Source organism: Pipra filicauda, unplaced genomic scaffold (genome assembly GCF_003945595.2).
Source record: "Pipra filicauda isolate LSUMZ 115617 unplaced genomic scaffold, ASM394559v2 scaffold5_size6683894_pilon, whole genome shotgun sequence".
NCBI classification, from domain to species: domain Eukaryota; kingdom Metazoa; phylum Chordata; class Aves; order Passeriformes; family Pipridae; genus Pipra; species Pipra filicauda.
Window position 1 is genome coordinate 5,620,855 of NW_024104754.1, and position 144,179 is coordinate 5,765,033.

The following is a 144,179-nucleotide window of genomic DNA, read 5'->3' on the forward strand; positions in this document are numbered from 1 at the left end:
AGCCTAAGATGGCAAACAGTTACTCATACACACGCATCTATTAAGTCAGACCTTGTGCTTAACTGATTAGATCCAGAGCTGTAGTTTTTATCCAAATACCAGAACTATGCGTGACACTTCCTTTGTGCTTATGATTCTGTGTTTCAGATATCACCCCAGACTTAAACAGGCCTTTCCCCACTAAGTATCACAGTGCTTGCTGCCTTCTCCCTTCACAGCGACAACAACTCTTGTTGAAATACAGTTTGCCATGTTTAAAATGTAATTTTAAAAGATGCATAGGCACCAGTTTAAACCCTTTTAAGGGATAGTTATTTTCTCTTTCATGTGTGTGTATACATCTGTATCTATAGCGACATCTGTATATACATTCTACATCATCCTGTATTTAAAGTTGGGGCCCCCAGGGATTGATATTTAGCACATTGCTCTTTAATATCTTCATAAATTATCTTGATGATGGGATCAAGTGTACCTTGATGAAATTTGCTGATGGTACCAAACTGAATAGGGAAGTAGACGTTTTGAAAGGGAGAGCCACCCTGCAGGAAGACCTGAATAAGTGGGAAGAGTGGGCTAACAAGAACTTTACAAAGTTCAACAAGGACAAGTGTAAGGTCTTGCACCTGTGAAAACACAATTCAGGAGCACAGCACAAGCTGGGATCTACCTATCTGGAGAGAAGCTCTGTGAAAGGGACCTGGGAGTCCTGGTGGACCAGCAGCTCAGAATGAGTGAACAGTGCTGCTATTGCTGCAGGGAAAGCCAGCTGGGCTGTATCAACAAGGGCATCAGAAGCAGTGATAAAGAAGTCATTATCCCAGCATTATCATTCACCTGGAAGGTAATGATTCCTGTGCTGCTTCCAGGCCACACTTGGAATACTGTGGTTAATTTTGGTTCCCAAGATACAAGAAAAAAAAGTGGACTGCCTGGAGAGGGTCCAGAGAAGGGCTGCAGAGATGATCCAATGACTGGGAAGCCCACCATATGAGGAACTGCTGAAAGGGCTGTGTTTGTTCAGCCTTGGAAAAAGAAGGCTTAGGTGAGAACTTATCACCATGTGCCAGTATTTAAAGTGGCTACAAAGAAGATGGAGACTCCCCTTTCAGAAGGACTCATACAGAAAAGACAAATGGTAACGGCTACAATTTATTCCTGAGCACATTCCAATTAGACACAAGAGAAAAAATTTTCAGAATGAGAACAATCAGCCATCAAAATAATCTTGCCAGGGAATTGATGGATTCCCCAACATTGGACACTTTTAAGATTCAGCTGCACAAGGTGCTTAGCCATCTTGTCTATGCTTTTGCCAAGAAAGGTTGGACCAGATGATTCTTGAGGTCCCTTCCAAGCTGATACACTATGATTCTGTGATTCTGTGACTCATTACAGTAACAGACCCCAGATAATTCATGTTGTAAGTGAAATATTTTTGTTTCCAGATTACTTTTTTTCTCTGAAAGTTTATTGCCAATACTTCTTTTTGCTTTATCTTTTGTATAAATTAATATGCAAATGAAGGAAAAGCAAAATCCCTTGTGAATAATTACCTACTGCTTATACTAAACAGTTAGCAGACGCGAACAATGATTAATAAAAAAAAAAATTACAACAAAACAAACTTCAGGGAACACTAATATTTGCACTGAAATTTCCATCAGTCAGCTTGTTCCTTTAAACATGAAGACATTTGAAAAGCTACAGTTCTTTTCCCTAGTGGAAACCAGGCCCCTACTACCATTAACTTTTTGGGATTGTTCTACTCTTCTCTGAAGAATAAGGCTGAAGTTCAACAGTCACTGCAGTCTCCTAATGATTTCAGAAGCACCGGATTTCCCTTTCTATGGAAAAGAGCAATTCTTTAAAAAATATCTAACTTTTTAGGGGCATATCAAACTGAGTGACCATGAACACTGGACCCAAGTATCTGTTTTGGAGCAGAATTTGTACTACTGGACTGGCACATGTGACTTCCTTAATTTCAAAACACTAGGCCCCCTGGAAACACACAAAACTAGAGTTATTTGATTTTACACTCTTCACAAACTACATCTAATAACAAGAGCTAAACCATGAGAGATGAAGAAGCAGCCAACCCAACCTGAGTATTCAAAAACCTTATGAAAAGAGAGATGACACAAGTCTAGGTTCGGATTTTTAATTTCGAAAAAGCAGACATTTCTGGTTTTGAAAACTAGAGGTAAATAAAAGAATGAATCTAAACAAGAAAGATAGAGAAGCAATGCAGGTATCTTTACACATGATCCAGTTGGGTTCAGAAGGCTATTACTGTATTCATGAAGAGATACACCCATCTCAAGCTTTCCAATACATAAAAATTTGGTTGATTGTCAGGTTTGCTTATGTAAGCCTTGTTTACTGGTTCAGATAAGCAATAACTTTGAAAATGACTAAGTGACAAAAGGGTCAAAATTGTCTGGAACATACAAAATTACTACAAGAAAATTCATGCTTTCACTCTTTTTTTTTTTTTTTTTACTGATGACTACCTTCTTAACTCCATATTTTCATAAAGTTTATGTTTGTAAAGACCTTTAATCTTGACTTTGAAAGATTTACTGTCAATACATGAAACACCGGGACATGAGGGGGGATGTTTAGTGACTTGTTCCTCAGTAACAACATCTTTATAGCAGAAACAAAGTTCATTCAGAAGGAGATGTAAAATATTACACTTCCTTCTACTTCAGAAGAAAAAATGTAACATCTTTTCTCAAAACAGAAGGCCGATGACATTGATACTATGTAGTAAAGACATTATAACACAGTGTATCATTTGAAAATAGATCTTGGGAAAACTCATTTAACTAGGCAATCTATTTTTTATACATTTTGCCAAGTATTTCTGTAATCATATTTTAAATAAATATACCTGAATTTTTGTGGGACTTTTCATTAAATTTTCATCCCATAATTTTGTTAAGGTTTTAATTTAATTTTCGTTAGCCAGAAAACCTAAAAAAAAAAAAAGTCACACTGCAAAACACATTTATCTGATTCCCCCTCATGTTTCAGTTTTCACACAGTCCTAGATAAATACACAGATTGTGGCCTAGTTGAAAACAATGGAAAACCTCCATTAGCTATTAAAAGAGCTCGAATTTTAAACTGAGTCTAATCTTAAATAGTGAATATGGGCAAACATCTGCTTTATTAAGTGAAATGCCAAACAGCTTTTAGGGCTACTGAGGGTTAGAGGGACATGGCCCATTGCTAAAGATGTTCAGCATATGTTAGCTCTAGATCTGAATTTGTTTCTCTGTGAAACATACAATTTTGTCTTAGCTATACAAAATACATATTCAACATTTTATTTTTACCCATCTGTGATGACACTTAAATTCTGGTTTACTTTTCTCTGAACTGCCTTCTGTGATCTCAGTAAGCAGATTTTCTTTACTTTTCTTTTTTTTTAGATAAGTAACACTCATTTCTCAAAACAGATATTATGTTTTATTACCCCACAGGCATGTCTGTGGTGCAAACTATATGCTCATTTATGGTCAGTTTGTGTACGTTAAATAATCTTGACTGTGAGAATAAAGAGAAAAATGTGGTTCAGATATGTCACAAGAAAGAAGATGGATGAGTTATTTTTATTCTTTTCCTACATGGTAGGTTGATACCCATATCGGTTTCCATATCAAATTTTAAGTGCTATTACATGATTTATAATGATGTTTAAATATAAATGTGGATTTTTTATTAGCAATCTTTTCCCTTGCTCTAAAATCATGACCATAAAGACATAACTGTACTTTGCTTAAAACAATAAAATCTTTTGTTCTTGAAATTATGATGTATTTTCATACCTCTAATAATTATGCATTAAATAATGTGCTGTAGATTCTTCACTCACTTTATCTAAAACTGATACAAATTCACATATATAGGACAAGATCCTCAACCGTTTTTAAATTCTGCAACCCTCTTCCTACCCAGGAAGGATTCTCAGGGGGAAGACATGGTAGGGAAGAGTTATCAGTGGTGAGACCACAAGGTATAATACTGAGCTTGTAATAGCTATAAACCTCAGAGAGATATTTGTATAACCAATATAACCAAGAGCTGGAGCCTTTGCTTATACATCATATAAGAAATTTCACATCACTTTAAAGTCTGTAAAAATCAAAAATGTGGTTTCTTACTATTTAGTTATGAAGAAGTAGCTTGACTCTTCTGCATGTTCTTGACCTTGGTTAAGCCTTCTTTTATCATTACTCTCATAGTAAGCTGCACACACATGCACACAAACAAGAAGTTTTAAAATTTCAAATTACATGACAATGCTACAGATTTGGTCTTGTTTCTGCAAGCCAACAAAATTTGTAATGTTTAAAATGTGAGGGTCTAAACTTTTATTGGACCTGATTACTATGAAATCACAGATAAACAGCTAGCAAATAACTACTTATGAAGGTAATTCCAGTACCAAGGACATTTTAAGCCAACATTTTAACAACTAGAGCTCAGAGAGCTTGCCAGACAATTTTTGCTTTCCTTAACTTTTAAAGAGGTTAATAAATCCAAGAAGACACATTATCAGGAATGGATGGTTTTGGGAATCATACTGGGACCTTTCATGGAAGGAGTGCTAGAACAATATTAATACGCATACATTAGATACCTAACAATGTAGAAAAATCTTTTATTTTCATCTCATCTAAAAAATTCCAGAAGTCTGACATTGTGCATACAGCTATACAAAATCAATCAATTTTCACTGTCTTCTAGGTTAATTACTTCTTATCATATTTTTGTCCTGGGTTTAGCTGTGCCTTGTCTTAGACTTCTCTGCAACTGTCTTGACATCTCAGGGCTGGCTCCAGGTATGAGATGCCTGCTTCCATCCTCACATAGATTAGGAGTTTGTGAAGTAATCATTTTGTGCATATCTAGGATTTCATGCTAGCATCAGAGAAATTACCAGTTGATAAAAAATATTTCTAATATTCTCCCTCAGGAAGCAGAATTAGACATAATGACTACCATGCTTCATAAAGGTGGCCTGGAGTCCATATTCAGAGGTATGATCTCATTGTGATGTTGTCTGATGAAGCACAGTATCACATCCTGGAGAATGTATGTTATGGTATCCTGAAGACAAGATTGAAATTGGACTGGCATTTCCTCCAGATGTTTCCTTTCAACAGTTCTCTTCCAACACTGTTTCAGTTTGGGTTTTGTTGTTCGACTTTTTTTCAAGAAATAAGGGGATCTTGTGAGTTTTTCCTATCTGAAACCTAGCTCTCATCACTGCTGAAAGAACATGGTCCCCATGTGACCAAAATCTTCATAATTTGGTGGCTGTTTTCATAGTGTTTACTTTTCCTGTGGAGCCAAATGCTTTCAGTCTCAGCATCATCTGACCCACAGTTTCTAAACTATCAATTGTCCAACTTGCACCAATCATTTACCATGCATATTTTTTGTCAAAAATTATTATAAAAAAAGTAAAAATAAATGACAGACAGTGATATCCTCTCACAGTATTCAGTCATTTAAGTAGCATTGTATGGACATCTTTGGAAAATAACAACTATTAAGGCACTCCTCTATAACATAACAGTGCCATTATACTGACATACGCACATACTCAAAGGCTGATACAAATTGAAACTATCATATGTGTGTAAAATATTGTAAGTGATTTTGGTCTAGTGATAGTAAGTTCTTTATAAATTCATACTTGAGTACAGAACTGATCCTTCTTGTCAGCAAAACTAATATCTGCTTTGGTCTACCTTGGTTAAATAACCAAAGCTTTTGCTTTTGCCTTGTCCTCTGGTTTATCTTGTCTAGAGGATGCAACAGACCAATGTTTAACTTCAACTTGCTTTGCAGCTAAGAAATAAATCTAGGCAAAATTGTTACAGATTCTGTTCCAATTCCCATTGCACCCAATCTCATCAGCAGGCATGTGGAACCTACGGAAGAATAGAAATATGAAAACAACTAGAAACTCACAATATCAAGAGATGATCGGGGATTTTTTTTCTGTGGAGAGATGAATATGTTGAAATGAAAATGAATTATGAGAAAGAGTTGATTTAAAGAAATTATTAATTTTGGAAAAACAAGGAAAACTAGATAATTTTTTAATGTTGAAATTCTCTAAGTGTACATATTTGCTTTTCATGTCAAAGTACCTATGTCAAACTAAAATATTTATTTTAAAAGGTGAAAATAATGAAAAGAATATACAGTTGTGCTGATCCAGATTTCTGCAATGGAAGACACAGAGACAGCACATGAAAACACTCTTCGTTTGAATTTCAGATGGGAAAGTTTCAAATGATCAGCAATTCCCTTGAGATGGGAAAGGAGGAGTTATTGCCCAACTTCAGTCTAAAGTAGTTATTTAGTTGCATCTGATTCTATGGATTTTCTGATTCTAAGTTGCATTTTGATTCTAAGGAAGAAAAAAATTATGCAATGCATTAATCACACATGCATATATCATGATTAATTTCCGGTCTTACCAATCTGTAAATCAAAATGCAGTTCTTAGTTAAGCAGTTGTTAACTATAATGATCTATTGTTTGCATTTCTTAGGCAGGTTGCCATAGCCATTGTCTGTATGACCGTATTGTATGTTTAAATATTGGAAAGCTCCTTTGGGAAGTCTGTCTTTACTTCAGCAGCACAAGTGTTCACGGGAGGAAAAAACTTCTTGAAAATATTTCCTAAGAAGACATCACATGACCGTAACGATATGTGCTGATTAAACTAGAAGCTTGTTCCTCTTTAACTAATCCTAAATGAAATTCAGATTTCTGAAGAGAACATATGTAAAACGATAAAATTAGGACCCTCGCTCACATTTGCTGCTTTTTGGTGCCTCAGACATCTGTGCTTAATCATACTTGTCAGTGGACAATATATCCTCTTCGTGCAAGCTCATACAGCAGAAAGAAGATGAAGTTTCTTGAAGAGAACCTTAGGGGTAAGTGTAAAAGTGTATTTGCCTTCTACAATTTCTCAGATGACAGCATATGAATAATAGACTTAATGGCCCACTGCCATTGTTGCGGGGTGTCCGGAGGGAAGCTTACAGGAAAAACAAGACATAGTTACGGTCTGACCAAAACCCTAGATTTCCCATGTTTTGGTAAATCACAAAGGTTTAGAAATTTGAAATTTAAAATACCTGTATTTAAGTATTTAGACAATTTCAAAATAAAACTTTCAACTCTTTCTAATTAGGAACAGGAACACATCCACTGATTGTTTTTATTTCTAATTGAGAGTAGATTTGGAGGCAGTCTTTCATAAGCAGCAGTGGGCTTACATGACACACAGGAGACCAAGGACAGACACAGCTGAAAGCGGGCATATCCATGAAGATTTTTAGGATCATGTGCTTTCATGTGTTTGCAACAGAGCAAAAGCAGTCATGTGATCAGTTACTCAACACCAGCCCACACACAGGACCTAATTTAATACAAATGCCTTCCAAAATAGGGAATCAAAATGGGAGTTGTATAGATTCCACAGAAGAAAGCTAATGACAGACTTTCGGAATCGCTATGTTCTTCCTACAGTGATTTTCTTTCCCTTCTTCTCACCAGCAAGGGTATGTATTAGAGGTAAACAATGTTGACAGAGTGATTAAAGACCCAAACCATTGCTTTTCCCAAACCGAACAGCCATGGGGAAAGCAAATTTTTTGTTTGTTATGTTTTCCCAGCAACTTTCTCTCATACTCCTCCCAAATGCAAAAACTAACAAATCAAAATCTCAGTAATAGTTACCACCTCATAATTGCATTTGAAATATTAAATCTTGAAGGACCATATATGATCTTTCATAGGTAACCAAGGTATGGTTACCTTATTCACATGATGTTGTATGTTGACATTTATGGACCAGTAATTCCATTTTACTCTAATATAGTTTTTTTTAAGTTGGACCCCTTAGGACCGAGGCAGAAGAGTATTTGGACAAAGGTCCTTGAGCTCCAGTGATCCTTGAGAGCAATGCTGGGGAAATGGATTTCTGCTCCACTTTAAGGTAGATGTGTAGGTTTTAATTTTGCAGATTCTTGCTACTTCTAGACAGTTAAGGCTGTTGCCTGAGAAAGCTCCTGAAGCTTCAGTATTGGTTTAAACCACCCTGCTAATACAACCAATACAACTGGCCAGCCACACATACAAGCTGCAAATCTGACCTAGGTTTGGGGTTTTTTGCTGGATTATTTTTAACCCAGATCACTTCTCTGATCTGGTTCACCGCTCTGGTACTGAACAGGATGAGGGTAACAGAGGCAGCAGTATGATTCAAGAATGAGCAGTCAGAGATGAGGGCACTCAGACGAAGTGTACACATGGGCTATAAAAGTGCTGCCAAACTGTGGACCAATATGCTTAATTCCAATGGCTCCTCTGAAATTGCCTTAGATGGTGAACCAATGACAATCACCAGAGCAAGTCACTGTGATATTTTGCTTCTAGTGCTATTAATTCACAGACAACTGTGGGAGATGTGCTGTTCTGATTGTATAGTGGCAAGATGTTTTGGGAAGAATTTCTTTTTATTATTTCAGGGTAACTTTATATATATATATATATATAATTTGTAAATATAGGTACCTGGCTGCCAGTGTTGGTTCCACCTTTTCTGCAAGTTCTCCTAATTCCTAATAAAACCCAAGTTTTGTCTCTATTACTCCATATTGTCAGTTTGCATTGATTTTGCTCTCTGACTGGTCCTCCACCTGCATGTGCATCTGAGGTACTAAAAACCCCAGATATTTCTCAAAATATAGATTTCTCACTCTCCAATAGATTCATCTTCCAATTATTTTATTGATGCCCGGTGGATCATGATCACATTCACTCTAGCAAAGTCTAGGAGACAACAGAACTGTTTCATCCTGACAGGTGGGGTACAAAACAATTCTCAACTTTGTATCATAGCTGACAATCAGCTATCTACATGTTAATAACTGAATCCCATAATCTACTTTTTCCTGTCAGCTAGGAACCCTGCCACCATCTCAACACCCTCTTGAGCAGTCCAGGAGCCACTAGACTGGAGGTTCTACAAAGTCCCTACAACTTTCAGCAGCGTCTTTCTTTTCCTAAACTCTCCCAGTAGTACGGATCTCAAGAAGCTGTAATTTCTCTGAGTGCCATAAGCAGCTTGCACACATTTACCCCTCACCTATACCATACTCATTGATAAGCTATAACGCCAAGTGTGAGAAACAAGTCATCTAATTGAGGTTTAGGGTTAGGGTTCACCCAAATGCTTAGAAACACAGCCGCAAAGAGATCCCTCAAACTCCGTTGCATGGTTCCTGCATCAGCTTTTTGTAAAGCGATAGATTTAAGACTGGTCTTGAGAAAGAGCAGAAAGAGCAGAGCTGTTTAAGACATAAACTTGCAAGGGAAAAGGAGTCTGGAAAACTGTTCCCTTGTCTGTCATTCAAGGCATAGAGCTTTTTGTCCATTTTTGTTATTAATTAAGAAACAAATCCAGGAACTGTAACAATCTCTTGCAGAAAAGCCTGTAAGTCACTCAGAACTGGTTAAATTGTTGGGGTGGTGGTGCAACCACGTTACAATTTCTCACCAACTAAACCACAATTTAGCATTTCAGTTTTGAATCATGCTTGTTTTGCTGCTTTGAAAATGAGGGTGAAAACTTCAGTGGTAGAAATGCAGATTCACAGCTGCTGTTGATTGTTTTAACTGCTTTGATGTCAGTAGTTGGAAGGAAGATGAATAGCAGCTGAGAAGCTGTTTGACTCCTTTACATGAAACAGTCATTGCTCCACATCAGTGTCATCCAGGGAAGCCTTCTGATGGCTCTAGAGATGAGGACTTGGAAAAAGACTGCTGACACTGCTGACTGACTGACTATCAGATCTTGCAGTGTGCTGATCTTCGTTCCAGGAGCTACACATCTGCATGCACTTAGGACGACAAGATGTCTCACTCCTGCATTGGTTCAGTGCATTGGCTGCAATGGCTCTGGTAGTTGCTCAGCATTTTGCAGAAGTGTTGAACTTTCCACACTTCTACCAACTGAATGGAAATGAAAGGGGGGAGGGGTTTAATTCCAAGCATCTCAAAATGACATGTTCTGAATTTCCATTAGAGGATGGTAGTCTGCCATCTCCCAGTTAATTTCTACTGTGTATAATATTCAATAGTTGCAATCATACTGGATTATATTCCAGATACAATAAGAACTCTTTGTAACTAAACTTTCATTTTGAAGAAGTACTTCCATTCTTGTTCCTTAGGTTCAAAATACCATTATACGTATGGATAGGTTATCCATATATAGGAATTATAGCAACAGGGAAGCCCTGGTATTCAAAGGATTTCAATGAGGCAAGGTTTGTACGTAGAAGTAACAGACTCAATATCAGGATGCACACACTTCAGTGTGAGCTAAATCAAGAGTCAGTGACTGATCTGATGAAAACATGCACAGTAAAGCTCCTCACTAAGACCAAGGGAGCCCTTCCAAGGCCTGCTAAATACCAGATCTCTTCCACAGTGCTCATTTTCCTTTGTTCCCATGCTGTCTTAAGACATGGCTGGTAACTTTGTCAGCAACTGAAGAGCTGAACAGGAACGTGAAAAAGTTACTCTAAAACACAAAAGAAGCAATTTCATCCCATCCAGAAGGAAGGAGCCATCAGCAGTGAGCAGTCTTGTGCAATATGGGTAAGCAAGGCTGACTGTACTCTGCTGCTGTGGCACTAGTTTCAGGAAATACCCCCCACCGGGGGAGGGCAAGAAAGACCCCCTCAGCACGGCGACAGTGGGGGAAGTCTTAGAGTACAGGGGTATTGGAATTTTTTTCCTAAATCTGATAGGAAAACTCAATCCTCTCCACAGTTCCGTTCCCAGAAAACGGTCCTGTTGGGGGGAGCTGCCTGGCCGGCGTGCGGAGGGAGATTTCAGGACAAGCTTTCGGCTCTCCCTTCCCCTCCGCCGGCCTGGCACACGGGCCGGTGTGCCGAGGTGAGGCGAGAGGAGCCGCCCCCCTCTCTGCCCCGCCGGGGTCGGGATGGCAGCGTCCCACGGGGCCGTGCTCTGCCCGAGGACGCGGGGTCCCAGGAGCCGTGCCCCTTCCGCTGCGCCCACCGTGGGCGCAGACGGGGCGGGGAGAAACCCGACCCCCGCCGCCTGGGGAGGGAGAGGGGCTGCGGCAGCGCGGGAGGAGGCGGCGGCGCGGCCGTGCGACTCCCCCATCCGGAGGGGACACCCCCACCCCGAGCAGCGGGGAGGCCGCCCCGGCCACCGCGGCAGCAGAGGCACCGCAGGCAGCGCGGGGCGTCCCAGGGCAGGGCAGGGGAGGGCAGGGCAGGGCAAGGCAGGGCGGGGCGCGGCGCTGCCCTCTCGCCGAGCGAGGAGCGGAGAGAAGAGGGAGCCGGCGCCGGGCGCCCGTGTGCCGCTAGCCGGCCGGAGCCATGCGGAGCTGCGGGAGGGCGCCGGGGGCTGCGGGCTGGGCCGCCCCGCTGCTCCTGCTGTGGCAGTGCCTGCCGACGGCGCGGCCCTACAACTTGGACACCCGGCACGCGCTGCTCTTCCGCGGGGGCAACGGGACCCTCTTCGGCTACTCGGTTCTCCTGCACCGCCACGGCGAGGAGCGATGGTGAGTCCCCGGCCGGGCCGCCCCCGCGGAGGCCCGTCGCGCTTTTTCGCGGCCGCGGCTCCTAACGCTGCCGTCTCTGCCCCGCAGGCTGGTGGCGGGCGCGCCCCGGGCCACCTGGCCCGCCAACACCTCGGTGGTCAACCCCGGGGCCATTTTTCGGTGCCGGATCGGCGGGAACCCCCACGGGCAGTGCGAGCAGCTCCAGTTGGGTGAGTCGTGGGCGGGGAGCCCCTGGCCGGCGCGGGGCGGGCAGCAGGGCTGGTCCCGCTGCCGGCGGGATGGGACGGGACGGGACGGGGAGGATCGGTGCCCGCCGCCCTGCGCGCACCGCGGCTCCTCCGTCGCTGCCTTGCGGACGGGTTGTGCCGGGTCCTCCCCGGGTTAAACTGGGGTTTACCGCTCGCTAAAGCGCTATTGCCAAAGGGCAGTAACGGCGGCATCAAGACAGAAAACATGCACGAGAACTCGCTTGGGAGAAGTTGGGTGTGACAGCGCCCATTCCCACAGCCATGTTTCGCACCTTTGAGCGCGCGGGTCAAAAGTGCCGTGAGAGGCTCGGTCCGAGTCCCGTACTGCTCGAGAGACCTAGAGCAGGGGCCGGATGCAATTAGCTCAGGAATGGAGGAGTAGAAGTATGTACCTGAACCATCTTTTCTTCTTCAAAGCCTTCCCTTCACAGAAGTCACCCTAAAGTAACCCTGAACCACACTTGTCTTGCCAGATGGGTTCTCCCTGCTTGCAGATTTGTTGAGTTTCAGGGGAACAAAGCTAATATTTACCAAATCAGTTTTTCTAGCTACTGCATTTAACCTAACTCCTCTCCACCTCGGCAGCCTCCATAGTTTGGAGATGTAACTGGATGCACTTATCCAACTTCCAAGTGTTTGATACTTGTTAAAAAGGAGAAGACTTTGCAATGGGTTAACATGAACACGTGTGAGTTACTTTAGGCTCTCTTCCTGTCACCCTTGCATACAGTGCTATTCATTCTATCCTTCTGCTATGCATAGAAAGTTTCCTGAACTTCCTGTCCTGCTGTGACTGAGACCATTGGATCCGTTAGAGCTATGACTGCGCCGCCCAATAAGGATAAGAAGTGTGAGAAGGAGCTTTCAAATTGCGCGCCATGACCTGATGGGCCTTCAGGGCAGAACGCAGCATTCCGTGACGAAAATGTTAAAAGTTATTTCTCTACATGTCTGTGCATAAAGCTTAGAACTGATAGGTTCTACCTATTTTATTTTACTACGAATAGAAGTTATTTTTTGTAACGGAGCTACAAAAACCTAAGATACGTCAGTGGTGCTTTTCTTGTAATCACATGAAGAAAAGACAAGCAGTTGTTACTAGGAAGAACAGAAATAAAGCTTCCACCAGCCCAAATAGTTGTGGGGGTTTTTCTGAGTAATTTCATTCCAATATTAGATCAATTGAAAAGTTATATATAACAAAGAACTTTTTTTCTCCAACTGCTTGTTTGTAAGAGGAGGCTTGCAGAAAGGCAAAGAGGTCAACTAAAGTGGTGAAATAGCATGTACTAGGAGGCAATAAACCCCTACTCCTGGATTGGAGGTAAAAATAGTCCTTCACAGTGTGGGGGAAGGAAAGGAAGGATTGAAAGTTTCAGGTTCTTTCAAAACTACATACATCTGCTGTACTTCTCGACTTACTCATTTAGCCAGTGGAGAAACAAAAGCTCTAAAGAAGTAATTTGATGGGTTTTTCCTCAATAGCTTAGGGGATTCTAAATGAAATGATGCAACAGATGTATGAAAATGTTTATGTGGTTCCAATTTAACATGGCCTCTATTTCCAACTTTAGAGGCTGCAGGTTACACAATGTAGTTTACTGTTCTATCCTGCACTTCTTTAAAAACTGGTGGTACCACACCAGATTTTTCCAAATTGTAGGTTTCAATTAGTACTAGATGACATCTTTACATTGCCAAGTTTCATCTATAGTATTTCTGAGGATAAATAGATACTGAAAAGAAGCGCTGTATTGTAAAACAGGTCAGTGAGGTCAATGAAGAAGCCAAAGGCAGCTGTGGTGCATGGGATGTAAATGAAGTGGGATAGTATTTGAGGGTGGTTAAGCCTCTGCCATCCTGCTGAGCAGTCACAGAAATACAGAAGGGAACTTACAATTACAAAGCTGAACTTAATTATCTCTTGTCTGACTCATTCAGACTGTCAACAAGTTTTGGATATAATGGTTTTATCAATGCTGAGTCTTTAAGTCAGTGACCTCCTCAGTTTTTCTGCTTGGATTCTTGCTAGTGCCAAGTTTGGGTTTTGATCTTGTAAAACAGGGTAATTTTCTTTGAAAAATATGTGAGGACATTGCTGGACGGGCGCATTGAGAACTGCTTCTCTCTCTTAAATATTTGAATTCACATTTCTTTCTAGGAAAAGGATCTTTGAGATAGTAAGTTTCTAATTATAAGTCATAGAAAGGTAGAGGTGACAACAGGCAATAGAAGTGGCTTTCCAAATGTTGGGCCTCTGTAATGAATAGATGTGAATTACTTAGAGACATAAATGTGTTAAACTACTTTGTTGCTACATATTACTAAAGTGCCTTGAAACTGGCATAACTAATTAATGTAGGATACATGCAAAATTACAAAGCCTCCGATCACACAAAACTGCTGTTGTATTTTTTTATGTCACATGTTTCTATCTGCTTTCTTAGTAGCAAAAGAGTTGCTGGGAATAGACTTATGCTGCAGTCATCACAGTATCTGAGATAACTCATCCAGACATACTTCAGAGAATTTTCATGTTGTTCAAGGTGTTGCAGGGGCCTGGCCTGGTTTAAGAGCCAAAAGGAGCCATGAAATATACTGCCATGAGATAACTAGCAAGTCTTTGTCTTTCCAGCCCCTCATTGGCACTTTTAAATCTCTCTCTGACTGATAAATTGAGGAGTTTTGAGAGGTTCTTTTCCAATTCTAGTACTTCTGGCTAGGGTGTCAAGTGTTCTATTCTGCAGATTTATTTGCTTTCGTAGTATTTTTAAATAATGGCTTATGTTAGATGCAGAGACTTGTAATCAAACCCTAGGCACAAGTACAAAATACAGTGCTTCAAGTTCAGTTTATTACTTGGAGCACTTACTGTCTATCTTTTAGTCTTGAATTTTGAGTCCTTGCCCATATTAGTTTGGGGTAGTCACGGATTAATGCAGAGGAATTCACACAAAATTCCTTAGACGTTTTGACCTATTGCATTTTGGACTTACAAAACATTACAGAAACTTTTCAACAACATTGCTCTCAGATTTGTAACAGTGTAAGTTGCTGGCTAAAATATATAGAAAACAATTTATGCAATTTGCCACCCAGTCTAAAAAAAATAGTTTTAACTACAAATGTATACAGTAAATTCAGTGCATGCAGTTTAACATAAGGCCAGAAAGCTCTGCCTGCGGTTTCAGTCTTGCACCCTTCCTTTAAGGCTCTGCTGTAATTAACCTATGAACAAATTGCCCTCTAGCTCCCCCAGCTGAATCATTACAAAGGAAAAGCAAACAGTTAATGGTTTTCCCCAAAGGGCTGACCTGTGTTTGTTCACTATTGATTTCAGTAAGTTTAGCTTTTGATAGCTTGGCTTTTTTTATCTCACTTGCATTGCTCATACCCTGCCAGTGATCTCCTTTCAAAGAGCCATACTGTTCCAAGGAACATGGGACCTTCTGGACCTAAGTCTGATGCAGAGGTATAGAAACTGGTGTCACTTAAAAATGTTTTGGGTAAAAGTCATTTGAGAGATGTAAGAGGAATAAGACCTATCAGATCTATGAAAAGAGAGAGAATTTCCCTGGGCAAGTGAAAGAGAGACTGATGAGGCCCTGACATCTCAGAGCAGGATATCAGAAGGCTTACTGTCTTTGCAGTAGACTTCACAGTTTTCATCAGTTAGCAATTGGACCAGAGGAGTTATTGGAGGATAAAAAGGATCATGGGAAGCTGTTGGACATGGAAAACATTGGAGCAAGTTATATAAAACTGGTTTCTCAGATGACATTGCAAACATCTGTATTATAGTCCTTGAGGCCAAAGCTAGAAGCGACTTTTTAAGTTGTGACCTTATTTATATGTAATTGTAGTGTTTCTGTGGATGCATTCAGTGGGGATTATAGCAGAAGTGTATCATCCAGCTGTGTGATGTACATAGGCTGGGCAATTACTTATTTCTCAGTGACTTTATGACAGCACATGTTCCTTTTCCCTGAGGCAACCAAGCTGCTATGTCCTCTTGAGCTTATGCAGTACTGCTCTGTTGCTTGTGCAGAATACTGATTTTTTTCATTTGATAAAGTTTTTATAATGTCATACCCTGAGCAGGGACTCATCATGGTGTCTGGGATGTCAAGCTCACACTTCTCTCTCCCACAAAGGCCTGTAATTTTCAAGGTGGTTGAATACTTGCCAGTCAGAGAAAGAAAGGAGACATAAGGCAGCAGGTCAGCAGAAGGCCAAAGTGATCCTGAATCAACTTACACTGGGAGCCAGGGAAAGGGGGAATACAATCCAATGAGCATGAATGGTGGTGATTTTTCTCGTTACAAACCTCTCAAACAGGCACAGGACTGAAGTACTGAGACAAGCCAAACTTCCTCATCTCTCAGTCATCCTTGTCTGGTTCTATTTGATTTAATGATAAAAAGTCTCAGAAAGCCTCTTGAGGTTTAAATTTATTACCCTGGTCTTCTCTACTTCTTCCATCTCCTGCAAATGCACATATGAAGTAAGTCCCAGGAAAGTCATTGTCATAAGAGGATGGAACGCATTGCTAGAAGGGATTTACAGAAGTGCCTTTTGTGATTTAAAGGAGGATGGGACATTACACATGAGAGTGTAATGGAGTTTTGTTTTCCGAGGAGGTTTCAATCAGATTAACATGCTCTATAATTCATGCAAACTATGGAAATGTCTCCCTTAGGAAGTGAGAAGTTTTACATGACATAGCTCCAAAATAAAATTCCAAAACTAAATTCCAAACTTGTTTTGAAAAGTGGTATTCAGTACATGGAAGTTCACTGACGTTAGCCAAGAAGGATAATTTGGGAGTTTATCACTTAATCGTCAGTAATAGAGAATTTGCAGAAAAATCAACTTCTTTTTAGTAGATTTTAAAAGTGGATTTTAATTTGTGCTTGTCTTGGAAGGACTCCACATGTTAATTCCCTAGGTGACCTAGAGGAATTATTAAATTATGGTAATATAAAATCTCTTAGCCCAAAGACAATTGAATTTGATGTTATTTTGAGTACTAAGGTCGTTTCCTGTTTACTTGGATTTTGCATACTATTTCCTTGATGTCTTAGGGCAAGGCACATGCTAGAGGAAGTAGTAAAGAAGAGATGAAGGAGAGGGTCGGGTGCCTCTTGACCCTGTGAAGAGTGTTGTTTTTGGAAGAAGGTAGAGTACAGTTGTATGCAGGGTACGTCATCCTTTCTGCAGTATCGTGAGGTGTTCTGGACTGCATTACTGGTGTCCCTATCCAAGCAGGGAGAAAGCGTGATGTTTAGAAAAAGTGGAGGGGTAGTATGGGAGTAGGAGAAAGCAAGGCTCCGCACTTTCTTCAGAAAAATGTCAATGGCTAAGCCTGTCATAAAACAGTAGGGAACAAGCTCTGAGATAAGGATGGTTGCTAGGTCTTACTCCTACAAATGTTTGATGAAGAATTATCTCGATTCCATTAACCTGATATTTTCTATCAAAAAGTCCATGACATCCTAAGTATAAAATCATCTAAGTCAGTTGCTGCATATATGAGAATATATGTAGCAAAGCCCACAGTCTCTCATCTTTCTCCTTGCTGAATAGATTAGGTGTATCCCTTTATTCTGTTTCCATACTTAATCAATATTGTCCAGGTTTATGTCCTGTAAAGTGAACAAGTCCACTAAATTAGGAGTGTATTCATAGAAACTCTCTAATGCATTGGACAGTAATAAATTTCAGCTCTACTGTGAGCACAGTTGTTTTGTTTGGGTTTTTGTTGTTTTTTTTTTTTTTTGTTGGTTGGTTGGTTGGTTTTTTGTGGAAAGGGAGGGTGATTTAAAGGTTTTGGGTTTTTTTTTCCACAAAAACAATGTACCCAGCAGCATTGGTAGCCCTCTTCTGGGTAAACCCCTTAAACCTCAAAAGTTTTGAGTTCACTAGTAACTGAATTGAATCTGGGAAAGTCTTAAAAATTATACAAAAGAGCTTATTCAAATGACATAATGTGTTTCCTTATTTTAGAGGAAGGTTTTTTCATAAACTGTCATGTTGATGCATGGAAAATACCAATTCAATAATTTGATTAATGCTTATTTATGCAAACATCTTACAAATGAAAAGCTTTGTATAACTTAGAATAAATGTGTAGCTTCTCTTTATCATGGGTATCACTACTGCTTTCCAGAAGAAAACAAATATTTGCTAACTTGGCAATACTGTAGCCTTTTGGGGAGGGAAGGAGGAGAAGGTGGAGTTAGAAGAAATTTCAGTGTGTTCTCTAACATTTTAAAAAACTACTCTCCTTAAGAACAAACACAAAGAGCTGGTGCTAAGTAATTGCAACAGTGCAAGGAGTACACAGGACATACATATGTAGTGATCTGACATCCCCAATAGACATTGCAGTTATACACCCTTTATTTGACAGCCAGGGGACCCCTGGTGGTCTAGTGGTTAGGATGTGGCACTCTCACCGCTGCGGCCCAGGTTCGATTCCCGGTCAGGGGACTTCCCCGGGCAGATGGAGCTCGTCAGCCCTGTAAGGCCATCCCTCTAAGAGAAGGTCACTCTAAACAAACCTACGTCCTGAGGACCTCGCTGCCACTGTCCAAGCTTGCTCGGCCCGGGCAGATGAACCTCAGGATTAAAGGGTGGGCTCAGTTCAGCACACACTGTATCTCACCTAAAAAATCCACTGTGCAGGCTCGAAGGGTAATGACCTTTCCCAAATCTTCGTTCACAAAGACTGGCCATGACATGACATTTGACAGCCATTAGCAGTAGAGATTGTTTTAAGGTCTGCTTCCAATAGAAACATAGTTGGATAGATGCTTGCTTTAGGCTAGATTTTAGGTAGCATTCATGGGTATTACGTGTGTTGCTTATGAATTTTTAGGCTGAAGAATACTTACAAACCAGCCCTTTACCAAAATTGAATGTAATGTCACTTTCTATCTTCATAATAATCCTCACTGCCAACCTATCTTGTTCAGAACCAGTATGATCCCTTTGGCTATGTGCAATTGTACCTTTGTTCAAGAAGAAAGTAAAAAGTCTACATAACCTATGTAAGACAGAGACAAAAGATCACATCCACCAAATCCAAATTATTGCAATGTCTCCATGGAGTTCTCATACTTACCACGTGGCTCTTCACCTTGTCCCTCTGCTCAGAGCATTGGTCTTTGTATCCTAGGCGACCCCAGAGGAGAGCCCTGTGGGAAGACTTGTTTGGAAGAGCGTGATAATGAGTGGCTGGGTGTCAGCTTGTCAAGGCAGCCAAAAGAAAATGGATCTATCGTTGTACGTATTAACCACTGCATCTGCGTGTCTGTTTGTCAGACTGCATTCACCTTCCTTATGCTTCCGTGTCAAATGTCATGTTTGTTTTATATCCATAGGCTTGTGGACATAGATGGAAAAATATATTTTACATGAAAAATGAACACAAGCTCCCACACGGTATTTGTTTTGCCATCTCTTCTGACTTTCGAACTGAACTGAGCAGAAGAATATACCCCTGCTATATCGGTAAGCAGAATGCTTGGATCCTTTCATGGGGAAGGGTGAGATGTATAATTGGATGATGTGGAGTTTGTGAAGAGCATGTGTTGCTCTGAGCAGGCATTCTGCAGCAAACGTTTGAAGATTGAGTTCTGATGATACGAGCCCAACTTATGATGCAAATTTATTAGCAAGATGTTTATCACTTCAAGAAAAACTGCTTTCAACAGGCAAAAAATTAGTTGAAGCAGGGCTTCGAAATACTGGCTCCCTGGACTGGATCACTGAAGGGCATGCCCTTCTCAAAAACAGGCCAGTAGAGGTCATCCTCCCTTCCTTTACTCTTGTCATTTGTGTTCTCTGCTCAGGAGAGTCACACAGCAGAGCAGCAGAAATATCTGCAAGTGATTGTTGCCATCTGCTCCTTAGCCTTTGATACAAAGATGCTGTGGTGCTTCCTCACAGTGCATGTCCCTGCTCCTTACTTGCCTTCTGGCGAGGATGCTGCTGTGGCATGAGACCTTCAGTGGTCCTTCCTCTGAAGATTTCAGGGCCAGAGTAAGAGTCAAGACCTGAAGATATCAAGTGACTCCATCCATGCCTTCCCTATCTCTACCTCTCATCCAGGAGAACGATCTCATGACCCTGTGCCTTGCCAATGCAAGGATCAGCTGACAGTCTGGGCTTTCTGTGCAGACAGAGTAATGCCATCAAATGTCCCACTGCTGGCTTTGGAGACTTACAAGCATTGGTGAAATCATGCTTTTATCTTTGGATAAAGGAGATGAAGGGAACCCTGATGGAAGGCAGTTAGCAAAGAATTGCAGGAAAACAGTGTTGGATGTAAACAGAACTGCTAAGGATGATAGATATCAATATGTCTAAGACAGCCATAACACAAGCCCTTCATATCACTAGAGGAGCATCAGGGCAACTCCTATGAAGATACATAAGCCTGTCAGTCAGATTACACCTGTATTACGGAGTGGAAGAGTTAAGTTTATCCAGATGTGGTGCTCAAACTATTAGTGCTGTTTCATTCAATTTTAAAAGAAAGGTATAGTCTTTAAAGTCACAATATTTCAAAGGCAGGTGTGATCAAGTGCTCCATAGTGCTTTGAGTTTGTTACAATACTGTATTGCAGCTAAAGGCTATAGTGGAAACTAGTGGTTTTAGTTTTCTTACACAACTGAAAACCAACTTCTTTTTTTTTTTTTGCAGGAGGGAGCGGGGGAGGTTTTTGTTTTCTAAGTTGTCTCAACGTCTGTTGAAGACCTGGTAAAAAGGTCTGAAACTACATGCTTCTCATCCTTTTTAATATTTCTTGCCCATTCACAGATTTTGCACGAAAGTTTGGAGAAAACTATGGGTCATGCCAGGCTGGAATTTCTAGTTTTTATATTGAGGTGTGTGCTAAAGATACCAAACTTCTCTCTATTTATATATTTATTTGTATGTATACATATATTAAAGTGTACATGTAAATGCAAACATCAACACTGTCTTTTACTGTGGGAGGGAAAAATCACGTTTCTAATTTCTTTTAAATTGAACATTGTTAAGATTTGCAAATAAGACCTTTACTTTTTATTCCCAAGAATACTTTTATATTGTACTAAATCCATAGTTACTTTTCATCTGGAAAAAGAGCATGAGTATAGCAGAGCATGAAGTTTTATTATTCTCTTTAATCTGTTTGATGTAATAGTAACACTCAATGCTTACATTCTTGCTTTACAGAGTCATATTCTATATTATTTAATCTCCATTCCACCCTAAGATTATAATTTTGAAAAAACTCTTTTGAGAAGAGAATATCCTGTTTGTTGCTCTGTTTTGTTGTCACAGCTCAAAGCTTTTAATAACCGTATTTTTAGAAACTCTGGAAAATATTGTCTGTAATCTAGTGGTGAACCCCAGCACTGAGCCAGATGCATCTCCAGTAGCATTTTGTAGAATTCAAAGGAGATCAAAAGAAAAGCATTTGATTTGTTTTGCTTATATTCCTGAATATTTAAATGTCAATAACATAGCTTTGTTTTACTTTTCTTTTAGGACTTAATTATAATGGGAGCCCCTGGATCCTTTTATTGGACTGGTTCTGTTTTTGTATACAATACAACTGCGAATACAATCCATGCTTATACAGATTCAAATAACCAAGTGAAATTTGGCAGTTATCTAGGTACTTAAAATATGTTATGCTTTACAAAAATATGAGCTAAAGAGGTGGTCTTGAAGTGAGTGCACAGTGATTTTCAGTACTTTTATTATTAATCCCAGAAGTGACAGTTCTAAAAATGTTCTAATTTTGTTAAATATTATTTTATTATAAGACTTCCTCTCTGTCCTTTTTCACAAGGAAACTTCTCAAACATTGGATTTCTGTTATTATCATCTCTCCACTGAATTTTAATCATTTCTTGATTTAGAAGGTAGAGATATGCTTCTGCTTAGCAATGGTTTGCTCTTAACTCTTACGTCTGAAATGCTGCCATGGACTTTCATGGAAAAAGACAATGATTTCACATATACACAAATATGGCAAGTTTGTTACAATGAAAGCTGCAAGCAAGCCTTAATTGCATTGTCAATAAGGGGAAGTATTCTATGATCTTTAGAGACAAACTTACCTGCATTTGTGATTTTTTTTCTTTTTTGTTCCAACTCTATCTTGGTCTGGATATGTGGGAAGGCAAACCTTATCTATGAATGCCTACAAAGAAGGCCACGAGGTACCTAATCATGTACCTATATCCAAGTAATTAGCTGAATTTAGTGCTACCATTTGGAAAGGTTTATGCCAAAAACCATCAGCAGCTTCAGTCTTCTCACTACACACTAAGAAAAGCTCGTCTGTCCTTCCTAAACTCCTGAGCAATGGTATTTTTGCTTGTGACCATTGCACTTTCCCATTCATGGATCCGGTTCTCATGGATAAACTTTTCCTGTTTCTAATTCTACTCCTTTGACAATAGGAAGTAGGCATATGTTATGAAATAGCTATTATGAAATACAAAATGGCTAACTAACACTTCAGTGTTAACAATTCAGTACTGAGCCTTGCAAAGGCTGCAGATGGACTCTGCAGAAAAGTCAAACGAAAGAGATGCTGGGTGGTCAAAGGTAATCAGACACGCAGATCGCCAGGGTCAACCAGTAGCATTTCTAACTTTTCATAGGACAAACAAAAAACTTCAGAGAACGCTTGCTTCAGCTTTCCAGTAACAGCAAAAAAAACACTGCACCTGATAGGGGAAAAAAAGCTCATTCCAGATTTCTGCTCCTACAAGTATAAGAATGAGAATTTCTGTAATGAATGAGTCAAATCATTGATAGCCAGAAGCCAGATACAGGCAAATGGGTATAGGCTTGTATAAGGACTGTGCTGGGGAGAGTGTAGCGAAGGCCTTTGTGCACATCTATGGTCTCTCCTAGTTTCCTTAGCTATCCAGGATCTGAAATCAGCTGGAGTTTGTTTCACTAATACTTCTCTAGTGACCTGGTACATGTTAGCTCAGCAGAGCCCTGTGCCTTTTAAACTTGGCCTTTCTACATGAAAGTGAAGAAACGGGCCATTAGCTCATCTGTGTGTGTCTAGAGTGGCAGCTGTGATAAACCTTAAATTCTGCATTGTTTCATGCTACTTCAACCTCTGCTTTGTTCCCTCATAATAATACATAATGTGGTTTAAAGAACATAAAGGTACATTCCTTCGTCTCCCTCAGGTTTTGTTCCGTTCCATCTTTGTAATTATTGAAGGCAAAAACCTCTTCAGGGCTAATTCTGTTACCAAATTATTTTTTTTTTAAGTCTGAGTTTACTTCTCCCTTAAATAGTGAATAAAAATATCCCTATCAAGTGGTGGAAGTATATTATGATGAAAATGTAATTCAAGCGCATGACTAGACATAATTATCCACTTATTCTATCCTTCTTTTGGCAAGGACTGAGAAGCTTGGCATCTTTATTTATATGTTTTCATTAAACTATCAAAAAATAATAATAATTAAGAAACTAGAGACTGCAGGAAGTGCAAAAGCATCATAACATTTTCCATAAGTTGTTTATGTACCAGACAAGTGAAAAAAGAAGGAAGTTAGAAAGAGAAGCTGGTAATACATAACTCTTGGTAGTATTTCCTTGACTACTTCAGAGTATCTTGGAGATTAATAACTGATGTCTTTAAAAGGAATTCTGTAAGTCAGTCAGTCTTATAAGTCAGCTGAACTTGGTGAAAGAGTAACCTTAGGCACTTAACAAACTGTCTTAAAGAAATCACAAAGTAAAAGACAGTTTCTTTTAGGAATCTGAGAATGGCAAATGACATTACCATTACTAAGTTTGTCAGTTTTCTGAAAAGAGGAGAGAATTTTGGAGTTGTAAATAAAATTTCATTTATCTGTGCTTTTAAATGGTCAATTATGTGATTTTTGCCTGCCCCCCACCAGACATTTTAATACCATTAAATAAAAGTGAGGACTATGTAAATACTGTAATTTTTTTGTCTCTTTGGTGCTTTATTTTTTAAAGTTCTTAAGAATTACCAATGTTTACACTTCAGCAGAACCAAAATAACTCGAAAATAAATGTCAGAGGAGGTAAATTAAGGTTCATCCACTTAAGCTTAATTTTTTGTTAAATAAATAAAAACTAGATGTTGACCTTTAAATGATAAATTGCTTTGTTCACCTCTTTTAGCTTAAAATATGAAAAGAAAAAGATGTCTTAAGGAGAACTTGAATTCTATACAGTTATCTTCACAGATGAAGATTCAAGGCTTGTTCTTATCTGATCCAAGATGATTTTTCTAGTCTCTCTGCATGCTGTGAAAATCAGCAGTCATTCAGTAAATGCAAGAGTAGCAGAATATGTTAATTGTCTTACCACTTTCAACTTATCTGTAATGTATTCTGGAAAGAGTAAGGATAACTTGGGCAGCTACAGGTTGAGGCGTTAGCCTTCCTTTTGCAATTCCGTGTCTGGATGTCTGCACCAAAATATGGTCCTGTTTAGGATCTGTCTACACATACAGTGATGCTTTGTTACGTAGATTCATTTACAAAAGCTGATGTAATGTTTTCTTAATATGTAATCAGGCTTTTGCTCCACTTTATTCCTGACATTTTCATGTGTATGTCTGCAGTGCTCTGTGTGTGTGTACGTGCACATGCGTATGAGCAGCACTACATTTAATTTTGCTGCAGTGCAGTTACGATAGTCAGAGTAACAATTGAATCAAGTGTTTCCACAATGCAGTGAATGGACTTTTGATCATTTTTATTTGTATTACAATATGGACTCACTGAACAATTGCAGAATATGCATTAACAGAAGGTGTTTGCAATTTACTGGCTTTTAAAGTATGGCAGATAATTGAGTTCCTGGGGAAAAAATAAGTGTTTCTGGCACTTGTTTCTGCTTGCTGAAACTTAATGTTTGTATTAACCTTTTGCTTTTGTTTCAAAAACTTTCTTTTCTGTTTTCGTTGCTAATTTACATGAGGTCTGAATGTCAGACTCACAATAATCTGTGGTGTTGACAGCTTTTATGTGGCATGCTCCCACTTTTTTTTCTCTACATAGCATTTCCAGTACTGAATAGCGTATTTTTAATTTACAGGATATGCTGTTGGAGCTGGACATTTTCTGACACCAGACAGTACAGAAGTAATTGGAGGGGCCCCCCAACAGGAGCAGACTGGTAAAGTAAGGGATTGTCTATACTATTGGTTTGAAGAATATAGCCCCACAAAACCACACATGATTTTCCAACTTGGATTAATATATTAAAGACAAGTATCCAATAGGTATGCATTCTCACTGGGAGAAAAGTTAAAGAAGGAATTAGGGTAAACAGTCTAGATAACAATGATGTGAACTATGGTGTTAAAGAAAGGTACAGATAGGAAATAGTAAATAGCTGTAGCTTGTGATATTGTGTGTTGCTTTGCTGATTCTCTAGCACGTACTGTAGAGAAAGCAGAGGGAGATATTTCAGATTATAGTTTGCCGAACTCTCTTGTATTTTCTTTTCATTTTAGGCCTACATTTTTAGCATTGAGAGGCAACTAAACATTCTATTTGAACTAAGAGGTAAAAAGGTAAATATTTCCTACTACTTTTCTGCACCTTATAACTTCTAGCACGTCTTCATCAAAATTCAAAAATAGTAATGATTTCTTGCTTGCACACAGCTTGGTTCTTACTTTGGAGCTGCAGTTTGTGCTGTGGACCTGAATTCAGATGGCCTCTCAGACTTGCTAGTTGGTGCTCCAATGCAAAGTACCGTCAGAGAAGAAGGAAGAGTTTATGTCTATATTAATTCAGGTTCTGTAAGTATTTTGTCTTAGAAACACATGGCAACACAGCCATTTTAATATAACAGTCTAAGAAGAGATTTCCTCTCTATTATCATACAATATTTCAAGATACAGGAAAAACAACTGTAGAACTGTGATGACAACCCCAGCAGGAGTGTGTAGCCTACCCGCAAAGGCCAGCGGTGTCAGCTGTAACGCGGTTACTTACAGTAGTGTTAGAACTGAAGACAGGCTGGGTTTGTTTCCCAGAAGCTTCAGGGGGTGACAGGCTGTCCCTGCAGCCCCTTTGCAAGCTCTCCTCCATTACTGTGCTTCCACTGAACTAGCATGTGAAGGGCAACTTTTTAAGTACTTTAGAAACAAACAAGGAATGAAAAATTTGCGTGCAGTTTCTGGTACCAGTCAGGAAAGAGAGTGGTAGTCCTCCGTTTTGCACATAAAGTAACTGGACAGATTGTGCATTAGAATTAGCTTCTTTTTAGTCTTTCTAAGAGTTCAGAAGTGACAGTGTAATCACTATTTTTGTGTGCTTTTGAATTTGTCTGGCTTTCCAAATTTTATCTTCATGTCTTATTTCCCTTCCTTTTCACACTAATACGTATTTATTCTCTTATGCTTGCTATTAACCTTTTCTTAACTTTTTCTTACAGAGAACTAAGTCACTACAGGATACCTAAAACTCACTAAGGCACATACAATGGCTCTGAAGCAGCTACTGTTTACTACCTTTTTAGCGCGTGCAGTTTTCTCAGAGCAGTAAGGCTTTATATTTTGATATAAGCTTGCTGCTGTTAACAGCACCTGTTAACAGGTGTTTGCTGTGGGAACACATTGGTGTTCTCTTTCTTAAAGAGCAACTTATTCTTTATTATTCTTACACTAAATACTGTGAAATATCTTTGATAATGCTTGCTTCTACACCAAGGAGTTTGGTAGGATGATACATTGGGAACCAAGGCAGTTTTAACATTTTGAGTAATGTTCCAGGTCACCTGGAAGATGCTCTGTAATGTGCCATTGACTCTGTTTTCCTTCAGGAAGCAAAGATGGTTGAACTGAACATAGAGCTCAGCGGGAGTGACTCATATGCAGCGAGGTTTGGAGAGTCCATAGCCAACCTAGGAGACATAGATAATGATGGTTTTGAAGGTAAGAATACAAAGAAAACCCCCTGGGTTTCATTCTCTTAAATCAGTGGACTGTCATGATAGACAGGAGGATTTTGGAAGTCTCAAAATAATTTAAGTTCGGGGCTTGACCTTTTTTTTCTGACTTGAAATATAGCTGCTTCACAGTCAAGAATTAGGTTCTGTCTCTTTAATGAAGAGCATGAGTATAAAGTGATAACAGTCTGTAATTTTTGGTGCTGGACCTCAAAACTAATCCTGTTTTAGATATCTGAGACAAAGGTTAGGGAACAATTTGGCAATTTTGTAACATCATAAATAAAAATTACACATTGAGTCTAGATCTGCTTCTGTGTCACCAATAAGAAGTACTAAATATATGGAGATATTGAAAACAACCTTCAAGCTGGGAGACTATTGTGGAACTACTTCCCAGTTAGGACCTCAGGTGACTCATGAATTGCCTAGTATGTGCTCCCAGAGAACTGAAAACAAAGGGAACGACATCAATAGCCATGCCCCAGTACTGAAATCATAGTCTTATACACAAGTTTCAGGTTTTGTCCCGAAACATTTGCATTCTGCAAAAGAAAACTGAGTCCCTATATAGGGCTGGAGAACAGAGAAGTAAAATCAAATTAATAGCAGCATAGCAAAGTAGATATGTGACACAGAATATAATGTAAAATGGGCATCCTAAAACTGCAGGGGAGGCGGAGCAAACAAGTCGATTAGGTTTTGAAGGGAGCAAAAACACTGAAAATAAAAAGTGGACATAATGTTGAGAGTGGCAGTAGGAAAAGAAATTTTGTAAGAAAAAAAGCTGGAAGCAAAATATATAGGGAAATTGGATGCTAGAAACCAATTTTCTGTAGTAAGTAATAAAAAAGAACAGCAGAGTGAACTTCTTAATGATCTAAACCATCAGTATCAGCCCTGTGAAGACACAGGGATGTGTGTTGCTGTAGAATCTGACCTCCTCAAGAACGTGTATGTTATTTTAATAGGCACAAGTTGACTCTACTAGTTTCATCACACCAGTAGAGAGACATAACATATTTTGTGTGGTGTAGTCACCACAGTATGGATTCAGTCAAAGAAGTGTTCAATAAAACCAAATAGTCAGAGCTTTGCTTTTCTTGTGATTTTGGTTTGGTGCAGTATACAGTATTTCTGATTTGCAGATAGTTCAGTTTTGCTTATTTGTAAATGCAAGTTCACAGTTATTAATAGTGACTTTCAAGATGGTGTAATTCATCTGCCCCTCCCTCCACTGTTTGGTCAACAACCTCTCAGGCTCTTTGAACCATGGGAGTGTTTCGTAAGGGCTGTTGAGGTGGATTGGTGGGTGGGTAGGTTCATTCAGTTTGTTGTGAATTGCCACACCCCTCTGGGATTAAATCATCCAAGCATAAAACAAACCAACTACCTTCACTTTCTCCCTAAATGCCTTTCCAAGCCTGTTATCTACTGTTATGGACATTTCATAAAAAAATGAATGGTTCATTTCATGCAGCATAATAAAAGTACTTCTTGTGTTTTAGTGATATAATCCATGTAGGACGAGCAGGAAAATCATCACAGTTCCATGAATACAAGGCTTTTTTTCTTTTTTTTTTTTTTAATTTTAAATTATAATTTCAGCTATTTTCATGGTAGCCTTTACACTTTTTAAGGGTCAAAATAAGTATTGCTAGAAACTTACAAGACTTTGTCTTGAACAAAATAGCTGTATTTGACCCTTGTTTTCCAGAAAAATAGCAATTCAGGTAGAGTCAGACTACTGAGCTGCTCTGTATTGTTTTTGTTTTCTTCGTATCTATGTTCCGCACTATTTTTGAATTCAGTCAAGTAAATTTGGTCTGGCATTGCATGCATCATGACTTGCATTCCTTTAACCATTCCTTGTTCATATTTCCTACTCAGCTGATCATTGCTAAATTGTTTTTCCACAGATGTGGCAATTGGGGCTCCACATGAAGATAATCTAAAAGGGGCTATTTATATTTACAATGGCAGGGAAGATGGAATAACACCATCGTTTTCACAGGTATGCTTTTTCAGTGAAAAATAATCAATCCAGAAAAAAAGTAAGTTTAAATCTGAGAGGGTTTTCCCTTCATTTAACACTATGACGACCTGAAGTACTGTAAAAGACTTCAGAAAATTTTTATGTAATCTGTGATTTCCAGTCATAATATAACCTGTACTCTAAGAGAGAAATAAATTGGGTTTGGGGCTTTAGACAGGGTTTATGGGACTTAACATTTGCAGGAATTGAGGAAGCACATAATTGCCTTCAGGAGCTGGGATAACATTGTAGCTCAGAGATTAGCTTTCCAAGAATAATTTTATCTTTTACCTTTTCCTCCTCAGAGAATACAAGGACATCAAGTCAGTAATTCTTTAAGCATGTTTGGACAATCCATAGCAAGTGGCATTGATGCAGATAACAATGGATATCAAGGTAAATTAAACAATGTTCTTTATTTTTCATTTTTAAAAGAGTAGAGATTCATAGGGAACAACACTACTGTGCTACTTGATACTTTTAACAGAAGCAAGATCTGTTAAGACAGCATGTCACATCTTGTGTTTTGGAAAGAAAAAAGAAGAGGTAAAACTGAGGCCAAGCAGTCAATTTTCACGGTCATCTAACTATTATTTGAGGACTGAGAACAATGCAATAGTAAGATCATAGTGCACAAGAGTAAGAAAAACATAATTTTTATTTTTAAAGCAGCTATCTCATCTGCTAATGTCACAATGAGCTGGTTTGGGCGCTGGAAGCATGTTTCTTCAGCAGATTAGTGTGCCAACCTAAGTATATTACTGGCCTTCACATAGTCTGGATTTTGCCAGGAATGATGAGCTCCTTGACTCTGTGTGAACAACACGTTAACCCCTCTTAGGGCTCATGGTATTGAATAAGACCCTTGTGGAGTTGTTGTGGGCACAACATGGTAGTGTTAATTTGGTGTAAAACAAGTTAGCTGTTTCCAAGTATACATTAATTGCTTTATATATTTATTATATTTTAAATATTTTAACATTTTGCAGATCAGTGTCACGTCAGGTCAAGTATGTCTATCCTGCCCCTGCGGATGTAAAAGCGCAAAGTTACCATGAACTGCATGGTGTGTGCTCTGGCTCTGCCCACAGAAATGTTACCCAGGTTAATTTGTACTGCTGGGCTAAAAGATAGTTTACAAGTAGTCTGCTCTCAGGTCACCTGTTGTTTACTGATTTGCAAGTCATCCTCAGCCCCTTGTATCGTTTAGAGTCATCTGACAATTCATTTTTACTACCTCATTTGATAGGTGTGTATATATACCGTGTGTATTTCTTTCCTCGTCGCATTAATAGGTTTCAGTTAGCTTGGAATAAATTAAATAATTTTTCTCTTTCTCTCTATGTATAATTTCATGCATATAATATATATAAGCAATTCATTTTTTATACATATATAACTATATATGTGTGTGTGTGTGTGTGTTTAGCAATATTGAATATCTGGATTAGAAAGAAGGCAAGTGCCTCCTATTTAGCTGAATTGTCCTTCAGTATCTGCCACTTAAACATGGAATAGAAATCAAATCATAACATTATCAATATCTGGAAGTCCAGTAAATGAGCATGCAGTGTTAATGGACAGTGGACAAGTATTTCAGGAATCATTGTCTGGACCTTTGAATATCAGCATATCCCTTCTTATAAATAAAGGGCAAATGGTGTTTTAATGCTGACCAAAAGGTGAAAATGCTATAAAATGCTTGTACCTGAGAAGTAATTCTTGTTGACAAATTATGCTTATTGATACGTTTGTTTTTTTTTTTTGTACAGATGTAGCAGTTGGTGCATTTTTCTCCGATTCTGCTGTGGTGCTGAGGTGAGATCACTGTGTTTCAGTGCCTTTGAAGACCATACAACTTAACTCTGTTTTTTAGTGTAGTTTAGTAAAACTCAGTAGTATAATTTAATCTCATTATATTCTTATTGATGTCTTGAACTTCAGTCATTAGGCTCTAGAATGGTCTACAAATCAAACATTTAAGTAAACACCTTGAAGAAAATGAAAATATAATTCTGAAACTTCTTGAGGCAACAAGTAATGCACATAGAACTATTTGAAGCTATCTAAAAAATGCAAATAGCTTAAAAATGATGATGGTAAAATATAAAAATAGATTGTCAAAAATGGTTCATTTTGCACAGATTGTGTAAGCTATTTCTGAACATTATTTGTGAGCATTTACTCTTTTCTCTTCTTAGAACAAAACCAGTGATAATTGTTGAAGCTTCTTTAAAACATCCTAATTCAATAAATCGAACTAATTTAAACTGCATGGAAAATGACCAGCCTGCCACCTGTATGAATTTGAAGATATGCTTTACCTATAGAGGACGAGAGGTACCTGGTTATGTTGGTAAGCTACTGGGAAAAAAAAAAACAGTATATGTATTCAATATAAATGCACCTATTTCCAGAATAATGCTACTGGTATTTAGTAGACCATTAATCTGAGTTCAGAATAAAATGAAAAGTTGAGATGTCCTCTAAAAGCAGTCCTCCCAGGCATGGACCAAACCATATGGGACTGCTGTGGGATGCAGACTTCCACTTAGCAATAGAGAGAAGACAGTTCCTTCCTAAAATAGCTCAAGCACCTGATCATACCATCGTGGAACATGATATGAAAGAGAGGGAGTCCCACCAAAATTACTGAAAAATATATCTTGTATTATCTTTTATATAATGCCTGTTTTGCTTTTGACAAAAAACAGTATTGCTTGAAGCAATATCTATCAGAAGAATATTCATGGTGAATTTATTTAAGATAATTTACAGTCTAAATTTGACTATTGCCTGGGTGCTTTTAACCTACTTGTCGTGTGCTATTTGTAAACTGCAAACAGCCCTGCAAATACATGGTATATAAAATTAAATTGTTTAACTCTTCTATGTGAGAACATAAAATATCCTTTAGGAACACGTTACAGAGAACATATTGCAATGATGAACTGTAGAGTTACAAGTCCAGATCTTTTGATATTCATATTCATTTTGAAAGATGAGCAGTCAGACTGGATCATGCTTGCTGGACTTGGACATGAGACTCTTCAACTTCATAAAAAAAGTAGTAGAAATTGTAGGTAATCTAGCTCAACTTTTGGCAAAGATTAAGTAAAAGATCAGCAGTGCTCTGCAACTTGCTATCATAGCAATTCGTGCTAACTTACATAGAAAAACCTGTGAAGTTCAACAATATTTGTCAGTGTTTGTTTACCTACCAGTTTGTTGTAATTTGTCAAGTAACTGAAGTGGGTTTTCTTTAAATAGATTCTGGTAGAAAACTATAAATATAACCTGATAAAACTATCCCTGATGTAAAAGCATGTATCAGGGAACAGTCATGAAGCAATCAATTTTCAGAGTATGAGAAGCTTTCATTAGGTATGGATTTATGTCAGAGCATTTTTAAGCAGAGCATTTTAAAATGGATGTTACAGAACATACTTGAGGAAGTGAGTCAGAAGATGTAATTTCTATCATAAATTCATGAAAATCAGAACACCTAAAGATTTTACAACCTTTATTTTCCCTGGGTTTTATTTTGCAGTATTGCTTTATAATCTGAGTGTTGATGTGACCAGAAAAGAGGATACACAAGCAAGGTTCTATTTTTCTTCCAACGGAACATCTGATACAATCTCAGGAAAAGTAAAGATTTATAGCAAGAATACTGCCTGCAAAGATCATCCAGCATTTATGAGGGTAATGTAATTTTCAGTGTGTGTTGTCCTGTAAATCCTTTGGTCTCCTTTGAAAAGCATACCTGCTGCAAAGAAACCTATTTCGTTTACAATTGCATCACATCATTTTGAAAGTAAAATATTTGTGTTCATAACTTCCACGTTTATTATATACTAATTCTGATACTTTCTCAGCTTTCTGTAGAGAAGTCAGAGAGTCTGCCATCTCTTATGTTGGCGAGAAAGTGCAGAATAATGATAATCACAGTGATGAAATAGGACATGAGCAGTCTTGACATTTTTCACCATTTTTTATGAATGACAGATCATAGAGTGAGGCCGTTTTGGAGCAACCAAGAAGATACAGTATAACATGCATGTTTTGAATGTTTCTGATGGAACTTTCCAATGAACTCCTTAGTGCAAAATCTTAAAACTTGTGATTTTTATTATGTTTTGTCATTTGTAACTATTTCAAAGAACACATGCTCCCATTTTTACTGTGAGAAGTTAAGGTAGACTTAGCTAATAAGAAAAGAGCCCATCCCTGATCCATAGGAAGTGAAATGAAGGCAATTGCTAGAAAACAGTCTATAGTTCAAGGTTTATAGTGTGGTCTGTTTTGTGAATTTGTTGCAAGGAGCCGAAGGCTAGCTGGGTGTGAAGAAGAGCACTTGCTTGGGGTTGTTTGATATTTTTTTTTTTTCCCCTCCAAGGGATGCAGCACTCACCAAGGGGAATATTCATATAAGCTAAAGATGGAAAAGGGCAGGAAGAGCACTCGTGAGAGTTTCATTAATGAATTTAGATCTGAACAATATGGAGAATGTGCACTGTGCTGAAAAAATGATCTCTCTACTCCTCTGCTTACAAATGTGAAGCCTGCACAGATACGTCTTTCTCCTGCATGAGTTTTGTAGTGAACACGGTTACAGTTCTCCGTCTGTGAAGATGTAGAGGCAACTCTGTTGTAGAAGAAATCTGCTGGTAGAAGTGCTTCAGAAGAGAAGCCACTGAGGCAGAAGTGCTGCCAGAGCACTGGGCATTCAGCAGGAGGCTGTTGGAGACCCGCAGGGTGTCAGCTGGCCAGGGAGGCCTGTACTCACACCAGCAACAGAGATGGCACCAGCTGCTGAGCAGCAGGAAGCTGGCTCTTGGTTTCAGAAGTAGAGTTCGATCCAACAGCAACCATCCTTTCAAACCGAGTATGATAGTGACTTAGAAATAAGTTATTAAGAATCTAGTCAGTAAGATCTTAACTGCAAAGTAGTCCCAAAGTCACTGTTGCCCTGGAGGGATTGAACTGTCATATTCATGCTTGATGTATCCCTCTGAAAGATGAATGAGGGACTTGTCTTGAAAGTGGAAAAAACCCTGAAATCAGGACAAGGATGTAATATTTTTAAGGCCATTCAATGGAGAAGGAAGAGTAAAAGTCATTAATTCTGTCAAACATCTTAGAAGTTTGTGTATTCCAACAAAATTTTGAGGATAAATGGGAAGAACTTGGAAGTCCTAAACCACAACAAACAATAAAAACCAATGAGCGAAAAGGAACCACATTTCATTAAACGTAGAAAAAAATAGACTTATTTCCTCTAAGACCTTATCTAAGGGGGGAAAGAATTCTTTAAAGAAATACTAAGGACAGGGATTATTTAGATGTAAGAGGAAACAAGGGTAATAAAATAATAGACTAGTTTGCTTAGCCTTTTCTTTAAAATCCTCAAGGTAGCAATTCTGTGACCTTTTGAAACAAACATCTCTCAGGGTGACTGATGCAGTTGATCCTGCACAGAGGCTGGAAAATAGACTTAATTTTCTACAGCTACAAAAAAACCTGCAGGGAAAAATCCTTCCATGTATTTTTCTTCTTTCTTCCTTTCACTTACTTTTTGTTTATGACACCATTAGAAGCCAATTCTTTACGATAAAGCTTCTGGGTAGAAAGGAAAGGTTATGTTGTCTACTGGAAAATTGCCCAGATGCATCTCAACTGGTAGTTGCACCTAAGTGAATGTTTCTTACAGGAGCAATGGAAAATTGCCACTTACTTACAAGAGTTTTGTAAACTAAGAGAGATCTGATTGACAGCCAACCTTGTACAGATTGCTGTACCAGCGTCACAGGCATTTGTGTAGGAGGAAGGAATTGATTTGGCTCATCACTTCCTATAGTCTATCATTAGTACTTTTTCCTCCATAGAATTCAATTTTCTTCTTAGTTCTTAATTAATAGCATTATAAGCATCTCCTTCCACCCACTGAAGCTCCTAAAGTTAAGTAAGTGTGAATGTCTGTCAAGTACAGTCCTTGCAAGAGACAATACAAATTTTATGTATTTTGAGTAAAGGCTAATTAATAGCTAATTAGTATAATGGAAGTAATATAAAGCAGATGCAGAGAAGACCTTGTGGAAAATTATTATGAATTAGATAATGTGCAGTTTTGCTAACACAAGCTTGCAGATAAGAATTAAAGTAGTGCCCATGTGGAGGGACAATCAGTGTCTATCTATCCCCTACACTTAGGGAATAATTTAATCAGGTTTGCTATTGCTAGTACTTGGTGCTTCAAGCTGTTCAGTTTTCACAAGTAGGTAGTTTGGACTCTGATCTGCAACATTCCTATGCAGTCAAGGCTTCATTTACAAAACAGTCATTTATTGAGGTGTTTGATCTTTTTTAACACAGAATGAGAAATAAAGAGGTATAAAAATAAAATTCAGTCAAGCCCTGATTCAATGGTACCGTTGGAGAACTCCTTTTGATTTCATACAGAAATACCCACTGGTTTTGTCTGGCATTATCCCACTGCTTTGCTTTCTCCATTTTAGCCAACTCTTCCCTATTTTTCTGCTTGGGCAGTACAGCATTTCATAGGTGTGTAAGGCAGTTTTATTGACAGAAGTAGGTTCACTATTCAATAAGATTTCTCATAACAGAAGAATCTTCCATTCTGAAATGCCTGATGCTGTCATTGAACAGATTATGCTTTTCTGTGTTTCTGATTACCTCCTTCAGCAACAGAGATGTCTGGAAAAGTATATGAGCCATATGGAATTATTTTACATGTGAAAAAAAAGTGTTGCTGTTTTAGTTAGTTCTAGGCAACCTTATAACTTTAAAACATAAGCATACATGTCTTGTCTTATATGATTAACTTATTAGGTTTCCAATTTTCATAGAAAGATGTAAGGGATATCTTGACTCCTGTATATGTTGAAGCGAGTTATCGTCTGGGGCATCATATTCTACAGAAAAGAAATGCTCAAGAATTTTCACCACTTCAACCTGTTCTTCAACGGAGGAAGGAAAAAGATATTATAAAAAGCAAGGTTAGTGTATGACTTCTCTTTTTTTTCTATGTAGTAAGTAAATATTTGTGGTTTAGTCTTCAGTTAAAAATGCTTCACAGATCCATGGCATGCATTTTCCAGGAATGCATTTTCCAGGCCCACACCTAGTACCTTGATCTTAATTAATAAATTACAATGCTAAAAAAATGCCTAATTTTTTGCTAAAAGATGGTTACAGAACTTGTATACAATCTGTATTATGATTTAAAAATAAATAAAAGGTATGTGCTGAGAAGTTGCCTGAATATATAATACTATATACCTCAGATCACACATGTATGAAATTCACTCTTTGAAATATGTATTCTTTTACAGCTATGCTGTATGAGTCACTTTCCACTATAAAACAGTTCTTTCAAATTAATTCTGTGTTAAATACACAATATCATGTTGCTATTAATCTTGAAGTCTTTTGACAATGTTGCTGAAATATTAGTTCTTTGAAGGTATTGCAAGTTTTCAGACACAGTCTGAGGGGAGAACAAAAGAGTATATTCTGTATCCTTTCATAAATATGAAATTAACTTTTTCCCCTCCAAAAGAAACTTACTGTGTTAGTAGACTTTGACTTTAGCAAAAACCAGAATGCACTGAATTTTCAACTACCAAATGGTCATAAACACATTATGACTTTTCACAAATAGTAACCTTCATGTAATTAAGATACAGTTGACCATCAGAACTTTTGAGATATGTGAAAACTTCTTTCATATGGCATGCTTTACCTTTTCATCTTCATTCAAAATTTTATTTTAGTAACCTCAGAATTATAGAGAATAAAGAGGGTGTTGTTGAATATAGTGACATAAACATGCTCTATAGCAGCACACTGACAACCAAGGCACAGACACATGCAACTTATGGTGTCGCTACTCTCATCAAACCTTTCTGACAATATGATAAGTAAAGGTTGTGTAAAGAAAATCTTATGTTGAAGGAGAGACTGCAGAGAGATCAGTTCTGGATCTTTTAAAACACTCTGCTCTCTTTATGTACTACTTTTAAAAATTTGTCTGAACGTACACCCACTGGTTTTACTGTGAGACACTGAGTCTGGAAAGCCTCTCTCTCCACTGTTACTCTGGATGCACAGAATGGTAAATCATAGACTCATGGAATTGCTTTTTAGGAGTAAGAGCTATCAGACACTTCCAAATACTTAGTTACTAGATGATAGGTTTCTTTCTGTTAAATACTCTTACTGAATAATACGCTGAAGTGCCTTTTTTTTTTTTTAATTTGGCTTTTACAGTTTATTTTTGCACGACATTGCTCCCAAGAAAATTGCTCTGCTGACTTAAGAGTTTCTGGAAAAGTTGTTTTTCCAAAGTAAGTATAATGTAGCTTTCATTGTTTTGAGAATGATTCAGTCAGATTTTATCTAAATTATTCCTTAGTCTTTTATATATAAATAACATGAATTTGCAAAAGTAGACTGTGGACTCCCTGAGAAAATACAAGGATTAGAGCTGTGTTTAGTTGAAGAATATTTTTAAATCATAAATCTTCCAGGAAATGTACCAGAAATCTATGTAATTGAAGAACTGTTACTACATATTTAGAAGATTTTACAGCTCAACATACATCTTCTTCCCAAAAACATAGATAACTGGACTAAGATACACTGCACAAAGCGCACTCAATATGCAGAGATCATAACTACTGTTAAATTGACAAACTATTGGTTATTTCTGCTGATCTTCTGAAGACGTATTTGCACTGTACAAAGTCTCAATGAGTATAAAACTGAAGATGTAATATTCTTAAATAAATGAGGAAAAAGAGCCATATTTTAAGTTATATTTTATCATCAAAACGTTTTTCTTTACTGACTATTGTATTTCAAAGTAAGAAATGTGGGGTTTTGGTGTGCAAAAAGAGAAATTGTACCTGTTGTGAATCTCAGCTAATTAGGTGTTTGTTTCTTGTGTGATTTATCACTTTTAAAGTTGATTCTACTTGAATCGAAATACTAGGTTGAACAACCTAAAATGACACTGAGAGATGATGACAATCATATAATGCTGATTAATCACACCTGTGTGATCCTGAGCACGAGCTTTTTCATATTCATAGATTTCAGAGTAAGATAAGTATCTTTCTGCCTACTTTAACACATGGCTCGTAGCATGAGTCATAAGCCCTTTAATTTTCTTAAGCTGGATGGTTATTTTATTTGAATGCTCATAAACTTTTCAGAAAGAAAGATTGTGCAGCATTTTCGTTCATGAAATTAGCAATGCAGTTTCGTAAGTACTTCAAAACTCAAAGAAAGGAAAACAGATTACAACAAACCTGCTTGACATTAGGTACTAGTAGCAGATTTGCAGTGTAAATAAATAGTCTAAATATCTTGATAAAGTGTGAAGTATCACCTTAAATTACCTTGTGCCCCTAGAATCTCGATTAAAAACTAGTTAGCTGTGAAGCATTAATTTATTTTGTCTAGACAGAATGCATTCGTTATCGTTGAAGAGCAGAGCAAACACTTCTTTCTGGTTTTAAAAGAATGAAATCAAATAGGGGTGGCAATGTAATGCTTTACTTACTGAGTTATGAGTCTTCATGTATACACTATCATGTTTTGTTTAAATTGCTTAGATTTTGGCCTGGTCTGTAAATTTCTAGTCTGCATCATGCATTTTTTAATGAAGAATGAAATATGATTACCAGGGAAAAGCTCTAGTTCAGCTTTGTTGTAGTCCCAGATGTGCACCTGGTGCTTTTGTGTACTTGTGTGTTAAGCTGGGAGGCATCTTTGTGACAGCATATTGTTAATGAGCTTGGCTTTAACACATATAAGAGGACTGAATGGTAGGCATATAACTAGTAAAACAATGTTAAAATTTAACCTAAACTTGACAAGCTACCGAAATGTTAACATTGTGTTTTTCTTCAATTCGCTTTTGTCTTGGAACCTATCTGATTATGCAGTGCTTTTGCCTTCTGTTGCTTTTCTCAGTGCCAGCTTCTTTCCCAAAGGTGTTCAGTGACTAATGCTTTGGTTTCAAGCCAGAATATCTGATAAATGTCTATTTCTAGGCAGCCTTTCTACAGGTCTTAATTAAACTTTAATGTCAAGCTGAAGTTTACTTTTGGCCCCCCATAGGATGTCTGTACTTGTAACATGATTATAGAACATCACATAGATCATAAGCTAGGCATGTTCACTTGCCCTCTTTGTGATGAGTTTCATATTAACTGAATCCTATATCTTGAGTGCAAAGAGTGAATTATGAAATAATGTCTGAAAATACTGTAGCAGTGGTACATTGCTATTCTGGTCTGTAAAGGGAAGGACTGATCTTGTAAAGGCCATAGGCACAACTGGGCTGATAACAATTTTCCTGCTCTCGCATTAACCACTTTAAAAGGTACAGTACTGGAGTTGACCATCTTATAACTGGTGTTGTACCTTCAGTTACAGGAGAGTAAAACCTTTCTTTACATCTCCAACAGAGCTTTGTCAGAACCAGCTGAAAGTAATTAAAAGGGCAGCAAAGGAAAATTTTTGCAAACAAGCTGTATATAGAATTACTTTTCATTTATATTATGATAATTATTTTTTCAGGCCTCATGATAAGAAAACATATCTTGTTGTTGGAAGCATGAAGACTTTATTGTTGAATGTTTCTCTGCTTAATGTTGGAGATGATGCATATGAAACTATCCTCAACATTCAGATCCCTAAAGGTCTTTATTTCATTCGAGTTTTAGAATTGGTAAGAAAAAAAATCCCTCAAAGAGTAATCCTTTGGTATTTTTCTTTCTCAGTTAGGCATTTTTCAAATTATGTTTATGGATTGTTGAGCTTTTTTAGATACTGACAACCCACATAACACATATCCCCCTCCTGCCAAAAAAAGCTGACGAAACACCAGTTTTTAAGTTCTCAGACTTGTAGCTACCTAAAGCAAGTGCAATTTAATTAATTCAGTAACTTAAATAATTTCAATAACAACTTGAATAATAAAAAATATGTTTATAAATGTATTTCAGGATGTTATGGCTTCTTTTTGTCTGATGATCGTGTTTTCACTGATCACAAAGATCTCATTGAATCTGTCCTCTTCACAAATACAAGGTCACAAAACAAACTGTACTCTTTCTGCCTTTTAAAAATAACTGTTGTCTTTGTAGAATCCCCCTGATCCACCTTTCTGAGGTTGGCTTTTAACATGAGCCTTCGCTTCACTATAAGCAAGCAGCAGACAAATAACCAGATACAGTAATCCATATAAAATATTATGTTAAAGTGGTTGTGAATTATATGAATGTCCTGTATATTTGCATCAGTGAAATAACAAATGCGTAGTTCAGGAAAATATAAAGCACCCAATTTCAGTGTGTGCATGTAATTTTAAATGTCTGGGAAAAAAATTGTTTTTTTTTTAATGACTAATCATTTGTCCTTTATTTTAGGAAGAAAAACAGATACATTGTGATGTGTTAGATAAAGAAATTCATGCAGTAAAACTTGAGTGCAGTGTTGGTTATTTATATGTAGATCAAAAATCAAAGGTAAGCAATGTGTGAAATTCCTAGCTTTAGAAACACCCTAAATATGTTATGAGGATTTATGATGGAGGAAAAAAAAACCCCTTGTTTTTCAGAATCTCTTCTTCATTCTCAACTAACATCTTTTATCATGTTGGTATCTGTATCTCTCCTGTTACTTTTAAAATTATTTGCTTAAACCGTTGCTGGAATAATTCATTAAGGGACAACAATGTATTATGTATCAACTGATTGTGCTTGGGTTCTAGACAAGTGAGCTGACTAAGACTACAGACAAATATGTTAGATCAATAGAAAGAGAGTAGAAGACACAAAAATCAAGTGTTTCTTAGTTCTGAATTTTTTTAGAGCAGGAAATTATAAATTAGTTTAATAAAATACTTTTATTTAAACTGTCTTATGATATATAAGCAAAATTTTGTTTGTTCTACAGCTGGATTATAGTTTCCTCTTGGATGCAAGCTCCTTTACCAGAGCAGAGGAGGACCTCAACATCATCATTAATGCTACCTGGTAAAGTCTAATAAAAATTGCTCAATGAAATTAGCTTTGGAAAACAGACTAGGGAACATTGGAAAGACTTAGCACAATTGCAATAAAGTACAGTGGTTGCATATCTGTAGAGCAAGAGAAATTATCCAAAAAACCAGGTAATAGATATTTAAATAATGAGCAGCTTTCTGCCTGTCTAAAATGTGGGGATTTTTGTGTCTGACATGTTGTTAGCAATAAAATATTTTGGGTTTTATAAGCTGCAATGTCTGTTTAGTATTAGTTTACAGAAATAATGCATAGCATATGATGATGCCTTCAATACAGATTTTTTGTCATTGTATTTTTATAGTAAAAATGAAGATGGGAACATGTTGCTGGATAACTCACTAACTTTAGCTGTACCTCTAAAATATGAGATTGAGTTAAATACCCATGGGTAAGTCAGCTGTCGGCATACCTGCACATCTGTAGAACTGTTGTCTTGTTACTGTTCTAAACTCACAAAGTTTTTAAGCAGAAGGTGATGTAGCTGAAAAATCCTAGGAATGACATGGCACAGCTATCCTGGGGTCTGACCCATATACTTCTAAGATTTTGTTTCCACAATTCTGAGATGAGACCCCCTTGGTATCTATGGTGCTTCAAACTTGTCTCTTAACAGACTAATATTTTTTAAAAACAGAGTTTGGTTTTTTTTATATAAAGAGGTATTTAATAAGAGCATAGCAGATCCTCAGCTTCCTTGCTTAACGTGGACCATATTCTGGTTTGTTGTGGGGCATTCATGGAGCATAGTGTTGGGATTTTGGGATTTATGAATTTTTCTGATTCATCTGCCTTTTTAAGAGGGAAGAGTAAAAATGCAGATAATTCTTACTCCAAAGGTAGAGGATTTCTACTCTGTGTTCCTAGCTTTACTCAAATGCAAACTTGGGTATTTTCTTTGAACCAATCTTACTGGAGGTAGCATGGAACAGGAGGTTATGCTAAGGATATACAGCAATTCCGTTAATTAACAACTTCTAAACCGTTGTAGGTTTGTGTCACCAGCTGTGTTTGTTTATGGAACAGAAGAGAAAGATTCACCAGTTACATGTATGAAGGAGAATATCAACTTCACTTTCCATGTAAGAATTTTCCTTTGTAAATCCTGTCATCCTTGTTTTGAAGGTTAATGCTTAGTGTATCTAGTGACAGTCTCTGCAGTCAGTAAAGGAACTTCTTAAGAGTACAAGAGCACAGTAAGTAACTTGTGCATTGGAGGTGGGAAGTTGCTGTTAATCCCTCTTAGAACACTTTTTTTTGGCCTGGAAAATCTTCCACTGAATGATCAGAACAAAAATTCTTAGCACAAGCAGGACTGAAAGTGGTAGAGCAGTTTTGACTTGCCACTTTTTCTGTTAAGAAACACTTAAAAAGGAATTATCTTACAGTAAGAAAAAGGAACTAGGAGCTTCTTATAAGAGGATCTGTAGGTATCAAATTTGTCTCCAGTGGATTAAAAGCAGGAATTTAGACATAAATCTCTCCTAGTTCCTTTTCCATATTCTCCTGGAACAGGCTGTATGACCTCAGGGTAGTCATCACAGATTAGCACTACTTACTCATTGGCTTCAGAGGAGTGAAGGGTTCAGTAAGCCTTCAGAATGAATGAAACTAAATGTTAGAACTCCCAGCAGAACCCACTTTCATGACAGCATAACAGCACAGGTGCTACCCCATTCTGTGAAGTTCTTTTTGTATTTATATATATATATTTGTTACTTGAGTAGCTGCCATTGAAGCTTTAACTGTATAACACTTTTCCCCACAAGGTTATCAGTGCAGGACCAAGCATGTCTCCAAACACTAACTTAGAGATAATGATACCAAATGCTTTTCCACCCAGGGACTTCAAATTATTCAACACATTGAATATCAAGGTAAGCACAGGTTCAACATATATTATTAGCTATATGAATTCTATAAAAAAGAGAAGCAGAGCATAGCCAACTAGGTATGAGTTTGATTTGCTAGCTGTGGTGAAGCAGAATGAACAAGAACAGGATTATCTTCAGCCCCATATGTTTCAGAATTCTGAAAATAAAATTTATATTTCTTTTGAACCTTTCAGAAATCTGTATTCTGATTATGATCTGATATTTAAATTCTAAAAGTAATGATGTTATATTTATTTCCAGACAACAGTTGGAGAGTGCTACTATAATAAATATTCCAGAAACTGTACTGCAGCAGAAAAAAATGAAAATATATTAAAGGATGTCGTCACTTTCTTTTCAAAGCCTACTAAGAGACAAATGGTAAGGTCTGTCTTTTAGCATCAGTGGGAAATAAATGACTGTATGAATAAGTCTTAAGACAACAGTACATCTTATATAATGGGGTCAACAGAGCAGTCTTCCAAGGATTTGTGGTGGGACCTGTAGTAAGTTCAGTGTAGTCATAAGTGACTTTAGTGAAAGAGGTGAGAACTGAAATGAGAAAGTTGATTAATGACACATTGCTGAAGTCAGTGGATGACAGTCACCTAAAAAGAACTGCCAAAGGAGTGTGTAACTGAAGGAGCAGGCAAACAGGGTAGCAGAGGATATTCAATAACAAATAGAAAATGATGCATGAGGCAGAATCAGGCTTTATCTTAATTACATGAAGTATGCAGATCAAATACTGTCTTTTCCACACCAAAAAAGTGCCATCAAATGTAACTAGTAGGAGCTAGGTAAGAAAACCCAAAAAGTAGTACTCATGGTTGAAGTTCTTCCGTAAGGGTATTATGGATGCTAAAAATAAGTGAATTCCAAGAAAGACACTGCAAGTTAATGGGACTGAAAGTCCATAAGAATTACAAAATATATGGAAATCATTTTTGGCTGGGAAGTTCTCATTAAAAATATTTGGGAGGTTGTGAAGAATGTCGTATGTGCCTGGCCTGTTCCAGCTCATCCCTCTGTACCTGCTCAAGGACCCTGCTGGAGATCAGATACTTGACTGCGCTGTCCAAATCAGAACTGTTATTTTAGTGTTGCCCTGCTGAGGATTTGTTCTCACAGAAATCTGTGTCCTGCAACTTGTGTTTGATAAAGTACAGTGTTTTTTAATCTTTCATCTTAAAAAAAAAAAAAAAGCTGAACATTTTTTAAACGCTAGTTTGGGACTTTTAAGTGAGCACATTACAAGGTGTACCAGTTCAGGGATTCAGAGACAGCCTGCACTAGAATATCAGATCAGTAGTTCAGCATTGTACTACTGGATAAAGAATATAATGATGTACATTTTGTCTTCTCCAAAGCTGAGTGAAGCGGTGCCAGTTGTCAGTGTACAGGTGTAAGGATCAACTTTGTTTGTTGATCCTTACCAACCAAACATATAAACAAATTATGAAAATCGTTCTTTTTCAGACTACAAAAACTTGAATTTTTTAGAAAAATATGTTTTTTATAACAATTGGGTTGGTCCCTTATTACTGTACCTTTAGCACCTATGGACTGACAGTGATGGATGACAACCTGGAGTTACACCCTCAGTTTTCAAGAACAAACATAGATCTTTTTATTTTACTCAGTTCCTGAGTGTCTTTAATACTAAGATTGTAAAGTTGATAACTTTAGTTTTAACCTTTCCCTCCCTTCTACAGTACTGCATGAAAAATGACAGCCTTTGCTTACAAATACATTGCAATCTTGGCAACATGGAAAGTGGAAAAGAAGCGACTGTTCAGTTGCATCTAGAGGCTACTCCTTCACTTTTAGAAATGGTAACACATAAATTTTTCATAGTTGATGGGAATATTTCAGGACATATTTGCAGTATTCTCATCATACAATTTCTAGTTATTAATCTATTTTTGCAAACAGTATGATTAAATATAAAGCTTTGGGGTTTTAACCTATTATGTTTTCAATGCTAAGGCTCAAGGTGATGTATGAAAAATGAAAACCACTGAAAAATATGTATTTTAGTTTATCACTTTATTTATGGTATGTATTGCTTTGCCTATTCTGGCTGGGTTATGTGGGATTGGGATTTAATTTCAACTCATAATTGTACTTTTCTAAGAAAAGCAGTGTGGATGTGGACTCAAGTAAAATCCAACCTGGCTTCATTCCAGCTTCTGGTCTAATTTCTTTTGTGATCAGAAAAAGGCACCATTGTGTGTTTTTATGAGATTCTGTTTCTGTGAGCAGCTGTGTTACTGTTTCTGATGGGCAGGAATCAACGTGTTGAAGTTATTTTTTAAAAGATAGAATTATTTTTTTTAATCAGGATGATGCCTCAGCATTGAAGTTTGAAGTAAGAGCAACAGCCTGGCCAGAAAAAAATGCAAAAGTTATTGAACTACATAAGGACAAGCAAGTCGCATATGTAAGGATTCTCTTAATGAATTTGTGATAAACTTGTTAAAGTAGAAAAACCAACAGCAATTAAAATTGTGGAATTATTTGCATATCCATACACAGGCAATGACTATACTATTAATTACTTGAGAATGTAACTATTTTTCCTAGTTTGTTTTAGTATCGTTTAGGGGCGAAAAAATAAAAATAATCAGTTAGCACTAAACTTATTTTCTGTTTTTCAGGTCTATTTGGAAGGAATGCACCACCTAAAGCCAAAATACCATGTTACTGTGCTAATTATTGCCATAGGCTTAATAATTGGTGTTACCTTGTTTTTGCTTCTTTCATTTATATTATGGAAGGTAGGTTTTCAGTATTTCTTAGTTGTTCTCAAGTCAGGAATTCACACTGTTGGAGGATTTTTGGATCTGTTAATGCAGGTTAAAGGATAAATAACATTTTATTATGATCTGTCCTTTCTAAAGAAAGATAATTCCTCCTGTAACTTGTGTTTTTTCAAAAGTACTTCTCCATTTTATCTTCTGCATATTCTACATTTTCTGTTATTCAACACCACAAATCCTTTTACAGTGTCTTATATGACATCTCATGTTTGCAAATTATTTGTGTAATTTAATGAATCATTTTTTTGGGATGGTGCTTCACATTTACTGTCACTTGACATGTGATGACTAATAATCTACAACAGTTTCATACCAGAATAAAATGTTCAAGATTTCAAACTGCAATATAAATACTAAAAAAATTCTGTGCATAAGTAAAAGAGAAAACTATGAGAGATGCAGCTTCTCTGACAAGCCGTTAAGAGATTGTTCACTTCTTTACCGATGTGGAGATTTTCTTCATCATTTTTTCATGGAAGTGTAGAAATTAAATTTAACAGGAAAGTTTTATTACTGTTTCACATTTTTAAATATATTGGATTCAGTGGACTGTTACAATTCACAAGCCCCTATGTCCTTACTTCTTGCAGAAGAGCATTAGCCTCCCAAAAAGTAAAAAAAGAAAAAGCAAACCTACTTTTTTGATTGATGAATAACACTTGATTACTTTGTATGACAGAGCAATGGCAAATAGCATAATATATAAATGCCATACATATGTATTTTTATTTTCATTCATCTTTTATGATGATTTAGATTTGATAACCAAGAGTTGCTGACAGATTCCAAAATTATGTATTTCAGATCGGCTTTTTCAAAAGGCAATACAAACCAGTCCCTCAAGACACGAACAGAAGAGGCAGCTGGAGTTTTACAACTGGGAACAAAGATGACTAAGATGGCAAATAAACATTTGATTTTAAAATGAAGAAATTAAGATGCAGGTTAATTCACAGAAGAAACATCAGCAACAAGAAAACTAGGCCTTGAGCGCACTTGCTCTTACAAACACACTTTTATTTCCTTGAACTGTATGGAGGACTATACCTTACAGTACTGTTGTTCTAAAATGAAAGTGGAAAAACAGTTGGTTCTGAAGTCTCACAGTAGTATTTGAAATGCTATATATATACATGTGGTTTCAAACAGACAGAAGAACACTAAAGAGAAGAAAAATTACTTATTGGAAAGAACTATTTTGAGAAAGTAATAATTTTTGGCCAATCCTGGAAAGTCAGATTTCAAACATATTAGCATGAGTTATTCTAGTAGTTTTGAAGTTTCAATAATATTTGGATTAGACATTGAAAAAGAAATCCTCTCTCATCATGTATTGGCAGTTTAGCAAGGGTAAATTAGCTTAAACCGATAGAAGGACTGTAAGTAGAGCACATGGATGTAGAAAAGGGATGTCAGAAGCTCTCTCGGGCTTCTGAAGGTAACCTCATAAGCTTTGGCTTCACAGGCACAACCACATCATTGAAGAGACTTAGACACCCAGGCAAGCCAGAACCAGGAAGGTGGATTCAGAGCAGGGAATTATGTGGGGTAGCCTGGATATGCAGCTGTAGAGAAAAGTATTGTAAATCATAATTTGTTGCCATCTTTAACATGGTACTTGCAAACATGACAGAACTATTTGTTTCATCCTTTCCTCAGATAGTGCTGCCATGATGTTCTGGACTTTTCCAATTAATTATTTCTATGTGGGGGTTTTTTAAAGCAAGTATTTATTTTTATTTATTTAAAGATTTTTCTATAGTACTTATCCTAGTAGTATTTAGTGCTGGCATTCTTCCAGAACCTGAAAAAAAAAAAAAGACAGACTTCACCTGACAAAACAGAGACATGCATACCCAAGAGACACCAACTGCCAACCTTAATGGGCCAAATTTTATCTTTAGATGTACCAACCTTAACCTGAAAGTACTTAATAAGGAAGTCAATTGGAGAGCTAGCTTGGGTTCTTGTGAAGCTGTCAGATAAATACTCTCTAAACAGGCACCCTCAGCAGCCATGCAGTGGGAAGGCAAATGTCTGAACAGAATCATGGATCAAACCACTGCTCTGCTACTGCAGGAAGTTTCTTCAGCTAGCTAAGTTCACACTGCCACCTAGCTTTGGTGAAATAGTACAATCCAGGGAAGAAAACGTTACTTTGCTCCCCAGTACAACTGGAGAATGTACAACTCCTTCGATCAGTTATTCCAACAGCAATGTGCAGCCTGGCCTTTCTGGCCCGGCCTTTGATGTCTCTCTGAACTGTAAGGAGAACTGTCTGTCATCTGTACATACACTTTGAAGCTGCACCATCATAAAGGAATTAGCCTGACAATCAAAAGCTACACAGAGTGCCTTCAGCAAGTGCTTCTGCTAATAGAGTGCTTGGTGCCATAAAAGCCATGTTGTCCACAGATTCTAAAGGTAGTGGGGACCATTTTCTAATTTCCTTTCACTGCATTTGATGCCAAAGATGTGGATCACTCCAAGGTATGTTTTCCTCTAAAACCTTCTACAGTGCAAGGACAAATGAATGTGCATATATTTTTTTTAAAAGTCAAAATAAAGTATGTCAAGAATGAAATATATTCTTGCAAGTCTGAAAATGTATACAAAATGCTTATCTTCCATATGGCTTTAGTGAATTTTTGCACTTTAACCAAAAAACCTTTGAATGGAAATTAGTTTGACATTACTGTGAAAAATATACCTCAAATACTGGAAGAAGCATTAATGTTCTTTTGCATACAAACAATGCAAAGAAGTGAAACCAAAGCTTTTTATTTCTCTTTGAAACAGTTTACTTAAGTCAGTATGTGAGATAATGTTGCCTTGGAAACTGTACACTTCCTATTCAAATTTGATTGTTAACATGTACACATTGGCTGCCTGTTCTTAGGATATGAAGCAAAATTTTGGAGCTTTTATAAACGAAGTTGACAAAAAATGAATGTACAATGTCCTGATGGTGGGAAGATTATAAAGTATCACTTGATTTCATTTTATTAAAAAGAACCCAAAAAAGTTAAATGCACGAATGCTGTTTCTTCTGCCAGTTAAATTATTTTGTTAATTTTCACTTATTTAATTACAGTTAATTCTACTAACTTTTGCTAGAATTGCCTTTTAGACAACTTTAGGAAGATTAGCTTGAATTGTCAGCATGCTAAAAATATTTGATGGGATACAGCATCAATTTTAACTGGAGACTGTTCACTGTGACTTAGACAACAGGTAACAGCTTGTTCTTAAGAGCTAATTCATCATCTGTAGTACTTTAAGTGACTTCTTTGTCAAGTCAAGACTTCTTTGTCTTGTGTATTTAGCACAGGTAAGACTTTTTCACAAGTAGTATTTAAAGTCATATAGTTGTATAGCTCTCTTGTAAAAGCTTAAGCCCGTGATTTAGCAACAACTTTAAAGGACTGGATTTCACATTACACTCGACTGCTTACTGAGGAAAGAACTTAAACCAACTCCTTCTAGCCATGACTGTGCAGCTTTCATACCATTAATTGTCAGCTGCCTTCTGAACGATTCATAGATGACTGACCAGGAAAACATTTGTTATCCCCATGGTCCTGCAGATGGAAAAACATGTTGGTCTGCTACTTTTCATCATCTCAGAGAAAGCCAGTTCCCAGAAAGCATATAGTCTTAATTTGCTGTCATCTCAAATAATTGTATTAAGTATTAAATAAGTTACGAAAAAAACACTCATAAAAATTATGTTTAGGCCCTATAAGGAAATTAGAAGCATTTAAGTCAACTCATAAGTTATTTATCATAATTTTATTCTCAGCAACACAGAAAACTATGCTGAATAACATTTCAGTTCTAGGGTAGAGAAAATACTTATTTTGTAAAAAGAGCAGTTTTTAAAATACACTTGAACAAAGAAAAGTTGTAAAGGATATCAGCATAGTCTTTTATATTATTTGCCTAGAAACATTTTGAAAGCAAATATATTAAGGCAACATTAAAAATCATAACTGGAAATAGAAGTACTGGATTAAAAAAATAAATACATAAATCTATATTTTGCCACCATTCTTCAGCATGAGGGGGTACCATACCTACATTTGCCAGCTCTAGTTGAACTGAGTCATCTGACAACATGGATAGCAGCAGCAGACTTAAAAGTATCTCATACTAAAAAATCTAGAATAACTTTAAAGAAAAAAAGATATTTTCTCCTACTCTGGTGGACACTTCTTGAACCTCAAATTTGTAAGAGACCAATATAATCAATTTTCATTTTTTTCTTGTTAAGCCTAGCAGCTTCTACACGGTGAAATACAACCTGGTAAAAATATATAACTTGATAGGAATTTAAAACCAGAAATACTACAAACAATCCAGTTAAGCTTCTGCTACAACAACTGACATCAGTGAGTGCAAGTCCAGCACCTTGGAAAACTTTGCATAGAGGTGAGAAAAGGATTCCTTATTACAGAACTTGCAGTGCATCCCTTCTATATGCAGTTGCACGTTGCTTGGGAACTCTCCAGGTCATCAGTGTTCACTCCATAGAGATCAATAAGTTGAGGATGGACCCTGTGAAGCAAGGAAGTCAAACTTAATCAAACTTCATCAACTCTTGCAATGGGTGTGCTGCTTTTAGAGGTTGAGGGGAAGAACAAATATGTATGAGCTGCTATATGGAAATAAATCAGGGTGAATTACATTCTGACAATTCCTATAGGGTCATCTTTAGAACCATATATCCTATAACAAGATCTACCTTTTATTTTACATACCAGACTGCTACTCCAAGCTCTGTGCCTTCAACTAATCCTGTGTGCATTGCAGAAAAATGAGCTACTGCCCATTTAATTTTGCTGATAATTCTCCTTTTTCGCCATGTATTTGTAATCTCTTTCTTAGATACTAGATATGGAAACTATTCTCAAGCAGCATTAAGTTTCCCACAATTGAAGAACTACATGTTTTTCTTAACCTTACACGTGGTGCTTTCTAACCACAACAGAACTATTCTAAGAGCACCTAATTTTCATGTTATTTGTATTATATACAGAAGCAAGACATTTAAATAATCTGTTAGAGGTATATGGTCCCTAAATGCAATATTTAACCTTACCGAACATGAACTTCTGATGCTTCTTTCATTAAATCTCCATCTATATTCCAGGGGTAATTTCCTTCTGCAGAAGCAGCATTCAGATCTGTATTTTCTTTGGCATCCTGTCCACTTTTAAGCCTTGGTTGTACTTTTACTTCTTGAACTGTGTAGGTCTCAACAAAGGGAAAATTGAACTAAACCAAACACAGATATATATTAAATGAGGATGAAAGATAGAGGTGGTATCTTAGCAACAAACTGGATTACTTGAAATTAAAAAGCTGGAAAGCTAGCCTTTTTTTTTTTTATCTTAAGTAAATGGGAACATTTAACTTGAGCTTTGACCACATGAGCCATTATATATTCCAGCTAGCATTTATATATTAACTTGGGTTTTTTTATCCTAAGTATTGCTTCATAAAAAACCAGTACTGTTCCATTTGCATTCCCATATTGGGCTCAATCAATTAATCTACAGGTGAGGTGGTACATTTTGCACATGCCAAATACTTTCAGGAAGTGTTTAAGTCCAAGCAGATTTTTTCCAGTGCTCTGTTCATCTTCACCAGTAATCTTGTCTGAAACCAGGCTAGTTAGAACTCTAGTAAATGGTCATCTTAAATGTGAAGTAGGGCCCACATCTCTTTGTCTGATTTCTAAACACAAAGGCAGAGAGAAAAGCAAGGCCTTCCTCCAAAAGCATAACTGAAAAGCTTAAAATATTTCCTATACTCAGCTGTTAGTGCTGTCACGTGGAATTCTTATCCACCTCTCCCCCAAACTCTCTGACTGTTGATGAATTCAAACACCAACCTTCCTGTTAAAGTAATTTCACATAATCCTGGAATATTTGAATGAGTACCAGTGTGCTTAGGCTATGCAGTGGGTCTTTAGGACAGCAATAAAATCTGTGTTTGGATGCTTCATTCTTCTCTTCAAAGACAGAATAATGACCACAATTCTGAAATGCAGTTCTGCAAACATTCATAACTAGATGGAATGCATACCTGCTAAAAATCAATGCTCATAATCCACTGCTACCAGCACATCATGCAGTGATCTGCTAAAATTATGAACTTTACCAATTTCTGACAGAGCTGCATGATGCCCCCCTAGTCTGCGTTCTTGATCTCTGTACTACACAAAATTCTGACACAGCATGGATTTCCTTATTGTGGTGGAAGGGCTTTACACCCATGAAACTATGGTACAACACAAATACAATTTAAACCACAACAGATGGACTGAAATAGGCTAATCTGTATTAGTCTAGTGATTTAAAAAAAAAGAAAAAAAACATCAGATAAAAAGGGGGCTAATGTATTCTGACAGGAAGCTAAGTCTCCTTATGAGGATGCTAACATTAACTCTTGCAGCCTGTCTACTTTTGTGATTAACTGTTCTTTTTATAATCACCAGAAAGAAATTAACAGTACCTGATTTTTTACACTGGTGTATCTTTTCAGATGCTTTATAAACTCTGTTCGAGAAGTATTTTGTACAACAATAAGAGCCATGCTTCCATTATTCAACCTGAAAAGAAGACCAATTTAGTTCCCAAAAGAATATTCATTAATTTGGAAGTTTGACAGGCTCTTCAACAGTCTAGATTAAAAAGAAAATAAAAGAAAGCCAACAAGAGTAAATTAATAGAATAGTGTCAATTTTTTTTTTAACATCTCTTTGCCAAGCCCCAGTCATAGATCAATCTAAACTACACATTGGGGTTATTTATCAGATATTTGTATCATACAGTGTAATAATAAAATTCTACTCCCTTATCAATATCCATAATTTGTTGAACACAATAATATAATCTAAGAAAACCTTTCTTTTCTACTTAACAGATGGTTTTTAAACACTGGGGATCACAAATTTATGTTTTTACTTTTCTCTCCATTGAAACATAACAATTACCAAGAGTGCTGCGAGGCAAAGCTTTACCAAGAAAACAATCCCACAGTGCCTGCAAGCACACCCCCATCATATACCCCACAGTGCAGATGGGTTCATTCACCCCCTCCACTAAACATTCACACTGCCCTCACAAAGATTTTGATCTTCAACTGTGCCACTATGCAAACTCTCTTAGTAGTTCTTAGTACAGTTCTATTTACATATTTCACAAAGCACATAAAAGTTAGTGAATTTTGTACTAGATAAAACAGTCACACACTAGAGATTAAACAAGACAAGACCCTACGGTGCAGATGCTCAGTGGTTCTAGGCATGCAGTCACCATGGGTATTTTAGCATCTTTGAGATTTTGGGTCAGACAATGAGCCAGTATCAATTTGTAGATTCCTTCATGTGTATTTTGAGACAGAACCTAACAACTAAAATCTCAATTCAATTGTACCTACATCCCATTTGAGTTATAGAGACAAATCAATGTTCAACAAGAGTATCTGATGAACATGACAATGACTGATAAGACTATGTTCCATACAGAAATGAAGTATTGCATATCTTATGAATATATATGAATACATATACTTATTTATCCAACATTTATCCATGGTTGGAAAATATCTTACGAGCATGTAAAAAAAAAAAAAACTTCCAGCCAACCACCACAGATCTCTCCTCATTGATAGTTCTTTGGTTACTGAACAACTGCATCAGGAGTGTTCTCAGACTACAATAGAGCACTGCCTAGGAGAGTAATTTTTATAGAAACATTAAACAAATCACCTGGCATAGGATTACTTTGCTGATTGAGAAAACAGTGATGGTGACATTTAAAAAATTGCCTCCCTATCATATTTGTTTCAATAAAACAGAGAGCAGGCTACTGGGCAACGCATTCAGCTCTGTGGCCTTTCATCTTCAAAAATGACTAAGAATTCCCATTAATTCTCTTGAAAGCCCAATCTGCAGTGAAGTGCAACACTGATGCTGTGAGAAACACACGTCCCACACAGCTCACACAGTGCACACAGTTAAATGTATCTTGACGTGTTTCTGCAAATTTAGACCAGCGTAACTAGAGTTACAGGCAGCAGCCAAAGCTTTCATTCCACTTCAAATGTCTTCACATGGCAGAAACTTCTTGGGGTAATAGGAGAGAGAGAAGAAACCTAGCTGAGTTCCTTCTGTAGTGGGTCTGGAGTCTCTAACAATTAGTGCAACACTGATGTTTCTCATATTGAAAAGACATACAGTCAATATGCTATTCACTGTGACAAGTGAAGCACTTGTTTGAAAAGTCTACCCTTCCTACCCTACTAGCTGACTTCACTCCTAAGATTATTTTTAAAAAGAGATGAAAGGACAATGGATGTCCTTATATGAAAAGACAGGGAGATCCACCAAGAAGCTACACTGGTAGAGAAACAAGCTCATTCAAACCTGCAATAATTGCATGGAGTAGTCACAAAATTTCATCATTGAGAAACAGGGGCCAGAACACATGGAAAGAGAAAGCAAAGCTAGAAGAAAATAATTTCTTCAATTCTTGTCAGAATTTTTCTGCTGACTGGTATACAAATGCACTAAATGGAGAATAAAGTTCCTAAGAGGCGACAGCATCATGGCACTATCTGGAGAAGCATGATCCCAGTAGCAAAGAAAACTTCTCAGTAAGAGTTTCATCATAAATATTTGTTTCTATATTGTTTCCAAGAAGTCAAAATCTGCTGGTTGAACCAGTAGTTTTGAAGAAAAACACCTCATCGATCCTTCTCTATTTTCACCTAATGATAATCAAATGAAACAAAACAGACTCATTCCATAAACTTTCCTGAGTGCTGGAGTTCTTTTGATAAACATACATGCCTGCACACACGCACAAGAGCAACTACAAAGCTTGTACTTGCTGTTCTGCTTAATCACCAATTGGATACATCAAGTACATATATTTATCAGCTAATAACTGTTTGGGCCACCACAAAGCATACCCTCAACAATGAGCTAAAGTGTAAACGAGTCAATGTCAACAACCAGGTTACATACTCGTTTCTTTCCCAAAACACCCTGCATGTAGAAGCTATATTTCTCAAGTTCAGAGGGAAAACAAAAAACCAAAACAAAAACAACCACAAAACAAACGAACAAACAACCTAACAACAACAAAAAAAAAACAAACAAAAAAACCCCCACAAGTGAATAGCATGGGGAAAAGACTCATATTTCATTTTTGCTGGCTGTAAAGCAGATGAGGGGCACCTTTCTATTTGAAAAAATAAAATAGAATCCAAGAATGAAGTTTCCACATATAGCCAAATCCTATGACAGATGATTGCTCGATGACTACTTCTTTAAGTCAGACTTGCCAACTAATTCAATCACAGCAATTATCCACTCATTATTCTAGTTAGACTGCTTGACCTTATTTGCCTGATCCAAAAACTGATTACAATTCCTGGGATTATCGAGTCTGCTGCAGTCTATGCTCCCTCCCCCATTCCAGAGGGACTAGACTACCTAAACATAGGCTCATATTCTCGGAAAAGCCAAGGTCTTAAGGTAAGATGTCAGAATTTATAGACATGACTAATTCTCTAAACCCATACTGACCTCGTATTAGGTGCCAAGCCTCTTGGTGCCATTGAACACAGACAAGGGATTGCCATAATGCTCACATTCAGGAAGTGACCCTGAATTTTCTGCCATTGATCCTTGCTACCTAAATATAACAGAGTAATTCTATATTACTCCAGTTAATCAGCCACAGTTGGTTTTTAAATAGTCATAAAAGTAAAAACTCACCTTTTTTTATTTTCTCTTTCTTCTTTCTAAAAGGATGGAAACGTAGGTAAAATAATTAAAATAATTTTTGCACATTTAAACAATACATACTTTAGAAAAAAGTAACATATTAATGAAACAGAACAAATCAATACTACCGAGTGGAAGACTGCCTTGTAACAAATCTTCCGTAGTCTACAGGGAACACTTTACAATGTGTACAAGTTTGCAGTTGTCAAAATAAATATATTTCTTTAAGATTCTTTTTGCCTGTTGATTAAATTTGAACAAAATTAAGAAACTGTACAATTTTATCTCCAAAGACATTTTTGTAGCTTTGGAATTGTTTGACTCAGTTTTACTCACCTGCCATTCTCATGAGAGTCTTCCTGTGGAATTTGTAGAGGTAGAAATGATAATTCACATTCCTCTGGCCTAGAAAATATTTAATATCATGTAATATATTAAATATTAAATATTTACTACCATGTAAACCAATACTCTGACTGCTAGACAGACTTTGAAAAAAGTTAAGATGATTTTAAGACAATGTTGAATGTACAGAATTTATCTCCTCTTTAACAAGTAATAGGGATATACATCACATCTGACTTAAACCTGTCTGCAATTAAGATAGCTAAACTACTGCTGCCTGTATTTTTATCCCATTAATTATTGCATTTTCCTCAAGAAAATGAGAAATACTAGAAAAATATAACATCTTATGACATACCTGAGATCTGCCAGTGTTTTGATAAAAGCAAAATCCTTCCGCTGACTGGAGGGCATCCAACGGTGTTTTTCAGCCAAAGCCAGAGTTCTCGCACCAAAACCAAACATAGCTGAGAACCCAAACCTTAACAGCTTGCTTGGAGTACTGAAGGTACAGACATCTACTGCCTGAATATGTCCTAAAATTTCAAAGGTAAAGAACAGAAATTAAAAATAGCATCTGTGTTGCACAAGAAATACAACTTAATATTTCTTTGTCACATAATTTAGCTGGGAGAAAAAAAATCTCAAGACTCTTCTTTCTTTAGGAAATCAAGTTTACTAATGGAAACCAGAATCAATCGAGATATAATTAAGACTCTATAAAAGTAGTCATTTCAGGTGCTTAAAAATGCTAGTTATAGTGAAAATTCAGCTATTCATAAGGCTGCAAAGGGTCTGACTCTTAATTCTATTAATATTTTTAATAATTAGTATTAAAGAAAATGTAATATTGCTAATATTTGCATAAATATTTGCAACCATTTCACCAAATATCTATAATGATTGAACATCCTACTGGAGGAAATATGGGCGCTCAAACACAGGTTTCAAATGTATTCATGTTTACAGTTATAGAATATAAACATCTAATTCTCTTCAAGATAGGGTATGTACATTTTTTCTGTAATAGAACTTCGGAAGTTTCCATTAGATTGAGTGTTTCTGATTTTATAAAAAAGACAGTTTTAGATTTTGGCTGTAAAGACTTGTATATGACTATTTAAGAAATAGAGCACAGGCTCTTCCACTGCTGACTGCAAGGGCTAGAAAACAGATACTCAAGATGGACATGCCCCATTATTCTATTTTTTCATTAAAAAAAAAAGTCCTAAAGAAAAATTGTTGTGCAAGCAATATTAGCATTGCCTAAGTATTTGCTACTTCCTAAGACCCAAAAATAAGGTTTGCACTAGCAACTTAGTTTTTCCTTTTAGCATTTCCACATTCAAAACCCTATTTATTGTGCAGACCAATGGCAAGTGAGACAGTTTTTTCTACTAATAAAGCTTTCTTATAAAGCTGTTAGTATTTAAAAGAACTGTACCTGGAGCTAAAAAGATGAATGCTACTTTCTCAGAAATATGACAATACTTTCCTGAAAAGTCCAATCGTAATCACTTCCTCAAGTGTTTTCTCTGTTTTCATATTGTCTTCAGCAGGTACATTAAATTAAAATAATCCAACCAATCATTGCATAATAACACACACAGAGTAACACTATTCACACAATCAAGTCTGGAAAAGGTTACTTTTTGCATTAAAAGAACATCAGCAATAGGGTACAAACACCAAAATTAGACATTATTCCATGGCAGACTTTAGTCACCAGAAGATGAGGTCCACAGCCTTTGCTACTGAACTATACACAAGGAACGATAACCTTTCCAGTCCACTATAAATCAGGATAGAATCATTTGGGTTTAAAAGCCCTACAATATAGTTTATAGCAACAGAGCATAATGCTATGCCTTTACTGAACAACTGATTAGGGCAAACTGCTAGATGCTGCTTTATTATTTAAAATCTGACAATGTATGTAAAAATATTTACCCATTATGATGTGCAATGCTGCAGTTACCACATGCTTAATACCATAGAGCGTATGGGCCAAAATATTAGTAGTACCTGTAAAAGTGAACACAAACTGCTGTAAAAATATGAGACACAGAATAACAAGAAAAAAACAGAGAGCATTTTTAGTTACTGCATTTTCCAAAAAAAAAAAAAAAAAAAAAAAAAAAAAAGCCTCCCCATAAATTACGTAGTCTTGTTAGCAGCAGAAATCCTTAATAGTATTAAATTAAAACCTTTAAAACTTCCAGAGGTCTATAAAATCTTCTCTGCAAATTCATTCATATGTGCCATAAAAACCAAGGGGGTTGAAAAAAGCTTTACAAAAATTGCCTGTATGGTGCCTGTCAAGGCACTTTACCTGTGTAAGAAACAGATATATATGTAAATTTTGCCCTTCTGCTTTAATGTCTAGGACATAAAATACCGTGTATCAACTGACTTTTAAACATCAATTTATTTTTTAAATCCTGAAGAAGGAACAGTTATGTCTTTCCTAAATGGGTATAGTTTTAACAGAATTTAAAGTTGATTTTTGTCATCTCTTGCATTTCTTAGCCAAGCAGCAGAGCCTCCAGAAAAACAAAGAACCAGGGCCTGCCACCAAGCAGAATATTGATTTCTTCATATCATTGATTAAGGGATGAATAATTCAATGACAGTTTAATTAAAAGAACAAAAATTATAATAGAAGAATTTAGAACCTAACATTCCCATAAAGAAATGATCTCACATACGTTTTCAAATTATTTTCTGGTTGCTTGAATTCTTTAGTATGCTACAGAAGCAACAGACAATTCTGGATGCTAAATTTGCCTAAAGTTTTATGGAAGCATTTAAAGTTGTTTTTCAAAAGTAGGAGAGAGAGGAGAGGAAAAGGAAAGACTATCACATTCCAAACAAGAGGTACTCAATACTTAAATATACACTTTGAAAGTATCATGTACCAGATTGAAAAATTTTGTTTATCCCAAAACTCTGCTATCTTTGGTGTCACACTACTGACAGAAAAAAAACCCCTAAATTTGCTAAGACTGATGTACATAATTACAAAGCTCTGAAGGTATCATGTCATTCTTATTCAGGAATATATCCTTTGATTTTTTTTTCAATAATTTCTCTCAATAAAAAAATATAAAATAACTGGAAACCTCAGTATCTCACAGATCGCCTGTTAAGTCCCCAAAGCATCTTAGTCTCTGAAGATAATACAGAATTTCATGGAAAGTGGCCATAACATCAGAGAGAGAAGCTCTGAGTAAGGCTCTCAGGGTTCCTACTAAATAAAGGAAGTGAGATACATCCTCAGTGAGGTAATAGATATCTAAAAGCTACAAAACCCCCTACATTTGACCTAAAAAGCAATTCTCCACAAAATATTACAAGTACATGCACAACACCATTTCATGTTTGAATGACTTCAGAGATTTAACTTCTAGATCCAACCTATTCTGCTCTGCCATGAAGCTAGCTAAAGATATAACTCAAAAATACTCAAGTATTTCCTTTAATCAAAATTTTACAACTCTTATCAGGTGTTATGGGTATCTCTCCAAAACAAAGGAAATCACACACACAAGCAGCAGATCATCACAAGTCAGGTTAATCATGTTTATTTCCTGTACCTTGAAACAGGGAAGTTGTTATTCTGAAAAAAAAAATCTTCTTTGTCCCTGAAGATCAAGTTAATAAGAGAGCACAAGGCAGAATATACTTCTGAAGATCAGGCTTGGTACGTCTTAAAAGTCCAGTTCCTCATTTAAGAGTAATTTATCAATACAGATGGCAGCAAGATACCAAATGACCACAGCTGAAGTCAGTACCAATCTTCATACTGACTTTAATGAGAGTTAAATCTCATTTCTACTAAACAGGATAGGCACAAGTAATTTCATCCTTCTCTTAAATCTGTGGAGCTCATCAACATTTGCAGAAGTAAACAAAGAAAAATCCCACCCTTTCAGGACTCCTAGGAAGATAAAACAAGTTCTATCTGTGCTAAAAAACAAATACCACATTCAGTCTTCTACGAATTGAAAATCTAGAACAAGCACAGTTTTGTCACACTCTCTAAAAACCCCTCTTAGTACATTCCTAACAGCATTTTTGATCCAAATAATGACTGAATAATGTGTCTCATTAACTAGGTCCTATACAAGCAGGATGGCAGACAAAATAACCCAAAACAAACAAGCAAAACAAAAACATGCAGCCTATAAACAAAGTGAAAACAAAAATAATACTACAAGCTTTTCTGATTTAGGTGGTGATTCAATAATAATGGTATTAATGCTATTATTCCTCCTCCCATGTAAACTTTTTCTTCCCTGTGTAAGCTCAAGCTATTATTTACCAATAACGAGATGGTTCCCCTGAACATTATCATATTACTACAGAGACTAACTTTGATGCCCTTGTATGGCTTGCACCCCTCACACACTAGTAGCAGTCACATTTTCAGTTCTCACTCTAACTACTCAATTTACTATAAAAAGGTTTCATCCATAAAATTCAAGCATTTCTGTCACCTGTATTTTTTTGAACAGAAACAAAGAAGATTTTATTACTCAAAAACTACAACTCTGTTCAAAATATCAACCCATTTTCCTGACATTACAAACAACTTCCTACAACCTCCTCCCTACGAGATGTGCAATAAGCATCACAGTAGGGACAAAGTATCTGCAGGTCATGTAAAGCATGACTGATGAAGGTACCAAACAGAAATTGTAGAGAAAAAAATTGTCCTTGGAAGTGCAAGCACTTCTGCAGTACAATTAACTTAATTAACCAGACGACATGAATATTCATAAGGCTGTTAATGTCTCCCCCATCCAAACAGATAAATGTGATGTAATGACTTCCTAGTCAAGCATAGCTAAAATTCCGTTGAAAACTGCACCAACATTTTGGTTCTTTGCCTGAAATATCACAGAAATTAACATTCCCTCAGTAATATTTTATTTTCTGAATTAATTGGAAATCATGAATTTATTTAAATGAACCATTTCAGTCCAAAAGGTTCACAGCCATCAGATGTAGATTGTCTCTTGTTCTGTAACAACTGGATAGCTTTTTTAATGTCCTTCCAGCTCCCCCCTCCCTTTCTCCATTTCCCCCTCTGTACAGTTTCTTAGCAGTAGTTCCCATAGCAACAAACAGTCTTGCTAATGGCCAACAGTACAACTGCAGGCTTCCCCACATCTCATCTATTTGATTTGGACCAGAATAAGGCAGCTCAGTAGAGTATTTTAGTAAGAACACACTCCCCTCTGAACCTTTCTCTTCAGGAGGTAAACTGCTTCAAGAGCATCTCCTTCCCATCAAGTTGACTGAAAGTTCAAAATGCTGTCTCAACTACTTATAACAGAGGCTAAAACCAGATTTTTAAGCCACTCACATAACGCTATCCTGTAATACAGTTGCTATTTCTACTCAGCTGGGGAATCCTATTATTTCTGTAAAATGGATTTCTGGTGGGGAAAAAAAAAAATTAATTGACCGTTGAGTTCCATCTTCATGAGAAGAAGTACCACACTTACCTGTTTCCTAACTGACTACCTTGTGGATTATCAGCAATATGGAAATAAAATAAACAATAGATTATTTTTAAGAACTTATTAAGGAGTTTCTCACAACATAATTTTAGAAATTCTTCTCATCCTTTTGCAACAAGCTGTACAGCATCCTTTTGGGTTTACAGGTCCTTTTTGATCATGACATATTTGTCTTAAACTGAAGGGAATAAGCACTAATGATGAGACACAGCGACCTAAGCACAACATGGAGTCAAGTGCTGGAGAGATTCTCATCACCATCAAGACATTCACAGTAACTGAACAGTGATTCACATCACTGAAGTGATTGCCCAACTGCTGTACTCAAATTCATTAGCTTCATGTCTTTGAGATTGCTACCTCTTTTACAAATACATTTCCAAGGGTTTTTTAACTCGGAACAAAGCTAATGTAATGTCACACTTTTACAAGCAACTAGTCCCTGTCTTCATGCTGCTTTTGTAACTGCAAGCCAAGTCAAAGCATTTAAAATCTTGCTTACTCAGTTCAAAGTGACTTGCTCCATTTTTTTTGTAGAAAACATAATAGCAATTTCCTGTTCAACTGACTGCAGGAATTTTTTCCTTATTAATTAGAAACATCTGAGAAACTACATCGGGCAGTCACGTCAAACATCCACATCAGAGAGTAGTGTCCATGCAAAAATGCCCCTTCTCTTTTCAAGGGAAGCGATTCACATTCCAGGCCAGAATCAACTCTGACTGTACTGATTTGTGCTGGTTTTGGCTGGGGTAGAGTTAATTTTCTTCCCAGTGGCTACTATGAGACTGTGTTTTGGATTTGTGCTGAACACAGGGTTGAAAATATAGTGATGGGGTTTTTTATTGCTGCAAGAGCCAAGGCCTTTCTGTTTTCCACACTGGCAAGGAAGTTGGGGGTGCACGGGAGGCTGGGAGAAGACACAGAGAGACCAGGTGACTCAAACCAGCCAAAGGGATATTCCAGACCAAATGACATCATGCTCAATATATAAAGTGGAGGGAATAAGCAGGAAGTGTGGGACATTTGAAATGATGGCGTTTGTCTTCCCAAGTCACTGTTATGAGTGATGGGGCCCTGCTCTCCTGGAGATCCTGAACACCTGCCTGCCCATGGGAAGCAGTGAATTAATTCCTTGGGTTGCTTTGCTTATATGCACAGCTTTTGTTTTACCTACTAAACTGTCTTTTCCTCAATCCATGAGTTTTCCAATTCTCTCCCTGATACTGCTGGTGGGCAAGTGAGCGAGTGGCTGTGTGGGGCTTGGCTGCTGGCAGGGGTTAAACCACGACACACTTCCACCTAAAACCTTCCTGCCTGGGCCAAGTTATACTCCAATAAGGGCAAATACAAAAACTGTGAGGAGAAGGGATGCACAACCCCCCCAAAAGCAACCAACCAACCAAAATCACACCACAAGATGTAAGTAAAAGTTATCAAAGGAGCAAAAGGATTTTTCAAGAGAGAGGTAGAGATTTTCAGGTCTGTAAGAGTAAAGAAAAGAAAAAGCAGGTTTTTTAGTACATTATTTTTTTTTAATATAATCCACAAAATGTTTTTGTGGGACACCATTTTAAAATAGACCCTAAGCATGAATCCAAGAGACAACCCTGCCAAAAAAAAAGGAGAGATCCAAGAAAGGAAAATCTAGAAAACAAAGTTTTCATGTGGTATCATTTCTCTCAGGAAATAAGGGCAAAACTTGATCTTTGCGTGAATCAGCTGAAAATTATTTTATTCTTCCTCAGCTTCTTCCTTCAGGCAAAGAGCTCATCTGTGCCATTACTATAAATTATCATTACAATTTAAAATCTAGTCATTTGTAATCAATCTAAATCACTAATTTAGGACATTTATTCCCTTAAGTAACTGAAGCTTTAGCATCAAGAACTGCCTTCAGTAGCCAAAACTGTAAAACATACCAGAGGGACTTAAAACAGATGACTAACAAAATGTAACAGTACCTTTTATTCTCACCTGCTGGTATTACCCCAAGAGGAACTGGTGCTCTAACAGGGTTTGATACATAATCTGTGTCTTTTCCAGCATCTATCTGGGCTCTAAGTAGTAGACCATGAGCAACTTCACTGACAGATCCATCTCCACCAACACAAACTACCCTGTTACGAAACAAAAAATATACAGTTCAAAATAAACTCTTTCATAGCTGAGCAAACAAGTGGAAGGCAGCTACTACACACCATATACATAATGATATTTCAAATAGCTAAAATCATTCTTTCAGAACAAGCTCGGGCTTCATTGTCAGATCAGTGAATATTACCTCATGAGATATGCATCCTTATTTCTGCTTTCAGTCTGAGTAGGAGTAAATATATTTAACAATTATTTTACCATTTCACACATTATGCTCGTAAACTGGTCAGATGGAAGAACCAAACACAAGGTTAAGTGCCTCAGTGAAAAAGCTCTTTACATTTTTCAGTGCTGACCCACACTATCATTCCAATGCCTTTTAATTGCCCTTATAATAACAACTCACCAAATATTACAATAAAATAAAAATAAAATAAAAAATACTTGAAAACAGCTATTTTCACACACTGTGTAGGCAGTTAAGGGATTTAGTAAGGTATAAAATCCTAGTGCCAGCAATCCTTTGCATGAAGGTACTTAATCACTGCTTCTGGAGCACATAATTAAACTCCCACCTGCTGTGGCTATAGAGAGGAATGCATTTGTCTGTAAAAGCTCTGTTACAGCAAAACCTTTTTTTTTTCTTGTTTTTGTTTATTTAAATAGCTATTACAGTGATTCTCCAAATTATTAAACATTTTAATGGTAAAAATAGTAATAATACATTTCAAGCATTTGTAATATAAATGTCAGAGTCACTTTAGGAGGAACTCCCTTAAAATATAATTTTTTGTATATCTATATGAATGCAGTTGTACAACTACATCCAATAATTCAACCAGATAAAACTAGTAAGGTCTTTACAAGAAAATACTCATTATGTTATAAAATGCTAAATTCAATTATGCAGCTCCCTTACATTCTTCTTCAGTTCCTATTATTATTTCCAAGGTGGTTTTTAATTTCTAATTTTCCTCTGTCTAGCTAAACACTGCCCACATTAACTTAAAAATAAAAAATAGAATATATAGCAAAAGTTTGAAGCACATTTTCTTCCTCCTCATAATCTAGAGTCATTACCTGTCTTTTGACTCCTTTTTTGTTTATTCCTAGTCTTCAAAGTTTCTCCCACAGCAGCAAAAACAGTTAATTTTTGAAGTCTGACAAACTGTACACCTGGAAGGACTTACCTGATTGTTCTCTGGCTATTAAAACTTCAAAAACCAGACATATTTTGTTCTGATTTTGGAAAGCTGTGTTTGTTGTAGATACAGAGTTCAAGGAATAACAAAAATGCTGATGATTTTGATTTTATTATTTTAGTATTGAAAGTTACCTTTTTGGCTGGAAACAGAGATACCATCAGGGACCTGGGATCCCAAAGCTAATCAGTGAGAATCTGCTATGCATAAGGAGTAGAAAATCTCGAGCAAACAGATTTCACTTAGACCACAAAGAAGGCTTCTTACAGGAAGAAACATCTATCTAACCATCAGACACAACTTTCTCAATCAACTTATTTCCTAAGTTCTGACTTAACCCAGGCTACTCTTAATATCCTGAATACCTTAGGTTCCAGATCAGGGAAGAAATATATGCATGTACATTGTCTATTTCTGTCACTGTACAAACAGGAAAACGCAGCTGAGATAGCAGCACCACAAATGCACTCTCTCTGTCATCAAGATTCAGCCACAAGACAGGGGTAAAAACCCCACACTGTCATGTTGACAAAGTGCCAAAATTTCCAGTGTCCTTAAAAAAAAGTGGATAGCAAAAAAGGTAGAATATGTAAGACGTATGACATGCCACCAGCCTCTGCAAAAAATGAGGTAACTGGAGAAATTAGAGAAAAGAAATTATGCGTACAAACAACTTTGACAAAAAACTAACAAATAGGAGTGTTGCTTATTGAGATATGAACTTTCAATTTACTACTGCAAATAGTAAGCTTCAATTTACTTCATATGCTGTTTAACACGTAAGGAACCATAACTCTTAAAGAAAAAAAAAATCAAGCTCCGAAATTTTAAAATTTAATGATTTTAAAAAGTAATGTTTTAAAAAGTACATGAAGTTTTATTTTACACCAGCTAAAAGGAGAGACATTAAAACTCAACTGCCATCAAACACATGGCTATTTAGTGAATTTAAATTCTGATAATTTAAGATGTTTGTTGCACCAAAATGCAAGTTTTAGCATTGACACGGTAAACTTCATTTTATTCATTACCTACTGTAATGATGAAAAAAAACAACTGTCTTGCCCTTTCTATATTTTCACTTGAATTAGCTTTCTGTCCACCTAAAATAAGCAACACTTGGCAAACACAAGCTGAGTTAGGGTAGCAGATTAATGCACACAGGCACAGCCTTCAGCCCACACCTAACTTGCCTCCAGTTGCTTCTGAGTCTGGGCAGAACACGTAAGGTCTATGTGCAGAAAGAGCACAAAAACTACCTTACCTCTTACCACCGCACACAGTGCCTAAAAGGAGATACAGATGTGTTTTTCTAGAAAGGACAGGGGTCTTTTCACCTCAGAAATCCTAGCATCATATTGACTTAAGGGTTATATTCTTCCAGCTTCTTCTGCTCCTGTTTGCCCTTACAGGGGAGGTACTCCAGTGACTACCCAAAGATCAAAGATGAAACAATTTAAATATGGCTCAGTATAGGAGATGTTTGTAAAGAACATACAATCCAGGTTTTTTCTTCTTTGTTTTCATATTCTTGCAAATACAGAGACTGAAAATTTCATGAAGCATATTTCAGAAAGGTTTATGCTTATTTACCATTATTTATGAATCTAAAATACATATCTGTTGTCAGTAATTATTAAAAACCAAAGCATTTAATGAGAACTCATTTTCTCAGGTTTCATAGATATGAGAAACAGAGTAACTCATGAAATGTCTACTAGCATAGTTTTGATTGAATACAAATAAAAAAGTAACGTGACGAAGTTTACTAACATTCACAGTCACTAACCAACTTACCCATCAAATGCCTGGAGTTCACATTCTTTAAGTACTGAGAGAGCATGTCCTTCATATTCAGTTACTGTGGAAAAACATCAATTAACAGCAGATTAGATAATTTTAAAGCGTTTTCAATTATTTTGCCCTTATAACATAAGGAACACAGAGTAATTCGATACAGATTAATGATTTTAAAAAATAATGTTTTAAAAAGTACATGAAGTTTTATTTTACACCAGCTAAAAGGAGAGACATTAAAACTCAACTGCCATCAAACACATGGCTATTTAGTGAATTTAAATTCTGATAATTTAAGATGTTTGTCGCACCAAAACGCAAGTTTTAGCATTGACATGGTAAACTTCAGGAAAATAAGCATATCCTCAGTAAAGACTGAATTATTTCAGGATCAATCAAATTTAATTGCCTTTGTGTTAGGATATGCAAATTGCTAAATCAAAAATATGAGGAGTTAAACACAGAAGTATGAAATCAAGCCAAATACCAGTGACAACAGAATATAACACACAGAGGAAGGTGGCACAAGTATACACCAGAGTTCATAGCCTCTGGAGGAAATGAATCTGTCACTCTACATTGATGTCTCTGTGTTTGCTGATACTCTATATAGCACTGTAAATGCCAGTGAAGACAGGATAAACTGGCATACTACAGATGGCACAAAGCATCATAACTACATTTAGCATTTTCTAGGGCAGCTTTGCCAGAAGAGACAGCCCAGCTGCAGCCACCCATCAAAGATTTTTGCTGACTGACATGACACTTGCAGATGGATTTTTTGTGTAAGAATGTGCATCATTATATGCAAAATTACATTAATCTTTCATGCTTGTCTGTCCCTAGTGCTTGCATAGTTCAAGGCTTTTCTCCACTGTTTCTAAACACTGTTAAAATTATTAGTCTTGGTGTCTAAAACAATCATTCCGTATCTGTACCTGTTCTAACAGTATTTCTACAGACTATTCAAATGCTGCTTACAAGAGCTGAAAATACCCCTCTCTCTCCTTATGTATACATACACACAAATATGCTTGTATATATAGTGAGTGTATATATCTTTTTTCCTAAGAAATAAAAAGCAAAACAAAATCAAAAGTGATAAAATTTTTACACTTCACATTAAACCATTATGTATACAGACACACACACACATACATATATACACACATATTGCATATAACTTCAAAATCCCCCAATCAGTATTAGCAAAGTTCTAGTGTTTGTTGTTTTGAAAATTTGTAATTAAAAACTAGAGTTATTTTGATTATATCAAAGGCAAAGAATTATCATTTTGCTGCAGAAATACCTATCACTATAATAACTCGGGAATTATAGACAGCAATTACTTTCATGTAGGGCCTCTTGGAAGATCAAAGCACAATATTTAAGCTACCATATTCAGTTTTGCATTAGCAATAGGAACGATATTTTATCAATACCTGTAGACTGTGTAAAAAGTGACCAAAAAACTGCTCATCATGCAAAAATGCAGAAAGCTTCAAATATCTTACCATTGCTTAGCTGCAAAATAAATTCTTCCTATGAGAGCATACAGTTGGTTACCAGGTTACATGCCTTTTTAAATGAACATGATGACATTTAGAAAGTTATGAGTACAGTCTAATTAAAATCGAATAGTAAATAAGATTTATTTTGTAACAGAAAACATGCTCAGTGCTTTCCTAATGTAAGTAAGTTATGCCTAGTATTACAAAATTAATTCACTCAAAGAACAAGGACATGAAAATAAAGAGGGCTCATGTCTACAGAGAAATCAATAAAGGCAGTAAAAATGACTAATGTTAGCCAGATTGATAGCAACTCCATCCTCTTTGCATCTAGTTGCTTAAGTTTGGAAATTAAGCACAAAGACTATTACAAGGCTTAAGATTGAGAAATTCCAAGAAATTTAAAATTTGATGAGCAAATGACAGAAGTACACAGCATCTATTTCAAAACATCATGACAAAAAGGCAATGAAAAAATGAGGTTTCCAGAAAAAACTTTGTGAGAACATATAGAAAATCATTCAAGTAGAAAATAAACTTAAAAAAATCCAACATAAAAAGACATAAAAAGACCATGTCTAAAAAGTTTTCTGCAGGCTTGACAATCTCCAGAAGGGCATGTATAAATCATTCTGATAGCTGTAAAAGAAGCTAAATGTTTGAATATTTGGCCCTGTTCCAATTTAGGGGAAAAAACCCCAAACAAACAAAAAACCCTACACAATATATTCTGATAAGAGGAAAAAGCTTCTTTTGTCATTTGAGAAGGATCCAGATTACATATTTGGTAATTTATTTAATATTTTATATTATTTAATGATTTTTCAACCAATTCTAATGCATAATTGAGAAAGTTTTTCTTTTTCAAGGACATTTTGTTCTTAAGGTTCAAGTAACAGCATTCTGAAGGAAGGACACCAATGGTGTACCTCATTTGAACAGTCACACATACTCCAAAACATTTTAACACCCTATCTCACATAGCAAGCAAGAACTAAGGGTTCTGCCTCTACATATAGAAAAAGCAATATGCAATTAGTTCAACACTTCAAAACACGGAATACCTCCCTATGACACCTAAAAATGTTAGCACTCATGTCACAGACTGAAGTCAATAGGATTAGAACTGCTAGTGATAACTTTTTTCATCCAGTGTCAACACCAGTTCATCTGTTGTTATTTACTGCACAGTAAGTTTAAACCAATGCTATTTATCCAATCCCCAAACACTCTTTTTCCCTTTGTGATTCTGCCCTAAAAATGGGCAGGCTTACTTTTGCCTAAATGTCAGCTTCTAATTGTGCATAAACAGAAGCAAAAGAGTGAAAACTAGGATGACAAATGAGACAAGCTATGATTCTGTCAGGGCTTCCTTTATTTATTTATTTATTTGTTTATTATGTGTAAAATTTTACAAGATACTAATGTATTTCTAAAATATTGGCTCAAATTATCACTATTTGTCAATACTTGCAGGTATCTCAACAGGGGAGTGAGCTCTTGTTGAACTGAATTTTTGGAAGAGTCACTGTTCTTACCATAGCAGCCATATCCCTGCTGTAGCACAAAACATTGCCAAATTCTTAAAAGAATGCATAAAGGCCAGATTTTAACTATTGCTTAGCCTTAGCTACAGTTAAAAGTACTGTTTCAGTTTAAATTTGTTAATTCCCACTTTCTAATGCACTAAGCACTTCAGAGATTTGTTTGTTGCATGTAACCAAAATAACCCAAAAACCAACAAAACACAATCCACTCTGTAAGACCTTTGGTTACTTTTACTGAAATTAATACAGCTGTAGTGCATAAAGTAATTTGGTAAAAACACACAAACAAAAAAACCTACCAAAGTTGAAGATAATTTGAAAAAGTAAATATTACTTCAGAACTCACTTATTTACATACATGCCTTTTGATCACTTTATGTCCTTGAGTAGGAGAGAATACTTCCACTCCAGACTTGTAAATACATAAGTTTATTCCAAGAGAAGTTACAATGAAGGTCTGGCAAGCCTGATCACTGAGGAAGCCACAGCCAGCTACCAATGTACAAGATTGCATGAGGAGAGCTCTGTCTTTCAGCACTCCACTGTCAGCCTTTGATGGTTTGAGGTTTATTTCAGTAACCTTCAAGCCTTGCACTGTGTATGCACAGGTTCAAATTTGCTGTAAGGTTTTTGTGTACAATGAATTTTAAGCTTTAAATGTGTGTATGTGGAAAAGTCTGAATGTAAAATATCTTCAGTGTAAAAATTGTACAAAAGCCTTCACAATTTCAGTATCTAATACACCATTGTACACCACCAGTTATCTAAATATTGGCTATAGTCCAAAAAAAGCAGGAACTGCAAGATACACACTCCAACTTCACATAATCCAAAACAATTATGGGAGGAAAAAAACCTCCTCAATTTACTTGAAATAAAGCACTCAATTTTATTATAAGAGAGTACCAGTGGACAGGGCTTTCAGTCAGCACCCACCACCGTCTTTTTATTAAATATATAGCTCCCTATTTTCTTAAATATTTAGTTCCCTGTTAGCATTGAAAACTGTAATGCAGTTTTCTCATTTTGCCTGTAGGAGGAGTGTTAGGCAGCTAATAAGCACAATTGTATTTCATCATTGCCAAAAAAACCTTATTTAAAGGATAAGCTATTAAGCATTTTTCTAGCTAAACTCAGAATTTTCCTTTCAAATTTTAAAATAGAAATAATTAAAAAAATAAACTTTAAACTGTTTCTCTTCAATTAGGAAAAATGTTTTTAAACCCGCTACAAATTATATTCATAGCTTACATTAAAACTTTTTTTAAGTATTGTGACTAAACAAGGCTAAATTCAATTTCTAAGACAACAGCATTATTATTAATCTGTTCACACTACCATCCATGCCTTGCAGGTGAAAAATATGCCTGTGAGAATCAAAACTTATATAAAGCTGCTGGCATTCCCTTCTCAATTAAGGGATGTTAAGAAATTATCCCTACAGAATTCTAATACAGACAATCTTTTTCACATTTATTTTAATGTACCTTTAATATTCAAGTGACTTTAAATTGTGGGTTAAATAATTAAAAAATACAAAGATATAGGTAATAAAATTAGCAAGATAAATCCCACGTAAAAACATTTATTGCATTATTATATCCTCATACCTAAACTAGATTTTCTCAGAATAATTTCTAGCCTGCAACCAGAACTAGTCATCATTTCAAAAGAAGTTTAAGTAACAACTTCAGAATAAGCCCTCTGTCTTATAATTAATTTAAGCTGGAACTAATTCTTTTTTTCAAGTCAATTACAACAAACATAGGAAAAAAACTTTTTGGTGTTAAAATGTCTTGCACCAGAATTTGTATTTCACATGAATATGAAATGCATAATCAAAAAATAGCAGTGCATTAAAGGCAAATGTAATACTATGGATTAAAAATTGTGAATGGGAAATTCTCTGTAAATTTAGGTCGTTTGAGGGACGAAATTTGATGCCGCATAAGTTTTGGTCTGTTCACAGAAGGGAGCAAAAGTAATGATCAGATCACTAACATTTTACTGGCTTAAGAAAACTCCTTATTTCCCTATTCGGTTTCTTATAAAAAAGTCAATCAAACGAAACAGCCAAAGGGTAATTTCAGACATAAAACAGAACTCTGGCACAAATTGGGGCCTTAAATCCACACCTGCTATCAGGAACCCATTGTTGAGCAGAAGGCAGCATCACTACAACGTTACAGTGGTACCTTTTCATTACCCAGACACCAAGTCACGCCCATGTGCCTCGTGAGAACTGCCCTTGTCATCACAGAACTTAATCACTTAGGCTTCCCTGAAACTGAGTCAGAACCCAGAAATACTGTGTCCTTCAGATTAGCCCCTCTTATATGTCAGGCCAATAGACGTTCTCCAAAAAGAATAGGTAAGGTCACGAGTTTATCAGAATGCAGGAACAACTCTTAGCAAGGATATATAAGACTGTCAGACATTAAATGCTTGTTTGTTTATATAGAATGCTTACTTTAAAAAAATACCAGTTATGTAGTACTTAGTATTGATTGCTACAGGTGAAAAATATTCAATTAATAACAGAACTACAAAAACATTATTGACTAGAGTTCTGAATGCATTACTTGCAGGCAAAGCCAATAAGGATTAGCAGTAAATTTAAATTGTCTTGTATGCTTAAGTACTAGTTTCACATAGGATTAATTATGCTTTTGAAGCAACTTACCAGTGACATCAGTTTTTATGTCAGCAAGCTTAAAAAGAGGTGCAACTTGTTCATAATAAACATGAGTGGCTTCTTTTTTGTGGCTGCTTGGATTAACAAACACTTTTAAGGATTTTGGTCTGTTTTGAAAGCCTTAAAAGAAAAACACAAAATATTTAAGATTACATACAGCCCAACTATTTTTACAGCTTAAACGAATTTCTGATATTAGAATCATTAAAATACTTCAACAGGATAAGTAAATTATAGTCTAAAAAATGTTTCAATTACTTCTTGGATATGCATTATTTATCTCTAAATTACAGTACTGATTACTTTTGTGTGTACAGCTAATAAACAGTTGTAGGAACCAGAAAAAAAGTCTATGTCATAACCTAGCTAAATACTGATACAGGAATAGAAGGAATGTGAAGTTCTAAGCTTGAGCAACAAAAAAGAAAAGAAACACAAACACCAAAACATATCCTTGATGGAATATAATATGACACCCTCCTGGCAGGTACATGAAAAAAAACACCCAGTAAAACTGATACTACAACACAATACTTTTGGTTTTCTGAAAGTGCAAACCAAACAGCGCAAACAAAATTCCCTCACCTTGAAGGAGGTCCAAAGAAATAGAAATAAAATATAAAACTTGGCAATATCATTCAGAAATCCGAGAATTATTGTTCATTTTATTTTTTAAACATTTCGATCTTCAAAGTAATGAACTCCAAGGAAACAACACTGAGAAATAATGCTATACAAGCTGTACCTTGTCTTGCACATTGATCCCATGAAGTAATTTTATTCTTTGAAATACAGCATTTTGTTGAATAATAAATAACTCATACTAAACAAATAACATTACTTTTCAAGTTCTCTTCTCTAGAATTCCTAAAATTGCCATGGTTCAGTGAGGCTGCTTTGCTACAAAAAGCAAGGAGTAGCATGCAATACTGCTGTTGTTTTGTTAATTATTTAACATATATGATTTAAACAATTCTAGTTCTTATTTTAGTATCAGGTGAGACTATCACTTTCTTAGCCAAATAAAAGTTAGAATATCTGGCAAGTGTACAGCTTTCAACATTCAAGAACAAAACAAGTAGTAGGCCACATCTCCAAGAGGAGCCAAGTGTGAAAGCACATTTTCCTGGCCCATGAAGAGTATCACTTCAATTTTTACAGCCATGTGTACCTTCAGAGTATCAGCTGGGACTTTCTGAAGCTCATTCCACTTACTTTCCCTCAACAATTGAACAGGAATAATTCCTCAAAAAATTATAGCTAAATACTATTTCATCAGTAAAGAGGAAATATTTTCCTTAAGACCAAAATATAACAACTATAAAAAGTCCCATAGGTTATTTTTTTTTTTATTTAAACACGTCAAATAATCTGGAAATGAAAACTAGTACTTTATCCAGTTTGTGTTCATAAATATAGATGATTTCTTAAAGATACTGAAAGAAATTACTGGATCAATTTGCTGCTATAAACCCAAATGCATACTCAAAAAAATTTTATAACTATATTTATGTCAAAATGTTACACACAGTGTCAAGTCATTGCACAGCAAACTAATCCTGAGGAATCCTTAATGCCTGAGGAATCCTGCATGTCTTTAGCACAAGCCTTAAAAAGTATCTCCTTCAAAAAGGAGAAAAAAGAAAACGGAAAGAAAAGTAACTTGGTGAGGACTGCGGATGTGTTGGAGGGCAGGGCGGCTGTTCACCAGGACCTTGATTAACTACAAGAAAGGTCTGACAAAGCCTGAAGATGTTCAATAAAGACAAACACACAGGTCAGCACCTGGCCTGGCAAAACCCTATGAGTTGGGGGGATTGGGGACAGACTGACCACTCAGCACCTCTTCAGAGAGAATCGGCAGCTCCTGGTGGACAAGGAGCTGAGCATGAGTAAGTGTGCTCTTGATGCAGTGAAGTTGAAGTGCTTACTGGGTTGCAGTAAAAAGAGGACAACCAGCAGTCCAAAGGATACCACTATGCCCTTGTTTTTGACATCTTTTGAGCCTGAAGTTCAAAAACTGCATTCACTTTCAGGGCCCCCAGCACAAGACTGATGAAGCGGAGAAGGTCCAACGGAGAATTGTGACTACAAGGAGGGAACAGGCCACAGACAAGAGTCGGTGGCAGCTGACTTGTACAGCCTTAAGAGCAGAAACTATCTAAATGCTTGCCTTAAGTATCTACTGCAGGAGTACAAAGAGCACCAAGCCAGGCCCCTTGTAGGTGCAAGGACAAAAAGGCAATGGACACAAGTTGCACAAGGAACATTCCAATGTGAAAAAAAGAACAACACTCTTCACAATGAGGGCAGTTACACCATGGATGACATTGTCCATCCTTAGAGATTTTTAAAACTTACCTGGACATGGCTCTTAGCAACCTGATCTCTTTTAGAAGCTCACCTGCCCTGAGCAGGAAGCTAGAATGGATTATCTCCAGAGGTCCATTCCAATTGAAATTATTCCTGATTCTCTAGAAACAGAAGCAAGCACTGCAGCTATGTACTTCAGTGCAATTTCTAATCACAGGAATTACAACACAAACAAGGAAGACTACAGAAAAGTTTCCAAGGACTATTAATACATATAAATGATCATCATAAAGATATTATAATAATGTCGTAATTGAAATACACTATCTGGTATTATTACAGTCTTTTAAAAGCTATAAAAATATTAAGACCAAAAAAATAATTTCTGTGATTTGATAATTTGCCTAAAGCATCAGTAGAAATCAAATTGAAAACTACAATAATAAGGACTCCTGATTTAAAAGAGTAAAGATTTAGCCACATTCATAAATGTGCTGTCATGCTTTTTATCTTCTTTACCGGAACTCCTACCTGGGACAGCTGGTCCTAAATGCTCAACCGCCACCAAACCCAGAGCCACAAAACTCTAAAAACTGGCTTCAGAGTCATTGATTTCTAAGTATACCTTTAAACTTAAAAAAAAAACCAAAAACTTTGTTGTAATATAAGACACAAAGCAGAGGGAATAGGAAAGTGTAGTTTATAGAATTAGAGAAAGGTGATGAAATGTCATAAATTGTCACCCAGACAGTGCAAGTAGCAACACTGCTAAACAGTCATTAGGAGAAAACTGAAGGGAAAAAAGCAAACATCACTATCTCACTTCCATGTTTTTGAGTTTCAGGTGTACAAATTTAAGCCCTGGCTAACAAGTTTAAAAGAAATCCTAAGTATGGAAAAGAATACAGGTTTTTCAACTGGTGAAAAAAAATTCTATATTTTTAAGGAAACAGTTGAACTTCATTTTTTAAAACAAAAATTGGTTTATTAAATGATTCTAAATCAGAAACTGCATTTACGATGATGTATATTAGGCTATTGCTGAAAAGTAGATCAGAGTTGACACATAAATCCTAGTGAGATTTTTAAGAACCAAATGAATTCACAAGGTAAAAGTATTGGAATATTCTCTTTATGACTACTTGAATATCAATTTACTTTTTTGGAGAGGTAAAATATTTCATTTGCAGACACAGGTATCATAAATAAGGCTTTTGAGCAGAGCTGGTACACTACTGATGTGGTTTTGTTTGTGCCAAATAATTGCCAACTGACATGAAAGGATGATCGTGACAAAAATAATTACTTTATCTTTCCCAGCATGCACTGAACAGGTTATAACACACCAAACAACCGAGTTTTATGAAAAATATCCAGTATCAGTCAAAGATTAAACTTTCAGGCAATATTACTGTGAAACTTCTTTAAAAGTATTTTTAAATAATAATCTTTTAATTGTCTTTAAACAACATCTCTGTGAATGAATCAATGTCATTGACTACAGCGTGCAACTGAATCCAGTCTGCCAGCCTTTTGGTGTTCTCCTAACTGGTATTCTGTTATTGTTTTCTGTGGCTGCTCTGTTTGAAATGAACCAGCAGCCTAAAGCAGGAAGGCCAACTGTTCCTCTAGTACTAACAAATGTGCTAATATGCACTAGTTTAAACTTGATCTATCAAGTGAATCAGTGAACCATGAAGGGTGGTGGGTCAATCAGGGTGTTCTGAAAACAAAGGCTCATAGGGCAGCAGAGACGCTGCGCTCAGACATACATCTGTGCTGCTTTCAGTCCTTAGCTTTATGAAAATGGGTTTATGTTACAAAAGTTAAGAGCCTGGAATCATGTCATTACTGCCTACATTTATAAACACTTTATACAACATTAAGAATATTATACATGAGAAAAACTAATAACATGAGACGAATTTGTTAATGTAACTATGGAGATACCACTGTTAATATTAACTAACCAAAGTTAATGTTTAACATTAATGGTTTAATTAAAACTTCATGCATGAAGTTTCAGGCATTCATATCAAATCCCAGTATGATACTACAGAATGGTAGATAAAAATAAAAAAGCACTTCATGCTTTCTTTGCTGCTTTATCATTTATTCTTAACCACATTTACTGTCTTCTGTTAGTTTACAGATTTTTAAGTACAACATTTTCAAAAACAATTGTTAATGAAAATAAGTGCTATTTTGTTAAAAAAAATCCCAAAAAATGGATGAGCATTGACAATTGAGCATTTTCTCTCATTTCTGAGCCTGCCTTAACCCTTTAAAAAATACTGCGTGTTTGCATGCACTGAGGATTTTAGATTAAACAGTGAATTCTACTGACACAGTATGTCCCCACTGTACCTGCCTGTAAGTCCTGTACAAAAAGATGTGACGTATAAATGGAAATCACTGAGAGTCAGATGTGTAACAGGACTGACAGGAGAGCAACAGCACATTACAATCTTTCTAGGCTGCTCTTTGGGGCCTTCCAGGAGCCAGTCCAGAACCAATGTTCCACAGGTGCATTAAGATGGCACCTTACATATTAAGATGGTTACCTTACATCAGTTTAACAAACACATGGTGTACAGAAGATCAGTTTCCAGGACCACCATATCACTGAGCAGGCCCTTCATATCCAGCTGGCATGCATTTGAACAGCGGCAACATTAGGCAGAAAATAAAATTTATTTAAAAGTGGGAAGATGGTGGTACATATATTTTGTTACCCTGTCACACACATACAAAAAATAATAGGAGTCCCATAGACTCCCATAATAGGAGTCACTTTAACTAAATTCTAAACAATTATATGTCTTTGTGTGCTTACTTCTATGATGACAGGCTTCATAAAAAATTATAGCCTAGTCAAACTTTAAATTGAAGTACTCTGAACACAAAGTCAAATCAGAGGACACTTGCTATGAAGAGAGTAAGAAAGAACAGATTAAAAAACATGTATGAAACATTCATGTCAGACATATCACACAGTAAAAGAGAAATTGTGCACATGAAATTTCAGAAAAAAAATGAAATCTTCATTGGAAGATCAGAAACCTCCAGATAAAACTCTAGCTCACATCATCACTGATAAACTTCCTATTGTTGTTCCTTAATTAATGTATATGCATAAAAATATAAAAAAATCCTGCCAAAGAGTAAGGTAAACAAATAGAAATTGCATTTATCTTCAGAGGAAACACACCTGTCAGTCACATGTACAGTCATTTTTCAGAACGTCTAAGTATTGTTGACAGACATACCCAAATATATATATGTTCTACTTTGGTAAATCACCTCCTTTTCATTTGCTACAGCCCAGAAACAATAAAAAAAAAACCTCCAAGTAAATAATGCAGCAGTTAATGAAAAATTACTTTGGGATCAGATAGATTGGGGAAAGGGGGCAGGGCAGTACACTGAAATTTTAACTATTTTAGAAGGATAAAACCAAAAGGAGACACTGAGTTCATTAACAAAGATGTCTCCAACACTATTACGAAAGGAAAAAAAAAAGCTGCAGCAAAAACTATGAAAATTCATCACTGTTTCACACAGAGATATCAAAGTGCCTTTTGAGATTTCAATTACTGTGAAATCAACAGATCTCAACTTCATTGTATACTTTTAGTCCAGACCTAAATCCTACTGGGAACTTCATACCGATGTTTGGTACATTTTAATTCAGAAGACTTTTTTTCTGAATTATACCATAACTATACCATCACTGCTTGAATTACTGATAATGGGCCTCTGCCACACTGAGTGCATAAATATTGATGCTTTTTTGGTGATTTTACTAATAGGAAGGCAGTCTGACTATCTAGCCAGAACATAACAGTATGAAAATTACAGAACTTAGAATAATATACACATTAGTCAATGATATTTGGGGGCATGGTTGTCTGATTATTTTTTCCCCTCCGAGTTTCATTATTCCTGAGGTAGAAGGCAAGTAGAAAAAAATATACTGATCAGACATCAAAAAAAATCAGCACAAGGTTTGAGCTTCTGGAGAAAGACAAGCTGAAGGAAGAACTTGAAACAGCAACATTACACAGAATACTTTTTTCAGGTTCACGTGGCTTCCAATTACAAAGCTATAAAACAGAGACTTCACCTTGAGGTCAAGGCAACCTGAGCAGAGATACTGCAGGTTTTTTTTTCTGTGAACATATGGTATCACTGCTCCTGATAGATGGAGGGTAATCTGGGAACAAAACAGACATTTGCTCCTTATGCAAATGTCCTTGCCTTTATGGGTAGCTGGAGATCTGCAGGAATCTTGGCACTTCTGCAGATTTAGATATTTCACGATAAAGTCTTTCAAAAAGGAAGACTTTTTAATAACATCTTCATTTGAAAAATCCGAAGTATACTGTAGACAAACAGTGTAAGAATGTGCTGTTAATAACTCATGTTGTATCTCTAATATCTGCTTTGACACTTAAAAGTCATTTCACTAGAAGTACACTAGAAATTGTTATTGAAAGTGTTGTTACAAACACTACAGATGTACAAGATTTGAATTCTGTAATCTGCCCCAGTCTTAACAATTCACCTGGAGTTTTAATAGTCTATTACAAGACGGACTGTTTTATTTCTGTTCTAAACAAACTCATTTGCTATAATCTGTAAACAGAGGCATGTTTTGGAACTAAATCAGAGTTTGGTGTGGCGACGGAAGTGTTGTTTTGGGGTTTTAAATCAAAAGTGTGCTATATTATGTGTTTTTCCAATATAAACTAGAGTAAAAGGCTTGTATTTCTTGTGGGGCTCTTTTCCCTAAACAGTGAATAGTTTTTCTTAAATTGGATACCACTTCCATAAAAATATAAAACTATAATGGGTAAAACAAAGCATCCTGAAATGGGCACTAGCCTAGGCAAACACTGAAAGATATTTTTAAAGTAAAGAATTGCCTCTCATCATTAGTGTCAATACACTTTATATCAAATTATACAGAAGTCCTACAGAACCTTAAGAGCACTGCCACCTGTGAATTTATGGAGATGAGGAAAGTCTCTCCCATTAGTCTCTTAAAGAATCTGCATGTCTCAAGTGGGAGGTCCTAAACAGTCACCAAAACATTCCTGAAGAGTTCTCAGAACTGCAACTACTGTAGTAGTGATGCAATTTCAAGTGAAAATATCAACAAAATATTTTATTTCTTTCAGAAAGAGATTTCCCAAAAGACTCTTCAGTCAGAATAAACTACTTATTTACAGTATCTTTTAAAACACTTCCAAAAAATAGCATCTATTTGTTTCATTTTCACAGATAGTCAATTATTGTCACTTCCTTAAATTTCACACTTCACCATGCAAAATTTCAGTACTAAACATTTGCCAGAAATAACATTCATATCTGCATGTCTTAATTTCCACAAGCAAAATGTTTCTAAGCTTCACTCAGCCTCATGTATTACCAATAGAAATAACATCAACACCAATCAAATGCTTACCGCTCAAAATTTCCTTCAGATGTCTAAACCATGACTGGCAATGATCTTCACTTAAGTTATTTAAATGGATAGCACAGTCTGTTAGTTTATTCTCTTCTTTATTCAAGCATTTAAAAACTGTGATACCCAACAAAGTGCCACCTTTTGTCTGGCCTGCAAAACGACGTCGTTTCAGTTTTACCGAAAATACATCTTTCATTTCAATAATCTCCTCTTGAGCCTGTAAAACCATACTGGAATCATCTGTAAGGGGGAAAAAAGAAAAGCATTAGCAATATGATTAGGAGTACACATATAAAAAAGATACTGTTATGGCTTCATCTCTAGCTTCATTTGTTGCATGTTTGTGCTTGTATTGAAACTTGTTGCACAGCATTTGTCTCAGTCACAGGTCTTATATTTTACCAGCGTTCTGTTATGTATCCAGCTATACAAATAACACAATATCAAAGAGATTATTTAATCAGTTTTCTGATATTCAAAAAAATTAATAACATTGCACACTCTAAGAACAGCAAATGAATTTTTTTGTATTTGCATTCAAGAAGCAAAATCTTTATTGTATTCTCCTAAATCATAGCAATCATGGATGTTGTATACTTCTCAATCGTAGATCAGAAATTGTGCTATGATTCAAGCTGACTATACGCTCACTGTATTATTTCATTTGAAACAACCATTGCATTTGGGGTTTACACTAGAAATGTATCAGAAAATAGCTAAGCAAAAATAGAGAAATAAACCAGAATTTCATTTTTGAGTTATGAATTTACCTTAGAAGACAAGAAAAACAGTTTCAAAAAAGTTCTTGTGACAGTTCAAGATCCTCACCCCTAGGGGAGATTTGTGTTAGGCTAAGTGAAGGTTTTATTATCTTATGGCTGTTACATACATGGACACTATGGCTGCAGACACTATCACTTCACTTCCAAATGCCTTTTGGAGAGGTATCAACTGAACCACTATGGTACAGGCTTCTCCTTTTTCTGCTCTCTTGTGCTGCAAAACACCTGATTCCTCAAAAAAACAAAGTCAAATACACAAACTGAAGGAAAAATGTCGCTGTTCCTGTAGGTGCCAGGTACTCTGGACACAGAAAGAAAAGTTTCCTCACTTTCTCTGTAATAACAGCAGATCTGATACACTATCCAACAAAGGTCCCTTGGCAGCCCAAGGCAAGAAATGCTAGAAACCAGAAACCTTTCCCAAATCTAGCAATAGTTCTGTCAACTGGTTTCTCAACAGCAAAAGCCATAACAGATTCTGTTTGATGCATAGTTGCTACATGCTGTACTCAAGTGCCAGGAAAAGTGTATTTTAACCGCCATCCTGGGAAAGATGGACAGCACCACCTACTTCATTACACCATATGAAGCTGAGGGTTTCAGCAAGTCATAGGTCTTCTGGGCAGGAAAAAAAGAAGACTGCGTCAATTCTTGTAACAGTTTTATGCTGGCATTTCTCAACATCATTTCTTGAACTAGACTATGCAGTGATTACCCTTCTATCCCTAAATCCTGGAGGACTGCACCTCAGCCATGCTAACACAGATAAAGCTCAAATCAGTATTACCTCTCCTCATAATTCTCAACCAAATCATTTTTTCCTGTTCCATACCAAATAACCTACTACAAATGGAACTATGCCCTTATTATACTTCCCACGTATTTTTCCCACCTTGTTATATTTTAACATCATAATTTCTCCATAAATCAGCTACTAAGGTATAAAATTGCTCTGAAATCATTTCATTCTTAGCAGGAATACTGTGACAAGTAAATGTTCGTGTGCACTGAGATAATACACAGGAAATTGTAGTGCAAATTTTCAGAAGTACACAGCAAATAAACAGGAGGAAACTCACCTAACAATTAAAAAAAAAAAAAAAAACAGATATCTTAAAGTACTGTAATGATTGCTGTAGAAGTATTTTCTATAGGATACATTGAATGGAATCAAGGAACTGAGTGGGGGAATATTGTGTGATTCCATTTGAATTATGATTTTCCATAGTCTCAAAGTAGACATTGCACAAGTAAATTTGGTACTAACATTACCAAACCCAAGATCTTCACTTTTTTCAAACTTTGTATTGCTCTTCTTTAGGGGTAAAGAGTCTTGGTAGGTCTTAAAGGAAAGATTGACTGGTGATACCCCAAATCACTTACCTGGGACTGCATAGTTTATTATCTTTATTAAACACTTGTTTTAATTTTTAAACCAGCATTTTCGAGGGGGTCTGCTTATTTTTTTTTCTAGAAAGTCTCACTGTCAGACATACAGTATACTGAAAATTCTAGCATATAGAAACTCAATGTTTTAGGAAAATGAGTAAACAAAGACAGATGAAATACAACCACAACCATTCTGCAGCAGTAACTGAGCTGCAGCATTTATTTCCCCAGACCAATACAAATATTCTAAAGTACTTTGCTTGTTAAATACTTTTAAATATTGTGGCACTTAGTGCCATGGTCTAGTAACCACAGCGGTAGCAGATCAAGGGTTGGACTTGATGATCTCAGAGGTCCTTTCCAACCCAGCTGATTCTATGATTCTATGAAATAAATAATATTTTTAAATAAATAATATTTTGGATTAAACTATTAGTTTTGCAGAGAATATCACAAAATCTAGTATGCCAATGTTATGGATGGGCATCACAGATAAATTACAAACATTAGCCTATTTGTCCTGCACAAGTCAAATAAATTGAACGCCTGTTAAAATACTTTTTTATTCCCCACTAGCTTTCATAAAATGATATTTAGTCATAAGCTAGATAAGGTCTGCCTTGTCTTTTCTTTTCATGACACTATTTCAGCCAGTTACTTACTTGTTTTTACATCTTCCTCTTACTGTGTATTTATCAAATTTTTGTGTTGCTCACATGCAGGTTAAACCTTTTGAAATTTAAAATAACACATTCTTACTAGGTAGCACTACACTTACAAAACCTGGTTGTTTTACTGGAATACATTTCCAGATGCAGCTCAGAGTAACATATTAACTGTAGGAATACTGAATCATACAAAACCATCACCCTTAGGTTTTAATCTGTAGAGGAAATGTTGAACTAGCTGGTAGGATCAGGACAGCCAATTGTTATTAAAGTTGCTAAGAAATCTGCATAAAATCCCAGGCATATTCTAAAATTTTCATATTCTATGCTTACTGAAAATAAGATCATTGCAAATACAGTAAAATTTTATTTAAAAATTCAGATAAAGAATTTATACCTTATAGAGCTATACTGATAAAGTACTTCTACTGTGTGATAACAACAAAGTTTACTTTCAGAATAAAGTGTGTACTGGATTACATACTTTTTTTAAACTTTGAAAACCCTATTGGTTTGTTAGCGTGATATTGGTTATTGCTAGCAGTTTCAGGACATTAACTGTCCTCTCACATTACTTAGAAAGATATTGGGTACCATCTGTTCTTGCAAGAGATTTAAGTATACATCTATTAGATATCATGCTATTTATTTAATTCAGTACCCACTTCCCATTGTTGTATCTTCTGAAAAAAAGTCAATTTAATTACAGGGAATAAAGATAATCTCTTCTACCAGGCTGCCCTGTCATCATGAAAGCAGAGAGGGAACCTGTATAAAGTAGGTTACAGGCGTTAGGAAAGAGAAAAACTAACAGCACTTAACATTTAAAAGATCTAACAAAACCAGAATATACGGCACTTAAAAAAAAATTACTATAAGCCAAGGGCTTGTCTAAATCAATCTCTGCACATCTGTCTGATGTAGAGCGTAAACAGGATTAGAGGTGGATTTATCTGCTTGACGCTAATTGTACTCACAGTTTCTGCACATGTCCACTTTTTTTTTCCAAATACAGCATAAAAAAAAAGAAAAGCCTGGATATATGAATTTCTAGGAAGTTTTATGCCCCTATTTATCCTCTCACTAATTTCAAGCAATGAGACTATCTCACATTTTTCCTAATTATGGTAGTCCAACCTCTTATTAAATAAAAAATTATGTCTACCAAGCTAAATGAAAAGAAGAGGAACTAATACATTCAAATATAGTTTAATTGTAAATAGCGAGCCAAATTTTAATTAGTTCATACAGTGTTAAACTAGACATTAAACAAATAGATTACCTCATGTTTACAGGAGTACTACTGAAAAATTAAACAGTTTTAAAGACTATGTGTTATTAAAATATAAACACCAAGACTTCTATAACAAAACACTTTTTGGGCTGTTTTTCTCCCACAGAGTCCCAACATCTAGAAGTGGTACTTAAGGACTTTATTTCCATAACAAATATCTGGAATACATGGAAAATTGCAGAAAATACACATGAAATGGGACCGTATAAGTTAAGCAGAAGAACTGGACAAGAAGCAAAATGGGTTATACTCCCTTGGTCACAAATGCTTCCCATGACCTTTGGCAAGACACCCAGCCCCCTTAACTACATTTAATAGATAAATCTTTTACACAGTTTAGGCTCCCTGTTCCATTACACTCTCAAAGTTTATTTCTGTGACAGTTGATTGCTCTAGCTGAGCACAGTGTAACATAACAGAAATAATGAGAGATTTTAGAAAATCATTAAGACTATACCCAAGAAAACACAGTGATCAGTACTTATTACAGAAGTGTCTTATTACAGAATTGATTACAGACCATCCTACACTGTATGAACACTTCAAAACAATGATTCGGGACATATAATAAAATACAACTGTGTTAATATAAACCCAAAATAAATATAATCAAAAATTAAATTAGTTTTGAAAATACATCTATAAATTTAGGTTTAGGAATATTTAAAATTAATATGATAATGTCTAATGCATATAAACCAGCAACTATTAACCCATCAATAATTAAGCTTGGTTTTCCCTTACTGTAAATTAGCAAAGTACAGTAAGCAGTATGTAACTGATTCATAAAACCTCCACAGTTTTCGCTTCTTATTAATTAAGAAGGGCTGGCAATGAGAAATATAAAGAAGTAGGTATGATCATTCTTGCCAGAAGAGCAAAGAATCACTGTAAAGCTTGTCAGGCTATTCAACACTCTAAATATGAGACAGAAGAGCTAGTTTCAAAACACCTGAATTTTCAAGGTGTTTTTTTTTTTTATTTCAAAAAGACAGGTCATGCAACACCTCTGACGAAAATTGATGTTATGCTTCTTACTCTTTTTTGAAGCAAAGAAAGCAAAATTGCAATTTCTGCTTGCCAAAAGTATCAAACAGTAAGCTGAGGTGGTACCGCAGGGGCCAGGTTGGGGACGGGTTGTTTTTTATTTGAAGATTACCATTACATTACTTTAGTCCTTTTAAATGGTGTTGTAAGAGAAACATAACACAAAAACACGTGGCCTAAAAACACATTTCTCGGACTGTGTGTAATGACCTCCTTTGGAACAGGAAGGAGTTCAGAAAGTACTGCAAAGGACTGAAGAGATGCATCTCAGCTTCTCCAGAGCTGGAGAGTAAAAGCAGGGTGTAACTACTAACTTCATCTTTTAATGGCAGCTATTCACTTGCAGCAACAGCTGTATTGCTTCAGGGCAGAAAACTGAGCTTAAAAACATCTGACAGGAATACAACCAATTTTCATTCTCCTTCTCTAGAGAATCTGAGGGTGAAGCGATGTATTTTGCCAAGCCAATGCAATACTTTGCTGCTAATCCCTCTCGCAATACAGACACCTACCCTCAACTCACCTGCCATAACTGTGCAATCCAGCCCTTTTCCTTATGTCTAGCACTGGGCACAACCAAGCTGAGTCAAATCAACTCCCTAAAGTAACATAGATCATTCACTTTTCTTTTTCCCCTGGCTTAGTCTTCCGACAAGTTGTTTAGTATAATCACAAGTCCTACAAAACTGGAGATGCTACAAAGTGATAAGAAAATTCACAGCAGGGAAGAAGGAAGGACTGGGACCATCTCCTTTCATCATTTCAAGTCAACATGGTTTGAGCCAATCTGCTGTGCATTTTCACTTCCAACGGTTAACTCCTCAAAGATCATATAAATCAACAAGAGTCAGCAAGAACTGGGAAAGATGCACAACGGCATCACTTAATTCTTTAGAGCTCTAGTAACATCTTACAAATAAAAACCAAAAAAATATAAGTCTCAGGATAAAACTCCACTTTACAAACCTATAATGACACCTTCAGTTAGTTTCACTGGACAAGAAGTTACATGCTATTTTAATACATCGCTTGTTGCCGTGGGAGTTAGGTGTTGAAAAAATCTCCTGGAGCAGTTAATTAGGGGTGAGATAAGAAAAGGTTTATTATGCCAAGGCAAAGATGTTACAGGACGCGTGCAGGCCGTGCCTGAGACGTTACATTTTATAATACCATCCATCCAATCTCAGATGTGTCCACCCTGTGGCCTTTACTCTGGTCCGCCCCGGGTCCATCCCCTGAAAATGGGTCTGGGGGCTTTTGGGGACCCTCTGTTCATCCCATCTTCATCAGAGCACAAAGGGTACATAGCCACCCAGTTTTTGACCGTGTTCTGTGGTTTAGGCCCTGATATGATGTTCTGCCAACAATCTAGGCCTTGCCTTGACAAAAGACTAAACATTTCCGCTGTATTCGGGGGTAGGGGTGATATAGGGAGCATAGAATGGGGTAAGAGGGTTAAGGAATGTGTAAACAAGGGTGCTAGAGGGAAAGGGATGCTGCTTTTAGAGTCTACTTCCACTACTTATAAAACTTACAAGTACTAGAAAAATAAAAACCATTAGGGGCTTAAGGCATCATACTAAAAGGCATTATTCACTATTCCAGCTTAAAGAAGTCATCTTATTTGAAACTACTATCGCAGGTAGATAGCTCTAAAAATAGTATTATGATGAAGAAGAATTAACATCCAAAAAAAATAAAATTCTTCAACAGATTTGTATTTCAGGTTTCAATTTTTCAACACCATACTAGTCAAAAGAAACCCAATAAACCTAGCAATTTTCCAATTCAAATCTCAATCCTGAGATAAAATCTTACATTATATAACAGAAATTATTTTATTTCTCTGTTTAGTAATTCTTTCAAATAATTTTTAAAAAGACGCAATGTGGTAAATACAACAATATAAAACTGGCTTTCGTGGTGCTATGTGAGTTTCATTACATTCTATAAAAAGTGAAAAGTTTTTTCATTCTTGCTCGGGCTGTTTCTTGACAATTTTAGTATACTCACAGCATGGGTAAACCCATCTAAAACTTCAACCTCCTACCTTTCATCTTCCCCTCTTGTCTCCCCCACTTTTCAAATGGTTCTATCACCCCAACACCCCTTGACCAGCTGATTCCAATCCCTGTTCTCCACCATATCTTTTAAAAACTAATCCTCACACTTCTGAACATCCTCATCAAACCAGGTGGGCCGTTGCAGATACATGCCCTGTGCCAGCATCATATCATAGCAACTGCAGCAAGACCAGCATTAGGGAACAATTAGTATAGTCCTTGAAGTCTTGAGTTCGACCATACTCAATGACTTAAAGCTGTAGTGAAGCTTAATCAAATTTTAAAAAATGGTAATAGGCAAACCTCTGAAAAAGAACGACCACCACCGAAGTGCCTCGTTCTGGCTGAACCAAAATGAAAGATGACATTGGCTACTGGCAGAGCAAACATGGGAACAGATACATTAATCCCATATGAAAGGGCAGAGTTTAGTACAGTTCAAAGGTTGTTTTTGTTGGAGCAAAATGATGAATTTAAAAATAAGCCCCTTAACAAGAAGATCTACTGGCAGTAATGCTAGAACAACACGGTTAGCTGAAAGGAAGCAGGGCAGACAACAAGAGATTTTGAATCTGAAGCATTCAAGAGGATTCATGAAGCAAAGACTTTGCTTTTTAATACTTATCTTTTCTCATTAACACCACAGCAACAAAGGGGTCACTGAAAATATTTTTTTTATAGAAAGTTCTACATTTTATGTTAAGAATACAGCCCACATACTGCTTAATTTCACAATATAGTTTGAAAAGTAGTAGCAAACCTTTTATTTAGTGCCTGAAACTTCATGGCTTTTCATTTAAGAAGTGAAAGAAGTTATGTAAGAAATTTTGGAGTAACAATGGGGTGAAAAGCATCGCTGATTTTCATCATTTTGTAAAACCTCTACAAACATAAGCATCAGATTAAATTACTCATCTTACCAGCCACACAACCATCATAAAACAGAATTCATTTAAAAAACAGAAGACAGGGATCTAATGGCTTACATGATTTAATACGTGGGCTAGCAGAGCTGAGAGATACTAAAGAAACCACAAAGAGGAAACATGAGCTTAATTCTACATTCCCTCGGAAACTTCTCACACATACACACACTTTTGTACCTACTCATTTATGGTATAATCATGGCAATTACTTCTGTCATTTTGGAAAGTAAGAAGAAGTGGAGAAACAAATAACCTCTTATGGCCACAAGACATTACTGAGTTTGAATAAATACAAGTTAATAATTACTTTTACTTGGACTTGTACTTCTGCTTCAGCCTCAAATACAGATTTACAAACCACCCACACTGCTAAATATCAGTGTCTCACTTTCAGGGAACTCAACATGCCTCAAATATCTGAATTTTGGTCTTTTCTGGAAAAGATTTTCAAGAAACATTTTCTTCACAAAAAAAAGAACAAATAGCCCGTCCTAAACAGAGGAAAATTTCCTTCCATAACATATTGGTAATTCATGTATACTGGCAAGTTATGCTTTTAGGTATTGAAGCATAGCTGTCAGCTGCTAGATAAGCTCACCCATGAACTTCTGTATGTTTGGCTTTATCCTCATTGATCTTTGATCTATTTTTTTTTCAGTTTTATTAAGAAAACTCAGGAATCTTTTGTATGTTTATATCTGCACCTTCTACACTAGCCCAAGGGCAAGAGATGGCAATAGCACCACCAGAATCCTCTGACAAGCATAAAACCCTTTTCTCACCCCAACACTCTTTGGCTCAGTTGCCACATAGGAACAGAAGGAATGTAGGCTACACCACTTTGCCTGCGGGGATGAATGAATACTATTTTGTTTGTGTACCCCCCAACTGTAACAAATAAAGGAAAAGCAACAAAAAAATCCCAAAATTTTGTTAGATTGTCTTTATAATATATTTTTCCCCTTCTTAGGGAAAATGTTTTATTTCTCTAACTTTGTAAAATATTTTGTCATATTAAAACTATAATTTATATTACACAATATATGTACAACCCAAAAATTACTTAGAACACAATGCCAAATTCAAGGTGCTCTTAGTCAATTGTGCAGTGTACAAATTAGCCTTTCATATAAAGAGGAAGCTTATAAAATACAACACTCCAGAAGCTTTCTGGTATTACAATTATTTTTATTATATAGAATTGACTCCATTTGCAGTGATGCATAAACCCGTGACTGAGGAAATTACATTCTCAGACTTTCATCAATTTTAAAATTTTGTTTGCAGCTTAACACGATGACAAACCTTTCACAAAAGATTTGATACCAATATGATGTGACACAATTGAACCAAACCTTAATTTCACTCACAGTAAGAAATCACAGGATTAAGTAACACTGTGCAGTCTTTTAGAAAAGTTTATTGCTTCCAGATGGATGCAAGTTTCCTTTCAGCACTGATTGTATCTTCTGTACACAGGGTGCCAATGTTACTATAAATATAGACAAAAGCAGTTATAAAGATAAATTATTAAAATATTGACATAAACAAGCTCATACAATACTGCCTCTTTCCACAAAGTACAGACAACTACATTAGAGTGCTGTCTGTATCACAAATGTTCAATATAAAACATGTGCACCCTTTTTAGAAATTACAACCCCTATATGAACAAGCACAAATTTACAAGGTATCCATAAAATGATTTCTAATTCAAACTGCGTGCTCTTTGCCCCATGTTGTGTAGTGCCATGTGTTTCACTGCATGGTGCACACTACCAAGATGTCCACCTGTGCCCATGTATCTGTGCAGCAAGCTAAGGATACACTTACTTCATTTAGCAGCAGAACTGTTAAATACACACTGCAACGCACTTACGTCAACCTAAAACTGTAAGTAATAAATACCTTCGAGCTAATTTAACTTTCAATCCATGTCCATCAGACACTGATAAACTGTATCAACAGGTCTACAGAATGTTTGCAGAAAAAAAAATCCTAGAGAATAACTGATTAGTCTATAAGAAAATCATATATAGTGCCATTTTGAAAATCAAAATACACTCAAAATTATCAGGTGAAGTCATTAATTTGAGTTTTTAAAATATTTTATGTTGTTATACTGTACAGAAATTATATGAATAATTGGTAATGACTCATTTAAAACATTTGAAATTTTCATGAGATTCTCAAAAATTGAGATCTCCATTTTGATTTGTGAAATAACCAGTGCATAAAGTAGAATAAGTTAATGCATTTTAGAGAACATGCAGAATTCATAAAATGCTTTATGAATAAAATGTCAACATTAAGGACCATGAAATTTATAATTAACCATCAGCATAGAAATAGTTTTCACTTTTACATCAAACTACATTAGTATACTAAGTTATATACAGAAACCTACTTATTTTCTGACAGGCATATCAACTTCTTTAAAACAGAGTCACTTTTAAAAAAAAAAAACCACCAACAACCTCCCCCCCCCAAAATGTTCCACAACTTGTGTTTCGCATCCTGGCATGCACCAGTAATTTCAAACAAGCAGTTTCCTACCTATTCTAAGCAAGTTCTTTGACATCCCCCATCAACTTCTCTCAACTCCAATATGGCAACTGCACCTACACGCCACATTTACATATCTATTCCTAATCCTAGTACTCAAATCAAACAGAAAGACTGATAAACATATATTACACAAAAAAACCCACCACCACCACCAAAAAAAAAAAAAAAAAAAAAAAAAAAAAAACAAAAACCCCCAACCAACCAGTTCCTGATGAAATTCACTGTTGGATAAACACATGTCAGATGACAAAGATGCACTTCAAATCTCCCATAATACATATAAATTTTTACTCCCCCAAACTTTTAAATACTAGCATTTACATCAAATGGACACATAAACACAGGGGCAACCACTGTGAGGTTGAAGTAAATATCTTACCTGCAGATCCTAAGAATTTTACTCACAGCATAGAGATCCTGCATATCGTTGCAGGTTCAGAGAGCAATTCATATTCAAAGCACTCATACAGCAATGAAGAGAGATGTATCTTAAACTCTCCAATATGCATTTGCACAGTATGTGTGTTATTGTTACTATTCTACGTAAATTTTTGTCTATCACAATATTAAACCTACTTCGCTCATTTAAAAGTAAATTTAACAAATATTAGTTTCTACGCATATTCAGCTGCACATTACAAATCATGCAATAATCTTTGACTTAGCCTTAAGTGAATCAGGGCAAGAAAATTATCACCACTTGTGTTCAAGATATAATTAGTATCGATACCTTGGCACACATCTTTAAGCTGTTGACATAACAAATGGAAATGGATGTTTTACACTGAGTGTTATCTTCTGTGAACATCAGAAATCCTCTCAAAGTTATTTATGGAAAAATACCAGCTAAGCAAATTGAAGCTGCATTTTTCCCTCATTTTGAGGTTGATCAAACTAAATGGTTTGCAGTGTTTTCAGACTCTTATCCTGTATAAGTTTAACTACGTCTTTAGAATTTAACTTCCCTTCTCCACAACAAAAATAAAAAACCAACCCAAAACTACAGTAATTATAAACATTCATATGAATAATATTTTCAAGGAAATTATGGCTAAGAAATTTGGGGGTTCTGTACAATCTGCTACTGTATTGCAATTCTTAACAACATTTAATAAAATTAATGTCTTGACATTTTGTGAGGCAAAGGACATACATTCTTTAAACTGTATTGTTCCACCAACAAAAATAAGTACCTTGCAAATGGCAGGCTAGGCAAAATGAAGTTCAAATTCTATGAGGAAATCTCACTTAGTATTGCAAACACAGGTGGAATTACAGACTGGTGATGTGTGTATTTTTACTCAAAATATCATTTAAATATAATTTAACCGGTTTCTGGTATGTAAGACCAGCAAAACCAGGACAGGGCAAACGTCCATCTGTCCCAGTATCTTGTATCAAACCATAGCCATAAGCAGATGCTAAGAGAAAAGAAGAAATAAAGGAAGCATTTATTCTGTTTTCCACTAGTACTTTTCCATTCCCCACCTGTTTTCATTCGGGAAACCCTGAACTAACTGTGGTTTCTACAAATTTGACAGCACTCAAATGAGGCCTTCTGTCTCCAGCTGAACCCACAAAATCTTCTAGCATTAACAATATCCTTTGACAGTAAGTTTTGCAGTTCTCTTACCTATCATTTTGGTTTGAGTGTGGTTCTATTAAATACACCATATTTCTTATGTTGGTAAATAGAAAGCCATCTACTTTGTCCAGGCCCCATCTCAACTACCTTCCTTTTAGATTAAAAAGTGCCAGCCTAGTCCGTCACTCTCAGCCAGGAGCCATTTGGTACCTTTAATCATTGTCACCCCCTGAACCTTCTCCAGTCCCACGTTACTGAGAACAGCAGAATTGCAGAGTATTCAAGACGTGGTTAAATAACTGCTGGTTTATAGAGCATAAAAACATCTGTTTTAGTCTCTATTTATTTTCTAATTATCCTTAACATAATAGTCTTAACAACTATTTCAGTGACAGATGACATTTTCCACATGATAAACCTATGATCATACACATTAGGAATGGTAAAGCTACAGCTCCTGATCTCTATTCCAAGCTGATGGCATTCAAATAAGAGATCAATACTATGCTTAATTATTCCAGTTCTTTGACTGACTGTCCCATTGCCCAGTCAAATCTGTAAAACTAACATATGTCTCTGAAGTTGTGCTGTAGGACAGAACTGACAAATTAAAAATGATTTTCCACTCCTATTTTAACAGTCTCCAAACAAATCTGGCATTTCCACTTTACTATGTTTATTCAATGCCATTTTTTTCTCTTCCTTACTCCGTCCAGACCACATTGTTAATACACCAAAGGCACTGTGAACTCTTCAGGCAGCCTTCACTCCATGAATTAGACAAAAAAAACCCCAAACATTAGATACATAAAACAAAGAGAAACATACTTAAGAACAGGTTTTTTCTACTGTAACCTTATTTTATTACTCTGCTCCTGCATAAAACTAATATTGCTAAACTGTTAAACTTGCTCAAAGCAGATACTGGGGTTTTTTCATTAGCAAGGCAAACATACATATACATAAAATAACATTGTGAGTTCAGTACTGAATTTGTGTGTACCTTCCCCAAATGATTTCCATAAAACAAGTGAGACCTAGGGACAACATTTCAAAAACACCACCTGCTTGTTTCCATCATATTTTAAATAATTAACTCCTCAAAAAATGTAAGTGCAAAATAAAAAAAGCTTTCTTATTTAATTTTTATTTGTACTATAGTTAAAAAAAGAAACAACCATTTATCAGGTACTCTTTTTTTTCTGCTAAGAATTGTTTTCCAAACCAACTCTACTACTAGCCTTGTTTAGTGAGTATATTACAGTATATTACCAACAAATACTACACTTCACATGAAATACTCAGAAGCATTCTTTTTCCTTTAATAAAATAATAGAAAGTTAAAAATAGACACATATATACATCTATCTTCTCCCAAACATGATAAAATAACAATACACTTAAGTTTATCCTGGAATGTGTCAACTGCAGAATTTACTGAATAAAACCACAAACCTGTTCAAAGTTTGACGTTGATATGAGTTACCACCATCTACAGCCACCTAACTGTTAGTGTATTATTCACTGGCACTATGATAATTTTGATCCCAGCTAATCACCTCACTCTAAGTTAAATTATGTAGATGTGACAGAGCAGCCTTTGGGAAACCCAAAACCATCCAAGTGTGAAATCTTTCAGTACCTTTCTTGACAGAGCTGTTTGACAAGTCTCCAAAAGGCCATGCAACAAACAGTATAGCAGAGAGAGGAGTTGGACAGGAGCAATCTCATTTTGAATCATCTTCAGAACAGTCAACAGATCAGGTAGACAAAGATGTGCTATTTTTCACATGGAAAGCCAGCAAGTTATCTTGAATTTTTTTCTATTCACTATTAGTCGTTTATTTATAAAAATTTTCACTTGTTAGGATTACATAGGTTTTTTTTTCCCAAAGCCATTTTCGTACAATGTTATTTTTAAGTGAGAATACCTATTCTGTTTCTGCTCTACTGTACTAAAACAACACAGAAAAATATAAATACACAGTCATTTTTAAACTTCTATCAAATGGGAAGAGGTAATATAACAGTGAGCATTTAATTACTCAAACTCAGAACAGTACCTGCAAAACAGCATTATATTTAGTCATAAGTATTTATTGCTGTTGCCCTTAACTTGATCATTCATATGTCAAATTTTGTTTTTCCAAGACTGTCTGCACTGTGTAAAGATCTGTTTCCAGGATACATATAATGGTGCAGTACATAACATCTGTTGCTTTGCATTTTCGGAGCCTCACAAAGCATACTTTCCTATATTCACTTGAGTGTATGGACTGACAGAAGAGATATATTGTCACAGTTCAAATAAGCCGACAACTACAGCACCTATTCTGTACTGAAAAGCATCTAACTACCCACCATCTGACAGTGCTTAAATAGGCAAAAGCCAGGAAATTCAGAGTTCAGCACTGAATTCTGTTAATGAACCAACCATTTGCTTAAACTTGCAACACACAGGAAAGAAATAGCCACACGCTGGATTAGAGAATAGAGTTAAACCAAGTTATTAAACAATTTTTTGTCAGTGATCTAATATATTCCTACAGCAACAACTAAGTAAGAAGTTGGGGAAGGAGGAAGTAACACCAGATCTTAAACGTAAATAGAATTGTCTTTCATCAAATCCCCTAGAGGTAGGCTACCAGATATCAAGGCTCACACAAAAAACCAGGCCTAAAATTTCAATTTTTTTTAACGCTTGGTTTCACTGTTCAAAGGGTTACCTGCTCTTCAACTAATGGGGGAAGGGTTCCTAAATGGCAAGATAAGAGTTACAAAACCCTAGTGAAATAGTTTGAAAAATACCATCCACCCCCTTAGTCTGCAAACACAAATATTTTTGAAACCACTAAACAGTTGGCAGAAGAATGTTCTACTCACCTATTTCAAGTCAGCAGCTAAAAAAAAGTTACCCTTAAATGGTATTTTAAATGGTTAATTTAACAACTTCAGAGTTGGACTTAACGCTGTAGTACATCAGAAAATGGTGAAACACTATTAACTCAAAACATTGACAGTTAGTGTCTAGGACACAGGAATCATTTTAGAAAAGGATCCTAGTAAAACACGGTTCCATAGCAGCCACAGTCACTAAATGCCAAAAAGGTCAAATTTTGAAAGGAAACAGCAGATACCACCACAAAACTAACAGATGTTCCTAAAGGATCATCTGTACAAAAACATAAGCATATGTGAGAGAAATCCAACACTATCACGAAATCAGTTGGTGTCTAACATAATAGCAGTTCCTTATGGCAGTATGGTAATACATGTATCAGATACTCAACACATTATGGTTTTTTGTCTGCACATACTGTTACAACATAAGTCATAAAAACCAGGACCACTGATTTCCTTGAAAACATTAGTTCCGCAACTCACTAATGTTAAGGTACAAAGACTACTCAGTTCTTCAGGTTATGTTCTCAGATTTTCAGCCATTTAAGCTTTTTCTAGAAGGATAAAAATATTTTTAGAGTACTGCATGTACATTCAATACAATTACATGCAGTAAACACTTTTTTCTAAAGGCAGTGCATAATATAGTTGGATATACCTAAATGAAACAGCAAACAAAAAGGGATTTCTTCTATCCCATATTTATTTGTTTGTGTTTTGCATAATTGCAACAGCATCTATTATTTACCTGCTGCTTTTGTAACACAGAGTTAACAAGATATTTACAAGGAAAGGAAAATTGTTTATGTAAGTTTTGTTTATATTGACTCCAACAAGAGCAGATGACAGACCTTCCTGCTTTAATTTTATTTTTACTTTGCAATTGTAAAATAAAGATAGAATTGCTTTAATTTAGCATGTCTTTTGTCAAGACAACAAAATAAGAAAATATAAATTGGAATATGATATTCTTTTGCAAGACATTTATTAGCATGAACAGTTACAACCATAGAAGCAAGTTTATATGGATTTTCCATAGTAGAAGACCCCATTAGCCATCATGATCCCACAACTAACCCACACAAAGTGCTACAGAATCACATCCTACACACAGTCCAAAGAGACAAGCAGCCATAGTCAAAGAAAGCAGGCTCAGACTTCGAGACACCAAGCAAATCATCAGATTTTGTATTAGTTTCCTGTAGACATTACCAAAAAAAGGAAAGTATTTGAGGAATTATGCCTAAGAAAAATGATGCATTTTCCAGTAAACTGCACTTAAAAATCAAAATAACTTGGCAATATTTGATGCAAGAGAAAAGATGTAAAGGTGCATAATAGAGGGATACAAATTCAGGGATGATATGGTAAAATGAAAACCAGGCAAAGAATACAACAGCATTTGAAAGAAGGGTTAAAAAAATTAGTGTTTCTCAAGGGCCAAAGAACAGCACAATTAAGAAAGCGAGATATGAGATTTATGCTTAGATAAGAGATTTGACTACATAATCTTTTTAATGATCTAAAAAGAACATAAATTTCCACTGAGAAAGGGACTTTTAGTCCTACAGCACTATTGTGGGCACGAAAATATCACTAGTATGGACATCAAAGACTGGTTAGCATATCAACTTTTTTTTTTAATACACACTCTTGGATTTTCTCCATCATGCTATAAAAGCAAGGCCATCAACTGACTCTTGCACACCTTTGCACAGAAAGCATAGTAAGAGTTGTCAATTATTCTATGAACAAGAAAATTATGGAACTTTGATAATTTTTCTTTAAATGAATTTGCATCCTCTTTCTCTTTACCTCATCATCTTACTATGTCTCTTCTGACTATCCAGTGATTTCTCTATCCTGTGTCACACACACCTCACACTACATCATCACCCTGCATGTCCTCCTATCTGCACCTCCGTTCACTCATATCCCTCTCCACAGTACCCACAAATCCCTCCCACATCCATATGGCACTGCACCAAAAACCTTACAACTTCCTCAATACACCAGCTCACCCCCCACACAGCATTTCTTGACAGAAAGCATGAAAAAATATAAGGTGTTCCACAAACACATAGCCATGACCCACTCTTCTGATAAAGGATAAGACACACAGAGAGTAAAGACATTATGTTTAAAAGTCTCCTGAAATAAAGAACAAATTTTAACAGTCCTTTGATTAGTATACCCCATTTCCATAAATATTTTTCATTTTCCACAATAAGTCATAAAATAAAAAACTATTTTGCACTTTCATGCAGCATTTATCTAAAAGACATTAATTTTATGGACTTCCTGGAAGAAGATTTGAGTGCCTGATAAGTTCAGACACCACAGAATTGTTTACAATTGCGTGTTATCTTCCTTAAATTTACATCTTAAAGCCATATAATGTGATACCTGGACATCTCCCTCTCAATTACAATTCCTATTATTTATTTCTATGTCTCTTCCTTAAAAATAGTTTTCCTGTTTTGACAATAGATAAGCCACTTAGAGAAATTATGTTCTCTACATGTCAAAAGTAAAATCAAAAGCTTTGAATTTGGTCAACGTGGAACTTCAGTACGTTTTGCAACAGCCTGTTTCCATTTCCATTATTCCTGACTGACCGATAGACTGACAGATGTCTTACTTTAGAGATCCCAAACAGACTATTGGTATCTATTTCAGCCACATCTGTTCCTAAATAGCCTTGGCAACAGGCCACTCTGCCCTCGGAATTAATTTTAAGTCCTTTATTGCTGACTCTTTCACTGTTGAAATATATCAGTGATTTTTTTCCTTATTGCTGCACTTACATAGAATATTTATAAATCTATACTTTAGATGAACATCAGCAAGAGCTGTAGTTTACTACAGATAAGAATACTATACTTAAACAATACATTGATTTTACTTCATTATGAAAATATATATTCATGTTCTTTTTTAATTCATTATGAAATATATATTCAATATTACATTAACCTCTGAATTGCTCCAGAGATTTTATTTTTCTTATTGGTCAATTAACTTAGAAAGTATGTTCAATTACTTTTATTTAAAAAGCAAGTTTTATCTAAATTATTACTATTATTATCCAAATAGTCAGACCAGGCTGCAAGCTGTCAATCAGAGAATAACTTCATATACCCTTCAGTCTATTACATACACACACAAGAAATTACACTTATAAAGTTTTTCATAATGATCAAAAGCCTCCAGACTTCACATACTGGTAAATCACTGAACAAGTGCCAATCTTGTTACACTTCCTATCTGACAGAAATCTGCTGGAAAACTGCAATTACTGTTAATCAGGAAACTCTGTGGTAATCTTTAAAAACACACTGAAGGCTTTAAAAAAATATCAGGATTAAACTTCCCAATCAACAGCAAAAAACAGGCCAAACGCATAAAGAGGATTTGACACTATTTGTATTGAAACTGTTCTAAAATACAAATGATTCCCACATTCACTGCTGCTAATCCCCTACATTTCATTAGTTTTTAAACTTTACCCACACACTCACAAAATCCTGGGTATTTGTTCCTAAATAAAAATATTTTTTCCTATCCTTCAGTCATTCTTCTGAATTTCTGGGAACTCTTAAAAATCACATATAATATTCAAATCTGTACTTAGGATAGCTTTCTCTGCTATAATTTTAAAGCAGCATTGAAAACAAGAAACTACAGTTCAGGGCTGGATTATTAATAGGACAGAAGTTTTGCCTTCTTCTTAATTTCCATTAATATAGCATAGAAATGCCACACAGAAAGAAGCTAGAGAAAAAACTAGTAACTACTGACTGTGAGCTCTACTTCCCCTTGCAGCACCCCCCACACTGTTAAAAGCAAGCAGCCAGCTCTGGGCCAGAGGGTATCTGGCTCTGGTGAGACAAAAAGGCTCAGCTGAGCTGCACACCCAGGCTGTAGCTGCAGCATTTCAGAGGGAGCAGCTGAGCCATGCCTTACACTGTCCAAATTCCCACTTGACACATTCACTCACTCCCCCCAGGCTCCACACCCAGTTGCCTGCTCAGGCCTTACTTCTGCCCAAAGCTTTGTTATAATAAAGAACACACAAAATTCATAATGAGTCATGCTTGAGAGGGGAGAAGACTTTGCTGTAGAACGAACAACAAAGGAAGCCATTAAAAATCATCAGCAAACAGGGGTAGCCAAAAACCTCTAGGAGATAGAAGCTGCAGAAATCAAAATGGAGTAAAGAATGAAGTCCTCCTGACAATCACACTGCCTAAAACCCCATAGAAACAGTGTAATGGGGCAGAACTATGCGTTTATCAGTGGGACATGATGGGGTCCAGGCACAGCAGGTGTTGCCTGCTTGGGAACTTTGAGCTGGAGCTTTCGGTTCTATTTAGAAGCCGAAGGATCCAAGGCTGCACAAACATACAAACATGTAAGAACACAGAACTGGAACTGTAGAACTGTGGGTGACAAATGACAACTGCAGTAAGACAGGAATATATGTGGGGAACTATTGGGGATGGGAGGTTGGGAAAAAGGGAAGAAAGCAACTACCAGTTCTTTGATTTTGACAGACCGGAGCGATTGTCATAGAAGAAAGATCTTTTCCTAAAATAGGGAGAATTACTACATACAGGTCCAAGCAGGAGACATTTAGCATCACTGGCAAAGCACGAAGACCTGACTTGACCTCTTAGAGCCTAATCAAACTACATTATGAAGCTTTTGGTTTGGAGAAAGTATGCATAAGCCAAATCCCAATGGAAATACTTGTCCAGACAGCCATTAACCATCCCCGAACGCTGCACTGCTGTACTTATGAATGAGACCATAACGCAGATGGCTTGTCCCAGCACCAGTACAGATCCCACACTTACAATACCCCAGGGTAATTGCTACTGGGATCCAAGAATGAGGCAGAAAAAAAAACATTCAAGCTCCAAAATCCATATTTGACTGCTGCAACTGCAGAGGTAAAACCACCCTGACCAACCATATCCAAGATGGAAGGAAAAACAGACAAGACTTCTGTTGAATTCGTCCCTCTGAGAGCAACAAGCCCCACACGGTGAAATTTCCAGTTCCTACTCAGCTCATCTTCAATCACAGGCAGGCACACACAGAGCCATGCTGGCTCAAAGGAAGGAGTCACAAGTATTCTTCAGAATGCTCCTTGGGTAGACCATTGTGCTCCCATCACAAAGCGAACGGAAGGATGGAAGGGCCTTAGAAACAGCCTAATAATTTTCCTTTTAAAATTATTTCCGTCTCCAAAAGATCCTGGAACAGAAGCAGATGACATAACTGTGGCACTTATGGCAACAGAGAAACTGAAAAACCCTTTATCTTCAATATCAGCATTTGACATTTAAGAATTTGGAAATCCTACAGTAAAAACTGATCTACCACAGTCTTCAGGAAAAAACCTGCCATTTGGAAGACACCACTGTCTTTTCCACTAAAGCTAGTAAAGAAGTAGGACATCAAGAGCCTCTCAAAAATCAAAATATTCAGCAGCTCAATGCTAGGTAGTACAAAACCCAATTGTCAGAGAGAGAAGTAACAGCATATATTTAATACACATGCAGTAAAAGCCCAAATTCTGATACCATTGACAGCAATTTGTCAATGCTGCTCTCTGTAAGACTCCTGAAGTTCTGCTATCTGCTATATCTCTGACTTTAAGCACTGAATACTTCATTACCTTTCAGGAACTAAGAAAAGCTTCCAATGTCTGTATGAGTAATCTAAGGATGAAAAACTGTTACACAAAGTAGCAATTTAGGGAGTGAATTTTCCCTAGGAAAAAAAAAACCACAAACCAAGTCAACCAAACAAAACCAAACCAACAAACACACACACACAAAATCCCAAATTGCAGAATATACTCCCCATTCTGGAAGCGTGAAGCAATATATACAAACATTTATTCTTCTTGTCTGTACCTTAAAATCCTTCACTGGTGACAATTAAAAGACAATCACGAGCCCTGGTTCCTGATATATGGCAATTCAACCTACATTCAAGGAACCAGAACATAAAGTGGCAATCACATTAGAGCTCTACACATAGAACTAAGTAATAAATAATAATAAATCATACTACAGATCATATACACAGAGACCTGTAGCTAATCCCAAAAGGGAAGGAAGAGAGCCCACAGCATTCCTAAAGTACCCAGACTGGCTCCACACGAGGAAGGACTGTATGCGCACACCAGTGCAGGGGTCACCAGAACCCAGTGGTCCTGCCAAAAAGCAGGTATGTAAGTCTGAACACAGCACTACATTAACATGGTTACGCTACTCGGAGGAGAGGACTCAATAGCAGTGCATGGCACCATATTTGTTTGGTTTCAGTAGCTCTGGTATCCGGCACAGTTACATGAAATGAAGCGTAATGACTTCAGCCATGAGCATCTCAGTATTTCTTTGCAGCAGCTGTACCAAAAATGCTTCCACATGCCTCCCAAGCCTCTGCAGCATACAGACTCTCTTGAAAAGAAAAAGATCATCATAACATAGAAAAACTAGTAAGTGAAAGAAAATTTGTTTCTCTCTATGCTGACTTTATGGCTGTTGGATCTTATCTATATGAAGTTTTAAGTTCTGTCCAAAATACTATTAACATTAACCTGGTCTTTTAAGCATGGACAAGTTAACCACAGCATACCAGAAGACAAATACGCTGCCTGGAAACTGCATTCCTGAATACAAGTTTAATTTCTCCTTCACGTAAGCACTGAGAGGTCACTGAAGTAAATAAGCACCTTTAAGAGTGTGTATGCAGTTTTAAAGTAAATTTATGTTTTCACAGTGTCTAGAAGAAACATGACTATAGGGATAAGTTCAAGAAGCATTCCTTTCCTTCTAAAACTTTTATGCATAATTTGTTTCACTTGATCAAATCCTTTACCGGCACTTTCTCAGTGTGTTGCTGTGTAGAGCAACGACGACCTGCCACAGAAGCCTCATCACAAAACGCAGGTGGATCACACAAAACAATACCCATGTGCTCTAATTTATGTACCTGCCTGAGAGAGTAAGCAGGGAAAAGTTGATGCAGCAGAAATAAAATCAAATCCTCTTACTGCTATGCCTGACCCACCAAGTATGACCCACCAAGAAGGAAAAGTTCTTGCCAGAAAGAGGTGGTTCAGGTACAAGACGCTCATTGCATTACGCGCAATTCCTTTTTTCCTTTTAATCACCAGAGTAACCTTGAAAGGAAGAGACGCGCCTGACACCGCCGCCTTTAACCACTTTACTGTAATCCTGTTCTAAGGTGACTCTGCCCCGTCCTGCCCGGAGAGCCCCCGCTCTCCCCGGGCCGTCCCGCCGCCCGCTCCCCGCAGCACGGCCTGAGCTGAGCCCGGCCCCGCGCTCCGGCCCCGGGGCGGACACCCCCTGCCCCGCCCCGTCCCACCTGTGGGGCTCTCGGGCAGGATGGGGCTCCAGCGGAGCCGCCGGGCGTTCAGCACCACGTCGCAGCTCCTCTTGTCGATCTCGAAGATGCCCCTGAGGAGCGGCTCATCCCCCGCCGGGGCCGGCGGGGCCGCGGCCAGCGGGGCCACCCTCCGCCGCCGCTCCTGGGGCACCGCCCGGGCGCGCTGCTCCGGGCGCTGGGTCCGGGGGAGCGGGCCCGCGGCTCCCGGCATGGCGGCGGCACGGCCGCACCTGCCCCGCCGCGTCCCGGCGGCTGCCAAGGCAGCGCCCGCCCCGCCCCGCGGGCGGGGCCGCGGCCGCCCGGGGGCCTGCGGGAGGGCGCCCGTCCCGGGCCGGCGGCCGCGGGCCCGGCAGTGCCCTCGGCGGCAGCGGCGGGACAGAGCGGTCCGACCGCCGGGGCCGCGCTGAGCCCCTCCCGGCGCAGGGCGGCACCGCCGCTTCCGCCCCGCGCACGGCCCGGACCCCGCGCCAGGTGCGGTGCCCCGCGCGGCAACAGCGGGAGCGGCTGAAGGCACCCTGTCATCCCAGCGCTCTGTTCTCTTCAGTTACTTCCCCCAGGAGAGCAACGCAGGAACGCTCCAGCTACAGAAATTACTTTCCCTTGTCAGGGTCCCACGTCTTCCACTGTTCTGTTATCATTATTACTGTTATTTAGGTTCAGAAAACTACGGCGTGAAGTTCTAATAGCCCTTTCATACTAAAAAGGCTAAAATCTTTCACGGGTTGTGACTATGACATAGGCTTAATGTAAATACCACGCTGGCATTCGTGCTGCAAAACAGAGTATTGCCGTAAACCTGGGTGGAGGTATCACAATTATGCCCTTCATTCCCAAGGACTGAGGAACACAGTAACTCAGAGTCTGATACCAACTTGTACAACAGCTCCTGTATCAAGTGGACCAATGCAGAGAGTGTACCCAGAAGGGTTGCATAGTCATCCCTCACCCTGAAAGCTTAAATGCAGAGAAGGGAGACCACTTTGCTCCCGCTCTATAAGTGATAGACTTTACTGACTGGAGGTATGACAGCTTTACTCACAGGTCCTGTAAGATTCACTGATGACAATCATCTTAGAGCCGCAGCATCAACTCTCAATTTATAAGGTGATCCTGAGCGTGTAAGGGCTAAACTTGTATATATATAAAGTTTTATAATGTTATGGTGGCTCATTAATGCATAAAAAGGGTATTTTTAAACGAGAGCTTCAGTATTTTTATCTTTAGTATTTGTAACAAGACAAATGTAAATATGCCTCTGAGAAACAAAGCAATATATTGAAAATACTGCCTTTTGCTGAGAGATACAAGTTATAGTTCAATCAAGTTACAGTTCAAACTACATGTCAGAATATCCAAGGCTCTTCCTGTGATGTTTTTCGCTCTAGAAGAGAAATGGTGTTACAGGTAAGGAAATCTTATTGCAGTCAAAGCAGCCAAGAGTTCATGAGATGATACATGATCTCAAGACTATTAAGCTGCCTTCTTTCATAGTTCCATAAAAACCAGTACAAAGCTACTAATTATGTAGCTGAGAAGACAGGTTTAAGAGACATTTCAAAAGTCTCATGGTAAACTTTCTGACACTTTAAACATGGGAAAGTAACAGATGGAAATAAGTAAGTTCCAAATATTGTTAAATATGCAACCTCTAAGTGCTTTTCAATTTGCATCAAGCCACCAATATAACTTTCATGGAAATACAGCCCACACTGATTTGCTTTTCTGAATTACAACATAACCACAAAGTTTCTCCTTTCTTAAAGCTGTTAGCATCAATAGTTCTATTTTGACTTTGTCTCAATATTTTTTGTCCCTTAGATCTTCTTTGTTGGGATATAAATATTTCAACTCCAGAATAATCAGATAATATATAAATGAGTGAAATGGTGTATAAGCTGTGGAATTTTTGTGCAAATTTTCCTTTATTTTTTTTTGATGCTTAAAGATAACTGCGTGACAAGGCAGGAAAAACTGTGAGCCAAACAAACAAGCTTGGCTTAACAAACTAGCATTCTGCTACAACAGTAGATGAACCAATTAAACTTGTGTCTGTTATTTGATATCAGTGATCTTAAATGTGTTTACAGTGATGTCATTCAAAAGGAAAGCTAAATCATTAACTAGAATATAAAGCACACCATGGAACTAGATACAGTCAAATCACTTTTGAGGCTGTATGCCCTTTATAATCCCCTGCAGTCATTTGTTTGGGTTTTTTTCTGAGATTGTTTATGAGGCTACACCATATATTATCACCAGATAATTTCTCATAAGGTACAGGAAAGGATAAACTGATAACTGGCTTAGAACCATAAAATGATAATATTTTCAGTACTGTCAGTTGAAGACTATCGCAGTTCCTCAGAGACTTGTAATATCCTTCAACTGATGTAATTAAAACTTCTAACACCCATTTGTTGACATTAATTGAAAGGTGTATTCAGTCAGTAACTGTTAAGATACTAAAATGTATTAGTTAAAAACATAAAATAGTTAGAGAACTGTATATAGTAATAAAAACCATAGGAAGAACATACAAGTCTGTTCACTCTGGTTTGCTACTGTTCACAAATTCTCAATCCCCACAATTCTTTGTAAATCTGAGACAGACATTTTTTCCCAGGGGAAAAAAATTCTAAGCAAGCCTACTTTAACAGATTTATTTTTTTAATTATCACAGCTTTTGGATTTGCACATTGAATTTGGAAAAGAATGGAAAAGTCCAGAAACATAATTTTATCCATTTTTTCTAGACTGTGTCTGGAACTCACACACAGAACTTCCTTGTGCTTTTTTGTAAGAAGGGTTGTGTGTATTGATGATCTCATGTAGTATCTCATGTAATGTTTTCATACTAGAGAAAGAAAAAAAGGATGCAAAACAGCAGGATTTGTATTGTAGGCATTCAAGTAGTATAGAGCACTGAACCTACATGTAACAGCCTTGATTACTTCTACATCTTTGATCACAGACAAATTTGTAAGTGGAGCATATTGGTACCTGTGACAGCAGAATGATCAAGGGACTTTTACAAATACAATATGCTACATGAAGAAATGGGGTGATATAGAAGACATTGCAAGTCAGACAAAGTAGCAAAAGTGTGTTCAACTTTCCTGCTGTCTCATATGGATTTTGTTTCCAGTACCTAAAAGGAGCCTACAAGAAAGATGGAGAGAGACTTTTTACAAGAGCAGGACAAGGGGGAATGGTTTCAAACTGAAAAAGCATAGGTTCAGAATAGGTATGAGGAAAAAGATTTTTGCTGTGAGGATGGAGAGGCACTGGAACAGGCTGCCCAGTCAAGTTGTGGATGCCCCATCCTGGAAGTGTTAAGGGCCAAATTGGATGGAGCTCTGAGCAACCTGGTCTAGTGAAATATGTCCTTGTCCATAGCAGGTGGGTTGGAACCAAATGGTCTTCCAGGTCACTTCCAACCCAGGCCGTTCTATGATTCAATACCAATAGATATGAGAAAATAAAGAAACCCTACTCTTAATAAAGAGTAAGTTGAATGACATTTTTATAATAACCCTTCAAATTAAATTTTGCAGCTCTTCAGATAGTTACTAGAGAGGTTTCAAGCTGCCCTAGAAATTGTCTTAACATTTTTGTTTGGTTACTTTGTTTTGGACAAATATCTCAAGCAAAGTCAGAACAAAAAACAAACAAACAAACAAACAAACAAAAAAACCCATAGGGCGGGAGGCAGGGGGAAGGGGACACACCAGAAAAGGAAGCAAAGCCACTGTCAAGTACAGCAAGGGCCAGCTGCTCCCTAACAACCAGGGAGCCAAGGAAGATGTCAGGGCTTGCAAGGCAGGGACCTTTCTTGGCCAGGACCAATCTGGTAGTACCTGAGCAAGGAAATCTAGGGAGGGTGCTGGAATCCGTCAAGAATACAGATCATCAGCCAAGTCCACAATGATGAGGCAGGTTTGGATTAGCAGGATTCATAGCCAGATCAGGGTTGCAGCCAAGTTGAAAATCAGCATCCCACAGCATCTGTAAATGTTGTATCACCAGGGTGAGCTCCAGGCCCTTGGGTGAGGTCAGTGAGGGGGATGCTGGTGGAGTTGCTCAGGGTTTTTAAGGCTCAATAGTGGTCTCAGAGCCTTAGCAGCTAGAAGGTCAAGTGGGGGAGTTCTAAGGAACAGTAGGAGCAGGCTGCTTTATGAAGAAAGTGGAGCTGAGAATGATTACAAACCAGGTAGGATCCCCGTATACCTGACCAAGGTAAACAGAACTGTTTACTTATGTAGAGTCAACCTAGAGTCTAGCTAGCTAGACAAACCCCTTGTAACAAAGTAGGCCCAACATCAAGCCGAAAAGCAGAGTTATAAGATCAGGTCTGGTAACAGTATCCAGTGTCAGTGCTAGCCCAGCAGTCACCAGGGAAGCCTATATTTTCAAGGCAGGTCCAAGGTCAAGCAAGGATATCAAGTTTGTGGGTCAGGACCTGGCTATGGCCTGGCACAAACATGGCTGCAATATCATGAGGGCAGACACCAAGCATAAGAGCCTCTTCTAAAACACAGTTCTTGCATGAGGGAGGGGAGATCTCCCTTGTGATTTCTGGGAGCTTGTCATCAGTCTAGACCCAGAGGAGATTTTGCTCCATGTCATGACCTTGAGCACAGACAGATGACCTAGAAGAGGAAAGCATCCTCTGTTCCCAGACAAGAGGCAGTAGGAAACAAGTAGAGGAGCTAACCTCTTCCTTAACTAACAGTGTTTCTCTCTGGAAATCATCTCTTACTAAATGCTAAGTAGTAAGAGTCTCAAAACTGTTTTCCAGAAGAAACTTGTGAAATGAAGAAAGAGGTAGGACAACCTGTGGCAGAAGTAGCAAGTGAGGGAAGTACAGTTAGTGTTTACTGAAGGAGAGCAAGAAGGTAAGGCATGCTATTGGAAAATAGCTCCTCCCACCTCAAGAAAAATGTATATAAAAGTGAAATGAGATAAATAGTCAGGAAATGGGAAGGCCAGGTTTTGGTTCATGGACAATGTGATATCGAAGTTAAGAAACAGGAATTTAGACAAGAAGAGATGAAGGGATGCTGTGGGGAAAATACCTTATGCCCATTCTGGAGGTTTCAGCTGAACATTTCTGGTAGCTGGCTTGTTTTCAGTAGCTAATGGAGATTTGCTTCTGGAGAAAGCTGAATTTTTAAGTTGGCAGCATACCCTTGGCTTGTATGTTTTTCTGGCTACAGTGTGTGTTTATACAATGAAGGTTTAGTATATAGTCAGTTCTTCTTCAGCTGTTCATTCCCAGATATTGGCTCTCCTAACTATGCTCCTTTCTTGCATCTCTACTTTAAAAAAGAATCTTTTGTAACTATCAATATTAATTCAGCTCTGTTGTATTGGTTTACTGTGACTGAAAAAAAAGACATTAAGCAGAACACCAAACTTTTTGGACAGTAAGCCAAGTCATAAATTATTCTGAAGGAAAATGGCATCAATGGTCTGTAGAAGAGAGAATTACTATTACTGTACATCTTTCTCTATTCTCAAAAGAGGGAAAGCATTAAAAATAAGAGAAATAAAAGCAGGTAAGGAAATGGACAAATATTTGCAAGAATAACAAGTGAAATTATTATGCAGGCATAAGAAGCTGCAGGAATGCAGTCTGAAATTGAAGTAATTCCTGAGACCCCTTGAACGGATATTGATCTTAATCGGAGAAAAATGTGGTAATGGGAAGAATATAAAATAAGAATGTCTTGATCAGAGGACATTGTCTTTTGTTTGCATTAAGGTCGATATGCTATCTCTTTAAGGCAATAATTTTTTTTTCTCCGAATCTTTTTTCTATTGCTCTGTCACCAAAATGAGTGTAAATGTGTAAATCTTAGTTGCTTCTATTTCAAAATGCAGTTAACTCTATACTGCAAACTGCTACAAGCTAGGAAACTGAAAACTAGGGCTGATATTCTATGTTTTACATACCCTGTAGGCAACCTAAATACTTAAGAGAATGCTTTGAGAGCATTGTCAGTTTTAATTTTGTATTGCATAGCTTCTGACAGTTTGTTAAATACATATATGAATTATTTAAAAAAACACTTATGTACATATTTAAATAACAGTCTATTTGTAGATCTTCAACTCGATGCTTCAACATTTATTTATGTTTATTTATTTATTTTTCAGGACTTTTGGATCATGGGATTTTCAGTTAAGGAAAGAGTGTAGACCACTTGAAATTTCTGAAATTACCATACATCCCATCCTGGTTAATAAAAACAAAGACAAATGTCTACATATTTTCCCTGCTACAGAACCAGGCAGAATTCCAAGTTTCATTTCTATGAGTTCTTCCTCAATAGGAATGAATCGGTTTTGTTTGATTGTTTTTCTCTTTGTATACTTTAAATATAAAAAAAAAAAGAATGGAAATTAACTTTGCAATTTCTAAAACTATTTGACAAAATGGTTCTTTGAACAGAAGTATTGTATTCTATTTTAAAAGAGACTCATTTTTGATATGTCAAAAGCAATTGTTAAGATCATGGTGGATTGATCAGTTACAATATTGAAATAATTGCAAGAATTGTTACTGTTACAGGAGATAGAAAAGATTTGTTTCACCTGCTCTCAAAACTTAGTTTAGAATTATTTCCACTAATCCCTATTAGCTCTGGAATTGCATGTTGCTTTCTACTATCAGTTTATTAAAATTCTAGAACAGTATCTTCTGGAGAAAGCAACTGTTTTCTTCTATTGAATTTGGGAATCTTTGTTTTCCTTGAATCTACTTCCCTTCACTTCTGAAGTCAGTGAACCAAAGTTTGATGTTTTTCAGGCACATTTCTCATTTGGGCTATGTGAAACCTGAGACTTCAGTCTCTGAGATCTTGTGGATGTAACCTGGGATTCCACCATTTGAGCTTCCTCTGCCATAGCTGGGGCCTCAGCTGTATCACAGGTAATGAGGGGTCCACAAACTCCAGACCCTCTTCTGTTGCTTCAGAACACCAAGGGAAAACCTGCAAGTCGTGACTTACTTATGTACTGTACCTGCAGAGATTTCACTGAGGTCTCCTCAAGCACGCACTGGTGGCAGAGCAATTTCTGTTGTAGGAGGTAGGTCGTAAAGAAGGAAAGGGCCATTGGTCACAACAAAAATACAGTTTCAGGCCTGTGTCAGATAATCCTGTGTGTGTGTGTGTGTGTGTGTGTGTACAACTCAACCCCAGAGTTTTCTCTGCATGCGGAAGTCAGATAATCCCACTATAGCCTTAGTTAATTAGTGATATGTTTATAGGAGAGGAACAGTGTGAGTAATTCTTTCCATTAAAAGAGACCTTGATAGACCTTCCCGTGGGAGTTATGAGCAGAAATTTCAAGATTTGGCTTGATGTTAATAGTATGAAAGAAATATCATGGAGACATCACAAGCATTAGCAAAGCGGGGGAGGGGGAAAGATCTCCAATATTTTATAGGGGCAGTGGGAGAAAAAAAGCACCCAAAACTAATTGAAATAACAAGACTCACAAGTGATTTGTAAAATGGAGCCTCTAGTTACCAAAATGCCTAATTAATTTTCCTCATTACGTTGTTCATAACATTAAAATATTGCTTTTTCTAAAGTATCACAGTAGCAAACATTCAGATAGCCTAGGTAGATCTTTTAACTAAGTTGCATTGGCTAGAGGAGTTGAATTTTGTTATTAACAGTGGAAAAAGAAAAGGTAATTGAAAAGGTTTCTTGTGGTTTGGAAATGCCTTCCAAATATTCATTAAACATTTAAGCGACTAAATTTGCAGAATATGTTCCTGACATTGGCACTGGTTCTGTGGTATTTCTCTCATCAGATGGAAGTACTGTGTGTTATGCAGAGTGCATTCATGCATAAACAATATCATTTTCATAAATTAAAACCTCCCCTGCAGAAGGAACATCTGTGCCTGCCTTTGAATAAAAGATGGTGGCATGCGAGTTGCCCCTTGACTGACTAGAAGAATCCTTATGTTTAAGAAGAAGGTGCATAACCAAAAGGCGAGCAGGCCTGGGTCAGCTTTTTCAATTTTATCTGAAAAATTGACATTCATTTACTCCCCCTCGGGTTATCTAGGGTACATTTAGCTCTGTTGCCACTAACCGAGAAAGGTTAATCGGGTGCTTGAAAAGTTGCTTTTTGCTTTCTTTTCAGATTCAGCAACAGTTTTAGAGCTGCAGGCTCAGGCGAAATGCAGGGAGATGCTGCAAAATGCATCACTCGGCGTCGCAATCAGTTTTTAGTGTGCTTTTAGCAGGGAAGCCTGGCGGAGGGGTGTGTTGCACCACTAGGGTAGGTTCGCCATGCTTACACGTTGGATTTCCGTAGCTATAAACACCTTCGAAATAGACATCAATAGCTTGATTTCTCCGGGGGAAAAAAATAATCCTTCGTCCATAGGGGACGAGGATGTTCGCGTCAGGATGCCTGTTCACTTTCTGCTGGATTTAAATGAAATATTTGTGAAATACCTCCGCTTTGTGGCAGGCTTCATATAAAGTATTTCAGGTAACGTCTTAAATCTGATGGTCGGAGGCAAAGACCTGTTGATAATTGTTCCTGATCATTAAGGGAATTGCTCTCCCGCAGACTGTGTCTCCGGGTTTCTTAAGCCTCGGAATAATCAGTGAAGATTAAAGAAACGTTTCCCTTTGGGAAGAGGAGGGGACGGTGAATCGATGGCGCTGGGTCCAGGTCTGCCTTGCAGGGGAAGGCGCACCTGCTGCCGCCGAGCCCAGCCGGGGCCGCAGCCGCGTTCCCGGTGTGCCGGTCCTGGCCAGGCGCGGGAGCTCCCGCGGTTCGGGGAGGGTTGGGAGCCCGAGAGGGGAGCCCCGAAGGCGGCAGTGGCCGGGCTGAGCTGGCCGGGGGCCGCCCGGGCGGGTGCGGGGCGCTCGGCGCATCCCGCGCCGGCAGCCGCAGCTCCAGCTCTCTGGCGAACCGCGTCTCTGCCTCCGTTTCCCTAATTCAACAAATCAGCATTGCAAATAGCAGGGTTCGCTGTAAACAAACCAACACCCCCCACCCCCTTCCCCTGGTACTCCTCAAGGTAAGTAAAGAATCCGTGTCCTTTTTTTTAGTCCAATTTTATTCTACAAATAATAAATGTTGCACCTTTCATGAGCTATCCGAATAAAACAATAATCCCATAGGAATTACTTACACTAAGAAAAAAAATAAATCACATTTAAGGAGAAATGCAACATTCGACCAAATGTTCAATACTATGTTGTTTCCAAAGGATGGATGTTTTTCTAAAATCCCAGTGTGCATTACACCATAATATACAGGATTACAAACAAAATTACAGTACAGATTGATTCCAGTTGAACCAGCGTTACATTTCAAACAGCACTTATTCTGGACTGCATTGTACATGCAATAGCTATTGTTCTAATTACGGATTAAATGGTTTGAATTTGTTTCAAGCTACCGTACTAATCGACTACAATAGGTATATAGCCCGACTTTAACAACCTGATTAGATTTCGGTTCCGATTTATAAAATGAGCATATGACAACCACGGATTGTGTGAACATGTATAAAATCATGCATTTATATCGCCTGGAAACATTAACATCTTCAAGTTATCTTAAAAAAAAAAACCAACAGAAAAAAAAAAATAAAAAGAAAAAAAAACCAAAACCACGGAATGCCAAGGGGTTCAAAGACTAAAAAGAAACAGTGCAAATTGTATGTGATAGTCAAGCAGCTTTCGATTTAAAAAGGGTGTTGGCATTTGCTTATAATCTTTATATACAAGTTTGTGCAAGTAATGTGTTGAATTGATATGTTCTGATAGAAAATAAGTCTATCGTTCTTATATCTTCTTAAGACCTAGGGGATCTGGTTCTTATTGTATGGGGAAAAGGAAAAAGAAATAAAGAAAGAAAAAAAGAAGAGACTTGCATGGGAAAGAAATTGCCCGGATTGTGCATTTTTTTTCTTCTTCATCTATTTGAAAAGGAAAGAAGTGCTAAGGCAACATAACTTCTCTAAGCACTTTTCTGCTGGTTTAAATTAGTTAAATCATTTTGTATAAATTAGATATAATTCTACCTTTCCAATATGTATAAAAATTGATGAAGCTGCATGGTTTAAAATAGGAAATTCACGTTATAAAAAGTCATTAAAAATTCTGTACAAAATCACAACAAAATAATTCAGCATGGGAAAGGTAACAAGTAGTAAAACGTTGGTTGAAAAATATAGATTTCATATATATTTTGTAATTGGCCCATCGCTAGTTTAAAAATTGCATAGATCCTAATTATTGCTTGTGATTTTGTTATTCCGATCAGGTAATTGACGCGATCCCAATGCCCCTACCCCAATTTACAGCGTCGCTCGGAGGAGCGGAAGCAAAGACAGCGGGTGAGCGGGGGGGGGAACGCGGCGGCCCCGGAGGCGGCGGCGGGACCCGCCGAGCTGCCCCCTGTAAACAAGGCGGTGTCGGGCGGCAGGGCTCGGCGCTCCCCCTGCCCTCGCTCGGCGCGGGGAGGCTCAGTCGTGGAAGATGGCGTTGAGCTGGGCGCTGAGGACGCGCTCGTGGTGCGGGTGGCCCTCGTAGGGCGCCAGCCCGTCCACCGGGATCTCGCAGCGGGAGGCGGCGGGCGGGAAGATGGCGGCGTGGGCGGGCGCGGCGGCCAGCGCGGCGGCGGCGGCGGGGTAGTGCATGGAGAAGGCGTAGCTCTTGTCGAAGTCGGCGGCCGGCTCGTGCTTGAAGGAGAAGTTGCCGTTCACGCTGAGGGGCGGGCTGAGCGGCCCGTCGAAGGCGGGGCTGGCGCCCTCCGCCAGGCCGCTCTCGAAGAAGGGCTCCAGCGCGGCGCCGTAGGCGTGCGGAGGCTTGAGGTGGAAGAGGTGGGAGCTGTCCATGGTGCCGTAGGGAGGGCTGGGCAGGCCCGGGGACTGGTACGGGTAGGGATGCGCCGGGAAGGGCGCGCCCGCCGCCGCCGCCGCCGCCACGTGCGGCGGCACCTCCTGGCTCTGCTCGGGGAGGAAAGTCCGCGGGTTGAGTTGCAGGCAGCCGGCCACCAGGTTGGTGGTGGGCTGCGACAGGCCCTTGCAGAGGGTCTGCACGAAGGAGACCAGGTCCGGGCTCTTGCCCGAGCGCAGGATCTCAGAGAGTGCCCAGATGTAGTTCTTGGCCAGGCGCAGGGTCTCGATCTTGGAGAGCTTCTGCGTCTTGGAGTAGCAGGGCACCACCTTGCGCAGGTTGTCCAGGGCCGCGTTCAGCCCGTGCATGCGGTTGCGCTCCCGGGCATTGGCCTTCATGCGCCGCAGCTTGAATCGCTCCATGCGTGCCTTGGTCATCTTCTTCTTCTTGGGGCCCCGCCTCTTGGGCTTCTGGTCGTCGTCTTCCTCCTCCTCTTCCTCCTCCTCCTCTTCATCCAAGTCGTCCTCCTCGTCCTCCTCCTCACCGTTCCGCAGCGAGTCCTCCTCAGCCTCGGCGTGTAGACCCTCCAGGTCCTCCTCCTTCTTGTCCACCTCGTGCTCCTCGTCCTGGGAGCTGAGGCACTCGTCCGTCCAGCTCGGGGGGCCCTGCGGCTGGGGCTCGCCCATCAGCCCGCTCTCGCTGTACGACTTGGTCATGGTGAGCCGCTGCATCGCGGAGGAGACAGAAAGGAGACGTGTCAGCACCCAGAGCAGCGCTCGTGGCCCCGACCGGTCACCCGCGGGGAGAATCCTCCCGCACCCACTGCCCCGCTCCCCTCGCCCCCTCCGGAGGGAAGTTTAGATTCCCCACCGTGCCAGGGCAAACTTTTAATTGTCTCCGCGGTCCTGTCTTATAATTAAGTTCACATATGTTCAAATGCTATTATGTAACTCGCCGATATTAGCGGGGAATATAAACAGATTATGCGCGAGGGAGGCAGCTGGGGCGGGACGACGCGAGTGGACCAAGTGTAGACTGGGTTGGTTTGGTTTGTTTTGGAAAAAAAGTCAAACACTCTAACGGAATAGGGCAGGGGGAAAGGCGGACACACGCACACACACCCGCAGGGACGGATGGCCACCCGTGACGCTTGTCCCCGCCGCTCTCCGCGGCTCCCCCTTGCCGCCTCCTTGCGCGGGGCTTGTGCCGCCCCAGCGGGCGCCGAGCACCTGCTCCCCGGTCCCGCCTTCTGCCACAGAACTGTCGCTGGGTTCCCGCGGCCCCCGCCCGTGGTAACAGGTGCGAGAGTGGCCCCAGTTTCCCGTCTCCGTCGTCCCCTCCGTTGCAGACGGGTATCGTCCCCGCCTTTCCACGGGGACATTTCGTGTGGGATTGCGACCATTCACCGGTAGCATCGGGCACACCGCGAAGAAACAATGCCGCCCGCCCGCCGAGGCGCAAACCTGCGGTGGGACCGTGGCGACCGCGCTCGGAGGAGGAAAGGGAGCTGGAAGTTCGGAGGCAGCATAGGTGGAAGCACATTAACACATGTAATATGCCTCTGTATAAATGCACGCACACATATATATTTATATGTGTGTACGGGCGCACATACACATTTACCCATATATATGTATACACTTATGCATGTGTGCGTGTATGGATGGATACAGGTGTGCCCGCACACACCGGCAGCAACAATCGCAAGCGACAATAAAAAACCGAAGCCGTTCCGGCAGAGGCAGATCCCGTCCGCCTCGACCTCGCAGGGCCCTCTCCCACCCCGGCAGTCGCCGCCAACCCCTTTCCCGCGGGGGGCGAAAACCCGGGTTCCCGTTACCTCCGTTGCTCAGCCTCTCCTTCGCGGTGACGGTCTCATAACCCCGGCACAGCTCTCCGTGCGAGGGCGCCGCGCGTGTGTGTGCTGGTTTTTTTTCCCCGAGGTTGCGCAGCGCCGGGCTCCCCCCGTTATATAGCGGGGCCGAGGATGCGCGGCGGGGGGCCGGCACCGGGACCCGGGTACCGCGGCGGCCGCCGCCGCCCCGCCCCGCGCCCCGCCCCGCCCGGTGGCACGCGCCATATGGCCGCCCACGTCAGGCGGCGGCGGCGGCGGCGCCCCCCCCACGTGACGCCCCTGATTTGTATGCGGGCCCGCGCCCGCCCGCGGAGCCGCCACGCCCCCGGTGACCTGCCGGGCCGCGCCATCTGTCACCGCGCGGGACCCGCCGGCGATACCGGGGTGGCACCGCACCGCTCCGCACCGCACCGCACCCGCCACCCAGGGGCCGCCGGCCCGCGGAGCCGCATTGTTCCTATTGTTCTGGGTCCCCGCCGCCCGCCCTCAGCATCTCCTAACGGGCGCCTCTGAGACTCCCCGTCCCAGTCGTTGCCGCTCCCTCGCCGCCACAGACCCCCGGTTAACCCCCGTCCCCGGATTTCTCCGGTAATGGGGAAAACGGACGTCCCGTGACTGCTGTGCCCACCCGTGGACCAAGCTCCGGTTTGCTTTCCCCGGCTTTTCGATGGGAATGCACCGGTTAACGGGAAGTTTGGAAGAAAGACGCCAAGAGTGATGGCTTTAAAGTCTTTAAACGCCTCGGTGGAGTTTGCAAACGCTGAACAAATCTTAGAGATGCACTTTAAGGGGGGAGATAGCCCCCTCGCACGATAGCTGTGGTACCGGCGCGCGTTATCTGGATATCTAATCAATAAAAATAAAATAATTTTCGCCTCTTGAGGCTTTAAATGAGAAACAAATAATTCCACCCCGAGGGGAAGGTTTCGGAAGATATTTTTCCAAGTCGGGTTATTTTTAAAATGTTTTTCTCCTGTTGGTGACCTACATAGCCCAGGGCTGGCGGGGCGGCAGGAGGGGACTCCGAGGAAGTAATCAAATACAGAGGGCAACCGGCCGCGTTTTGTTATTTCCAAGCTGGCCGGTTCTCCGTGGGAAATGAGGGCCAGCAGAGTGGAGTGTATTGCCGGCTCGGGAGAGCGGGGCTGGAGCAGGGTGCCCTCGGGTTACCGGCGGCTGCGGCCCTTCCCTGAGGCACGGCGGGGAGGAAAGAGCCGTCCCACCGAAGGGCAGCCCCTGCCCGTGGCGAGCCTTCTCTGACCATAGAGGGGTCCCGGTGTCAGGATCCGAGAGGATGCCTGTGCCCGGGGCGGCTGGCCCGGGCCTCCCGCCGGGCTGGCTGGTCCCTCGAGAACGCGACCCCGTTAACGAGGAGCGGCTGGGGTGGGGACGCGTTTTGGAAGCGGTGAGGTACAAACAGGTTTGGAGGGCGCGGGAGAGGGATGGATCTTGTCCATCCCTGTCTCGGCTGCTGGAAAATGTCACCCGTCTTTAAATGGTACTGACTGGGAATACTCCCGGGATTGTGGGGCGCTGGGGAAACACTAGGCAAAAGTACCGGGAGGAGGGCACTGGAAGAAAGCTGGATCTCGGGGAGCGGTGAGAGCTTTGGGATGCTCGTGTGCTTCTGAGTATGACCAACGGAGTCATTTTCCCTGGGAGCAAAATAAAATCAACACGTTGTCGATAGACAGATGAGTAGAGAGACAGATAAAGAGGCAGGCAGTCGGATAGAGGGGTTTAAATCCGCCGAGCCCGGAGCGGGGGGCTCGTATCGGCCCGGTGACACGCGTGGCCGTGGAGGAGCCAGGCCGAGAGGAACTTGGCACTGTTGTGCGGCCCGTCGGGGCACAGGACGGGCGCTGCGCTCCGGATGCGCCGGGGCTCTCTGTCGCTCCGCCGCTTCGGCAAGCTTTTCTTACCGATCTCCCAAGCTCTGCCTTCTCTGCTCGGGCCGTCCCTTGCCTGGCTCAATGGCTCCGGTTTCCCACCTTCCCTGTCTCTCCTCTTCCCCCAACCGCTTGATTTTATCGCTCCAAGCGTGTCTTTTTTTTTTTTTTTCTCCCTGACCTACAGACTCCTCCTTCTCCATCTGGCCTCTAATTCGGCTTCTGCTTATTCTTCCTCCCGAATCCTTTGATTTTCTTTTCCGCTTTCTTTCCTTTTTTTTTTTTTTAAATTTTTCCTTTTGCATTTCTTTTTTCTTTTCCCTTTCTTTTTTTTTTTTCTTTCCTTTCCTTTTTCTTTCCTTTTCTTCTCTTTTTTTTCCTTTCTTTCCTCCCTCTCTGTCTCACTCCCCTCTCCTTCCCCCCCTTCCCCCTCCTCCCGCGGCGCGGCACGCGAACCGCACGCGTCCCAACAAAGCTCGGGCCGGCCCGGCCGCCCCCGCTCCTGCTTCAGCTGCTGCCTCCCGGCCCCGGCAGGAGGAGATCCCGGGGCCGGCTGGGGGCCGGTGTGGCGGGAGGTGGCAGCGAGCGCGGCCCCTCCGCGGGACGCCGCCGGGGCTGAGCCCCGTCCCGGCCGGGCGGGAGGGAGGTTTTTTTGCGGGGAAAGCAGCGCGAGGTGGAAACGCCCTACAGTTGTCCGGGGCGCGAAATCCACTCACGATGAAATCTCTTGGGTTTGCGGCATTATCTTAATTAAGATAATTGATTCATATTGCACCTGCGAGAGTGCGGGGAAAGGATGCCTCCCCAAATAGCTTAGAGCTATTGGAGAGAGGAAGCCGCGCTTATAATTGAGCGAGTGATTTACTGCCCGTGTAGTCTGGGCTGTTCGGGCTCTCTCCTTTCGCTATCATGTTTCCCGCTGCCTCTTCTCCAGAGAGGCACCCACACAAACTCCGAAGGTTATCCTGAATAAAAAAAAGAGAAGGGAAAACGTCCCTGCCTGCCGTCCCTGTCCCTCTGTCCCACACCACCGCATCGCACTGTGGGGCCGGAGGCGCCTCGACGCGGGCTTCGGGCTCAGGAAGGACCGGCTTGGGTTTGCCTGCGGTTTTCCCCCGCTCGCCCATTTCCAAACGCTGCGGTGAGAGGGTAGGACGAGAGGAGAGGGCAGCCCCATTGCCAGGATCACTCCGAGCTGTGACCAGCCTGCTCCAGCTGCCGTGGCTCAGGAATCGCCGGGAAAACAAAGCTTTGAAGTGCCGCTCCGGTACCGGTTCGGTGCCGGGTGCGTTTGCATCGCACTTCGTAGCGTCTCTCTAGGATACAATGTGCGGCTGGGCTCGAAATTGGTACGACTGATTAAGGTGCCTTTTCTGCTCTTTCCCCCCTTAAAACTCAGTGTATTAATTTTATTGAGCCTTCCCGGTTAGGTAAATGCTGTTGTTTTAATTCTATAAATGTAAACTTCTATTTAGTTAATGGAAAATACATCACCACCAACGTTTAATTATCAGCCTTTAAAATTACTCTTTTAGTCAAGTGCGCACAATTATGAAATCACAATAGATTTAAAATATAATTCAAATTGATTAAAAAAAACCAAATCAGAGAAGTACGTACCATTAAAGCAAATGTCTAAATTGTATTGGTAGGCCTGCTACCGCCTGAGCTACAGTTTAAACAGCGTCAGCAGTCTTTGCTATCGGTGTCAAACCACCTCTGTTATTAGGAAAAAGGATTCTTATCAGAAGGGATTTAGATGCTGTTATAACGGCAAAATCTAATTATTTTTGATCCAGGCATTTACCCCCAGAGTCCTACCTTGTTTAAATAAAGTGTTTTCTTTCCTCTTGAACAAATGCATTTCCATTTGAATTAAATATTGATAATTTGACCTTTTAGTTCCTTTAACTAATCAAAAGGAAAAAAAATTCCAAATGTAGATCCTAGTGCCTTGCCCTAGTGGGTCTTTCCGCTTGAATAGACACTGAGATTAAATGAGTCAAACTTCCTCTTTCATTGCACTCTCTTTGCACTAATTGCTTATGCAAAAATGCAGATTTGTATTAATTAGTAACTCCACTGATTAGTTCGGTGGTATTTTCACGTAATAAATCATGCTGCAGACACGATTTTTGGCACATCCCCAGTAGTGGCTCAGGATGCAATAAGTTTTTCATATTAAATAAAATCTTAGCCTAAATCTACCTTTTCGTTGCAGGTACACTGTGTACCACCTGCTGTACGCACCTGCTACGGGAAATTACCTTCTGTCCCTGGCAAGCCTCTTTCCTTGATAAAGCACTCCTCTTCACAGGGTGTAGACTTTAAAATGGGACACATGAATCACAGAATCAAAGAAGGAAAGAAATCTGATGTTGTTTTTAACCCTTTAAAATGAATAATGCTCATTTTTAAGGAGATGAAAGATACATATATCGATGTAAGATATATCAATGTAGACTTCTTTCTTTTCTTTCCCATGCCCAGCCACATTATCTCCTTTTACAACAGTGTTCACTGCATGCTCAAATTATCACACACAACCCCTTTTTTTTTTTTTTGTACATTTCTTTCTTTTTCCTTGAGCTGCAGACGCTGAATTCCTACAAACATGACACTTGCTAACTGGAGTTCATATCTTAGTCAAATACAGACTAAGATGGTATAGTACCAAAGGTACTAGTACCAAAGGTATAGTACCAAAAACATCCCCGCTTGCTTATATTGTGAAATCACAATAAAAATCTCTCCAGAGCACACACAGGCTGATGTAGAGCCTCCAGTAGCTGAGATCTACATCTGATAAACCTTTCCCAAGTCTTTCCAAAATCATTCTAGATATTACTTTTCTCCTGGTTTCCCAAAGACAGAGTTGCCTATACTTGCACCGTTTCCTCAAGCAAGGTAGCATAATGCATGGGTATGATTTCTGCCACAACAAATAATGTCAACTAGCACAGTACTTGTAAAAGAGAATAATAGGCTCCAAAGGAATGTAAAAGATGATGACATTGGTGTCATTTCCTCATAGGTGGCACTTCCAAGGGCAGATCCTGACAAAACCTTTGCCTGTCTTGTGCTAAGACTCTCCCTCACATAAGCAGGACCATTGCTACAAACACACTTTCAGGATCTAGCCTTTGGCCTCAGTCTAAGCAGTGCAATGGGGTGGAAGAGCAGCAAACACAGGTGCCAGGAGATTATCCAAAGCTTTGCTGAGATTAAAATCTTGTCTCAATATGAGTTATTGCATATTCTCTAAATAGAAATCTCCTTAGTGGTGGCTTTAAAAGATCTGCTTTTGTTTTCCTCTTAGAAAAAAAAAAGATTGAACCCCAGGCTATGCACAGAACAGCTTATGCGTTTGTTCTCTGTGGCCATCCAATCTGAACATTTTGCCAACATTTTGCAGTTCCTAGAAAATTTACTGCTTCCGTTAGTGTTCCTTTATTGAAGAGAGAAAGTAAAGTCAAAATGCTCTTAACAGGGTTATAGAAAAAATGATCCTGATTAATTTGAGAACATGGTTACTCGTTTTAGCAATATCCCTAGAACAAAACAAGAAAGGTTAAATCAATGATCCACAGGAATGGAAAAACAGATTCAAATAATCATTAAATCTTATTACATAATGCGGCTTTGTTTTTACCTCTTGGAGTGAGTTCACACCTGGGTCTGTGCTTTAAGTGCTCCACAGTGAGCTGGGCGTGATGGAGAATCATTTTCCCATCACAGTACAGCATAACCTCTACAGCTGTAGAACAGAACCAGTCAGCTGAAACTCTTGCTAAGCATTTTAAGTGTATATGGGGATATTCTTAATAATACACATCACCACATTTTAGGTGATTGCCTTCCTCTACCATTCCTGTCATCACTCCCAGTTTACCTGCATCATTGCCGCTGGTAGTTCACAATATTGTGTCAAATGCCCAAGAGTGTGTGTTGTCACATGGGACTGCTTTTCAGAGATGCTCCTGGGATATTAACTATCCCAACTATGAGTGTGCTTATCCCAACACTCTACTGACACACAGTGCTCTTTCCCTGTGTCTCAAGGAGGTGTCTCAACCTCTAATCCACAAAGGACAGAATGGGCATCAGATAACACACTTTGTTTGCTCTCTTTCAATGCAAAGATGCACAAAGCAGATGATATCTTTGTTCTTATATCAGTTCCTGCAGAGTGTGATTTGATTGCCCTCCATCAAATTGGGGCAATCTTAACATTCATCTAAATGAGTTATGGACATATCAAGGCCATAGGACTGAGACCAGGCACAACATAGATATAAAAAGCTTGCAATCACGTTCCGAGGACTCTCAAAAGCAAGTGTTCATTAGAACAAAAAAATATGTCTGAAACCCAAAATATTTTATCGTAAGCTCTCGTGCAAAATTAACTTTCTGTGATTTTTCAGTAGAGAAGATGCAAGGTCCAAGCTCTTGAGGTTTGCAAGCCTTGTTGAGGTGCTCAGCGTAGAACTGATGTCCGTAGCACTCAGTAATTGTGGGAGAAGGTGGGACAAGCTGGAAAAAAGCAGTAGACGAGGAATGATCTACACACTGTAGCCTGCCAGGTGCCCTTTGGGGAAAGGCTAGCATTAGTAGAGTTAGGGCATGAGCAGGCAGTGATGAAATAGCTGAGAATGTTTTGGCTGGAGTAATCTTGCAGGTGGACATCCTGAATGCTGAGCTTTAGCACAAAGCTAGAGAGAATTATGAGGTACTGGGGCTGAATGTGCCATGATGCACACACACTTCTCTCACATGCCCAGGGTAGACCTCTCATATTGATTTATCATGACCCTTGCCAGGAAAACACTGCTCTTTGCTAGACGTTGTCCAAGCCCTAAGTATGTCTTGAAAGCCTGTAGCTCTCTCATCTGGTTTAGTCCTTCTGTCAGAATTTTTTTTCTCAGTGCTGAACCTTTGCTTGGTTTATGCAGATTCCCAAGAGAGGAGGAACATGCTTGTAAATCACTGTTTTCTCTACTACTGAGCTCCAGTTACATGCCACCATAATAATGTAAATATTTACTCATTTTGTTCCTCTTCACCCTCATAAGAGGATAAGAGCATCTGGCCCTTTGTTAGTAGTCCATTGTCAGTTTGCTAGAACATCCACTTGTTTATGTTCACTTGTACAAGAACACATAAATAACCCTCCTCTCCCCTGCTTTGCAGAGTGTAGTCATTGTTGAAAGGAGGTGTTAAACCTATCCTCCCAGTGGGAGTGGAGAATTCTCACCTGATCACTCTTCAGGTGGCTTGAAGAGCTGTATTTGATAATATGGAATATGAAGCCATGGAGAAGAAATCTACAATTCTTGCATTTCTGTATATTCATCCTGGCACTTCATGCTGTGGTATTTGGCAGAATCTTTTTGGCAACACAGAAAGTTTTAAAACCAATGACAGGGCAATGGAGAATGAGACCTAGCATCTCTTAAAATTGACTGTAAGTGTTGGTGGAAACAGAAAGATGGAGTATTATGTTAAGCTGTATTTTTTAAAGATCCATTTCAAACTATCATTTTTAGTTCTTTTGTATCCATGTCATCTCTAGGTAGACTGATGCTCTGTAAAACTATCAATAAATACATGAATGTATTTATTGAATGAATACATACGCTTTCCAAAATTAAAGATTATAATTGTCCAGAATTCAAAAGGAACTGTCAGCTGGTTGTTCAGTTTTTCTTTTTTTTTTTTTCTTTTTTAACTACAGGGTCAAGGTTCACAATAGCAAGAGTGTCTACCTCTTATACATTTGTATTTCTATATTAATTTATTATTGAAAAGGATAAAATAGAGACATAATTACAAACCCTTGGCAATTTCAGTTGATGTCTCAAGGGTAATTTATAGTCCCTTTCTTCTACTATAGTTACACAAGTAGTTATAAGTTTCTCGGATCACCTCGATTTCAAATTTTCTGTTGAAATTTTGGGGCAGCTCATTCCATAGCTGATGTGAACAAATGTGTGCAAGAGCTGTGAACTGGAAGCAGCAGTGGTGCAGAGTCAGTCTGGCCGCCAGTTGGCAGCACTGTCGTATTTTCACCCTTTGATTAAGGACTTTGTTCTGAGAAAATGAGCCCCAGTGTGACAATGTAGACTCATACTACACTGGTAGGTCAAGCACTTGAGGGCTCAGTAAAACTGGCGTGATTACTTGCACATCATCTAGGTCACAAGACTATGGAGCTAGAAGCAGGGCATTGTCTCACCATGTGCAGTTAGAGAAATGTAACAGCTTGCTGCTGTTCAGGGTGGGAGGGTTCACTCCCTCTGCCTAGTTTTCTATTTCTCTCTTCCCTTTGCTCTTGTCTGTATAATCTGTTCCATCCTCTGAACCAGATCTGGTGTCTGGGAGACTCAGTTTAGAAAATTCCTTGTCACTGAACTGGTTGTATTGGCTCAGAGAAGACCTGACAAACACCTTCACACATGCAGGGTAAGGGGCAGAAACGTGCAGCCAGGAGCAAAATAAAGACAGGGAGAGAGGGGAAAAGGGAGTGGGAGGAGACCCTTGCTTTTTTGCTGCAATGTGGCTCTCCATTGACACATCATGACTGATGGAACTGCAACTTTTTCACCTCCTTGCTGAACCATCCAGGATGGACCTGCTGAAAACATCCTTAGCAGGCTTCTCCTCATTTTTAACTTTGTAGAAATCATAGATGGGAAGTCCTACCTATCCTAGTTTGGATCCCTGATACCACTGAACAACACAGAAAATGTCTTCAGTGAGGCTGAAGTCTCCCTGGATGGCTTAAGCCCACTGCACTGCCCATCTGCAACATTTCCTTCTCACTCCAAATTCACTCACGTGTGTCACCTGTGCTTGTTCTGTCTGAAAAATAGACACATAGGCCTGCTTAGAGGTACATTTTCAGCTTGAAGAGATGGCAACTTTCATTTATCTGGCCAATATAATTGTTTTAGTCAGAAACAAAACTAGCATGCTCCATGGGAAAAAAATATCCGGTAAGATACTGATGTTTTTTAAGATCTGGTTGGAGGGGGTTCTGTAAAAGGATCCACAATGATATTTGGAAAGAAACACACAAGAGTCTATATTAGACTCAGAGAAGATGGCATTCAGAATCTGCTGGTAGTGAAACAGGACTTCATGCATCAATCATCAGAAGCTTGCTTCTGACAACCTTAATAGTAGCATTTATTTGATCACAAAATGCAGTATTTTCTATGAATCCTTTCTACAAACAGAAGAAAACCACTTTTTTAAATACCTGGAATTTTTAAGTAAACCTTATGTTAAAGACAATGAACTTAAGCAAGGTTTTGTTTTATTTTGTTTTATTTTGTTTCTAGTTAACCGCAAGAGAACATATCTTCATTTCTTTGCATGATGCAAATTAGAGATAATATTCTTGACCATTACGTGAGATAGTTTACAAGAGACTGAAAATAAGCCTTTCATGAAATATAAAGATTAGAATATAAAATGAAGCAAAAAAAATTTGATCAATTATTTTGCTTCATACAGGCAGTAGAAAAGAAATGGAGCACCTGCACAGAAGTTCAGTTGGGTGTTTTACTGCCTTGGTGGAGAGATGGATGGGAATTGAGGGCAGTGCTGTGCAGATGAGTGGGAGGAGTGAGGGAGGCAATGAAACAAAGTAACTTAAAGCCATTTCTGTGCTCATTTGCCTCCTGCATTCCCAATCAACTTTTGAAATAAATTAGAGAAAATGAAGAATGTCTTCAACTCATACCAGCTGCCAGTTTCCTTGCACAATTAAAATGTGCCCCACAACCTGCAGTGGCCCTGGAAGCTCACAGCAGACATTGGTGCCTCCTTGATAGTCTCCTCTGCTTGTCATCCAGGACAGGATGCACAGGAGCAGGATTTTGTCTGTGGAAGCTCAGTTCTGCTCGGAAATTGCAATAATGTCTGAGCACAAGATTCTCTTTCTCTCCACCTCCATCCTCTATTCAGCTCAGCACATATATAATCGAAGATGGCACAGATGGGTTTCTGTAAAGTCAGCAATAAAGTGATGATAATGACCTTCTCCTTTGCAAAAATTGTCTGCTTTTTCTCACAGAGAAGACATGAAGTAGCAATGTTCTCTAAGGTCCATTTATTTGTATAGAAGTCATCATGGCCAGGCTTCGCAAACAAAGATTTGGGAAAGGCTCTGTCCGCATTTGTTACAATATACTTCTATACTTTTTTTTGTATAGAAGTAAATTCATATATATACGTGTGTGTGTACTGAAGGATAACAAGGCATAGTACAAATGATACAAGTCATATGCAGAAAAAAAAATATCTGCCACTAGATCGTGTTGTTCCATTTTGTAAGTTGCCAGAAATAAATATTTATGTTGACATTTCATCTCAACCCTACATAAGCTTCAGAGCTATAGTCTTCCTGACGATCATGCCTACCAGAAGATGGTACTGAAGAATCTGTCTTACAGAGAGACCCTAGAAAGAAGAAAACTCAGATTCAAAACCGACTCAGAGTTTGTGAATACAAAATAATTCAAAAGGTACCTCTCCTGGGTAGTATTTGATTTTAGGAAGGATTTAAGCCTTTTTTTTTTTTTCATTTTGTTCTCAAGTATGATGAAGAAGAGGCTAAAAGTCAAACAAACGTTGGACCTTGTGAATGCCATCCAAGTTTGCCTAGTCAAGCATGTTGCTGTTTTCTCAAGTAAGTCCTTTTATCAAACTACAACACTGATGAGCTTTCAAATACAAGACCTTGAGAGCAAAAAGGGTTTTGCTCATGTAATTATTATTTATACTTGCTATTTTCTGACTGGACAATCAAGTCATTTTGAATAGAGCTGTAATTCTGACTGAAAAAAGGCAACTCTGTGACTTCATGTGGAAACACAGTTTTTAAATTTTAGTAAAAAGTACAAAGGATTTTCTAGTGACATGAACATTTTCACCTTTTAAAGACTTATCTGGTAAAAACTAAAGATTTCTTTGGCTTATTGAAGAATTTCAGTAAAAACACATTCCCAACTTAAAATGCAAAACAGTGATTTCAGACATATTCCTACTACTGAGTGACAGCTGAACGGGTGTAAGTCCTTCAGACTCAGTATCACAGACATATGAGAAGAAATTAACCATACACAATATTTTGGTATAAAAGGCTAGTTACTTAAGAAAACGTAGAGATTACAAGATGGAAACTGGTTCATATCTTTCTCTACAATAGCTGTAGCTTCTCATGAAGATTGATGAAAATGTCTTCAACATGATCTAAATGGCACTTATGCCTCAGGGTTCACTTCATGTCTTTTGATGCGTCCCTGATCAGGCTTTGTTTTGGGAGGTGTGATGGTATAGGACCATTAACCGTTACCAGTAAGTGCTAATGTTAATTACATTAAGCAAAATCCTCCAGTTGGTCCATCTGTTACTCATTTTTTATATGCAACCTATTGTTGTTCGGGGTTTCACTACACTCCAGGAAGATATCTTCTAGTTTTCTTCTGGTTTTATTTAAAAGATGTTAATTTATGTATGCCTCATTGAAACACCTTTATACATTTTTAATTTCGCTTTCGTTTTCAAGAGATTTTTTAAAGATCATTTTTGCATGTGGTTTTAGTGTTGGGTTTGTGTAGTTTTAGTTATGGTGTTGCTCCTGAATGTTTAGCTTGGTAAGTGACTTCAGCATCTTGTATTTCATATAGTGACCCTCTTGAAAATAATCAATCTCAATATACTTTTGGATGAATTTGGGCTATTTTCCTCACATTTGAATATCAGTTTGTGTCTTTGTTATCATCACATGCAAACTGTATGTTTCCATTTTCCTTGCTAAATTTCCCCTTCTTTTTCAAGTAATTATAAACTGAAAATGGTATTTTCTGTATTATTCATCCTCTGCTTTACTTCTGGTCGGAGCTCAGCGCTGCCACTGGCTGAAGTGGCAGGGACAGGGACAGGTTGCTGATCTATAGCTATCAGCCCGTAGCTCTTCGCGCACCGCAGCTAATTACTATAAAGTCGTAAACCGACATAAAGCAGTCAGATTAGGATTTAGATAATTGCGGTGTGTTCAGACCCGAGCTCCTGGCTGTTGCTGCCGCCCCCCGGGAGCGATCCTGGCCGGCGGGCGCGGAGCTGGGGATGGGCGGGCGCGCAGCTCCATCTCCTGGGCAGGGGGGAACCCGCCGCCCCAGGGGGAAACGTCGTTCCCCTCTGCCTTCGGGTATCTCAGCCTTCCCTGGCAGCCAGCTCCCTGTGTCGCGGCTGGAGAACATTACAGAAAATCCGAATAACTGGATTTGGGACGGTTTTCAACCTGGAAATTTGAGCACGGAGAGCATTGGGAAAGTCAGATTTGGGACAGATGCTTCTTTTCCTCCTGCGTTTAGCAACTTTCTCAGAGTTAAGCAGGAAACTGACCCTGAGAGCCACTTTATTTGTAAAATTTGAGGTTTCATAAATCAAAAGGAGGTGTTGAGGTTAAGGTTAAGTTTAGGATCTGGGGAAGGAAGTGTTGCAGAAGCAGGTTTTCTACTGCATTTACAACGCCATGGGATTGGTACAGACATATGTGAATGCCTTGTTAAACTTGGAGCAGCCATAGATGTTTAGGCTCTTGTAGGCTGACAGTTACCACTCAGTTGAGGGTTTGGAAAAGATATTTTGGAGGCATCTTACCAGCTATATGTAAGGTAAGACTGCCTGAGGTAAGGGGAAAGTAGATCTGGAGACATTTAGCGATTTTATTCAAAGTACCTGTGCAACAGGGTAGTTCAGGTCAAGTAAATACCACGCTGAAGAGAGGAGAAGCTAATGTGATATGCTTAATTTTGGTCTAGATTAAACAACAGTTTATCTTATCTATTTAAGGGCTCAAGTTTGGTTACAGAGTAGAAAGCAGTGCCATGCATTTCAATGTCCACACTGGGCTAGTATTGATAGGTGTGAATCCCTTATACTTAATGAATTTCTGGGGTTTGGTAAGGGCTAGTGTTAAGGTTTGAAAACCTGCAGAAGCAGGTTAAGATTTGCAGGTTATTTCAGACTTTCAGCAGGTTATTAGATGAAGCCTGTTGCAGTTAGCTTGGATTTAAAGAGCTTCATTTTTTTGGCAGCAGGTGGTGCTTGGTCTACATGATCATCTAGTAGCTATTGGCCATCGAATGGCTTGTTATGACATAGCACTCGGTAGCGAGTGTTACTCACTGCCTGTTTTTCACTGAGGGCTTCCAGTAGAACAAGTGGTGTGATTATAGACGTTTGCCATGGCATGATAATTTCTGCAAATCACCAGGAAAACTGGGATTTATTGAAGCAGGGAACATGTATGTGGTTGTATTTTAAGCAAATCATAGTCAGGGTGATTATGATCAAGAATATCAGAAATAAAAGGAGAGAGGATTCTTCCCCCAGCCCCATGCAGCCAGGAAGCTGGGTGACGCATCCATACCTGAACCTGCCTCAGAAAAATGGGAAGGGGAATCCACATCCAGAAAGCACACAAAGATCAGCTGGTGATTTCTGGGCTTCTGTGGACATCCATTAGGTGCACACTCCAAGGAAAGTGCTGAGTATGGTGGTTTCCAGCTTATCTTGCCTGGCCACAGCATTCTGAGATGGGGCTTTGTCCTCAGTGCTCTCCTTTCCATGGCCATGAGCTCTGCTACGATAACGTTTTCAGACTTGCACAAGTGACTTGGGAGCCTAAATCCCATTTCCTAAGGTGACATAGTTAATCAGAAGGACAAGGATGTGATCCTGTGGCAGCCAGAGCATCCCCAGTCCAGCACGGACTGGGAAGCCATGGTAACATGGCACTCCCCCTTCTCCTAGCTCTGCCAAGGAAGAGGTGCTCTGCAGGGGAGTGCACAGTGCTGGCACTGGCAGGAACAGCAGAGTGTGGCTGTAGCCAGGCAAGACAAATTAGGAAATGAAAATCACAGAAAAATAGATGGTGTTTTACTGTCAAAATGAGCCATGGAAATAGAGGGGTTATGAGAGTTTCTTTGTTTTACCTGGAAGTGCCTTGTCTCTCAATTCCTGCTAAAGATCAATCAGAAAAGCCAGCTCGAAGGAGTAGAAGGATACTTCTTTGGTTCGTTTGGGTGGCATATAAAGGCACCTTAGATAAATGCTAACAGTAACAGACTGAGAATCTCATATCACTTGGAAACCAAAAAAGCCATCAATCATATTTTTTGCTTACTATACCCTGAAAAATAAAGGTGTTGGTGTCATAGATATGAAGTTCCTGACAGTTGCTGACAAGGCAGAAGCACGTACCTAGCTCCATCGGAGCCGCTGGCCATGCTGTCTCCTCTGATCCAGAGCCCTGCAGGAACATTCCAGCATGTCAGCACGTGGCCAGAGGATGTGATTCTCGAGATGCAGGTGCCATTGAGTTTTCTCATACAAGAAAGGAGCTCTATTTAGAAGGCTCTGACATGCCTACAATAACATAACACAGAAAATAGAAAGGTTTTCTCTGAAGTAGGATCCGTTGGTGGTTGCTGTGTGCTATGCCCATCTCTGTTATGTGAAGCAAATCCTCAACCATGCTGAAAGCAGTGACTCCTGCGCACATCGCAGCCTAAGACAGCGGCTGAGTTGTGTGCTTATGCATATGTAGGTAATGAATATGAACCCATTCAAAATGTTGAGAAGTTTTAAATATAAATTCCTATTTGAATTATTTCCTTATTAATTTGAAATATATTTTTTTTCTGAAAATACTAGTATTACCTTGACACAACATAATGTATCTGGACACTTGGAAGAAGGCTTACAGGTTTCAGCATTGACACAGATATTAAAAAAATTTTAAAATTAAACCGTTTTTATTTAGATGCCAACAAATTTGTTGGCTGTTTTTTTTTAAAATGTTTGCTCTTGCAGTTCCTGCAGAAATCGGACATTTTCCCGATATGTGGTGTTTTCAATGCTGACACTTGGTGGTGCTGCAGGTAACAGGTTCATATTTTTCTGCTGCTGTTTCTCTACTGTGACTGGTTTGCTCCTATCCTTCATTTGCAGATACTACTTGGGCCGTCGAAGCCTCTGAGATAAAAATATTATTCACATTCCTGAGGCACTATGACCCACCTTTCAGCAGTTCTAAAGTTAATAATTTTTTTTCATGGCTAGGCTTCATGAACAAAGATTTGGGGAGGGCTCTATCCACATTTGTTACAAGCACGCTGGTGGCTAAAAAGGCCAATACGAGATAGGCACGTCCGGTTGCAAAAGGCACAGCAAAAGCACTCCTTTGGTGGTATATTCTGCAAGGCACGATTCTTTCTGCATTGTCTTTTCTCCTCGAGAGTGATCCTGCAGCTGTTCTCAAAGGCATCAGCAGCATTATAGATGGTGTGTCTCCAGACCCCCTGATTGGAGGCCAGAGTTATGTTGATCAATATGGCCAAGGCTGAGATGTTGTTTCAGGGAGTCCTTGTATCTTCTCTTCGGAGCTCCTCTCATGCGGCAGCCGGTGGCAAGTTCACCATAAAGCAAGATCTTAGGGAGGCAGTGGTCCTTCATCCTAATAATAAAAACTGGAATAACAACATCAGCAACACAACTGCCTTTATGGTGAAGTTTCCTTTCAAAATGCATAAGCATCGTTCTAGTGAAACAGTGCAAAACCAGGCAAGGTCCAGTAATTATAAATGTCAACAAAAAGGGGAAGCTCCTAAAAGGATCTTGAAAGATCATGGAGCCCATTGTCTTTGTGCAGGAACAAGGATAGCTGGAGGTCTGCCCAACCTTTTCTTGAATATTAGTGTAGGTTTTATGGGAATAGCTCAAATGCTTTTATATGTTTTACATGCACCTCTCCCACATGGATCCTTGCCTAAGTAAAGACAGGCGAGGCATGTAGTGTTTGGGCGTTTCAATCTGAGAGGCCAGAAATAGCTGTGTGGACAGTGGAACAGAGATTTTGGTTTGTTCCAGCATTTCTGTGGGGCTCATCTGTAAGTTTACAGGTGCCAGAGGAACTGTAGGAAGCAAGAAGAGCTGCATGGATGCCCTGCTTCATTTTTTTGCTCTGAGACTCTCCGGGTTTTCCTCCTGACATCCCAGAAGCTTGTCATGCTCACACTTGGGCTTTCCCCCCCCAAGAGTCCCTACAGATGTTCATGGCATTAAGGAAGACATTGCAGGTGATCCTGGCATGATCATCACCCAGCAAGGTTTTGCTGTTGGGAAGGAGGTGCATTCCTGTGTGGGAGGTGGGCAGCGCTGTGATGAGAAGCTGTGTCTGCTCCCACTCCCACTGGCTCAGCCCTCCACCTTCACATGGCACTAGCCTCTGTTTCAGGCAAGAAATAACCTGTAGGGACAAGTGATCTTAATTATTAGGACAAGGATTACTTGTTTAAGTGCAGAATCTTAGTATTAATATTGAAAATAATCAAGATATGTTGTTGTAATTAAATTGAATCTGTTCTTTCCTCCCTAAAGATTTCGCTTTAAATCTAATTTATTATTTGGTTGGTTAATTAGCATTAAAGACTCAAAGAAATGGTGGTTCACATATGATATGCATGACCTAGAGCATCACTGCTATTACAGGCTTCCTGAGAAGTGGTCATGTTACAGGCTCCAAAAAACAAAATGCAGTGAACATACACATATAAGCATGTGTTAAGGTTAAGAAGTACAATAAATGTGCTCCTGCTGAGGAGGAACAACAGAGTGACTAAGCTGATGTGGAAAAATTGTCTCCTTAGGCAGGAAAATATGTTCTTACTTGGTGGTACTGTGTGGTGAAAGCCTCAAAACATATGGTAAGATCAATTTCGGTTTTGGACACATGTTTTAATGCTTTTTAACACACAAGCTTCATATTTCATAGATAAAAGTGAGCTGCTTGTCACATTCTGCTGCTTCACAGAGGCTGATTTTATATGTGTGGACTTTGGAGTTGGGGCAGATGGAGGGAATTATGTGTCAGCAGGAAAAAAAGAGATACCAATTGCCAAATTGTGAAGGGGAGAAATTAGAACATATACCACTTACTCAAGCTTTTAAAAAACAAAAAACAACAAAAAAGAAAAAATAAAGGGCTGAAAGTTCCCTTCATTATTTGAACAGAAGAATTTTTTTTCCCAGAAGAAAAATCTTTGTTTCTTTGTTTGTTTTCTTGATTTATTTTTATTGCACCTGTAATTCCCTCTTTCTGTTAATATTTAAAGATTGGATATGGTTTCTAAGAGAAGAATTTTTTTTTAACCTTTGCCTGAGGAATGAAGTTTGTTTTCCTTTGCACCCTGAGGTCTGTCCTTTTTACCAAAGGATTATATTACATGTGATTTTCCCCTGGAAATTATAGAGCAACGCTGCCTCTTCTGGGAAGTGACAGAGTAAAACCTAGTCTTTCTGACATATTGAAATGGTTTTGCTAAACTCTTTTTCAGAATTGTGTCCTGTTTTATTTTAAATCAGCTTTAAAGCCAACATCAAACATTGCTTGAGCTCTTTTATTTCAGTCCACAATGTACCTAGTAAGCTGTAAGTCATTAGTTTACAGATGCATATTTACAGATGCACTTGTATATCCTGTTACTCCTGCTGAAACTCCCTTACTTTCCCTTACTTTCCCTTATGGGAAAACTCGAGGAGGATTCGACCCCTATTCTCTAAGAACGTGTTTCCAGAATTAATTGCAATACTTTTCTCAGGAAGAAGCGCTTTATTTTTTTTTTTTGTTAATGTATTTTCTACTTTTATTCACAGAGATATATATACCTCTTAAGCACAGGTACATAGGCATTTCTTTCTTGTTTTCAGGAGTGTCTCATTTAGTCTTGTCAGAAGATTTGACATAGACACTCTGTGTTCTCAAGATGGTTTTCATCTCCTAGAGATGGGTGCAAGCTGAACTTTGCAAAGGAAACCGAAGCCACAAATCTCATGAAGAAAAGCAAGCAATAGTTCTTTGTACACCACATACCCTGTGCATGCCTATCTTATCCCAAATCAAGCAACTCAGCAGACAATAAAAGCGGATGTTGCCAGGATCTTGCTCAGCAAGAGCCCTGAGATGGCCAAAGTGCTTCTGCATTTTCCTGGTGCTGTCACTCTGGAGAGAGCTTGCACCTCCACCTGGGTTTGGGTGCAGACAGATTGTGCGTTTATCTTGTTTTGTACACATTACTACTTATGTCACTGAATTAATTATTACAAATATTTGGGGAAAAGTAAAGATTGCGTGCTTTTAAACTTGAGAAGGTGAAAACTATATTAAGAATTGAATTTTATTAGAAAACAAAAATTTTAGATAGCAAAACCAAAATCATTCAATCTACTTTGAATGAGACCTCTACGTCAAAAGGTATGATTCATCCTAAATGAAGAAAAACTTGCCTTAAACTGCCATTTAGTAATTACTGAATATAAAATATATGCACTCAAGATTTAAATAAAGGTGAACAAGAAAGTCTGAGAAGGACCTCAGACTGAACCTAACTGAAATATTGTAGATACAAATAGTTTCAGCATTATTATGGTGCAAGCCTTTCTTCAGAATTACAAGAAAACTGATGTTAGTACTAGATAGCTCACAAAGCAGAAACCAACAGTGAAGAACTAAATCTTCTTCCAGGACAGATGATCTAATATATAGACTGTATATAGGAGACAATGGGAATTGGATAATCCCATTTAGAGCCAAAATGAACACTCCTCGAGGAAGTTTTGCTGGCTGGCAGACAATATATATAGTGGCATGATCCTCCCAGGAAGAACAGCTATATCCAAGCCCTCTTTTCCAGAGCTCCTGCATGCCTGGGCACTGTGGCCCAAAACTTGCACCTACATCTCTCTAGGTTGTGATCCCCTGCCCAAGCACAGCATTTACAATTCCACTCCATTCCAGGCTTCCCATGAAAGATGTAAAACAATGCTGTAAGAGGTACTGTGCCTAGATGGACATATAAGAAGCATCTTCTGTTGCCAGAGCAGCTCTGGCAGCTGCTGACTGCAGCAGGAGCAGCTGCCAGGCGTTCCCACACTGACCCTCGCTGTGATTGAAGGTCTAGCCTCTTACTCCAGCTAAAGGAATAGCTGTGGAATATAAGGTCTTTTATTCGTGTTGCTGGTGGTGGTTTTTTTGGTTTATTTTTTTCTTAAAGTTAATATCTGGCCTAGCCCCCTGATTCATACAAATGGTGCTCAACAACCTCAGTGCATATCAGTGATTTTAATAAATTATTCCACATAAATACATATAAATTTGGTGTTTAAATGTTCTGGTCCTCAAGACTTCACTCTTATTGCTTCATACAGAATACAATGCACCTAACCAGGGCTGGAAATAAAGCAGTTGACTGAAGCATGTATGGCTCAGATTACGATGCTGGCCTCCTCCAGAGTGTGCCAAGCCAGATGGGAATCTCTGCAGTGGATATTCTATTAACTGCAGTACCATTATATTTCCCATTTCACCTTTTTTAAAAACCTTCTTCTGTTGCCTTATCTGTATACCTATAACATAAAACCTGACTTCCTGAGGGAGCTGACACTACAGTTTCAGTGAGTGGCATCCTGGGAGTCACAGAGCATAGTTTGAGTGCTGCTGATGAGCAATCAGGAGTTTTCAACAGAAAACTTTCATTTGAAAGAAGTTTTGATTATTTTAGCTTTAGATCTCATTTCCAGGCTGCTGAAGTGCACAAAGGGACTGTGGCCAAATATTTTCTTTGTGCTTTGTGCTCTGGCTGAACCTTGTAAACAAGCTATAACCCTCAAAGTAAACCTTTTTGGGTGTGAACCCTTCTCTCCAGTTAAGCAGCCTGGTGATCGGGCTGGTGCAGACCTGCTGCTCTGATGTAAGGGTGCCTAATCCCATCCCTCCGCTTGTACTGGCTGCCCACCACCCACTACAGTGCCTTTGTGAAAGGTTGCTCTCCAGGGAGAAGGGAGCCTGGAAACAGCCTCCTCTCCTGCAGGAGGTGCATGCCTGCTCTGCTTTAAAACTGCACACTGTGAGAATAGATGCTAGCTTGTTGGTTTTTCTTCCCTAAAAATTTAGTTTATTACATCTTAAAAATAAATGGTTTGGCCTTTTATCAGTGCTGTGCTTGAAGCATATGATATTTCCCAAAGCAAAATGAGACAATAGTGAGCCATGGCTGAGGGAACAGCATATGAGAAGAAAATACACTAAGTGTCCTTAGGGCGTAGAGGCACCCAGGCTATTCTATATAGGGGATTACTTGAGTCTCAGAAACACTTTGTGCACCACCTTGGGGTCACCTTCCAGGTGGGCCAACACCTGGGCCACCATGGGGGAATTGCAACTGGTGCTGGCCCATACACTTCTCCTCACCACAGCTGTCCCATTCTCTCCCAGAAAACACACCTGGGGCACAGTCTAGCTTTCTCCTCCAGGAGCCGGGCTGATGAAGCTGCCAGATCCCCTGAGACAGTGGCAGGCAGCCAGGCACCAGTGCATGGCATTGCCTCCCCTATGCTGAATGGAAGGAAGAGGTGGTGTGTGGGTAACACCCAGTGCTGCCAGCACAGAGGGGCTGTGGTAATGAGCACACCCTGTTTCAGGCAGCTCGATGATCAGGAGGCTGCTCTCAGCAGCTCTCATTGGAGTGAATAGGCAGCCCTTGCTTTTGCTGATCCCCCTTGAATGGCGATATCTGTGGCAATGGGTGTTAAATGAATCCCAGGTCCAGGACTGCTTTGGGGACTTATATGCTTTGTGTCTGACTTCAGCTCCTGTGGCTGTTCACCTGTGATCTTAGTCTGTCTGCCCTTTCCATTGCCTCATGCAGGACTGTGGTCTTCTGTCATCCAAAAATACTCCTCTCGCCACACATCACTTGTGCCACTGTTTCTGATTCCCATCCTGGCCCTTCTAGAGAGACTTTTCTTGCCCAACCCCTGCTTCTGCTTGATCTTCTTAGCCGGAGGGACTTGCTGGAAAAAGGGTAGTTCCGTGAGCACTTTCCTATGGACTTGCTTGTATTCATTTGTGTCTGCTGAGCTGCAAGCTCCATTTAAAACAATTTTCCATGATCAGGGAATTCATATCATCCCTCTCCAGAATGGCCTCTGAGTGGAGCAAGGGGTGGGCTCTCACTCCACCACATCTCTTGTTGAGGTCATTAATAAGCCTCTCCCCTTTCCTGTGAAATGTGAGGGAACTTAATTTTCTGCCTTCTCTTCTAAATGGAGCAGAAATAAGTCAGAGGCTCAAGAGTAGCTCCGGAAGGAGGGGAACAAGGTGATGGTGAGCACCGATCCCAGTTTCCTTAGGAAACTAGCCTAGAAACAGGGTGAAGGTATATATAGAAAGAGGCTTACAGTTTTATCTCCTTCGTGATAAAGCAGTGCCATGGAAAGTAGCTGGGTACAGGGAAAGTGGCTTTTCAGGACGTTAAGTTTCCTGCAGTGTCCAAGCGGGGACAATGTGTTTTTGAGCTGGGTAAAAGGGCCATTTCAAAAGGCCTTTCCTCCCCTCCAAAGCCTCACAGCCCCTCCTGTGTTTCTGAGATTACATCTGGAAGGAAACAAAAGATGCAAACACCAGACCCAGTGTGCTAACTGAAAAAGATATTTTTTCAGTCAAACAGATGGTGAATAGAAACCTGCCATAGAAACCAGCTTACGCAACTCTTCCCAGCCCATGTGTGCCTGGTAAATACAAACTGCCAGATAGAACAGTGAAACAGAGCTGGGCAAAACAGCTCATGCTCTTCAAACAGTGAACCAAGGTGCACACAGTAATTCAAAATGAATTTGTGAAGGATATGTAAAAGTAGAAACATTGTGATTTAATATGAATGCTGTTTCAAGACCGTGCAGTTATGATTTCTGTTCATTTCTATGGCCCACCATACCCTACAAATCACCAACAGCAATACAAACAAGCCCTCTGTAGAGGCACAAGTCAGCCAGAGGTAACAGTGGGGTGGCTGCTGGAATCTGCACAGGCTGTGGTGCTGCTGGAGGCAGAGAAAGTCAGAGCAAGCTTGCCACAACTTGGCTCTGCTCCTGGGTGGAGGGAAAAGATGTAAAAGAAAAGATGGGGAGGCAAAGCTATGGGGAAGAAGAAGACAGTGAGGCTGCAGAGAGCATGAGGCAAATGACCACTGTGCAGATGGGGCTGCCCAGAGCCAGGTGCTTGCAATGCTGTGCAGGGAACAATCCCCAAAACCACTTCTGGAGCATGCTGATTCCAGGTGGATATCAGATGGCACTGAAACTCAAGGCGCTCGCACATCCTGCTGGCAGGATGGTCAGGAGAGAAGTGAGGGTGAGGGCAGCTGAAGGAGTAGAGGCAGCTAAGAGATTTGTTCATCTTGTATGTTATGACATGTTAGAAGTTAATTATGTGGATTAAATGTCTACCACGAGGACCTGACTTGTAAGACAGGATTTAATGTTGGATGGTAGACAACTTCAGCTAGGATATTCAGTACATTACATTAGCCACTGTCTATTTATTCAGGTCTGACCTAAAGATTGTGAGTATTTCAAAGGTTAAATGCTGTTCAAAACAGCCTGGTTTAGCTCACCTGGATCAGCATCCTAAGTTATTATGGGTAGGAAAAATATACAATGTTTGAATTTGTTAGATTGAAGTTTGAAGTGTTAAGAGGGTATTTTCTATTGCTGGGATAACAGGATTCAGTCTGGCAAAGACTGGCATTTCAGCTTTATATACTGTGAGCAAACCTACTGATTTTACTGCTGGTTTTCTTATTTTCACCTTTTTTTCCCTAGATTTAAAAACTTTTATTTAAAACAGTCACTTGAGCATCTCACATGGGTTGCATATACCGTCAGGAGCTCACCCGTGTCTGCATCTTTCCTTACAGAATCATATTTTTGATTGACTTTCATACAGCAGAAGCTCCCAGAGGAACTCGTTGAACCATATGGGTCCTATCTTTTGACATAACAATTATTGCCTGATAATAGCACAATAGCAATAGCAGCATGTTTGGGAATCAACAGTGAAATACTAATGAATGTTAATGCATTGTTTTAATTTACTACATTTGTTTTGTTGATGTACTTATTAACCTTCAGGTCTGTGGTTAATAAGGCATTCTATTTTAAGGTATTATTATCTGGGGGAAGAAGAGAAAAACAATACTGATGAAGTTAGACAATTTGTTCTTTGTTTCATTCACATTTTGGTTGGTAATTGACAGCAGATTTAACCACTGACCCATAGACTGAAGGGACATTGATGTTATTTTAATAGCACAGTGACAGAGGGATGGTTTTAAAAGGAGACAATATAGCTTATTTTAGCAGTACAAAGGACATTATGGCCATGAAATGCCACACATTGTACGAGGTAGCCCAGGACTATACTGGTCACACTGAGGAGAAAAGCTGGTGGCCACGATGTCCTGACTGCAGGATGAAAGCCAAGAGCAAGCAGAGCACAAGGTTGTTCTAAAGTGTACAAACACTTCCAGTGGGACAAGGTTTCTTCCTCCATGCTTTAAATTACTCCCTCCTGATCCTTCTACTGTTTCATTGTCATTCTTTCTGGCTGCCATACTGATGTGTGCCCATTGGTATGCACTCAGCTTGCTTCAAGCCATTTACCTGACATAGGATTTGGGGGTTCTCAAGAGAGGATAGAGGGATTTCGCTGGGAAAAAGAATAACCTTAAGGATCCTTCCTCTCATTCCCCTTTCTAGAAATCTTTTCCACTCTGGATGAGATTTATGGATGTATCTAAGGGATATATTTCAGACTACGAATTTCACTGACAAGTACTGAGATTCACGGTTCTAAAACATTCTATTCTGTTTGAAAGTTTTCCTCTAGTGGCTTTTATTGCCATGGTACAGAAAGCAGCATCCCTCATCTACATTAGCAAGGAAAATGCCTTGAAAAACTGGAAGATGAAGCCTGGAAGTGCAATTTTCTAAGGTCAAACAGTCTGTATCTGTCAGAGCCCTTGCTCCCCCTTACCAACCTTGATCAGCCCCACCTGCAACCCCACACGCCCTGCTTGATGCCCTATTTAAGCACAGCCTGGGACCACTGCTCCCTTCTTAGGTGATGCTGTAGAGTGCTGCTCTTCAGCTCTGATGGTTTTCTGCTTTTGCACTGAACATGACCTTCCCCAGAAGAAAAGTTAAACCTCTCCAATGCTTTCAAAAGAAAACGTAAGGTAGAAAACAGTTTCACAATTTGGTTTCCTAAGTTAATCCCCTTTATAGGTATGAAGCTTGCACTTTAGTTCTTGAATTGTATACTTATGCTGTGGTTTTTGAAACAGCTAAAGCATACTTGGATTGTATTAGATGTATAATACTCTTGAATCAATTTGGAGACCTCTCTTTGAAGCCTTCATTGTAATTCAATCAACAACATTCATTTGGTCGTTGGCTCTTAAGTGTAAGTGGTCTATGTTGTTCCCAGGAGAAAGTTATGTGTTTATTTCCTATTCAGATTTCTCTTAAAAGTTTTCATTTCAAAGAAAGGAAATATTCCTTGGATGTAGGGTGACCAGCCTGTTTTTTTAGTCACTGTTCATAAAAGTGTATATGTATATATGCAGAACCTGCTATTTCCAGCAGCTTTCTCTTGTAGTAGGACAGCTGAAGGAAGGAGAAGAAAATAACAAAGGTAGGAGGGCATTTCAGTTCATTTAATCTCTAAGCTGTTTCGGGCACTAAATTTTCTCTTTTCTGAAATGGGAAAACTATATTCTTGATAAATCAGGTTACTCTGAAAGATGTTTCCCTTTTCTTTGGGTCCATATTTGGATGTTTCTCTTTAGTGACCATGACTGCACACCCCTACTCAAGCAGCACTCTGGACAGAATGTGTGTCCTTGTCTTAAGCTTGGAAACTCCCCCTCAAAGACTGTGCTTGAGTAATAGCCTCAGATTTTACACCGAGAATGCAGAGTTCTGCAACAGAAACACACATTTGGAGCTAAATAATGTGCCTTGCAAATATTGGAGCCCACCAGACTGTCAATGACTGTATGCACACTAAGACTGTTATTTCTGTTCACAGATGCCAGCAAGAGAATGAACAGGCTAAAACAGAAGCACGTTATTCATTACACTGGACTCTTCTTTTGTGCTATCCCTTCTCACTCCTCTTTCCTCTGAAGCAGCTGTTTATTATATACCCTGCTGGTGCAATTAATGAGAAAAACAAGTTCCACTTGTGCTGACTAATGCAGAAACCCCACAACTTTCCAACAGTCACAGCGGGAAGGAAAGATATCCATGTGCTTTGTCTTCTTAGAACTGTGACAGCTGCAGCCTGATAGTGTTGGCATTTGGTCTGTGCTAGGGAAGTCCACCTTAATCAACACAGACTGCCTACAAAAAGTAGTTGAACTGTCAAGTTACCATTCTTATTACAAATACATTCACTCTTCAAAAAGCTTCAGACTTAATATAAATCTAAACAGATAGAGTCTGGTACAGAACATAACTCTAAAATATTTAATCATCTATTTTTCCCATTAAGTAATATAAAAGGAAATGTACAAATATTTTTTTTGAAGCTTTTTTTTCCTTTGAGCCTTTTAGGTATATGTATTATACAACTATCACCTGACCCTTGTCAGAGGTATGCATACAGTATGTTGCTTTTTCTTCAAAACCTTTGATTTCTTGGAAGTTGTATTGATCCATGGAAGAAAAACATGTACAATTCAGTAGGGTTTTCTTGTAATTGCTTATTCATTTCCACCTAGATTCCAGTGCCTGTCTCCTACAAAGCACATTGAGGACAGAGCAGTACAGCATTCTTTCATCACTGTTCAAAGTATCCTCCAGGTTTTTGAAGATCTGGCCTCAATCAAACAATTGTAGTGTAGTGGTATTATTGATTTGCTCTATGATATGCTAGTTGGACTAGGGAAACATTTTAAGGGTCACTTCATAGTGCTTAGAAAATAGACAAATGTATCAGCAGACCCTGGATAGCACCAGAAATGTAGCCTCATAACTGTTTTTCCTGCTCTTAATTTTTCCTATTATCAGGACTGGAATGCACAGGTTCCTTAACTGTGGTCTTTTGTGCACAGAATAATTTGTTTTCTGCTTAAATGTTTGATAAAGAAATGTCAGTCCAAATTAGTTCTTGGACAATTTTGAATCAAATGAGGTTGATGTGTGGATTTCAGGTTCATCACACTGCAAGGGAAAGGCATCTTAGCGAAGATCGAAGTTTAATTTTTTCATATTTTCTTTGAAGTCTGGAAGTAAGTGAGTGGTCCTGGTGATTGAGACAGAAGTCTGCTCTCCAGCAGCTCCTCTGTGTGTTTGTGCTGCTCAGTGGTTTGACTCTCCACATTCTTCCTCCCTGTGAGAAAGTGTGTAGGAAAGGGTTGATCCCTTGCTTGGTCCTGCTGCATGATAGTGCCCAAGTTGCTTGACACTCTTACTTACTTTTCTCGCTTGAGGAAAAATCTGAGTGTAGCTCCAAGTATAAGACAACTGATATATGCTAAAAACCAGCAAATAAAAAGGGTTTATAGCTCCACTAACTGAAATGGATTTATGCAGATTTAAACTTCCAATAATACTCATCTGGTGATCATCTTGAGCTTGGGAGGTAACCAAGTGTTATAAAACACAAACCAATGTAACCAGTGATGTATTGTAGGCTGGAGTAATTAGAAGAAAAAAAGTCTAGTCAAAAAAACTTCAGGAGTGTTATTATCAAACAGACTGATAAGGCTCTCATCCATCAGAAAGGGATGTGACTGTGTGTAGCACTGTTTTGTCATATGCATCTTGAAAAAGAAAAATGTGTTGTTGCAGTCCTGTGACAACTCTTCATCATTGCTATATATTAAGAAGAGAAGTCATCCTTTTCACAGCTTTCTCCGGAACAGTCAAATAAACGATATATTTTTAGTCTCCAGAAGAATACAGGCACTGTTATTTAAAGTGTGGTTAGTGATTCATGGAAAACTGATAAACATTAATTTCAAAAACAATGGCATGGAACGCTCTCATTGTGTTCCCTTTGCTGCCTTTTCTTCTATCTTGCCTCTTAGTCATACATCCTGAAACACCCAGAGATCTTCCCTGCGGTAGGATCTATTTGTGTCCTGTATATCACTATTCTTTTTAGATTACTTGTTTTCTTAACATCATAGTTAATATGTCTGTGAAACAATACTTCTGTTCCTAAAAGATGAATTTGTGAACATCTCCACAGAGATGCTAGTAGACCAGCACCAGCACAAAAATTGCTACTATCTTAAGTGGCACCTGCTTTGGCAGTTTTATGGAGCTGTAGGAATTTCAGACATGAAAATAATTTTTAACCCTAGCCTGGTCTTTTAGTATTACAGCTCAGGGATTTTTTTGCTTTTTACTGCCTGTGCTGTCTGTCCTGAATAAGCTGCTAGAATGGGCAAATCAGAATCTCTTTTAAGCATTTAGTGCTGTGAAAAAGATGGTTGTTTTCACTTTAACTCATTTCCTGAAACATTAAATAACTTTTTTGTTGAGCAAAGATAAGAGGCAAAACACAGTTGGTACTAATATTTCCTCTAAATTAAAACAATGAGGAGTTTGGCTCTACAGTAGAAAAGGGGGAAGTTAGAAACTGTAATTCTTCAATTCAATCACAATTTCAGCTGCTGAGTTTCCAAAGAGCTGTCACTAGTGTACTCTTCTGAATAAGTGATTATAGACAGGGAACAGGGATTTAGAAAAGGTCTGGGAGGACTTTTTTTGTTGCTGTTTCAAAAAATGAAAAGAATTGGCAAGATCGTGGTGACCTGATTCATGTGGGATTAGACACCTTTGTGTGCAATCTGCCCAGGAACCTGGGTGCCTGGTTGATGGATCAAAGTATCCATGGGGGAGTACTGAGGGTATCTTTTTGCAGTGTATTGTCCCTTCTGAATCTGAATGAATTTTTTTGGACTCTGGATTTCCCCATGTGGTAAGTGAGTGCTCTCACTGCTGAACAAGGACCTGCAAAGACTTTTTTCTGTTCTCTCATTCGTGGTTAAGGTATAAAATCTCTTTTGTGCCAAACTCATTGGTTCCCAGTACTCTCAGCCTCATGACACAATACCTGTATGCCATGGCCTAGGATGGTTCTTTTATTTACCAGATGTTACTAAGGATTCTCTTGGGTCAGTCCCAAGAAATTATTTTCTCAGAACAATTTTAATCTGTTCTCTGTTCAAAAGAGGTTTCACAAAGCTAGTATAATCCTATCTAGGCTGAATAAATTGAGATGTGATGGATATGGTTATACCAATTAAGGCTGTGGCTTCTCCCCGCTAGCTATATCAAGGCAGAGTAGCTTTCTGATGAAATATTTCCCTGAGATGCATACTCAGAAGACACCAGTGAAACTGTTAATAGGAGACTTAGTAGGATTTATTAGTCCTGGAACTGAACTGGCCTCCACTGTGCCAGTCAGTGGATGTAGTTGCACAGAAGTCCTAGGCTGTACTGTATTTTCATGAGAGGAGTCTGGATGATGGCTCTTCCTCCAAGGCAAAGTTGGAGAAAAGGTGAAGAAGGAGCTTCTTTATTGTACATAAAACCTGTAGCTTGCTTTCAGTGAGGTGTTATGATTCCAGCAAACAGGAGCTGATGGATCATCTGCCTGCTGAAGCATGAGACTGGTTCACACCACTGGACTCAGTCAGGATTTAATGAGTAACTTCACAAATGTTAATGAATGTAGAAATGTAGTCTTCCTCTGGGTACTGCTGTGGGCTGCATTTGACTGCTTGCTGCATCTGAAAATGTACCTGCAGAGAGTTAATGTGCTTCTAGCAGTGAGCTGTGCCTGTCAACTGCAACCCTTTGCCCTCCTGAGTCTGTGCCACTTCCTGAACTTGGATCGGAAATGACAAGGAGGTAATTGTTTAAGTGAAAGCTAATTATGTTATGATTGTATGTTCACTGGTCAATA

The 144,179-nt window shown here is 38.5% G+C and overlaps 3 protein-coding genes across 4 annotated transcripts; 1 reads left to right on the top strand and 2 right to left on the bottom strand.

The window, feature by feature from the left end:
- Positions 1 to 11,318: 11,318 nt before the first annotated feature.
- On the top strand, positions 11,319 to 48,279 carry ITGA4 (integrin subunit alpha 4). Its single transcript, XM_027731467.2, has 28 exons — positions 11,319 to 11,644; positions 11,732 to 11,853; positions 19,073 to 19,179; positions 19,278 to 19,407; positions 20,720 to 20,787; positions 21,437 to 21,566; positions 25,004 to 25,089; positions 25,425 to 25,484; positions 25,578 to 25,715; positions 26,741 to 26,852; positions 28,786 to 28,880; positions 29,207 to 29,297; positions 30,674 to 30,719; positions 31,103 to 31,257; positions 32,452 to 32,606; positions 35,771 to 35,920; positions 37,194 to 37,270; positions 39,513 to 39,663; positions 40,364 to 40,462; positions 40,893 to 40,972; positions 41,304 to 41,390; positions 41,991 to 42,081; positions 42,769 to 42,876; positions 43,135 to 43,254; positions 44,589 to 44,708; positions 45,218 to 45,316; positions 45,534 to 45,653; positions 46,500 to 48,279. Exons 1-28 carry the CDS (start codon positions 11,460 to 11,462, stop codon positions 46,590 to 46,592), a joined length of 3,075 nt encoding a protein of 1,024 aa, XP_027587268.2. The 5' UTR covers positions 11,319 to 11,459; the 3' UTR covers positions 46,593 to 48,279.
- Positions 48,280 to 49,468: 1,189 nt separating this feature from the next.
- Positions 49,469 to 102,867, bottom strand: CERKL (ceramide kinase like). The gene is made up of 13 exons (XM_027731468.2): positions 102,636 to 102,867; positions 80,003 to 80,245; positions 72,208 to 72,339; positions 66,467 to 66,530; positions 63,348 to 63,490; positions 57,793 to 57,867; positions 56,201 to 56,378; positions 55,834 to 55,902; positions 55,489 to 55,514; positions 55,297 to 55,405; positions 52,215 to 52,311; positions 50,797 to 50,972; positions 49,469 to 50,252 (listed from the first exon to the last, which is right to left on the bottom strand). The coding sequence occupies exons 1-13, from the start codon at positions 102,865 to 102,867 to the stop codon at positions 50,171 to 50,173; spliced, it is 1,626 nt and encodes a 541-aa protein (XP_027587269.2). The 3' UTR covers positions 49,469 to 50,170.
- An 8,867-nt stretch (positions 102,868 to 111,734) lies between these two features.
- NEUROD1 (neuronal differentiation 1) lies at positions 111,735 to 115,510 on the bottom strand. Of its 2 annotated transcripts, XM_027731536.2 has the most exons (2): positions 115,380 to 115,510; positions 111,735 to 114,264 (listed from the first exon to the last, which is right to left on the bottom strand). In XM_027731536.2, exon 2 carries the CDS (start codon positions 114,253 to 114,255, stop codon positions 113,167 to 113,169), a length of 1,089 nt encoding a protein of 362 aa, XP_027587337.1. In that variant the 5' UTR covers positions 114,256 to 114,264; positions 115,380 to 115,510; the 3' UTR covers positions 111,735 to 113,166. The 2 variants fall into 2 exon arrangements, with proteins under 2 accessions (XP_027587337.1, XP_027587336.1); XM_027731535.2 differs by lacking the exon at positions 115,380 to 115,510 and having other exon boundaries at positions 111,735 to 114,344.
- Positions 115,511 to 144,179: the final 28,669 nt, after the last annotated feature.

What these genes read in the sequence shown, in the direction of transcription:
- NEUROD1 (XM_027731535.2), bottom strand. Translation starts at nt 114,270, where the DNA reads ATGCAGCGGCTCACCATGACCAAGTCGTACAGCGAGAGCGGGCTGATG.
- CERKL (XM_027731468.2), bottom strand. Translation starts at nt 102,867, where the DNA reads ATGCCGGGAGCCGCGGGCCCGCTCCCCCGGACCCAGCGCCCGGAGCAG. An exon ending in CCTGCCCGAGAGCCCCACAG is followed by an intron (nt 80,246 to 102,635) that starts GTGGGACGGGGC and finishes TCCCCCTTACAG; the next exon opens with ATGATTCCAGTATGGTTTTA. An exon ending in AGCATTGCACATCATAATGG is followed by an intron (nt 56,379 to 57,792) that starts GTAAATATTTTT and finishes TTGAAATTTTAG; the next exon opens with GACATATTCAGGCAGTAGAT.
- ITGA4 (XM_027731467.2), top strand. Translation starts at nt 11,460, where the DNA reads ATGCGGAGCTGCGGGAGGGCGCCGGGGGCTGCGGGCTGGGCCGCCCCG. An exon ending in GTGCGAGCAGCTCCAGTTGG is followed by an intron (nt 11,854 to 19,072) that starts GTGAGTCGTGGG and finishes TTTGTATCCTAG; the next exon opens with GCGACCCCAGAGGAGAGCCC. An exon ending in CTCCTTCACTTTTAGAAATG is followed by an intron (nt 44,709 to 45,217) that starts GTAACACATAAA and finishes TTTTTTAATCAG; the next exon opens with GATGATGCCTCAGCATTGAA.